The 144,179-nt window shown below is 31.9% G+C and overlaps 4 protein-coding genes, 1 long non-coding RNA gene and 1 pseudogene across 7 annotated transcripts; 1 reads left to right on the forward strand and 5 right to left on the reverse strand.

The window, feature by feature from the left end:
• Nucleotides 1–649: 649 nt before the first annotated feature.
• LOC110636278 (mitogen-activated protein kinase kinase kinase YODA-like) lies at nt 650–9,955 on the forward strand (annotated as a pseudogene).
• Nucleotides 9,956–19,502: 9,547 nt separating this feature from the next.
• Nucleotides 19,503–22,234, reverse strand: LOC110636280 (short-chain dehydrogenase TIC 32, chloroplastic-like). Of its 3 annotated transcripts, none has more exons than XM_058154182.1 (8): nt 22,129–22,234; nt 21,795–22,026; nt 21,279–21,358; nt 20,908–21,055; nt 20,670–20,748; nt 20,508–20,592; nt 19,847–19,893; nt 19,503–19,756 (listed from the first exon to the last, which is right to left on the reverse strand). In XM_058154182.1, exons 1-8 carry the CDS (start codon nt 22,232–22,234, stop codon nt 19,592–19,594), a joined length of 942 nt encoding a protein of 313 aa, XP_058010165.1. In that variant the 3' UTR covers nt 19,503–19,591. The 3 variants fall into 3 exon arrangements, with proteins under 3 accessions (XP_058010165.1, XP_058010164.1, XP_058010166.1); XM_058154181.1 differs by having other exon boundaries at nt 19,847–19,883; nt 20,492–20,592; XM_058154183.1 differs by having other exon boundaries at nt 20,908–21,023; nt 21,271–21,358.
• A 26,527-nt stretch (nt 22,235–48,761) lies between these two features.
• Nucleotides 48,762–52,108, reverse strand: LOC110651945 (aquaporin PIP1-3). Its single transcript, XM_021807425.2, has 4 exons — nt 51,636–52,108; nt 51,046–51,344; nt 49,207–49,347; nt 48,762–49,069 (listed from the first exon to the last, which is right to left on the reverse strand). Exons 1-4 carry the CDS (start codon nt 51,961–51,963, stop codon nt 48,974–48,976), a joined length of 864 nt encoding a protein of 287 aa, XP_021663117.2. The 5' UTR covers nt 51,964–52,108; the 3' UTR covers nt 48,762–48,973.
• An 18,969-nt stretch (nt 52,109–71,077) lies between these two features.
• On the reverse strand, nt 71,078–73,126 carry LOC131183406 (uncharacterized). Its single transcript, XR_009151496.1, has 2 exons — nt 72,950–73,126; nt 71,078–71,312 (listed from the first exon to the last, which is right to left on the reverse strand). It is a non-coding gene; the product is annotated as an uncharacterized LOC131183406 (long non-coding RNA).
• A 10,077-nt stretch (nt 73,127–83,203) lies between these two features.
• LOC110658453 (signal peptide peptidase-like 2) lies at nt 83,204–100,428 on the reverse strand. The gene is made up of 14 exons (XM_058153683.1): nt 100,272–100,428; nt 99,411–99,569; nt 99,184–99,295; nt 98,596–98,715; nt 98,184–98,335; nt 97,888–98,070; nt 97,620–97,654; nt 96,083–96,239; nt 95,151–95,204; nt 94,694–94,786; nt 94,433–94,575; nt 83,819–83,889; nt 83,617–83,700; nt 83,204–83,509 (listed from the first exon to the last, which is right to left on the reverse strand). Exons 1-14 carry the CDS (start codon nt 100,416–100,418, stop codon nt 83,385–83,387), a joined length of 1,635 nt encoding a protein of 544 aa, XP_058009666.1. The 5' UTR covers nt 100,419–100,428; the 3' UTR covers nt 83,204–83,384.
• A 2,906-nt stretch (nt 100,429–103,334) lies between these two features.
• Nucleotides 103,335–105,121, reverse strand: LOC110658454 (uncharacterized). The gene has a single exon (XM_021816072.2). It carries the CDS (start codon nt 105,119–105,121, stop codon nt 103,382–103,384), a length of 1,740 nt encoding a protein of 579 aa, XP_021671764.2. The 3' UTR covers nt 103,335–103,381.
• Nucleotides 105,122–144,179: the final 39,058 nt, after the last annotated feature.

Below are 144,179 nucleotides of genomic sequence, written 5' to 3' on the forward strand. Positions count from 1 at the left end.
TTAACATGCCAAAGATCATTCAAACAAAATTTGACTACTACTTGTGTGGATTTCATATGCTTAGAACAGCAATTCACCTATATGTTTATAAATAATGAAGAATTATTATTATTTTTTTATATAACAATATCTAACTAAAATGATAATTATATTATATAATTATTTTTTTATTCTATGAAAGTACAATGGTATCAAGTAATAATCAGGGAGCTACACAATGAAAGCTTATTAAAGTGAATAATTAAAAAAAAATTATTATTTAATCTCTATATTTTAATAAAAGTAATTATTTGGTCTTTATATTTTAAAAAATACACCATTTAATCCTTATATTTTCCTTCCGTTAAATTATTTAGTTTCTTTATCAAATTTTTTGTTATTCATATATTTAAATTACTATTTAGTCCCTCTATTTTAAGAAAATTAATTAGTTGATTTATATATTTTGAAAAACACTATCATTTAGTTTTTCTATTTTAGTGAAATTAATTAGTTGATTCATATATTTTTAAAAATATAGTACTTTGAAAAATAAAATATTAGACAAAATTTTTTTTTGTCTGAAATTAATGTAATGTCTATTATGTGTAAAAATACATATAATTATGATTACTTATTTTGATTTATTTTTTCATTGGAACTTGGCATAGCCACTGGATCGGTTCAAGTTGGTCTTAGTAAGAAATGGTGATTTTTATTTATTAATTCAAGGGAATCCAAATTGAACAACATGGTCCTCATAATCCATTTTAGTCCCAATTTGATTTTGGTTCGATCTAATTTAATAAGCTGCAACTTTGTTTTTTTCATTTTTTAAAAGCAAATCTAGTTTTGACTCAAAATTGAACTGTTCAATTCTGATATAATTTCAATTCGGTTTTTGCCAAGTTGATTCAAGTTGATTTTGGTTTAATTTTGATTCTAAGTTTGACTAGTCTGATTCTAACCATGCCATAGCCCCATCCATTGCCAAATTTGGTTCGATTTTCAAATCAGAACCAGTAGTTATGGTGTGTGGAACCGAATTTTCTAAACAAAATTATAAGATTTTAGTTTTAGTTTTGATTCTATTTTGATTCGATTTGATGCGAGCCGATCTAATTGTTGAAATTTTTTTTTCAAAGGCAGATTCATAGATGAGGCCCTGCTTGAGCATAAAAAAAGAAACAAAGTGATGTTGAGCCAAATAATTGAAAATAAAGGAAATATCTTGCAGCGTTTTTCTAGTTAAAGAATGAGCTGGCATGTTCCTCATCTATTGACATGAGAACAAACAAACACCAAACGCCATGTTTTGAATGTCTTGAATAATTCCAGAGATTAAGAGTGGGGGAGGAGACCCATTTTGAATTCCATTGATCACTTGCAAAGAATGACTTTCCAACGTGAAGCGATTCATGATCCCATGCTTCAAGAATCACCATAATTTTTTTGTTCTTTTACATCCGTTGACTAACGAAATTATTCCTTCTTCCTTATCAAAGTCAATACATGACATATGTCAAACGAACGGTTATGATTTCACGCAACAGATGTTATTACCGTACATCGTGCGTCTTAGGTGGGGTGTTCTCGTTTTCCAATAGTTAATATTTTATCACAATCAACGCTGAGACGACCCACTCTCTCTAGAAGAACACGGCCTCCGTCTTTATCTCTCATCAATTTTTTTTTCCTTTGCTTTTTGACTTTTGAGCTTTCTCTTCTTGTTATCTGGGAGGAAATGATGCCGCAATTTTGAGCTATACATTCACTGCAAAACTGTAAGTAATGATTTGGTTATTAGCTCTGTTGTTTTGAGCTTCTTTTTCTTCTCCCCAAATCCCCTCTTTTTGGCTATGAAATCTTCAATTTTAAGAGAATTTTGGTGTTAACAGTGTTCATATACTTGTGTGAAGTCAATTTGTAGATGGTTTTCAATTTTGAGTATGATTTTTCATTTACGCTTTTACACTGGAGCTCTTTAACTTGTTCCGACTTTTGTGTTGAAAATGGTTCAGTATGTAGATCTGTTGTTGATGTTTGATACACAATGTTTTGGTTTCTAGAGGTTGGATGTTATGCTGCATTATCCTGTAAAAGGTTATTGATGGGTTGATCTAATCCGGTAGTGGTTGTTGGGTATCAAAGGTTTCTTATGCTAGCGTAAGTAATGTTGATTGTCTCTCGCATTCTGTTTTGGGTTGCAAAAATTGACCTGGTGTAAGCAGTGTGAGCTATAGCCTATACGGGTTTGAAATCAGACCTATTGCCACTATGGATTAGACATAAGTGATGAACTGAGAGGTCAAGCTGATGCTTTCCACTTGCCCCCAAAAAAAAAAAAATAAAAAAAAATAAAAAGAAAGAGAGAGAAGAAAAGGAAAATGATAATTTTGAGTTGATGCTTGTGGGTAGCTTGGAGTATAATTCATTAACAGGTTTGGGATCAATTCATCGACAGTTGATGTCAAGGCAGATTCTACTCATAGAAATTGTAAACGTTGATGCATGAAGCTTAAAATTGCTATGCTAGCTGCAAATAGCCTGACTAGAACTTCTAATTTATTCTACTAGAAGCCTCAAGGCTTTAACTCTATGGTCAGCCAACATGGGTAGGACCAACAAATCTAGGTATGGTTATCTAATTTTCTGAACGAACCCACATGCTTCTCATAAAGTTTGATACCACAAATAACTAAATAATTCTTGTCCATGCTTTAGGTGTATACTTATGATGAGTTCCTTAGCTCTTTTAATTTCCGTCTGAATTTATGTTGTATGTTCCAGATTCCTGTGTTGATGTTCATTTATTGTGACAATCTAATCATCTGTTGAAACCTGACAATGAAACACTTGTACAAGTTCATATTGCTTATATTTCCCTTTGAGACAGCTCTTACTCAAGTTGACATTCCTAAACAGATTTATGGGCATTCATATGGGCTCTTTTTATGTAGATTTGCAGACAAAGCAGTCATAGCTTGTTTGAGTACTGCATATAGAGTACATCTAAGAGCTTCCTTATAAGTGGGGGAGTGCATTTTAAGTTAGAATTTGCAGTTGTTGTTTTTTTACATAAATATGCTTTCATGGTGGGGAAAGACTTCATCCAAAGAAGACAAGAAGAAAGCAAAGGAAAGTATCATTGATGCAATACATCAAAAATTGAAGATTTCTTCAAAGGGGAAAAGCAATAGTAGACCAGGAGGATCTCGGAGACATTGTAGTGATAATGTTTCAGAAAGGGGATCCAGATCATGAGTGCCATCAAGATCACCATCACCGTCCATGGAAGTAGCACGCTCTCAAAGTTTTGCAGAAACGCCTCATGCTCAACCACTTCCACTTCCTGGGGTGCACCATGCAGGTGTTGGGCGTAGTAGTTCTGGAATCGGTGTTTCAAGAAGACCAGGATTGGGAAGAGGCTCAGAGCCTTTGGATTTGCCCCTTCCAAGGCCCGGATGCGTCTCTAATAGATTAGACCATGCTTATATTGAAGGTGATATTGCGACTGCTTCTGTTTCTAGTGTTAGCTCCACTGATAGTGACTACCCGTCTGATTCACGTGTCCTAATGCCTCTCACATTTGACTATGAACATGGAAATAGAACTGCTACAAACAGCCCATCAAGGCGAGTTTCTGTATCTGCATTTGAAGATCAATCCCCTATTGTTATTCAAAAGAACTCCAAAGAGGTGCTGAAGCCTGCTGATTTTTCACTCAATAATCATATTCCTTCCACATCTCCAAGATGGGCTCTTTTAAGCACTCACGTACAAAATTCACAGATGCCTTATCGAGGTGCATTCTGCAGTGTTCCAGACTGCTCAAGGTCAAATCTTTCTAGAAGCCCAATTAGAACCATAGTTACCTGGAAAGCAGAAGGTTTGGACGGTAGTACAGGTATAGGTATGCAATTCTTACACTTAGCTAAATATAGGATATATAGGGCGTATACTCAATCGGTACGTTAATTCAGTACCCACTACGTGAATTATATCAATTCAATTCATAATACATAAATTACAATGAATTAGTATAATCTCTATTATAAAAATAACCAATAAAATAATTTCTTTTTTTCATAATTTTTAAATTTTGTATGATGTATATATTTTACTAGATTAATATTTGTAAAAGAAATTTTCAAAAATCTAATTTTTTTTATAATATACTATTAAATTTGTTTATCAATTATATTTTAAAAAATAATAATATTTTAAATAGAATAAACTTTTAATTAACATTTAATGAGCCTTATAATTTAGAGCGCAATGGCATGTATAACACGTTATAATTACTTAATATGCCTTATTAGACTTAATAGCATGTGAAACCAGCAACTCATATTTACTATCACTTAAGCCAACGAAGATTAAAATAGTAATACAGAGAGAGAATGAGAGATATGAGGCCTTTTTAAAAAGTTTTTCCTTCTTCATTTCTTAAGACTTTGCTGATATTGCTGCTTATTGTTTTTTATTCTTACTTCTCTCTCTTTTTTTCTTCTTTGTGCACTAACACACCAGGACCTTATTTTATTAAAAAGAAAAAGAAGAAAAAATAAGAAGAAATGAATAGAATCTTCTTCTTCATTTTGATTGTATCATTTTGATTATATTGAGCATGGTGAAATGGGATTGTTTGATTTAAAAACTCAGGATGCGTTCCCAAGCGATTTGAGACACAAATGTTGCGCAATTTGGAACGCGAGATCTGGATGGCGGAACCCAGGTGGTTAGGAGAGTCTGGTAACTATGATTAGAATATTTGGTCCTGAGCACGTTATTAGTTGTGGTTTCTGGGTAGGACTAGGATCTGGGCATTGCTCAAGTCCAGGTTCTGGTCATAATTCTGGGCATAACTCAATAGGTGGTGATATGTGAGGACAATTATTTTGGCCAAGCAGTAGATGTAGCCGTGAATGTTCTCCTGTACCTAGCCCCAGAATGACCAGTCCTCGTCCCAGCTCCAGCATACAAAGTGGTGCTGTCACCCCTCTGCATCCCTGAGCTGGAGGCACTAACACGGAGTCACCTACAAGCCAGCCTGATGATGGGAAGCAACAAAGCCACCAGTTTTCCCTGCCACCAATAACAATATCTAATACCCGTCCCTTTTCACCTGCATATTCAACTGCTACATCTCCTTCAGTGCCACGAAGTCCTAATAAGGCAGAAAATCCAGCAAGTCCTGGTTCACGCTGGAAGAAGGGCCGTCTGCCAGGAAGAGGCACATTTGGACACGTCTATCTACGGTTTAACTGGTGAGTTCCAACAGTTATATGCTAAATATTTCAATACGGTTGAGACAGAGCATAGAATTATCATAAGATATTTTTCACCTGTGATCTTATAATTTCTTGTTTTACTTTCCCATGACCTTGTATTGTTGTTGAGCAACACGTGAGACTGAAATTGCATATTCTATTTAGTAGGGAAAATAACAAGAACACTCCAGAGGTTTAGCCTAATTAACATGCAGGTTTTTTTAATTTTAAAAATGTGCAAATCCAAGAATTTGAGAGTGACTATAGCATTTTATAGTATTGCAATTCAGGTAGGGGGGGGGGGGGGGGGGTTGTGTTGGGGTTTGAGGGGAATGTGCATGAGAAATTTGTTGATAATTTTGTTGTTATTGTGTGTCCTTATTTTACATCCCATGAAAGTTAACAAATTTTTTCGTGCACAGTTTCCCCCCATTAGCGTTATACATGTCTCATCTTAATTTGTTATTTGGGCTTTAGTGAGAGTGGTGAGATGTGTGCAATGAAGGAGGTAACTCTATTTGCTGATGATCCAAAATCAAAGGAAAGTGCAAAACAGCTCGTACAAGTAAGTTTGGTTTAGTAGATACATGGGCAATTTATTGTTTAAAAGCAATGTTCTTTTGAAATATTTAGAATGTAGATTCAGAATCTCTATTTCTCTATTTTTTTGAGGAATGTTTCTTAATGATTGATAATATCTGGCAGGAAATTGCACTGCTAAGCCGCTTACGACATCCTAATATAGTACATTATTATGGATTTGAAATGGTAGGCACTTTATCAATCTCAAGGACATTACTTTTGTGTGAGGTTGATGCGGTCTGCTTTAAGATTGTTGCCTTTTGAAAATAAATAAGCAATTCCTGATTAATATATTTTATAAGTATTTCTTTTACCATAATGCATTAAAAGAATGTGAGACTGCTAAGAGGTTGCAACAATTTCAAAGTGGATCTGCTTTTGTAAAATCTATGAGATTTAGTGTTTAGTAATGTGTATGACTGCACCATGCCAATCTAGTTGATTAGCAATCAGTCATTTAGGTTTTGTTAACTCAATTTTTTATTTGATGAACAGGTGGATGATAAATTATATATATACTTGGAGTATGTTTCGAGCATAGTTATTAAAGGCTCAAGGCGCACTAAGGCGCCAAGGGGTCTTGGAGCCTAGGCACAAGGCCTAAGGTGAAGGCGTAGGCCTGAGCAAATGAGGCGCAAAAAAAAAAAAAGAATACTCAACTCAACTCAAATAAGCCTTTATCCCAAAAAAAAAAAAAGAATATTCTATCAAATTTCAAATAACATAAAACTAAAATAATAATAACAAATAAGCATTCAAGTACTAAATTATTAAAACTTTAATAGTCTTTTAATATTTTATAACTAAAGTTAAGAAATTATAAAGTAACTATATCTTCTTCATCTTTTTCTACACCTTTATCCTCTTAATATTCATCTTCAAAATCAATATTTTCATCATTTCCCTCACCTTTAAGAACAAAAGGAGTATTAACTTTTTTTTTTGAAAAATATAATGAGTGGTAGTGTTAAAAATGAAGATACGAGAGGTTTGTAATCCTGAGTATGTTAGTTTGATGAGATTTTGGTGACTAGTTATCATCAACGATACTAATTTTGAAAACTTCTAGAACAATAAATTTTGAGTTGGGTGGTAGTGATTTTTGTCAAGAAGTACTTGCTGAATGTAGAAATAAAAAAGAAACGCCTTTCTAGTCTTGCGCCTGGAACAAGGCACACGCCTAAGCGCATAAGGCGAGTGCCTGGTGAATGTTGCCCGCCTTTCTCTTGCAGAGGCGCTAAGACTGGAATCTAGTGACCCTGGAGCTGAGGCGCGCCTTTAATAACTATGGTTTCTGGTGTTTCCATCTATAAACTTCTTCAGGAGTTTGGACAGTTTGGTGAAATGGCCATTCGTAATTACACTCAACAAATCTTGTCTGGGCTTGCTTACCTGCAGGCCTAAAACACTGTCCACAGGTGAGATTTTTATAGCTATTTCATGTTGTTGGGAATATTAGAACCATAGTTTATCAAATATTGGAGCATGACCGCGCTTATGTCTAGCTTTTATCATATCCAGAGACATAAAAGGAGCTAATATACTTGTAGACCCCAGTGGCCGAGTCAAACTGGCCAATTTAGGGATGGCAAACCGTGAAAGAATACGCATCTAAAATTTTTGTAAAAATATGATATTTATGTATATGCAGTAAGGAAATGAAATGCCTGTAGATGCTAGTTGTTTAGTTTAGATAGGAAACAAGAATGAGAAGATGCTTTGGTCAAGGCTATGCGTTCTAACTTCTAACCCATTTTCGCTAAACTAATCTCAGATTACTGGGCTGTCTTGTCCACTATCATTCAAGGGAAGCCATTACTGGATGGCACCTGAGGTTGGTATTCTGTTCCTACATGCTCCAATTCCTCTTTTCTTTGTGATGATTTCACATAGTTGCTTTTCAATGCATTAATTTTTTTCAGGTGATAAGGAATTCAAATGGTTGTACTCTTGCTGTTGATAGATGAAGCCTTGGGTGTAAGGTGTTGAAGATGGCAACAACAAAACCACCATGGAGCCAGTATGAAGGGGTTAGTTAAATTTAAGTTAAAAATTCAAATAAGTTTTATCAGATAGAGAGATAGTTTACAATATGAATGGAGTTACTTATGAATGTCTCCTGGTGAAAGCATTTAAATCCTGAAATGTGGATTGTTCAACCTGTTTCTTATCCCATATTTTGCTTCATTGGCTTCTTGAAAGTTTGCTGCTATGTTTAAGATTGGAAACAGCAAGTAGCTTCCTGCAATTCCTGATCATATGTCAGATGATGGGAAGGACTTTGTGAGGCAGTGCTTGCAACGAAACTCATGACATCACCCTACAGCTGCTCAACTGTTGGAGCACCCTTTTGTGAAAAATGCTGCTCCATTGGAGAAACCAATTTTGACTGCAGAGCCCACTGAAGCAACACTTGCAGTTACGAATGCTGGAAGATTAATGGTATTAGGAATTTTCTTCCAAATGTTTATGCTGCTTTTCATGACTTTAATGTTTGTTGCTATTATCAACTTAAAATTGCATATTTACTAATCACTTTTGCTTACATTCAACGGTGAATTCTGCCCTTATGAAAATTTCTTTGCAATTTGAGAAGCATTGTATTATAATCTTTGATGACTTAGTAATCGAAATTCAGTATCACAATTTCTTATGATCTTTGCTATTTACATCATGTGATCCTGATTTACTGAAATGGACCATGTGTTGCTTGCTAATATGGTCATGGCGGTTTACGATAGTCAATTCAAACTTGTAGGCAATAGGCATTGAAATGCAACCTTGTTCCTGTGAATGTACTTTGTGGGAAGAGGTTATTTTCATCTTTGAATTCAAGTGTACAGGCACCTCGTCACCTATTTCATCTCTCCATCCCACCCAACCGATAAAAGTATTTATATATTTAACCAGCTATGCTAGTTAGAGCTCAGTGCTATACAATATCCTTTTCCTTTGAGATGCATTTGTGTGGATTTTTTAGTGATTTCTTTTTCTTTGTCTGCCTAATCTGTTTTGTCATTCATGATCTTCATTGACTTGACTGTTGATTGCAAATTTGGGTCTTCAATTAGGGCATTGCGCATGCAAGAAATGTTGCAGGCTTTGAACAAGAAGGTGTCACTATCCAAGTATCCTTCAATCTAGAGGCTCAAATACAGGTGCAGGATTGAGGTCTCTCCTCTTTCCTTTTCCCCATGTGTGTGTGTGTGTGTGTGTGTGTGTGTGTGTGTGTGTGTGTATATATATATATATATATATAAATGCAAACACTCCTATGCTCCTCTTCTCAAATATGTGTCTATTGAAGTTTGTGCAACATATTTTAGCAAATCTGCAAGTCTACTTTTAATTTATGTCAAGAATTTTAGTATAGACACTATATTTTAGCTGAAATCACAAAGTGTTTCTTGAACAGAAAAATACGTTCTGTGAGTTGTCTCTCATTTTGCATGTTGCAATGAGGACAGATTGGCATAGCCCTTGGGAGCAATCACTATAAAAGGACCCCTATTACCAATAATCTTTCATACAATTGAAATAAGCATGGTGGTATTATTATTTTGTTCAAATGCTAGCAATAAATAATTGTTTTCTCATAATGATTTTTGAGGTTTAAATTTTTCCTTCATTTTTGTTTTGTTCTTGTGACATCTATATGATTTTCGTGTCCAGCTGTAATGACTCTGGTCGACACACAAGCTCACATGAGAATGATGATTGGTTAAACAGGAGGAGATGGCAGCATTCATCATCTACTGTATTTATATCTTATTACACTTGAAACACAGGAGTTATAAGCGTTTCTGGACTTTGTTGCCTTGCCATTTCCTGTCAATATTTTTTGGAAGCATGCTTGGAGTTAAAAACATGTACAGAAAGTTGTGAACCAAGTCGGAGTCTAGATTTTGTCCAAAGATAATGTGCCTGGCTTTTTCTTTTTATTTTTTAATATCAATTTATGGCAGCTCGAAAACGAAACTATCTGTGAGCCGTCCTGCTGATATTATTGTATTTACTTCATGCCAGCATCAAATTGAAGAAATCTAATGTATTATCCTCTGTATTTATTACCAGAAGAATCCTCTGGAATATTTAGACATCCAACTCAATTCAACTCAGCTAAGCCTTTATTCAAAAAATTTAGAGTTGGCTATTTAGACATCCAACCAACAGTCCATAAAATAGCTTACCTTCTTAATTTGTGGATGCAATTTATTAAATATGTTAGTGAAAAGATATTAAAAATTAATTTAAAATTATATTTAAATTATTTTAAATTTTAAAATATTTAAATAACTTTTTAATATTTAAAATAAGATTTTTTTTTAATAACTTCTCAATTTCAATTTCAGGTGTACTAAAATTAACCATTTTGCTAAATTTGAAAATAACGGCATCAAAATGAGTGATTATTATGTAATATAAGTGTTTTATATTTAATTAAAAATTTTAATTAAAAAATGAGTGTTTAATTTGAAATTTGTGAGTGTGGCAGACACTGAATCAATTTGGATGTACTTTTAACTTTTAGAATGTTGAATGTCATTTCACCTTTAATTGTAAAGTAATTAAAAAAAAAAGAGTTTGTCTCATTAGAATTAAAATTAAAATTTAAATTATATTGCCTGATTAAAAATAAATAACAATAAAAATTAAAATAGACAAAAATTGAAAATGACTGCTGAAGGACTGGATTAACTGAACTGCTAGAGTCTTCCAATTGTTGTATCTTGATCAAGTTCATTGATTAGTTGGTTGATTGGGTGGGTTGATAGAGACTTTTCCTATAAAACAACAAATGTTATTTATAGCAGCATCTGGCTGACCTTAAAAGTATTTAAAACAATGTAACAATAACTCTCATAACTTTCCACCAACAACTAACTCTTTGTAACTTTCAATAATTAAATATCTAATAACTACCCCATAATAAACATTTATTTCAAGCTTCATAATTAAATTAATCTAATAAAATTAATTAAATTAATTTTATAAAAACTTAATTTAATTAATTAGACACCTAAAAATAATTAATAAGTTAGAATAAATTACTTTTGATGCAAACAATGAGTAACATGTATTTTTTAAATGTTATAATGATGAATGCTATTTTAATGCTAAGGTTTCATTTGTTTCAAGGAAAATATTTTTCATATTTTCTAGTATTTTGGGTACTAAAAAAACAAGTGAATAGAAAATATTTTTTTAATTAAAAAAAAATTAAGTCATTTTTTTTTTAATATCATTTTTATTAAAATGTAAAATTAATTATATATATATGACATAAATATATATATATTATTAGTTTAATATTTTAATTAAAAAATAAATAATATTTAAAAAATATATATTTTTTTTACAAAATAATTTTTATAAAAAATATTTTCTATAGAAAATTTATTTTTTATAAAATAAATGAAGCCTAAATTAAAGAATCCCCACTATTAGGCTCATATGACCTTTTCAGAGCCCTCAAAACCAAAGAAAACAAATCCAAAAAGGTAGGTCACTTGCCCTGGCTCAAGCCACAAGCTCATCTGCTAAAGACCAGTAAATCATTACAGTGGCCGGCGAAAATCAATTTATAAGCATTGTATATTATGTATTTATAAGCTAATTTAAATTTAGTATTTAAAATTTAAACAGTTATATATTTAGTTAAATTACGTATAAACGAATAATAAGTCATTAATTTATTTAATGTAAAGCAATTTATAAACACATTTATTATCAAAATGATTAAAAAAATAATAAATTATTTCTTTAAATAATAAATTATATCAGCTCAATTTTTTATTATAATACTATCAAAATATATTTCAATCATATTACAATATAATTTAATTTTAAATTAAATAAAATAAATATTTTATAAATAAATATTTTATTAAAATTAATAAAAATTAATTTTTAAATTCATTAAAAATAATGTAAATAATCTATTCAGTGAAGGCCAAACTGGTGATAGGGAATGAGTTAGTTTCGATAGAGTGATACTGTCCCAAAGTAATCACTTTAAATATCTCGACTCAGTCCTTCAAGTAGATGGGGGATGTGAGGAGGATGTTAGTCATAGGATTAAAGCCGGATTGTTGAAGTGGAGACGTGTCACGGGAGTTTTATGTGATCGCAAGATTCTCAATAAGTTGAAAGGAAAATTTTATCGTACAGCTATACGACCGGCTATGTTATATGATAGTGAGTATTGGGCACTAAAGAAATCGTATGCGTCTAAGATAAGAGTTGCGGAGATGAGAATGTTAAGGTGGATGAGTGGCCATACTAGACTAGATAAAGTTCATAATAAGAGTATTAGAGAAAAGGTAGGAGTGGTGCCAATTGAGGATAAGTTGAGAGAAGGGAGATTAAGGTGGTTTGGTCAGGTGAAGCGTAGACATACAGAGGCTCCAGTTAGACAAGTAGAGCACATTAAGTTAGAGGATAGAAAGAAAAAAAAGGGTAGATCTAAATTGACTTGGAGGAGAGTAGTACAACATGACCTAGAAGTATTACACATTTCTGAGGATTTAACCCAAAATCGTTTAGAGTGGAGAAAGTGAATCCATATAGCCGACCCCAAATTTTTGGAATAAAGACTTAGTTGAGTTGAGTTGAGTTTAATCTATTTAAATTATGAAAATAATTTAATTTTTTTTAAAGTGAATATGAATATAACTACAATGAGAATATATATATATTGTGAAATTTTAAAATTAAATAAGAATAATATAGTAAAATACTTGGTCAAATTAATTTATGAACAATGATTTATAAGTTTTAAAATGAAAAACTGTTGTCCTTTAACTTTTTTTTTTCTTATAAGCACAATTTATAAACTCTAAACTTATTTAATAAATATATAAGTTTAAAATTAGCTCTTATAATCTAATTAGTCGAACTTCCGTACTATGCACGGATAAACAAAAATTAATAAATTATTTAATAGTTATTTTGATGAGCAATTATTTTATCTTATATTTAATGAAGGTTTATATTGTTAATGTTGAATGTGAAGTAAAATTATACATATTAAGATACAGATACTTTGATTAAATAAGAAACATAGATTTTGTAAAAAACATTTTAAAAAATTATTATTTATTATTAGTTATTATTGACTTTGGAAAATATTTTTTACATAAACAAAATAGTTTTTTTTTTAATGGTATTACTCTTTATATTCTAAGAATTTTTATTTTTTATCAAAATCATTTAGTAGAATCGTTTTTATATAATATAAAATTGGATGAAACTTTAAATAATGAAATTAAAAAATTAATAAAAAAATCATATACAATGAAAATAATGAATATAATAATTAAAATAGTTAGATTTTCAATGTCATAATTAATTATATATAAATAATAATTTCAAATTTAAGAAACTTAATTAAAAATGAAGAAAAATAAAAGAAAAATAAGAGAAAAATTTTTAAAATACAATAAAATTGGATAAATTTTTAAATATTAAAAATCACAAAATGAAAAAAGTCATATACAATGAATATAATAATTAAGATAATTATATTTCCAATGTCATAATTAATTATATATAAAAATTAATTTTTGAATTTTAAAAATCTCAATTGCTTTAATCAAAATGAAGACAAATGGAAGAAAATTAAAAAAAAAATTAAAAATTTGTAAAAATAAAAAAAAATAAATGCTAAACAAAGAGTAGGTTACTTTCGCTTTAATATAGATATATAGATATAGATAGATAAATATATATAGATTGATATAGATATGACTCGCTTATAACATATGCCAAAAAATATCATATACTGCCACCTCGTTTGTTGTTTTTTAGTCTAAGCCAAATGGCAGGTCATTGGAGATAGATAGATCCATCCTTCTAACCTCTGGAAACTTGTTTTTGCTTTCATTGCCTCTACGAGTAAGTTATTCAAGAATTGCAAAAGATGTTAGGAATAAAGTGAATAGTGTGACTCAATCAACAGATTGATGCATGCATTTTCTATGATCATTTAGGTTGAATTTTATAGTTATTTTATTCGTTTGGTAGTCATTTGTAGTTAATTTTATTAGTTATTTAGTTAATTTTTTATAATTATCAATTTTTGGATTAATTTATAATTTTATTTTTGTTTTATAGATAAAATGGTGTGTTTGAGGAACTAAAAGGTAATTGTGCACGTGAGGAATGATTTCCAAATCTAAAAGTGCTAAAAATAAAGCCTAAAATTGAAGATTTTGAAGGCTACTAAAAGTTGCATAAGGAGCTTCATAGCCTATACAGCGTGTGTCCAGAAAATTAAAGAAATTCTTGAGCTGCCAAAAATTGCATAGCGTAGTGCTATGAACTATCTCATGCAAGAGACCGGAGAAATATTGTAAGTCTGCCAAAATGTGCATAGTTTCCTACATAGCCTATGCATCTTCACAGAGGATGAACTCAAACCTGCTGAAACCTACATGGCCTCATGCAAAGGTTATGCAATAGCCTATGCAGCTGATCGAAAGATCTCCCAAGCTTGCCGAAATGTGCATAGCCTATGCAATTGCTTATGTATCTTTATGGAAATTCTCTGAAGCTTACCAAAACACATGCAAACCTATTTCCTCTTATTTTCTCTAATCCTGACTCTGCATAAGACATTGTATGGGCATAGTTCCGGCCATGCATTCTCTCATTAATTGGTTGAAGAGGCAAAAATTTTGTCACACATGTATGACCTTACCACACACTATTTTTAGTCCATTTTAGGGTTTCTGTCAGAGGATATAAAAGCATTATTACCTCATTTTTTGCTAAAAGCGAGAAAGATTTGGAAGGAAGGAGAAAAAGGAGCCACCAATCTCGCAGCTTTGATTCTTCTTCATCTCTATCATTTTCTGAGCCAAATATTAAAGAAAATGAGTTTGGGGGTGGTATTTTTAAGGACAGTTAGTAAAAGAAAATACAAGATACAAATTTAAAGTATGAAAGTAATCCCTTAATTTTGTATACTTTGTAAAATATGCTAGCACTTAATTATTTTTTTTAGTATGTGTTTCTTTTTTTCCTTTTTATTATATATTTATTATCCAAAAAAAAAAAGAAGTACCTAATTTCTTCAAGGATCAAACATTTCTTATGCTTTGAATCCCATCTATCCTTTTCTTGTTAGCCTTATTTTAAACCCCATAGCACCATTATATCCCTAAAAAGACCTTTGATCTCTAAATTGTACTTGTTATATTAGTGGAGATAGGAGTAAAAAGTTTGCCTATGGGTTTGGAAACTCGTTCATATATTCCTCAAATTCCATCTCTCCATATAGTGGTAATTTGGCTATCTATAGTTTTAGAGTTCTTTTTGAGCATGACTTTCTCTTTTGGTTGATTGATTTGGGAATTTTGAATGACAATTGACTTGATGGCTAAGTGATGAAAGCTAGGGTGGACATTAAATTTTTTGCATTTTAAAGGATGGGTTATGGATTATTGGTATGACTAGAGATAAGTTAGGTTGCTCTAGTAGGTGATTTTCATAACTCTATGGACAAGGCACCCCAAAGTTGCATTATATTTTAAAGTTTACTTGAGGACAAGCAAATATTCGAGTTTGAGAGTATTTGATACATGCATTTTATATGATCATTTAGGTTGAATTTTGCAGTCATTTTATTTGTTTGGTAGTCATTTTTAATTAATTTTATTAGTTATTTAGTTAATTTTTCATAATTGTTAATTTTTAGATTAATTTATAATTTTGTTTTTGTTTTGTAAATAAATTGGTGTGTTTGAGGGACTAAAAGGTAATTGTGCACATGAGAAATGACTTCTAGATCCAAAAGTATCAAAAATGAAGCCTAAAATTAAAGATTTTAAAGGCTGTCGAAAGTTGCATAAGGAGCAGCATAGCTTATGCAGTGTGTGTCTAGAAAATAAAAGAAATTCTTAAGTTGCCAAAAAGTGCATTGAATAGTGCGTAGGCTATGCACCATCTTATACAAGAAACCAGAGAAATATTGCAAGTCTGCCAAAATATGTATAGCTTCTTGCATAGCTTATGCACCTTCACGGAGGATGAACTTAAACCTACCAAAACCTGCATGGCTTCATGCATAGGTTATATAATAGCCTATGCAGCTAACTGGAAGATCTCCTAAGCTTGCCGAAATGTGCATAACATTTTCCATAGCCTATGCATTTGCTTATGCACCTTCACAGAAATTCTCTAAAGCATACCAAAATACATAAGATGCTGCATGGGCACAGTTCCAACCATGCATTCTCTCATTAATTAGTTGAAGAGGCAAAAATTTTGTTACACATATATGACCTCGCCACACACAATTTTTAGTCCATTTTAGGGTTTATGTCAGAGGATATAAAAGCATTATTACCTCATTTCTTGCTAAAAGGGAGAAAGATTTGGAAGGAAGGAGAAAAAGGAGCCGCTAATCTCGCAACTTTGATTCTTCTTCATCTCTACCATTTCTGAGCTTCTTTCATCAGGTTTTCTTAGTTTTAGCTTTCTTTTCATCTTATACTTCTTCTTTTGCTAGAGTATTTGCATTAAACATGAGCAGTGAGTAGTTGTTTTAAGATTCTAGAGTTGGGTATGTAATATTTAAAATATTTTATTGATTTGAGCTTATTAGTTTAGATTTTATAATTATTATAAAGTTTTATCCATTTTTTGTGTGCCCAATCACATACTTAGTGTAAAATCCCATTAAGTTATATTCTAAATCCCTGGTTGAAGTACCGAAAGGAGAAAATCTTATAATAGATAATCAAAAAATTGGATATAATTAACTTAGATCTAGAAATAGAATGAGGATTAAGAGGATTAAGAGATTGATTAAAGAACCTAAAGGGTCTTTATTAATTTAAACTCCACAAAAGTAGGATTAAATTAATTAAGGCACTCTTTGTCTCACTCGAAAGGGTTTTCAAAATATATGAGAATTAATCTCATTGAAATACATGATTTTCATATGTTAGGTTAACCAATCAAAATCTCAAAATAGCTTAAATATGAACCCCGTAACTCTAGAATCACCTTTTATCATTATTGATTGTTAATTCAGTTTAATTACTAATTACTTTTATTCTTACCATACTGCATTTAGCTTAATCTATTTCATATAATTTTAATGAATTTTATTACCTTGTAAAAATTTTGAATAATTATAATAGAGTTTATATCATCTACTGTATTAAATAAAAAAATAAATTGTCTATGTATACTTGACAATTGTAAAAGTATAAAAGGGAAAAAAAATTTAAAACTTAAGAAAAAAGTTAAAATTTAAAAATTAATATGAAATTATTATTGATAGGAGTTATTATTATACAAGATATTACAATTAGCATTTTATATAAAATATAGATGAAAAATTATGATTAATATATTATAATAATACCATATCATAAAAGAAAATTAATAGAAAAATTTATATAAAAAATTAAATTACAAATAAGTATAACGAGTATAAATAATATACAACGCATATTAAAAAACACTAATAAGAATATTTAAAAGAACTATATGTAATAAAACTATAAAATAATAAATCTTAATTTAAATAAAACGTTAATAATATTAAAAAAACTTCTTATATCTTAATACGTTTTACAAAAATATATATCCTAATTATAATTTTTATTTTCTAAAAGACATATAATTATAAATTATTCAATTTTAATTAGTGAAAGAATTTTAATATTATTCTTAGCCATTATCTTAACAATCTTATTATTTATAAAACAAAAAAGTATATTGTTCCTACTTTCCCTAAAAAAATCTTTTGAAATTAAATTATTTAGAAAAAAAGTTGCTCAAAAAATTTTATTAGAACTCAAATTTCTATTTAAAAAAAAAAACTTTATCTATATTATTAAATAAAAATAATTTAATTTTTTATAACAAAACATATTATTACTATCATCTATTTTAATAATTTTTAACGTTTTATTCTTACGCATTATCTTAAAAATCCTGTTATTTGTGAAATCAAATATGAATATCTTTTCAAATTAAATTCATTTTGAAAGAAGTAGCTAAAATAATTATGCTTGAAACTCAAATTTCTATTTAAAAATAAAAAAAAAATCCTTAACTATATCATTAAATAAAATTAATTTAAATTTTTATAACAAAACTTATTATTATTATTATTATTATTATTATTATTATTATTATTATTATTATTATAATAAGTGGGAAAGTGAAAATAATGAAATAAAAAAGGTAGTTATAATAATATGAATTATTAAATTTATTTAGCTATTGAAAATAAATATATTTTAAATAAAATAAAAATATTATAAAATTAAAAGACAAAAATATATATAAAAAAAACTCTACATACAACTTGATAAAAATTAATTTCATATATTATGTTTCACACGAAAGATGATTATATAAAAAAATATTAAAAAAAAATGAATAACGTGTATTAGTAAGATATATATACAAAATAGGTGAATTTCATTTATACTTGGCATTTTAAATTTATAATAAAATAATTACATATTAAATTTAATTAATATTATAAAATGAATATAAATAAAAAAAATCCTATATCACTAGATTTCTCCCCTCTTTTCAAATCTTTCTTTTTCTATATTTCATTTTCATTATTTTTAAAATTTTTTTTATTCACCACTTGATTGTCCTTTCTCCGCATGGGCGGCAAAGTCAACACTTTGCTCATCCCTATATTTTATATTTTAGGTTTTTTACCATATAAATATTATAAAAGTTCCATGCATAATATAACAATTTTTTCATTACAATTTAATATTTGAGGCTTTCTAAAATACAATCCCCTCTCACGGTGCCATGTGGGGACTAGAGGGGCCATGGCCACCCAACCCAATGCTTCCCATGAGCATAAGGTAAAATTTTTTTTTTTCAATATTTAATAATTATAAATTAAAGTTAAATAATTTGTATTATTTTATATTAATTTAAAATTTTCTATTTTATTTACCAATCACTCAATTTAAAATAAAGAATATCTCAATTTTTTTATGTTAAGCATGCCTTACTTTTTTTTTTTAGCAAACATTAAAAAATAGACTTAATTAATATTTTAGTGATTCATCATTATTTTTAAATACAATAACTTCAATGAAATATATTTTATATTTAATTATACATGTATGTATAATTTTTTTTTTTTTACAACTAACTCTTAATACTTAGTGTTTGGTATAAATGAATTTCATAAATTTCGTGGAATTCATTTATAAATTTAAATTTTATTATTTGATTTAAATAAAAATTTATTTGAAATTCTTAATAATTAATTTCATAAAATTTATTATAACTTAATCAAATTCTATTAAAATTGGTAGAATTTATAAATAATTTTCAAATTTAAAATCATATATATTTCAAGTTATAAAATTATCATTTTATTATATATCATTTTATTTTATTTTATTTTATTTATTTCAAACACAAAATTTATTTCATTTAAAATGAATTTCATATTTAATATAAATTATATCAAATAAAGAATTTTATTTATAAATAAATTCTATTATAGAATTTATTTACAAATAAAATAAATTTTACCATAAAATTAAACCAAATAGAGTCTTAAACTCAAAAGTTTACAATTTTATAGATAACTCTAATACAATTATATTAAAATTTATTAATCATATGTAATACATTATTTTATAAATTATCTGACCCCTCAAATATTATTATCTAGCTCCGCCATTGCCCATCCCTCAATAAAACTTGATCTTTCTTTTGATATTAGCGAAGCAAAGCCTTTAACTACGTGCTTAAATTTTGGTAGTCAAGCTCAGGCTATAATCCCACAACTTTTTAGCCAATTCTGGATCTTTAGCTTGAGAAGCTAGTTTTGCGATGCCACAATCTGCAAAATACTCTCCACTCACACCCTCAACTTGTGGGTGCAACGCCAAATAACATGTGGTTGCTGCTCCCTGCAACCATCTCCAAACATATTAATATTTATATAAACAACTAAAGTTTATTTCCATGTAAATTAAAGTTTAAAAATTCAAGCCGCATACCTGCTGAACATTTTTCAGTAGAAATTTACTGGCCATCCTAAAAAGAACTGCATGCAAACAGTAGGAAACAAAATTGCTGTGAAATAGAAAATTAATTTTTCACATGCAAAATGCTTAATGCAATGCATATAATTATGAAAAATTCTTATCTAAATCTCGTTCATCTACATCATAGATCCACAATAAATATAAATTTAGGTAAAATTTTCTTTTGATAATTGCACATTTTAATATTAAATTATTAATCTAATAATAAATTATTTGTCTTATAGTATATGTTAAAAAAATGGATTGCATCTAACTCTATCCCAAATGCTATTTTAAGATAGGAGGTTTGACAAGTCTTATATTTAATATAAATTTCTTATCTCAAATTAGTGTGGGACAACACACTCTCACTCACACTCAAGAATGAACATCTGGAGTATAAAGCTTGCATATATAAACATCTACAAATGTTTCAATATTGAAGTAAAATATACTCTGATACCATGTTAAGAAAATATATTAGACTTAACGTCATTCCAAAGAGATCAAAGAGATGAGGTTTGTCTAAATCTTATATTTGGCTTAAACTAATGTAGGTCAACAATAATACAAAAGGTAAGAGTCACGTTATAAATTCTAATATTATATTAAAATGACGAAGCAAAATTTTTACCTCTAAAAAAACCGTCATTGCGGAAAATATTAGTATAAATGATTCCAGGATGGAGTGAATTAGCAGTTATGTTGACTCCTTCTTCCTGAGAAAAATTATTTCTATTAATTGCCATAGATAATTAATTAACTTTTAATTTTATAACATGAATACGTTACTCACCTTCAATCGTCTTGCGAGCTCATTGGCATGCAATACATTAGCTAGCTTGGATCGCGGATAAGCCATCAGGTTGATGTAACTGAAAATTATGATCAACTTAATAATTATATATTTACCAATAAACTTTAATTTAATTGTGTTGGGTCATCTTCGGCACTATCAGGCTTTAAATTTTTGAGTTTAAATATGAATAAATTGAAAAAGAAAAAAACAATTGCATATTTAACCAAATTTATACCTTGATGTAATATTGATTTCATCAAAACGAATAGTTTTAGGATAACGATGAGCAAGTGATGCTACGTTGATGATCCTTCCTTCTTTGTGACTTTTTCGCACTGTATTTTTCATGGTCTCCAATAGAAGATTAGTCAAAAGAAAATGACCTGCAAATTAAACAGCAACAATTATATATAAAACTTAATTTTATATTCATAGTCATTCATTCATTCATTTTAATTTGAACTTTAATTTTCATATATATAATAAATAATTACACAGTTTAACTTGTGAAAACTTGGATATATAATTTAAAAAATAATTATTTTAATTATATATAACTAATATGCAGCTATAAAAATTAATCTTGAAACGCAAAAACCAACATACCTAGATGGTTGGTTGCAAAGTGAAGTTCTATATTGTGTCTGGAAGGAATGGATGTCAATGAAAAAACTCCTGCATTATTACTAACAACAGGAAAAGAAAGAAAATTATTGTAATTTAGCAAGTAAAATTCAATTTGCTTTTAATTTACTTAGCCTTTTTCATAAAAAAAAAAAAAAAAAAAAAATCCAAGCATTTCAATTTTATCAGTTATCAAACTTTTAAATTTTAAAAAAATTTTCATAAAAATTAAAATTTAATAAAAGGGAGATAACGAGTTTCCTTGTATGAATTTTGTAAAATAAATTTTAAGTGTATTACGTATTCATAAATATAAGATTCAAGTGTGATGTTGTCAATTGATCAATTAAATTTTAATTTTAGTTAAAATTTATAAATCAAGAGTAACTTAATTCGTCTTCTTTTATCACTAAATTAAGGTATAAGGGTTCGAAAAGTTTCGAGATTGAGTACCCTTGTGTAAGATAATTTAGCTTTCCAATTAGCTTAATTACTTACATGAGAATATTCAAGGGAAGGTCCAAGGAGATGTATTCTGAAGCAAATTTCCTGACAGAGTCCATGGAGGTGAGCTCTAATTCCATAACATCAATCTTAGCTGTTGGGATATCTTTAAGTATGGCCTCTTTTACAGCCCTACCAGCATCTGTGTTCCTCACAGCCATAATCACATGGACCCTTCGCAACGCCAGAACCCGACATGTCTCTGCTCCAATGCCACTTGATGCTCCTATCATATGATAAAATCCATTTGGATATATGTGGATAATTAAAATGACTAGCAAAGTAAAAGGAAACCCAGCTCATAAACACAAATGTAAGATCGCCTGACCTGTAATAATGGCAGTGAAATCAGATCCATCAATTCCTTGCGTGACCTCTTCTGCTGCGGTCCAGCCTGAGAACCCAGAGCGACTCTTCTGCCCGAAAATTCTCATCTTTGCAAAGAAAGAAAAAGGACGAAAAGCTGTTTTCAATATTTTTCAGAACAATTCTCAAAACTTCTGCAGTATTCTACCATATATATAACATCTTACATATATACATATTTTTTTATAGATAGTACACATAAGACATAATGAATATGACTAAAAATTATATTTATTTTATATTTCAAAAGTTTTCAAATTGTGATATTTTTTAATATGTGCTAATATAATATTAAATAAATATTATATAAATCTAAACAAACTAATTTGAATAACCTTGAATGAAAAGGATATCCTGTCCAGTCAGCGCACCAAATACCTCTTTAGTCCCGTCCACGGGCCCAAACCACTTAGCCGAAAAGGATATCCTGTCCGTTAAGCTCACCAGATTCCCCCTTAACTCTCAGTCAATCAGGCCCAAGCCCACCATGACTCCACTTGCGCAGACTCTGGGTTCGCCAGGCCCACTCTTAGCGCAGAGCTGTTTTTTACGCAGGGGCGAGACTCGAACCCGAGACCCCCGGAACGTTACGAGGCTCTGATATCACTTAGCCGAAAAGGATATCCTGTCCGTTAAGCTCACCAGATTCCCCTTAACTCTCAATCAATCAGGCCCAAGCCACATTAATTAATATTCTAAATGTATGGATTGCTTTGCTTACACGTAACAAGTTTATCAATTTTCAATCATCTGTTAGTACAATTCATTTAATTTGAGTAGTTAGAAGGTTAATCGAATTGTTCATATCAGAGAGATTAAAGAACGGGTCACCACATTAATTATAATGTCCAGTTAAATCAAGTTAAAAATTGGGTCAAAACGCTTCATCGCAAGTGGACAATTTTATAAGATGACGAATGTTAAATTAAAAGGCTATATATTGTAATTATAAGATGCCATATGTCAAATTATGATTTGGTATAATAATTAATAATATATTTAATTTAAATTATTGATTTAACTTATCCAAACGACACTCGCCCAAGTGTCATTCACTTATTACCTCAATAAGTGATCCACCTATTATCAAACAACTTATATGGGCGTTCGGACATATAACCAATAAATGGGAGATCTCCCTCTTTCTTACCTGACAAGATTCTGAAATACTTGCATGATCAAATTAGAATTGTAATTCAAAAATGACTTTTACATTAACAAGAATTCTGTTAACAAATAAATCAAGATATTCAAAGATTAACCCTCATCATAACTCAAAATTCTTAGTCCTAATAAAAGTTTAACTTATATATATATATATATATAGAGAGAGAGAGAGAGAGAGAGAGATAGGCAAGTACACAAAATCTAACATTTATTCTCTTAACTCCTCATTCTCATTCTAGAGTTCCCAGCACCAATTTAGAATGTTTGTCAATATTGACTCACCAGTGTTCTCTTGTTATATATATATATATATATATATATATATATATATATTAACATTACTCCATATCTTATTTTTATGATCTATTTTATTTATATCAACATTATATTAACTAAAAATAGTATGTTTTAAATTTATAAAAAAAAAAAGACAAAAAATAATATTAAAAAATAATAGTGTAAAAATCATAAAATAATGATTAATTTTAATTTTTTTAAAAATAATTAAATAATACCACCAATGTGACTGGAGATATTTCATTAGCAGTTATGTAAAAGATAATAAATAAGTAATTATTTATTTATTTAAATAGTAATTAATTTACTATTATTTTGATAGATTAAATTTTTTTTATAACATGACATCTGACAATATTAGAAAAAAAAATTACGTGTTTCATATATATATATATATATATATATATATATATATATATATATATATAAATGAATTCTCCGTACTTTTGCTCAAGATTAATAAAATTTTAACATATAAAATATTTTCAATTTACATCTTTTTATTTTACTATATAAAAATAAAATAATGTTTTAAAATTATTACTAATTATTCAATATTTTATTTATTACTTTGTGCATACTAAACATTTTATCTCTCAAAGTTTTAATGAAGATTTCAAATTAAAATAATAAAAAATATAGAAATACTGATTAAGTATATAAAATAATTTGAGGTTAATTAAATCATATTATCATTTTTATCAATTTAAAATATCAAATTATTTTTATATTTTCTTAATATATTAAAAATATATAAAATATTTAAATATTATCTTTATTTAGTAATATTAGTAACTAATTAATAAAAATAAAGAGAATTTATTGAAATTAAATAAGTTATATATATAAACAATATAACATGATTAACTTTAACTAATTTAATAATATTAATTATATAATTGTACTATAGAAAAAAGAAACAATAAAAATTGAATATTAATATAAATTTTTTGTTTATATAATATGTAAATAATATTTTATTTTATTTTTTCATAATTCATTATATATATATAACTGAAAATAATTCTTATTAAATATAAAAAATAATATGAAATTAAATTAAATTACAATTTTTTAAATATGTAAAAAGAGATGGAAAACTTTTAAGTTTTTGATGTGACTATTTTTAATAATATAATTTTTAATTATTTTATTAATTTTAAAATATATAATTTTTAAATTTTTATAATTAAATGAAATATTAAAAATTTAAGAAACGTTAAATAAAAAATTTATAAAATTTTAACAATGAAATAAATATTAGTTAAATATATTTAATATTTTCAATTATTTGATCATAAAAATTAAGATAACAATGATAATAATAAAGATACTTAAAAAAAATAAAAATAAAATTAAATGCTTAATATAAAGGATAATATTTGCTATAACTATAAAATATGATAAACTCCATATGGCAAGTATCAGTGGCAATGCGAAAAAAAAATGTAGATAGATTAGATTGAATTTTTATTAAAGAGGGGAATAATGGAATAATTACAGAATAAAAATATTAATAATATTTAACTGGCTATAAAATAATATAAAACTTTATTATTATTATTATTATTATTATTATTAAAAAATCTTTAAAATTAAAATATTAATGCACCATTTCGGAAATCAGGAAGTGTTAAATTAAAATGTCTTAAAAATATTTTACTTAAGTAAACAATTATTTTTAAATAAATTATCATTTTATTTCTAAATTTTATTATCATCAATAATACTTTCATTTCTTTCTTTTAAAAAAATAAATTAAAATATTTCTAATATTATTAATTACAAAATGCCAAAAAAATTCTGTAATTATACACTATTACTAATTAAATCTTGTACTTTTTAACTCTTAATAATTCTACTAACAAAGGCGTTATGTCAGATGCCACATCAATCTAAATGTATAGTATAATTGATAAAAGTTAAATTGGTAATTTAATTAGTATAGGGTATAATTTAAAAAAATAAATGTATAAAATTTTTTTGACAATTTCCCTATTCCATTTTAATTTATACAAAATTTTAAATTATTTTTGTAATTGAGAGTTAATTAATAATTTGATTTGGATTAATTTGACAACACAAAAATATAATAGATTAATGGTGAAATAAATGAGAATGAAAAGGGAGAAATATAAAATGACATGAAAGAAAGTAATGTAAAAAAAATTATAATCTCTAAATATTAATATGATATTGGTTTTAAATATAATTAAATGACAAAAAATATCTATATAGCAAATTCTAACTAGTTTGAGAGACTTATTACTATTGTTGTTGTATATTTTAATTAATTATATGAAACTTTTACGGCAAATATTTAAGAAAATTTATTTTTTAGTCTTTAAATTATTATGCTACAGATAATAACGTATAAAATATTTATGAAAATTATCCAATTTGAATCCTTTTTCACTCACTTACTTTATGCTTAGTATCTAGTCAAATTAGATTCTATTAGAATAGAAAAGCTATTGATCCACTCTATGACAATTTGACAATAGTAAAAAAATCACACTGCTCCCTTATTTTAGATTAAAAAAAAACACAAAAGAAAGGAGAGGATAAAATCAAATAATTAATATTTTAAATACTCAAATCCAATCATGTCTAATTATATTACCTGAATAATATTCAAACTTATCTAAATTTATATATTTTAATTAATAATTAATAAATAGTATTGATTGTAGTGATTGATAATTGAATAGTAATGGTGACTAAATAGTGGTGGCAGTGGCAACAACTGTAGTTAAATGGTGGTTGTGGTGGCAAAGTGATGTGGTGGCCAGGTGGTGATAAAGATGACAACAACTTAGTGTTGATAACAGTAGTCAAGCGATGATAGCAATGATGGTAATGGTGGTAGTTGTGATGTTGGTGGTAGTAGTGGTAATAGAGTAATAGCAGTAGTGATAGCAATAGCATTAGTGGTCAAGTAGTAATAGTAGTAGTAGCAGTAGTGGCCAAGTAATGGTGATAGTAATAATATTGACAATAAATAAAAAAAAATTAAAATAAATAATCATGATTACATCAATTTTTCTCTATAATTACCATTACACTGTTTTAAATATAATTAATTACATTACGTAATTATCATTATATTACATCAAATTTTCTTATGTTACCAAATAACGTAATGAAATACATAATGTTATCACGATTATATTACGACTCTAATTATGTCACATGCCTTATTTCAATTTTCATGCTATTATATATATATATATATATATATATATATATATATATATATATATATATATATATATATTGTATGTAATATAATAAATAAATAAATAAAAATAAAAATAAAAATATTTATATAAAAATAATTTAAAAAATCACTTCCACCGATGTATATTAGACTTAAAAAATTAAAATTAAATTAAAAAAAATACTCCCGCTAATATATATTAGAATTAAAAATAATAATAATAACAAAAATTTAATATTAACATTGTTAGAAAACTAGAATTATGTTAAGATTATATACAATTAGAGGTAAAAAAAATACTTAATGAAATTTTTTAATAAAATTAATATGTGGTGTGTAATTGAATTTTATATTATATTGTTTATATAATTTCATATTGCATATTATTTTTAATATATATATATATATATATTATGAATGAGAGGCAAGCTTTTTATGGATACAAATACGCTCAATTTTTATATTATTTATAATTTTATAAATAATTTATTATAATTTATTTAAATTAATTTTAGAATTTATATAAATTTAAAATTTATAACTTCTACTTATTTAAGCTTTTTTTTTATTGCAGATCAAAATAAAATTTTATAAATAAGAATTCACCAACACTATAAATTCATTTTTTCATAAAAATCGTAATTTTCATATTTTAAAAAAAAATATTGCTTTTTATAAAAAAAATTAAAAATTAAATATTTATACTTTTTTAAATATAATTATAATAACAATTAAAATTATAATATAAATAAAACGCAAATAGTATTTTGAGCAAACTCAAAGTGCTTTTAATTTTACATTTTTTCCATATTCTTCTAAAGGTTATTTTTTAATTAGTTATTAAAATTTATTGTTTTATCATAATATATGAAAAATATAAATGATAAAAAGCATATCTATCTGTAATTCTATAGTTAATTAATAAGATATATAAATATACGAATGAATGAGTGAACTTTAAATGGACAAAAATACCCTTAAATTTTATATTATTTAAAATTATATTTTTTATATTAATTTTAGAGTTTATATAAATTTAAAATTTTTAATCTTACCTATAATTCTACTCAACAAAAATTTCTGTTCCAACTAAAATTAAAATCTTATAAAAATAATTAATTAATTCATTTTTTCTTAAAAAAAATCATGAATTTATGTTAAAAGAAAAAAATCAATTTCAAATTAAATGGTTTTTATTTATACTAATAATTAATACTTTAAATTCTATTTTTCTCAATTCTATTATAATTTGGAAACATGAAATTGGCTAAAATAAATACTATACTTAGTTAAAGCAAAATAAAATTCGTGAAATCATAAAAAGAGCTTTAGCAATTGAAGAAAAAAAATATTTCAAATCTTTATTAACGATATGTGTAATATGATGGCTTAAATAATTTACTAAAACATTATAGATATGTTAAAAGTTTTATATACAATTAGGAATGGGCACAGAATTAAAAAGAGGACAACAAAAATTAAATAGTGATATAATTATTATAATTAATAAAAATTTATAATTTATACATTTATCAAATAATAATAATTATTTTTTTTTATAAAACATATATTTTATTAATTTTAAATAATAAAAAATAACTTAATAAAGAAAATCCATAAATCATAATTAATATTTATTGTAATATTTTGCAGCCATCGATTAGGATATTATTTTTTAGAGAATTTAATATATGATTTGGGGGCTAAGGAGTTACAGTGCAATAGAAAAATTAAATTTGAGATTTAAGAGTTTAATGGCTTGTAGATATATTTTTAAATTTATTTTTGTTTGAAATAATAAATTATAATTATTATAATAAATAGTAATTAAAAAATTTGACTCTATGAGAATAAATAAATAGATATAAATTACAAAAATTTGATTTTTTTTCTTAATATTTAATATATTTTCATAGTTGATGGTAAAATTAATTTTAAATATTAATTAATTAGATAAAATTATTATCCCTAAATTTTGAATAAATTTTTAGAGATAAATTATAAAAATTAGTTAATAAAATTAAAATTTTAATAATTTAAATAAATATAAAATTTATAAAACCTTATATTTAATATTTTTTTTAAAAGGAAAGCAATATTTTTTTAAATGAAAATTAGTATGTGTGTCTACTGCACTGTACAATATTGATAATAAAAATATAAAATTAGGTAAATAAAAATTAATAAAGTTTAATTATTTATATATAATTAATTAATAAAAAAAATTCATGCATATATTTTTAATAATTATATATAAATTTTTACTGTAAATTTTCTTTGAAAAATTCATTTTTTACTATTCAGTACTGTGATTTATATTTTTCTCTCACTTTTATTAATATATATATATATATATATATATAACACTCTCCTGTAGACATAATTTTAAAAGTATATTATGTGATATTTAGTGTGTTATTACTAAATTGACAAAACTTTTATTTTATTAAATTAATATTTAAAAATTTTATGCCACTATATTATTCATATATTATTTAATAGAATAATAACATGACAATAGCACTAATTGAAATAAAAAAAAAAAAATTGTTATGTTAGCGTTATGTTAATTGATATAAAGATAATATGATAGTATAAAACTCTATGATATTAAGTAAATGAAAATGCAAATTTTCTCTCTTAAATAATCAAGTGATAAACCACATGGTGTATTTTTTAATTTTTTTATACATAATTTTTATTTATATAATCACATTTATATGTGGAGAGAGTTTTGTCTTATTTTATATGTTGAAATTCTTAATTATATAGAGCTTTTATAAGTACTATATTTTATTTGTTTCAAAAGAAAGTACTATATATTATTTGTGTTATTTTTTTTTTATAAATACTATATGTTTTTTTTATTGAATATGATTTATTAATATATAGTTTTTCGTATAATATTTTTCATTCTAAATCGGTTAGTAATTAATTATTTAAATTTTATTATTTTTATTATTGATATGTGCATAATTTATTAATTTTACTCCCATTACATTTAGTGTTTTTAGTGTGTTTTTATGTTTAATTCAGTTGGTTAAAATATATTTATCATCTAAGCATATTTTTAGATAGTGTTGAATAATTGTGTTAAATGGATAAATTTTCAGCATTTTACTTTTGCTGTATTTTTTAGGTATTTTTAAAGTTGTGGGTCTCCAAATTGAGTGCTATTTAATCCATTGAAAAGCTAAGATAAAGCACTTCAAATTATAAAGAAGGACCAAAGCCCAAATCAGTCCCCAAGATTGACAAAATGAGCTATTGATCTATTGCAAAAGCCCAAACTTGATGTGTCACGACCAATTTCCGTATTTATTTTGTATCTAGAGTTCCAGACATCCAAATAAAGCAAGCCTAAGCCCAATTGAACCTTGAGAGCTACCTCTACAACTTCTATGAAGGGCTGGACACGAGATGATGCCGTTTTAATTGTGAAAAACGGCAATGAAGTCGTCACTATGGGCTGGACCATCTGTCTGAATTAGTCTCGATTTTTGAGCCATAACTTGGGCTGTAGGTCTCGAATTTGGGCAAATTAGTACCCGTTGGAAAGCTAAGAAATAGGGCTACAACTTTCCTGAAGAGGGCAGAGGCAGATTCGGAAAGAAAGTCTCTGAAAATCAGCCTTGATTCCAGAAACGTAAATGCAGGCTGAAAATCTACCTTTTTGAATTTCAAAACTTTTCCTAGTTTGATTCTTATCTTTGGGGTTAGGTTTTGACTATAAATATGTCTTTGAGCAGCAGCTAAGAGCATCCTAATTCAGACCTTCGTTCTCCATTTGAAGGCTTTCATTCTCCATTCTCTTTTTAGATTTCTTCTTTATTTTTCTTTATTTTTTTGTAAGCCATGAACATGAGTGGCTAAGTTTTTAATTCAGTTCAAGGGATTCAAGTTCCTATGTGTGATTTGTGAGACCAGGTTCTTAATTTAATTTATGTATTTTTGAATATCTATTGTTTTCTTATTTAATTATTTTTGATCTGTTGAATGATTTGCTAAAAAGGCCTATTAGTTAATTGTTTGATTTGATCAATTACTAGTTCATCTTCATAATCCGTAATTGTTGTGTAAGATTGAACATGAGTAGCAATTAGGTTTTATTGATTATGATCCAAGTTTTTGATAATAACCTAAGAAAACAATAGGGTGGATTAAATGATTTATGCTTCATAAATTGTTGTTTAGCTTAGCTACTTCTTTTTCTTAAAGCAGTTATTAATTTGATGAGGATTGCTTAATACCAACTCAGTTAATAATTAGAGTCAATAAGAGTGCTAGGCTCGAATTGATGAATATAGGGAAGTCAGGAGTTTACCTCGCTGTTTGGTAAATCTATGTTAAGTATTTAATAAGATATAATTGTATTTCTTTTGTCTATGATCAAATCAATGCATTGGAATACGAATTACCTTGGACTGAAGTTTGTTTAATTGGAGAGTTTCTTATTTTTAAATATTAATTTTGAATTTTTGATTTCTTCTTTGGATTGTAAATTAACACCCCCCCAACTGTTTCTTTTTCCATTACACAAATGCACGAAATTTAACAATTCAGTCTCTAAAGTTCGACCTGAATTTACCACTTAATGCAGAAAATATTTATAATTGATGATTTCAGTTAATTTAATTTCTAGTGGATTCGACACCTATCAATTATTTTTACAATTAAATCATAAATTTGAATAAATTAAAAATAATTTTTTTAAAAACATATTAAGAAAGATCAGACGCGCATGCAATACACGAAAACTAGTATAGTTTAAAATTATATAACAATTGTTAGCAAATCAAATTTATTCATTGTGAATATGCTATTATTGAAACTTGCATAGACAATTTTGCAGAGATTTCTCATATTTCTGAAGAATTTATTTTTTGCTTTTGAATCCTTATAATGTTTACAGACAATTTGGTCTTTGGGTAGGCATCCAAAAAAAAAAAAAAAGTTTAAAGGAAGTCTTTACCAATTTATATTGGCTTTAGAAATTTTGAGAAAAGAAAAGGAGAATCAACCGACTCCTCCTATTTCTCCTCTAATGCTTCCTCTTTTTCACGCCACAATTTGTTTCTTTTACACCTAGAAGGAAAAAGTTTAAGAATTTTATAATGTTATAAGTAATTATATAAAGGTAATTAATGAGATAGAATTTCTTACAAAAAAAAAAAGAATAATGAGATAGAATTTTCATATAAGTAGTATAATTTATAATTTTAAATTTAGAATTATAATAAAATTTCATAAATAGAAGGAATTCTTTTTAGAATAGAATTTATAATAAAATTAAAAATTTTAATTTATATGATTGATATTAATTAATAATTATAGAAGTATTTTTATCCATTAAAAATTTTGTCTCTTATTCGTAATTTTATAAATATAGATAGATAAATGTGTATAATTACAAAAATTTTATAAGTACAAATTTTTTTTTGCATTTCCCCTTATTAATTTAATGAAAGTATTTTAATATTTTTATAAATATTAAAGGTTAAAGAGATCAAAACTAAATGAAATAATTAAAAAAATAAAAAAATTAATAATATTTTTATTTAAAATATTAATAATTAAAAAGTAAAAATAAATGAATCCCGTTCTGTCATATATTTTATTTTAATATTTTATTAAAATAATAATTAATTATCTTCTAATTGTCAATTTAGCTCAGTGAATTATTTAATTCTTCACCCTTTTTTATTATTATTTAAAAAATAATAAAAGCCTAAAATACATGTGAAGCTTTAAAATATCATTTTTAATACAATTTTAAAAAATTGAGAAAAAAAAAGGAAATTAATGGTAAATCGTTAGAAATTTCTTGTCTTAAATGTAATGACCAACCGCCACCTGCGCCGTCTAATGCAATTTGCAATTCAAAAAAAACAAAAAAACTGCCACCTGCAATAAACACGACAAAGCTAGTAAATGCTTTCACCCGGAATTAATATTTTTAATATTTATTATTAAAGTATTTTTTAATCAGGCTATCAATATCATATCTCTAAGACATCTTATATGTACACGTCTTCAAATTATTATGATAATTTAAAAATTTTTAAATAATTATAAAATATTCCTTAATGAAATTAAATTTTATCTACAAAAAGAAAAAGCTCTAATTCTTATTGAGAGGACATTTGTATTAATTTATATATTTATTAAATTATTTTATAAATTTTAAAAATATGTTGATTTATTTATTTATAATAATTTTTAAATTTATAAATTAAAAAAATAAGTTAGAGGACATAATTTTTTATTTTAGTGTTTATAAATCTTGTATTTATAATTTAGTTTGAATAAATATTTAATATATTATTTTTATTTAATTTTTAAATTTTATCATAAATTTCATTTAATAATTTTTTTATCATTGTAATAATAAATGTGTTTATAAATTATTTTTGTCACGACCCAACCTATGGGCCGGACCGGCACTAGGACCTGGGCCGGCTTAAAGCCCCCGAGGCCCGTAGTAAGCCTAACTGTTCATTAACCCAACTCTAAAGCCCATTTGGGCCCAATTTCAAGAAAACAAACGGACAGAGTCCGGCCATAAAATGGACTTTCCAACGGGGAGTTTTCGACTCACCCGACCTGTAAACACAATAAACAATCCATTGGGGAGCTCAGCTCCCTCATCCAATCCATCAACATGCATAACATATTTAAGTTTACAGGTCCAACATGATAAAAATATTACAGACCAAATTCAAATAAATACTGCTAACACATGCGGAAATTCTAGGAGTAAATAAAATTACACAAACATGGATAAACAACCTGCGAAGGATAAAAGCAGGTTAACCCAGAATAAAATATCCTCCTGTGGCCTGTAAAAATTTTTGAACAGGAGTGAGCGTTCGACTCAGAGAGTAAAATATCAATCTTAACTATAATCTCTATAACTATCTGAACTAATGCACCCTGTAGAGTGAAATGCAACATAAACAACATTTTCACATCATAACATCAAAAAGGTAATTTGGAGCACTCACGCACCCTGTAGCATCAATCATAATATATTGGGAGCTGATCCCCTATACAGCTCTCTTAAATCCAACCTGGTGCCAGCGAAGAACTCAAGCCGGACTTTCGCTTAATAAACCAAATCGAGGGTCCCAGCGAAGAACTCAAGCCGTGACTACCCCTCGAAGGAACGGGTCCCAGCGAAGAACTCAAGCCGTGACTATCCCGTCCTATCCATAGTCCACACCACATCACACGCACGCCAACGCACGCACACTGCTCCAAATTACCACAACAACACTCATGGCACATTAACAGTTATGAATGCAACATAAATCGTGCCTAGAGTTTAACTACATAAATATATGCATATAAGTGATGCATGGGCATGCTGAACATATAATAATATCGAAATTATAATTAAAATTAATATTTTACTCACAAACTGGACTATAAATTACTGTGGCGGCTGGGCGGAGGAAGAAGGCTGTCCCGGCTCACCTGACAATCATATTACATTTATTTAATACAATCTGACTCAATACAAACAAAGAAAAAGACCAATTACGTCCTAAGTCGTGCCGAAAATCCGGCAGAGTCTCCCCTATACCTAGGACCTACCCAACCTGCAAAAGGGCTAAAAACGCACTTCTATATTCACAATCCATATATCAACAGTTCAATCATATCACACAGCCCCTCCTGGGCCCATCAAATCAATCATTCATCACAATACGCAAAATTTCAATTTAGTCCTTATTATTGATCATTTTTGCAAAAACTGCCCAAACAAGCTCTAAAAATTATAAAACTTTGCCCCGCGGTCCTTAGCAATATTACTAAGCTATTGCAAAAAGAATCGTAATTTTCTAAGCTACCACGAATATTTTATGGATTTTTAATCCTATTTAAGCACTAGAAAATTACGTAAAACTAGGTTCGGGTTTACCTTTGCCGATTCCGACTTCGGGGACGCGCTCGGGACGTCTGATAATGGGGGGCTAGCCAAAACCTCGGCCCAATTCGGAGACTTTTCCGTGAACGGTCCATGCGGCGAAATTTGCAGACCCGGTCAACTGTCGAATTTCCGCGAATCGAGGATACCTACACGAAGCCCATAACACGGGGGTTAGTACATAAATTTTTCAGAATTTTCTAAGCTCATTTAATGCTCGAAAATACACTGCGAAGTTCCGTGGGACCCACCGAAAAACGGTGTCGGAAAAATTCGAAATTTATGTCGTTGCGAAGCTCTCGACGAATGGAGCGTGCTGGTGGCCTCGGTTTTCTCGTGGGATTCACGGTTTTCGAGAAATCTAGCCCAAAAGTCGAAATGGGCTAAAATCTTCCCGAGCAAAAATCGGACAATCCGCTCGATGGATTTCGGCGTTCTTGGTGTCTATGGAAAGCTCTCGCCGAGTAGATGATTTTGGACACAAGACCCGGTCCAATTGGTGGCCGGATCGGCCGGATTTGGCCGAGGAAGCTGAAGCGGCGCGGCGCGCGCAGGGGACTTTCGCGCGGCGTTTTCCGGCCGTTCTGGGCGGCTGCCGGCTGGCTGGGACAGCTGGGAGGCGGCGCCGGCGAGGGGAGGACGCAGGGGAGGCGGCTGGCCGGCGGCAGGGGAGGGGAGGAGAGAGAAACGAGAGAGAAAAGGGAGAGGGACGCGCGCGCGGGGAAAGAAAAAGGAAGAAGGAAAAGGGCCGGTCCGATTCGACCGGTCCGATCCGGTCCGGTTCGATTCGGCCGGTTCGATTCAGGATACAAAATTTTGAATTTTTACTCTGCCTCGGGACCGAAAACGAGGTCCAAAAATTCCGAAAAAATTCCATAAAACTCAGAAAAATACGTAGACTCCAAATATATTTTTAGTTTTGCCACGTGGTCTTTAAATTAATTTTTAAAAATCATCAAAGTTTATATTTTCGGAAAATCGAACCCGATTTTTAAAATCCGAAAAATCTCAAAAAAATTCCTAAAATTTAAATAAAATTTAAATATCAAAAATACTCATAATTAATAAAATTTTGGGGTGTTACAATTTTTAACTAAATACATCAATCGCTTATTAGTCATTTATAAATACGTTAATCAAACACATAATTACTTAAATTTTTAAATACTTATAATGTCAAATTAACTTATAGTAGTGCTTATAAACTAATTTTTATAAGTTAAATTAAACACCTTTTAATTATATTAATTTTTTTAATAAGTAAGAAAATTTTATTAATAAAGAAATTATGAGAACACTCGATACTAAAACTTGCATGTAAATGTAATTTTGAATATTTGAGAATTATGAAAAATTTTTAAATTTGATTTGGATATAAATGAAGTCGAGATTAATGCTTTTGCACTCCCAGGCTAAGATTGGGATTAAGAGATCATTTGGGGTAATGGATATAATTAAGGTTTGGATTCTGTTATAGTCCTCCCTATTGCTTGTTGTGATATGGATTTATTTGTGCACTAGTGCGAGGCATTATGTGGTGAAGCATACATGCATAAATGAGTGTGCGTGTGTTGTATGGATTACCTATAATATGCATATATGTTTCTATCAATTATTGAAGGAACTATAAAGAACTTACTAGAAAAGCAAAAGGACTCCTAGATGAAATTTCGTTGAACTCCCCTTTATAGCTAGCATTTTCCTTCTATGAAAACAAGCATAACATATCTAAATGTATATAAATGTACGAAAGGGGGAAGAAGGACATTGATTTTGCTAAAAATATTCTTCATTATCTATATTATTTATTAGATACCAATGAAAACATATTTATATTATCGCCATAATATAAATTAATAATAAAAAATTTGTTGCTAACTACCTTTAACGATAGTATATCTGTCACTAATAATTTTAGCAAATGATCATATAAATTTTAGTTTATATACGAAAGTGTTTAAATAATTAAATTAAATAAATTATAAGGAAAAATGTTTAAATAATTAAATAAATTATAAAGAAAAAATATATAAAAAATAAAAGGAAAAGTGTATTTTAGTATCATGTAGTTTCAACGTTTCGTTAAAAGGATTTTATTTTATTTTATTTTATTTTCTCTTTTTTTACTTAAGGGCCTATGATGCCATTAGCACTTAAAGGATAAATTGGTAAACAATGTCATTGACTATTGACATGTTAATATCTTCCTGTGCACTGAATCAAATGTGACAAGTGAGTCTCATATAAACATAAACTAAAAAATATAAAATAAAACATAATTTATCCAAAATTCTCAGTTTAACTTACCATCGTGATTACGCTAGGATTAATCTATCAAAATCAAAGCCTCAAAAGCTTTCAAATTCAAGTCTTCATTGATTATTTGAATCAAGGAAATGAGTACAACACAAAGGTTAATTATCCATAATTTACAGTTGAAGTGCTATAGTTTGTCACTGTTGGGTGGAGTCACTGTTAGGGGTAACCCTCTCCTATTATTCTTTACTTGCAACAAAAGGTATGTTTATGTAATATTTTTTATAATGACCCAAATATAGGACCATTACTCGTGATAGGGCACAAGTAAGTATAAAGTCACTAGAACTCGTAATTAGCCTGAAACCTTAACCTTACTTCTTTACCCTTACTTTATCTTCATAGACATACAAGTATGAGATCATACATACGTTTATATAAAGCATTGTTTCCATTGAATTCTTCCAATTTACCATCAGATTTCACTTCCCATTTTCATTATACACATTTCATAAGGTCAAGGCAATCCTTTAATCATAATCATCCATATCCTTTCATTTAAAGATGGAATATGTGCAAATGGGATCTTTCAACACTTTCATTTAAATATTTACTTGAACATATACTATTTCATAAAATAGGCATAGCCTTATTAATATTACATTAATGCAAAACTAGACAGTAACAATCATAATGCTAAAAAGTAGCTAAAATTATACATATCTTAAATAGTACAAAAGAATATGCAAAATTTATTACATCAAACCTTGGAGCTTATTTATTAACCAGCTTATAAAATAAAATAAATACATTCTTAAATAAAAGTTATTATTTAATATGATAAGCTAATTTTGTTATATAAAAAAATATAAAAGATAAAATTAGGAAATAATTTCTTATATAAAAAAATTAAATAAAGTATAGAAAGGGTAAATTTACCTATAAAAGATAAAATTAATTACTTTATAAATGAAAATTTAGTTATAACCCTTTCATCTGTATCATTTTAATTTAATGATTTTTAATTTAATAGTACTGAATTTGCCTTCAAGATCGTGAGTTATCGAGTTTTAGTTCCGGTGAAAATGATTGCAAACAAAAAGCATTGAAATTGGCGTAATCAAGAAAATCTGAGCCCATAAAGATTTACCGCCTTAAAGTCGAAGTCAAATATCGCGATGAGTGGTTGAAAATCGTTTTTAAGCTAATTATTATTTAATTATTACATATAACGACTTTCACCGATAAGTGATATAGATGGCACATTAATTTCAGGATATATACCTAAACTTTAATATGTCATACCATCCTTATCTTTAATTCAACTAATATAAAATCCACTTGCCATTTTTAATAACTAATTTTTAAGATATTTATGTTACCGTGTTATTTATCAAAGTAAAAAGGTATGTTTTATAAATTAATAATTTTAAATAAATAAGTTTTATGTTATTAAAGTATCGATTTGTTTAATTTAAATTATCATAATTGTGAGTAGATACATAACTGAATTAAATTTTTTTTATTTTAATAATTATTAAAGTTAATAGAGAAAAATATAATTTTTAATCTGATAAGTGTCACATACATAAAAATAGCCTAAAAACTAACTACTAAGTGTCCCACGAGAGTTTTATATTACTTAAATTAAGTATTAATGAGAGTTTTGTGCTATCTATAATCTATATCTATAATATATAAATATATGAAGCGAGAACATTAAAATTACCAATAATACCCTTCATAATCAAATATTATTTATAAAAATATTAATAAAAATGTGTTTATAGCTACAATTGTATATATTTGCCACTAATAACATAAATTAGTGACAAATTATTAGTGACAAAGATCTATCGTTAATTACTTTTAGCGATAATACATTCGTTGCTAATACTTTAAGCAATAAGAAACTATTCTATACAAAGTCATTGCTAATATGTTTAGTAATAAATTATTTATTGATTTTGCTATCTAAATGTATCTAAATGTACATAAATGCACGAAGGGGGAAGAAGGACATTGATTTTGCTAAAAATATTCTTCATTATTTATATTATTTATTATATCAAATGAAACCAATATCCTTACAAATTTAATAATATTTATATAAGTTAAAATTGTTACGACCCAAATTATGGGTCGGACTGGCACTAGGATTTGGGTCAGCATAAAGCCCCCGAAGCCCGTGATAAGCCCAACTAAACCCTAACCCATCAGTAAGCCCATATTGAGCATAATTTTAAAAAATCAATCGGACAGAGTTCAATCATAAAAGGAACTATCCAACGGGGAGTTATTAACTCACCTGACCTGTAATCTCAACAAAAATACATTTGAGGAGCTCAGCTCACTCATTAATCATCCATCATCCAAAATAAAATCATTGGGAGCTCAACTCCCTCATCCATCATAAGTATCCAATCACACAATTACACATACCTAAAGTTTATAGATTGTAATCCCAAATTGATAAATATTACAGTCCCAAACTAAATGATATGTTTCTACACATGCGGAGGACTAGAATTTATATTTAACAGTACAAAACATAAAATTAATAGCAAGTAGACATGCGAAGAATAAAAACAGGTTAAACTCAAGGAAAGAACTCTTCTGTAACATGGAAAAATAGTGAATAGAGTAAGCGTTCGACTAAAAGAGTAAATATTTATTTTACTTACAATTTCTATAACTATCTAATTCTAATGCATCGTTAGGAATGAAATGTCTCATCTTCATACAAGTCATATAATAAGTCATGCCACATAAAAGATAATATGGAGCACTCATGCACCCATGTCATATTCATACTCACATATACATATATGGGGAGCTGATCTCCGTATCAAGCTCTCTTAGTTTCAGCCTCTGCCAGGGAGATCAACTCAAAGCCGGACTTTCTCTTATTATCCAAATGTGGGGGCCAGCGAGATCAACTCAAAGCCGTGCCTATCTTGACTTATCTATAATAAGGATCGGGTTCCAGCGAGTCAAGTTTCAGCCGTATCTACCCATCCTACCCATATCCATACACTCCACATACACACCAACTCACACACACAGATTATCAAAACATAGCAACCGAGGAAATATCATCAAGTATAAATGCAAAACAATACATGCCTAATATTTAACTATATAAATATAAGTATAAGTGATGCATGAGCAGGTCAGAACTTTAATATTATTGAAATTATAAATAAAATAGATATTTACTCACTACACTTTAAGAGTCATTGCAGTGGCTGGGCGGATGAAGAAGATTGTCCCGGCTCATCTAAACAATATATTAAAATTTATTAATAAACAACTTAAAACAAAGCTGTAGAGAATCAAAAGACAGCTCTAAGGATTTGCTGAAAATTCGGCAGAGTTTTCCTTATACCTAGGACCTACCCATCCTGCAAAAAAGTTCAAATAACACTTTTAATTCTCAATTTCCAACAACCACAACACATCAATAACATATGGCCCCTCTTAGGCCCTCCAAATCAGTCAAAACTCATAATATAGAAAAATTATATTTTAGTCCCCGGAGCTAACTTTTTAGTAAAAACCACCTAAACGAGCTTTAAAAATTCTAAAATTATGCCCTGTGGTCCTTAGCAATATTGCTAAGCTAATACAAAATGAATTATAATTTTTTAACCTACTATGAATATTTTATGAATTTGTTAATCTAATTCAAGTACTCAATAATTGAGAAAACTTAGGTTTCGGTTTTACCTATACCAATTCCAGCACTTAGGACGAGTCTAGGGCATCTGAAAATGATGGGGTAGCCTATAATTTAAACTCGATTTTGAAGTTTTTTCGGCAGCCTATTTGTCCCGCCTGAAATTGCAGACCTGAGTAACTGTGAATTTCCACGAAACGAAGGTACCTATGCGAAGCCCACAACATTAAGAGTTAGAAAAAAAACATTTACGGAATTAATTAAGCTTGTTTAAAAGCTCGAAAAATCACAATGAAGCTCATGGGACCTACCAAAATTTTGGTGTCAAAAAATTTTGAAATTTATATCATCGCGAAGCTCTCGATGTGTAGAGCACACCGGTACTCTCGGATTTCCAGTGAGGTTTCCGGTTTGGGATAAATTTAGCCTAAAAGTCAAAATTGGCTAAAACTTTCCGAGTAAAAATTAGCCAAAATACTTAATGAAAATGGGTGATCTTGGTGCCTATGGAAAGCTCTCAACGAGTAGAAGATGTTTGGGACAAGACTCGGTCTGATTGGTAGTCGGATCGACCTGATTTTAGCCAAAAAAGAGGGAAGCACTGCGCACGAGAAAAGGGAAGAAAATGGGTTATTTTCGATGATCTGAGCGGCGATCGGCGAGGGGAAGACTTCCAGGTGGGGCACCACGCGAGCTAGGGTGGAGGGAGAGGTGGTCGGCCAGTCAAGGGAGGAGGGAGGAGACAGAAATGAATGGGAGAAGGAGGAGGAGTCCCGCGGGAGAAAGAAGAAGGAAAGAAAAAGAAGACTGGTCCGATTCGGTCCGTCCAATCTGGCCTGGTTTGATTTAGGAAACTCAAAATTAAATTTTTACTCTGCCCTGAAATAAAAAATGAGGCCTAAAAATTTCGAAAAAACTCAAAAAAATTCTGGAGGTCTAAATATATTTTTAATTTTGCTACGTGGTCTTTAAATTAATTTTTAAAAATTAACAAATTTTATTAACTTTGAAAAATTAAACCCGATTTCTAAAATTTTAAAAATTCCATATAGATTTCCAAAATTTTAATAAAATAAAATATTAATATTTACACATAAAATAAGTATTTTAAAAATTAGGGGTGTTACAAAGATAGATTAATTTTCCTATTTTTTCATATTTAATATTGATGCATCTTATAATATTTGGGATAATTAATATCATTTTTATATAAAAAATACATTTTACATATGATTGTATTATATTTTAATTTTTTTGGTCTATTTAGTTTAAATGTACATAAATTATAATTTATTAATATCCTTATGTGCATGAATATATTTATTATTTTAATTTATTAGTCAATCTTGATTAGATGTTGATTTTGACCATAAAATTATAAGAAAATTTAATTATATTTTTACGTATATTTATGTAAGCTCCTTTCAATATTAATTTTAATGTGTTATGTTTTGAATTTTTAAAATAATAAAAATAAGAGAAAGATAAAAAAAAAGGAAAAAAAAATAATTTGACTACTTGAGAGTATTAATTATATAATTAATATGAATTAGTTGAAAATGTATGATTAAATTTATATTGTAATCAATAATGTATTTATAACATATATAATCAATAATTTAAAAAAAAAAGCTAATTTAGGTTTTAAAATTATTTGCATTAAACAATATAACAATATAAAATTTCAAGATATTAATATAATGAAAATAAAAATTTAAACTACAAAATGTATTTTAAAAATGATCCCATTTCTCTAATTTGCAAAATTTATTACATCAAAATCTTAGAGCTTATTTATTAATCAGCTTATAAAATAAAATAAATACATTCTCGAATAAAAGTTATTATTTAATATGATAAGTTAATTTTGTTATATAAAAAAATATAAAAGATAAAATTAGGAAATAATTTCTTATATAAAAAAAATTAAATAAAATTTAGAAAGGGTAAATTTACCTATAAAAGATAAAATTAATTACTTTATAAATGAAAAATTAATTATAACCCTTTCATCTGTATCATTTTAATTTAATAATTTTTAATTTAATAGTACTGAATTTGCCTTCAAGATCGTGAGTTATCGAGTTTTAGTTCCGGCGAAAATGATTGCAAAAAAAAAGTATTGAAATTGGCGTAATCAAGAAAATCTGAGCCTATCAAGATTTGCCCGCTTAAAGTCGAAGTCAAATATCGCGATGAGTGGTTGAAAATCGTTTTTAAGCTAATTATTATTTAATTATTACATATAACTACTTTCACCGATAAGTAATATAGATGGCACATTAATTTCAGGATATATACCTAAACTTTAATATGTCATACCATCCTTATCTTTAATTCAACTAATATAAAATTCACTTGCGACTTTTAATAACTAATTTTTAAGATATTTATGTTACCATGTTATTTATCAAAGTAAAAAGGTATATTTTATAAATTAATAATTTTGAATAAATAAGTTTTATGTTATTAAAGTATCGATATGTTTAATTTAAATTATCATGGCTGTGAGTAGATACATAACTAAATTAAATTTTTTTTGGTATTAATAATTGTTGAAGTTAATAGAGAAAAAATATAATTTTTAATCTGATAAGTGTCACATACGTAAAAATAGCCTAAAAACTAACTACTAAGTGTCCCACGAGAGTTTTATATTATTTAAATTAAATATAAATTAAAATTATTACGACCCAAATTATGGGCCAGACTGGCACTAGGACTTGGGTCAGCATAAGGCCCCCGAAGCCTGTAATAAGCCCAACTAAACCCTAACCCATCAGTAAGCCCATATTGAGCCCAATTTTAAGAAATCAACCGGACATAGTTCAGTCATAAAAGGGACTATCCAACGAGGAGTTATTAACTCACCTGACCTGTAATCTCAATAAGAATACATTTGAGGAGCTCAGCTCACTCATTAATCATCCATCATCCAAAATAAAATCAATGGGAGCTCAACTCCCTAATCCATCATAAATAACCAACCACACAATTACACATACCTAAAGTTTATAGATTGCAATCCCAAATTGATAAATATTATAGTCCCAAACTAAATGATATGTTTCTACACATGCGGAGGACTAGAATTTATATTTAACAGTACAAAACATAAAATTAATAGCAAGTATACCTGCGAAGAATAAAAACAGGTTAAACTCAAGGAAAGAACTCTCCTATAACATGGAAAAATAGTGAATAGAGTAAGTGTTCGACTCAAAGAGTAAATATTTATTTTACTTACAATTTCTATAACCATCTTATTCTAATGTATCGTTAGGAATGAAATGTTTCATCTTCATACAAGTCATATAATAAGTCATGCCACATAAAAGATAATATGGAACACTCATGCACCCATGTCATATTCATACTCACATATACATATATGAGGAGCTGATCTCCGTATCCAGCTCTCTTAGTTTCAGCTTCTGCCAGGGAAATCAACTCAAAGCCGAACTTTCTCTTATTATCCAAATGTAGGGGCCAGCGAGATCAACTCAAAGCCGTGCCTATCTTGACTTATCTATAATAAGGATCGGATTCCAGCGAGTCAAGTTACAGCCGCATCTACCCATCCTACCCATATCCATACACTTCACATACACACCAACTCACACACACAGCTACAGACTATCAAAACATAGCAACCGAGGAAATATCATCAAGTATAAATGCAAAACAAGACATGCCTAATATTTAACTACATAAATATAAGTATAAGTAATGCATGAGCAGGTCAGAAATATAATAATATTGAAATTATAAATAAAATAGATATCTACTCACTACACTTTAAGAGTCACTGCAGTGGCTGGGCGGAAGAAGAAGATTGTCCCGGCTCACCTAAACAATATATCAAAATTTATCAGTAAACAACTTGAAACAAAGCTGTAAAGAATCAAAAGACAGCCCTAAGGATTTGCTGAAAATCCAACAGAGTTTTCCCTATACCTAGGACCTACCCATCTTGCAAAAAAGTTCAAATAACACTTTTAATTCTCAATTTCCAATAACCACAACACATCGATAACATATGGCCCCTCCTGGGCCCTCCAACTCAGTCAAAACTCATAATATGAAAAAATTATATTTTAGTCCTCGGAGCTAACTTTTTAGTAAAAACCACCTAAACGAGCTTTAAAAATTTTAAAATTATGCCCTGTGGTCCTTAGCAATATTACTAAGCTAATACAAAAGGAATTATAATTTTTTAACCTACCACGAATATTTTATGAATTTGTTAATCTAATTCAAGTACTCAATAATAGAGAAAACTTAGGTTTCGGTTTTACCTACACCAATTCCAGCACTTAGGACGCGTCCAAGGTGTCTGAAAATGGTGGGGTAGCCTATAATTTAGACTCAATTTTAAAGTTTTTCCGGCAGCCTATCTGTCCCGCCTGAAATTGCAGACCCGAGCAACTGTGAATTTCCACGGAATGAAAAGTACCTACACGAAGCTCACAACACTAAGAGTTAGAAAAAAATATTTACGGAATTAATTAAGCTTGTTTAAAAGCTCGAAAAATCACAATGAAGCTCGTGGGACCTATCAAAATTTTAGTGTCGAAAAATTTTGAAATTTATATCCTCGCGAAGCTCTCAATGTGTAGAGCACGCCGGTACTCTCGGATTTCCAGTGGAATTTCCGGTTTGGGATAAATTTAACCCAAAAGTCAAAATTAGCTAAAACTTTTCGAGTAAAAATTAGACAAAATACTCAATGAAAATTGGTGATCTTGGTGTCTATGGAAAGCTCTCAACGAGTAGAAGATGTTTAGGACAAGACTCGGTCTGATTGGTAGTCTGATCGACCTGATTTTAGCTAGAAAAGAGCGAGGTGCTGCGCCTGCAAGGGACCTGCAAGGGTTATTTTCGATGATCTGAGCGGCGACCTGCAAGGGAAAGACTTCCAGGTGGGGCACCACGCGAGCTAGGGTGGAGGGAGAGGTGGTCGGCCAGTCAAGGGAGGAGGGAGGAGAGAGAAACGAAGGGGAGAAGGAGGAGGAGTCCCGTGAGAGAAAGAAGAAGGAAAGAAAAAAAAGACTGGTCCGATTCGGTCGGTCCAATCCAGCCTGGTTTGATTTAGGAAACTCAAAATTGAATTTTTACTCTACCCTGGAACAAAAAACGAGGCCTAAAAATTTCGAAAAAAATTTTAAAAAACTCAGAAAAATTCAGGAGGTCTAAATATATTTTTAATTTTGCTACGTGGTCTTTAAATTAATTTTTAAAAATTAACAAATTTTATTAACTTTGAAAAATTAAACCCAATTTCTAAAATTTAAAAAAATCCATATAGATTTCCAAAATTTTGATAAAATAAAATATTAATATTTACACATAAAATAAGTATTTTAAAAATTAGAGGTGTTACAAAGATAGATTAATTTTCCTAATTTTCCTATTTTTTCATATTTAATTTTAATGCATCTTATAATATTTGGGATAATTAATATCATTTTTATATAAAAAAATACATTTTACATATGATTATATTATATTTTAATTTTTTTGGTCTAGTTAGTTTAAATGTACATAAATTATAATTTATTAATATCCTTATGTGCATGAACATATTTATTATTTTAATTTATTAGTCAATCTTGGTTAGATGTTGATTTTAACCATAAAATTATAAGAAAATCTAATTATATTTTTACATATATTTATGTAAGCTCCTTTCAATATTAATTTTAATGTGTTATGTTTTGAATTTTTAAAATAATAAAAATAAGAGAAAGATAAAAAAAGGAAGAAAAAAAAAACAATTTGACTACTTGAGAGTATTAATTATATAATTAATATGAATTAGTTAAAAATGTATGATTAAATTTATATTTTAATCAATAATGTATTTATAACATATACAATCTATAATTTAAAAAAAAAAAGCTTATTTAGGTTTTAAAATTATTTGCATTAAACAATATAACAATATAAAATTTCAAGATATTAATATAATGAAAATAAAAATTTAAACTACAAAATGTATTTTAAAAATGATCCCATTTCTCTAATTTTTTTCACATTAATCTAACTTATGCAATACCTCATTATGTAAATTAATATTATTTTAAAATAAAAAAATATAATATAGGCAAATCAATTTTTTTTAGTTTAAAAATTAAAATAACAAAGTTTGAATAAATTTAATTCAATGAATTAACTTGCAATTGTTTTACAAATTTATTTTAATTTTTAAATATCTTCATTCATTTATATTTTTAAAATTTATTATTATATTATTTTTTATTATATCACATTTAGGATTTGGTACGAGGTTAACAAAGAGTAATTATTACCCTTATAATTTTTAATCCTCATTAATATTATTTGGATACTTAAAAAAGAATAGATTAACTTTTCACATAATTAATATTTATACTTTATTGAAATATTAAATGTTAACTTTAGAGGCCTAAGTTAATATTTACCCTCCTCAGATATTAAAACTTATAAGGATAGTATTTAACTATTAATTTTATAACCTTCTACTAAATACACCCAATTAAATTTATAATTATGTTATTATTATACGTAACACATAACTTTCATCAAAATATGATTTAATAAAAATATAGTAATTTTAAATGAATAAATTTTTTATCTATATAATTAATTAAAATAATATTAAAATTAATATATTAAATTAAATAATTAAATATAATATTTATAATACTATAATAATATTATATTATATAAAAAAATTAACAAAAAATTATTAAAAAAAAAAATAAATCACAGTATACATAACAAGAATAACGTTTGGCGTGTATTACAGAAAAAAAATTCTAATAATTAAAATTTATTTATTATCTTTTTTATTTATTTATTTTTTGATTGGCAGATACTAGATTGATTCATTAAAAATAAAACCAGTAGGCCCAGTACAAAGAGGCCCATGGGCGAAAGATCTATGTAATACAAGAACCCAACTCAGCTAAAAGAAAGCCCAGTCCAAAGGAGACAAAACCCTAGTTAAGAGAAAGCCCATGGACCATTCATGTATTTTTTATTTTATATGTTTAAGCTTATTTCATAGTAATTTATTATCTGTGTAATAACTTCTACCTTACTTTAATCCTATTTTATTTTTTTTATTAAAAAAAAAAAATTAGAGTTATGAGAGGTATCCATTTCAGAACCAGAAAAAAAATCTACAGACTATTGCTTTGTTTGGAACCCTAGTTGGACAACTCTTCTTTGGAAGGCTCGGAGATGAGCTTGGTGGGAAGAAAGCTTATGGGATAATTCTGGTTACCGTAGAGAGCGATTAATTGATGTAGCATGTAAGCTTTATCATCTAATGAAAATAAATATCACGTAGGAAATACACTTCTCTATAAAGTTTAATTATACTTTTACATTCATTAAAAAAGTTTTATTTAATTTATTTTTAATTTTTTATTTAATTTAATTTAAAAATTTTAACGTAAACTTAATTTAACTTAAAAATAAAGAAAATTAAAAAATTAATTTTCTTTATTTTTTAGATATAAATTAAGAAGTAAAAATTTTAATTTTAAAATTAAAAAATTAAAATTTTTAATTTTAAAAAATCAAAAATTTTAATTCATAAATTTTAATTTTTGAACTAAATTAAAAATTTTAACTTAATTTAAATAAAAAATTAAAAATAAATTAAATTAAACTTTTCCATTAGTATAGAAGTTAATTTGCTAAATTTAACTTCAAAATTGAATAAAATTTTTTTAAAATTTTTTAAGTATTGATTAATTTTGTCAAAATTAAAATGATTTAAGTGGTAAAATATCCAAAAGGCTTTAATTTTTAATGTGAACATATATGTCATCCACCAAAATATAATTAACGGTGTGAAGGCGTTTAGCAATTAGGTTTAACGAAGGACGGCCACCGTCAAGTCTCAAGAGTCAAAATGGCTAATTGAAGTTGGAACAGGCGGGAAGTACCCAACAGTGGATGGGGAGTCCACTTCATCAGACCCATTATTCTCTACGCTTGGCACTTGGCAGACATTATTATATGGGACAAGATTTGCTTAGGAAAAAGCAAAGATTAAAGATAAAAGGGATTTCTGCATTCAGTGGGTGTCACAATAATACAGCAACACTAGATAATTTACACTCGTGATAACACTCCAAATACCAGATTCACATGGAGGGATAGAAACAAAAATACACAACAAAAGAAATGAAGAGGAGAACACCAAGGGAGAAGTGTTTGATAAGACTCAAAGGCGGCCTCTGATGACTAAGATGGTAAAAACATTAAGCTCTAGCCTTGAAAGGGATAGCTCTGATGACTATCTGGTGGTACACAGCAGCAAGGGCAGCTCCAATGAAGGGCCCAACCCAGAAAATCCACTGTACAACATAGGTAGAACACAAAGAATAAAAGACTGCTTATCAAGATACGAGAAATTATTATCTTTGTAGTGAAGCATCTACTACTCATTCAGTGAAAGTTGCTCTAAAATCCACCCTAGTGTCAAAATACTTACATGGTCATCCCATGCGTGGTCTTTGTTGAAGATGATAGCAGCTCCAAGGCTCCTGGCTGGGTTAATGCCAGTTCCAGTGATGGGGATGGTGGCCAAATGAACCAAGAACACAGCAAACCCAATGGGAAGAGGAGCCAAAATCTGCAAAATGATCAGAGAATTTTCTAGTGAGAGAAGTCCAATCATGGCTTCCACATTATTGCACTTGCTTCACAATTCAGATTTAAGGAACACCGGAGTTTAATCAATCAACAAAATGCCTTTTCTAGCAATGAGCAAGACCAAATTGCCAACCTAGTTCAATCATAAACCATCCCATATCAGGTGACCTCAAGATTAGTTATCACTTATATGGTCCATGACTGGACTGGACATTTGGCAAGCTATGGCATGCTCAAGGAAAGGGCATCAAATGTTCACACAACTTATGAGGGCAACATTGCATAAAGAAAAATTTTAAACATAGAAAGCTGCTCCCTCCATTTGATTTTGACCAGTTTGGCAATTGTGTATCTCTTGTTTTCAGAATCTTTAAAAACTCTATATATACTGCTTAAGTGAAAAGCAAAAGGTCAAAACTGAACCAAATTAAACTCATAACACCACACATCATCATACAAGAAACCATTGGACTGAGTTCATAACCTTTTTTCACATTGACGTTGTGTTTGAATTTTAGATGGGCTTAAGAAGAATTTGAAATTTCAATGAATACTCGCTACCTCAGTATGAGAAAGGATTTAAGCACATTGTCTCACAACTTCCATCTCATACAGTCATAATTAACCAAAAATATTAACACTCCACTCTCAGAACAAAGCAGAATATGCATTGCCCTCTAGTTTTCCAAATACAACATGTATGAAAAGTGTAAACTGATTTATACACATTTGATAATGAGAGACATGCAGCCATCAACCATTTACCATCATTATATCATCGAAAAAAATTCATTATGCGGTAGCACACAGTAAATAACATTAATTTTGTTCAAATTATAAATGGAAATTAAATAGATTGATGACTTTGTGCCATTCTTGTCTAAAAATGATGTAAGTATGCCAAAACCATCATGGGGCGAGTCCCAGTGTACAAATAGATGTCACTCCATATGAGTGTTGGTATACATACACCAAATTTGGGCAAGATATTTTCCATTAAGTCATGCACGGGAAGCTAATAGAGATAGCCAAGGTTCTGTACTGTTACTGATAGCAGAATCTTGACTATTTCTATTAGACACATGCACCTGGTCTGCTATGTTTTATGATAAACCAAAACCCACGTAAGAATTTCTAGCTGAGCACAAGGAAGAAGCAAAGGCAACACCACCTAATTAATAACGAGGCCTCACTTCCAACTCATGTAGGATATTTTCTTGTATAAAAAATTCAATATATATATATATATGCCACAGATAATGCAAACATCCTAGTATGGCAAGCATAGGTCACTACACCAAAATCACTACTCGACCATCACCAATGCAAATGCAAAATTATAAGGTTGCTGCTGAAATCATCAACTTCATGAGCAGAAAATGGCAAATTACTGGCTGTCAGCCACTTCCCATACAAAGTTTACAAGAGTTCACTAACCCATGAGTGAAAAACCAATTGTCTGAGTTTACTTCAGCAATTAAGAATCACACAAATGTTGCAGAGCCTAGAATTTGGAGAATCAAGCAATCAGATAACTAAGAATAATTTCTGCTACTAATGCATTTAACCACATAATTTATGCTAAAATTATCAGACACATATACCACAAAGAATCAAGCCGCTACAGAATATAATTATAAAAGCCAAATATAAGAGGAGAATAAAAAAGAATACATACAGGGACATGAGAATCTCTGGCGTTCCTCTTTGCATCGGTGGCGGAGAAGACAGTGTAGACAAGAACAAAGGTGCCGACAATCTCGGCACCAAGACCATCACCCTTAGTATAGCCATGAGCCACAACGTTGGCTCCACCACCCAAAGTCTCATATACACGATCTCCCTCAAAACCTTTCACCACCCCAGCGCCACAGATGGCACCAAGGCATTGCATGATGATGTAGAACAGAGCCCTTGTCAAGGAGAGCTTTCTTGCCAGAAACAGACCAAAGGTCACTGCTGGGTTGATGTGTCCACCTGTTGTTGCAGCAGACATGTAGATCTGGTTAGTAATGTTCCTGATCAGAGTGTTATTAAGCAGTGTAAACTATGATAAAAAGTAACTGGTTCGAGAAAGAAGCATAAAACTCAAACCCCCTATCCAATACATAAAAAAGAAGGCTAATTTTTTCATAAAGATGCAAATCCAAGAAATACCCACAAAAGTTATACCTCAAAACTGAGAGAGAGAGAGAGAGAGAGAGAGAGATGTGAAACGAAACAAAGCTAAACCCCAGGAAAAAAAGAATGAAGGCGGCATTTTGTTACCTGAGATACCAGCAGTGCAGTAGACAAGGGCAAAGATCATACCACCAAAGGCCCAAGCAATACCCTGGGTACCTACAGTGGCACACTTGTTGGTGGACTTAGAGAAACCCATGACAGTCAATACGGTGATGTAGAGGAACAAGAAAGTAGCGATGAACTCGGCAATCCCAGCCCTGTAGAAGGACCATGAGCATAGCTCACCTGGCTCAAACAGGGGAGCTGGTGGTGGCTCCTTGTAGTCCTTATCAGTCTGGGCTGATGTCCCTATGGGCTGCCTCTCTGTGAATTTGTTTGCTCCTAGTCTAACATCCTCTTCCTTGCCCTCCATTGCTCTATCCGTCTCTCTCTCCCAAAGAAAAAAGATGGATTCTTGACCCTCTCTAAGTAGAGTTAAAGCACACTGAAAAGGCAAGTAAAAGCTTCAGAGCCTGTAAGGCCGTAGAAGATAAGGGCATTTTATAGATAGCTAAGTGTCATTAATTGTTGAGCCTTAACCCAATAATGTTAAAGTTGGGTAAGAATTGCTGAACCTCTTGTTTATTAGTCGCATTCATTAATTATAATTTAATTTTATTAGAAAATGAGAATATTTCAATAATAATAATAATAATTTAAAATTTATTAACTTAATATAAAAAATTATACATAAAATTTTAATTGTAATGCATATAAATTCAATTGATTCTAATTATAAATAAAAACAATTGTGTGGCCTAAAGATATGAGTTTTTCATTGATAATTTCTTTATTTGTTAAATAAAGAAATTATCAATAAATATAATGTTATGAACAAATTTTATGAATAAAATATAATTGTCCAAGGAGCTAGAATTTAGAATTTTTCATAGCTTAAAATGGATTATTATTTAGTTAATGGGGATTAATATAATAGAAAAATTAATATATAAGAAGTATTGAAAAATAGTGTTTAGATATAAATTTTAATTCATAGGAAAGTGAAATTTATATATTTGTGGGAAGAAAATATTTAGTTAGTGAATATTGAATACTCTTAATATAATAATGAGCAAAAAGATAAAAATTTAACTTGATTCGGATATTATTCATTTGGTATAATCAAATTAGAATAGGGTGACAATTTTATATATGATAAGTGAATGTGACATGAACATAACATGAAAATAAAAGATTTAGATTAAGCTTATTTATGTTTGTATTAACTCGTTTATAACATACTAATAATTGTATGGTGTTACAAATTGATCCACTAATTCGATTTAATATGTTTATGATATATGTTATTATTTATATCACATGTCGATTTACGATCCACTAATTTATTTTGACCCGTTAACTTGTCGACCCATTCTAATCCATTAATTCATAAATTATATTATTAGAAAACGATAAGCTAGTAAATAAAAATTCAAGTATTTATTATATTAGAGCTTTAATATAATTAAATTTTATTTTCATGTTAAATTTTATTTAATTCATGAATTTATATAAAATTAAAAAATTATATTGGTTTAAATGTTTTTATTTTTCTTTATTTTTAAAATATTAATTAGTTAAATATTGAAATATTGCTTATTTATTGAATATTAAATTGCATATTTTTATATATTACTAAATTTATATATAATTAAATCAATGTATAATTTCACATAATATATTAATTTATAAATATTAAAAGTATTAAATTTGCCAGGATATATTAAATAAGTCGTATTAAGCTATATTAAATTTTATTAAATGGATGTATTAAGATATTTATTAAATTATATTAAATAAACTAATTTATATTAAATTATATTTTATTAAATTAATTTAATATAAAATTAATAATAATTATATCATCTCATGAGATTTATATAATAAAATATTATATTTATATTTAAATTTTTAATACAATTTATTAATTATATTATTTCGTATTCATCTTTAATCATGTTAAATAAACATGGTCACCCACTAGAATTGTGAGTTGTGACCCTTGGATTTGAGATTTGAGTTTCTCATCCCATTTGCCTACTAAGGAGAGAGAGAGAGAGAGAGAGAGAGAGAGAGATTGTTCTGGAAGAAGGAGGGAGATGTTGACAGGTTTATGGTTTGTGGTTTCTACGTTGTTCTATCCTCTCTTTTCTTTATGTTATTATTTTCTCTACAAAATTCTTTTTTTCTTTTTTTTCTTTTACGAAGTTCTGTTTTTGTTCTGATTCCTCTCAATTATTTCAACTTTGTTTAGCTAAATTTATAATAATTTATTTGTTTGCATAAATTTATAATCTCGTGAAAATGGAATTTAAAATCAGTTTCTGATGGGTAAAATAGTAATTTGAAAGGTAGCGGATTTTTCTTTGAATAGGCAAATAGTTAGTAGCCACGAGTTTAAAGTGGAACAGAAAACTGACGTCTTTATATTTTGTTTTGCTTGTACGCTATGCAAAAAATTTATTATGCATTTTATATTTTCATAATTATATTATAAAATTTTGTTAATGTTAAATATTATGATATAAATTATGGACTGAATCGACATTAAAATTTTGATCAATATAAGGCTTATAAAATTTATAGTAAATCTAATTATTCTTAGTCTAACCATAAAACCTATAACTATAGCTTAAATCTAAGAAAACAAACGAACAGATTTCAGCCACAAATTGAACTATCAAATGGAGAGTTTAGCTCACCTAACCTATAAACTCAAAAATATATTAATTTGAAAAGTTCAGCTCACCCTCACAATCTTCAAACAATTTAAATTATCAAATAAGAGTAATTTCTCATCTTATACAATTAAATATATATATATATATATATATATATATATATATATATATATATATATATATATATATCCATTTTTACAAATTCAAAGGAAACAAATTATTACAGTTTCAACAAGTTTAGAATTAATACTAGCACATGTGGAATTCTGGATTAGAAAATAAGGAAATAAAATCATAATAAAACTTCTGCTAGTTAACCTGCGAGAAAAAAATCATGTTAATTTCAAAGAGCTCTCCTATACTTCTACTAGTTAACCTGCAAGAAAAAAAAGTAAGTTAATTTCAAAGAGCCCTCCTATTACATGGAAAAAAATAGTTGAACAAGAGTGAGTATTCGACTCATAGAGTAAGATATTGATTTTAAATATAATTTCTATAATTATTTAAGTTTAGTGCATTCTTTTGTATGAAATGCAATATACACACATATTACCAAATAAGTCAAATAATATTCACACAAAAGATAATTTGAAGCACTCACACACCTGTGTGTCACATCAATCATATCATATATACATACGGGAGCTGATCTCCTATACAGCTCTCTTAATTTTAACATCTGCCTGCGAGATCAACTCAAGCTGGATTTTCTCTTGCTAATCCAAATGTAAGGGTCAGCGAGATTAACTCAAAGCCATACTCACTCCGACTTATCCACAAAAAGGATCGGTTCCTAACGAGTCAAGCTCCAACCGTTCTACCCGTCCTACCCATATCCAATATCATACCACACGCACTCCGATACATGCACACAGCTCCAAATTACCTTAAGGTGACATCCACAATAATTTCATCAAATAAAGATGCATTATAAACCGTACCTAAGATTTAGCTATATATATATATATATATATATTTATAAGTGAATGAATGGGCATGCTTTGAATATATAATAATATTGAAATTATAAATAAAATCAATATCTACTCACAGATTAATCGGAGATCACTGAAGCTGCTAGGTGGAGGAGGAGGGTTGACCCAGATCACTTAAACAATTATATCTATGAATTTGTTAATATTAAAATAAAACAAAAAAGTTAAAAAGTTAAAGATATCTTAAATTTATGTCGAAAATCCAGCAGAGTTTTTCCTGTACCTATGACTTACCCAACCTGCAAGGCAACTCAAACAACACTTCTAATCCAATGGCCTCAGCCCACATCACAACAACATCATATTGTCTCAGCTAGGCCCGCCAAACTAGTCAAAATTCATATAACTACACATAAAATAATTATTTAAAAATTCGAGGTATTACATTCTTCCTCCCTTACAAAAAATTCATCCTTGAATTTTACACAAGGTAGAATAATAACACAAAGTTACATATCAAATAAATATGGGTACTTACTGTGCATATCTCACTCTGACTCCCAGTTGCATTCTTCTACAGATTGACTTCTCCACAGGACTTTAACCATAGAGATCTATTTTGACGAAGCTGCCTCATTTGATAATCCACTATAACCACTTGTTGTTCCTTAAAAGTCAAGTTCTCATTTAACTCTATTATGTTTGGTTGCAGCACATGAAAAGGGTCAGAAACATATTTCCTAAGCATGGAAATATGGAACAGTGGGTGGATGAGAATTGTTTGGTGGCAATTTTAACCGATAAGTAATTGCTCCCACTCTATCCGTGATCTCAAAAGGTCCTATGTAACTGGGTGCCAACTTACCTTTCTTTTCAAATCTCTTAACCACTTTCATAGGAGAGACTTTTAAGATCACATAATCACCCCTTGCAAATTCTACATCTTTCATCCTTGGATCTGTATAGCTCTTCTGTCTGCTGAAAGCTATCTTTAAACGTTCCTTGATCAAATGAATCGTCTCTGAAGTATACTGCACCAGATCTAAATCATCTACTCTCGCCTCTCCAACTTCTGCCTGCCTAACACAGAAGGGACCTACACTTCTTGCCATATAATACCTCATAGAGCATCATTTCAATACTAGAATGATAGCTGTTATTATAAGCAAATTCCACTAATGGGAGCTGGTCATCCCATTGACCTCCAAAATCCATGACACACCTGTGAAGCATATCCTACAACATTTGAATTATCCTTTCAAACTATCCATTTGTCTGTGGGTGAAAAGCCATACTAAAATTCAATTGTGTGCCAACTGCCTTCTGAAGTTTCCTCTAAAACTAAGAAGTGAACTGGGGCCCTCTTTCAGATATTATAAAAGCAGAAACTCCATGCAATCTGACTATCTCCCAAATGTACACCTTTGTATACTGAGTAACAGAATAAGTAGTCCGTATAGGTAAAAAGTGAGCTGACTTAGTCAGACGATCCACAATCACCCATATAGAGTCATACTGACGTGTAGTACGAGGCAACCTAGTTATAAAATCTATGGTGATCATTTCCCACTTTCACTCTAGGATGGGAATCTCCTACAATTTTCTTGATAGCCTCCGAGCTCAAACTTTACTTTATGATAAGTTAAACACCTAGACACGAAATCTACTATGTCTCTCTTTATGCCATTCCACCAGTACCTATCTTTTACATCATGGTACATCTTTGTAGATCCTGAGTGAACACTGTAAGGCATGTAGTGTGCCTCCTGCATAATCTCATTTTTTAGGTTATCCACATCTGGCACACATGTCCTAAGGGTACCATCTCCATCAAACCTAAATTCACAATCTTCCTCTTGCTGTACTCTTTCCACAATCTGCATTAATTGTGGGTCCCTACGCTAGAAAACTCTAACTCTATCCCACAGATCTAGCCTTATTCTAAAATGTGCCAAAAGTGCACTTGCATCTATTATATCTAAGATCAGACCATAATCCATGAACTCATGTATCTCCTTAATTAATGATCTCTTTTTCGCTAATATATGTGTTAAACTGCCAGAAGATTTTCTACTTAAGGTATCTGCCACCACATTCGCCTTACCCGGGTGGTATTGGATGGTGCAATCATAATCCTTCAGAAGCTCCATCCATCTCCTCTGCCTTAATTTAAATCTCTCTGCTGGAAGATGTACTTTAATGATAGTGCCTCCAAATCTTTAATGCAATGACTATAGCCGCCATCTCTAGATCATGAATGGGGTAGTTTTGCTCGTGTTTCTTTAACTGCCTTAAAGCATAAGCCACTATCTTACTGTGCTGCATTAAAACACACCCCAACCCAACTTTGGAAGCATCATAGTACACTGCATATCCTTCTCTACTCACTGGCAATGTCAACACAGGGGCTGTAGTTAGACATTCCTTAAGCTTCTGAAAGCTTTCCTCACATTCGTCTAACCAGAAGAATGGGACATTCTTTTGAGTCAACCGTGTCAGAGGAGTTGCTATTCTGGGGAAATTCTGCATAAAATGCCTATAGTAGCCTGCTAGACCCAGAAAACTCCATACCTCAGTGACTGTAGTAGGCCTAAGCCAATCAGTTACTACTTCAATTTTCTTGTGATCCACCTGAATACCTTCATTAGATACCACATGTCCAAAGAATGAGATGCTCTCTAACCAGAACTCATATTTTGAAATTTCAACAGACAATTAATGCTCCCATAGAGTTTGCAACACCATCCTTAGGTGCCAAACATGTTCTTTCTCGGTTTGAGAATACACCAAAATATCATGTATGAACACAATAATAAAGCGATCTAAAAATGGCCTAAACACCCTGTTCATTAATTTTATAAAGGCTGCCAGTACATTAGTGAGTCTAAAAGATATCACCAAGGACTCATAATGATCATACCTTGTCCTAAATGTTGTTTTTAGTATATCCTCACTTGTGATCCTCAATTGGTGATAACCCGACCGTATGTCTATTTTTGAAAAGTATCTAGCCCCTTGCAGCTAATAAAATAGATTATCAATATGAGGAAGTGGATATTTATTCTTAACTATCACTTTATTCAACTATCTGTAATCAATACACAGCCTCAAGGATCTATCCTTCTTCCTCACAAATAGAATAGGAGCACCCCAAGGTGAAGTACTTGACTGAATGAATTCCTTATCCAGTAGCTCTTGTAGTTGATCCTTCAGTTCCTTTAGCTCTGCTGGTGCCATCCTGTAAGGTGGCATAAAAAAGGGATTTGTACCTAAAACAATATCTATGCAGAACTCTATTTCTCTATCCGACAACAATCTTGAAAGCTCCTTAGGAAACACATCTACAAATTCTCTGACAACAGATACATTTTCCACATCAGTACTTTCAACAGATGTGTTCCTCACTAGTGCCAAATACCCTTAACATCCACACCTCAACATCTTTCTGGCGCTAATGGCTGACACTAAGTTGTATGAAGCTACACTCCTGTCAGCATCAAAGCTAAACTCTTTCACTCTAGGAATGTAAAAATACACCTTTTTATTATTTCTTAATCTTAACTCTACGATTGGTTTTCACCAGCATATCCACCATATAGTATCATACTATAGTACTAACCTACTACTCATTTTATGGAACACAGGCCATTCACTATGGATGATTCTTTTTGTATCTCATTTTTAACATGACCATCAAAACATTATTATTTCCTACTATCCTTTATAGATAATTGCACTTCATAGTTAGATAGGTATCCTTGAACTTATAATTTCCACCTGAACTATCATGGTAGTGAGAAATAGGTGTTGTACCACAATCTCAGACAAGATACTTTATGCATTCGTTCTTTTTGATATAGCCACATCTATTGCCTATAGCTTTTCAGACTTCAGCCTCAAATTTACTCATATCTCTTGATCCTACTCTTTAATTTTCATAATCTTTTAGCAATTATTGTGTTCTACCTACAGGATTTCACTATAGCAACTCCTTATTGTACCACTGCTCTACCTGTCATATAATCTCATAATTTACTATATCTGTTTACACTCCATTTGTATTTCATACCTAGCATCATTATCCTATGTCCCTGTCTTCTGTGATATTCTGGAAGATACCTCTCACTATCAAATCCTTCCAGAACTATCTCTAGTCTTAAATTCATTACTTTAATCTTTGTACTTCTTAGTAACTTATGAGTAACATTTATACTTGTCTTATCCTATGCTATTGTTCTGTTACCTATTATCAAACTGTCACTCATGTTTCCTCACAAAGTTACCCAGTTAGTCACATTGAAAACATTTGCCTAACTCCCAATTACATACTCTAAGTCTCACCATTCTGAATTCTAGCATCAAATTTTGTGCCATTATCCCTCATTCTTTTCTCTCATCAAGCATAATTGAATCCATTAGGTTGAGTTTTATTTAACTTACTATCTACTGATTTCTCTTATTTGTCTGATAAGATAGTTCAAGTTACCATTGCACATCCTTTGGTTACTACCTACTTTGGTTGCCTACCTTACCCAACTTTCCTCATACTATTAACAATCGAAAGGTCCTTGTCCCATTGCCCCTTATTCTATCTTAGGGACAGAAAGCAGACAAAGTCTAATTCAGATCCTACTCCAAGTTCAGGCTCCGAACATTGCATCAATTATGACATGTTCTAAGTTTTGCACTTCGAAGTTCCATGCCTTGATAAACATTTACCTATTATCGCCCTTTTCTAAGCTCTCTATCATTACTTTTTTATTTACCTCGTTTTCCTTTCCTAGAATCGCATTTGCCTCCTCTGTATCTTAACTCTACTCTTCCTAATCTTATCCTAATTTGGGCCTTTCAATTTATTATGCAGCCAACTTACTTATCTTACCCAAAGCTAAGCTTTGACTATTTTATTCTTTAGCTCTATTCTCTTTCTTAACCTAACTATCATGTCAGAAACTTATATCCCTTCACTGTCTTTATCAAGTCATCAACACCTTGATGTTGCTTAGAATTGGTCCTCTAACCACTCTAGCCAGTACTTCTATTGGCATTCAGGTTATCTTTCCTGCTGCATTTGATCCAACTATTCTATCTCTTCCTTTGGCACTTCTTCTATATATATACATATTCTATGATTTATCTATACTAACTTCTATTCTTATCATTTCCTTTACTTAGAGTATACTCTTATATTGAGTAATAAGAGGCTACGGAGGAACTCAGGGAATAGTAGTTGATCATTCACTGTGTAATCTCTATTCCTGGCTATTAGACTACATACTACCCTCTACTACCTCGAGATAGAGATTTACAGGGATTTTATTTTCTCATTTCAACTTAAATAGCCAAACTTAAGGTACTGGGTACCCAAACCTATCATTAAATTCAAAGACGTTTTGTCTATTATGATATGATTACTTATGATTTCTATAGTGGAAGTTATACCCTCTTTAGGGTACCTGAGCCAACAACTCTCTACCACACTCCACAATCTCATTTGGGACACTACTCTGTAGATCACCATCAATAGTAGTAACCTTTTGTCTCTCCTGCAAGGATACGATCATACCCCACATCACAACTGTAGCACCCCGAATTTCTTGAGTTCTAAATAGTATTATTTTCAGTCAGTGAATAGTACTATTCAAAGCTAGTTTGAGGACTAAAAATAAGATGATAAATAATTGAAAATAAGTAGAATAAAAATCAAGTAACCATTGAGTTATGGAAAATATCGGTATTAATGAAAGAAATGGACTATATCCCGATGAAGGACATTTTGGTCAATTCACTCTTAGAGTTGATTTTTGACCAAAATGTTAATTAAATTAAGTGAAATTAATGTAATAAAATATGAAGAAATTTTGATGAAAATTTAAATAGAAATGTGTAAATAAAAGAAGAAAAAAAAATAAATAAATAAACTTAATTAAAATTATGACATAAGCATGACCAAATAAAAAATAAAATTTAAAAAGTGGATAAGTATATAAGTAAGAGACAAAACCCTAAAATAAAAAAGCTCTCTTCTTCTCTTCCTTCCTCACATGTGCCGCCCCACTCTTCCCTTTGCCTTCCTCCATTGTTGCTTTCTAAAGCTCTAATTTTTCTTGAATTCCTTCCATATTTTCCATATCCATCAACTTAAAACCTTGCTAATTGATCTTGGAGAAGTGATTTTGAAATAAAAGAAAGAAGAAATCTTGAAGATTAGAAGCTTGAAGAATCGGGCAAGTGAGGTTAGTGTTAAATCCCTTGATCTTTCTTCTTCTAGTGTTGAAACTATGATGAAATATAATGAAATTAAATGAAAAATGATGGAATTGATGGATGTTTGAATGACATGAAATTTGGCCAGCCTTGTGAAAGTGAGGATTTGATATGCTTTGATGAATTAAATCTTTGATTCTAGCTTTGGTGAAGTGAGAAATATGAAAGGCATGTTATGTTGCATGTGTTGCATGAATCATGAATTAGAAGCTAGGGTTTTGAGTAAAATTTGGGAGTTTTGTGCTGGAATGTTTAATTGATATTGTTGAGGTCAAATATTGACCATTTGATGAAAATTAAATATTTGGCCAGCCTTGTGAAAGTAAGGATTTGATATGTTTTGATGAATTAAATCTTTGATTCTAGCTTTGGTGAAGTGAGAAATATGAAAGGCATGTTATGCTGCATGTGTTGCATGAATCGTGAATTAGAAGCTAGGGTTTTGAGGGAAAATTTGGGGGTTTTGTGTTGGAATGTTTAATTGATATTGTTGAGGTCAAATATTGACCATTTGATGAAAATTGGCTGAGTTTTGAAGTTGGTTGTGGAGTTGAATTATGAAATGTGAAAATAACTTGATATAAATGGTTTAATGATCACATGATCTACATGAACATATCATTGGGATTTATGTTCCCACTATGAATAGTGTACTAATGCTATGAAACATAAATAAAACAAGTGACAAGATATTGAAATTTATGAACACATAAAGATACTAAATTTTCCCTTGTATGCCTAGACTTATTTGTATGGGTTGGATCGATTGACATGTCAATTAGGAACTACAGATACAGTACTGCCCGATGGCTTTATGCCTTATATGATTTTACTGGCTTCATGCCTGCCCGCTGGCTTTATACCCGACAGATGTATACATGATAGGCACATGGAGTGTCTAACTAGTATATTCCCGTGTATTCAGTTTAAACAGTCTGTTATAGGTTACTTGTGCAATGAAATGAATTAATTTGATTGAATATCATACAAATAAGTGGAAAAGACCAATAAATTGTAAAACACTGATAAATCATGAAATGCATTTCTATTATGGTATTATACATATGAAATATGTACTTCCATTTATTTAGTTATTTTCATTATATATTAATGCACCACTAAGTAATATGCTTAGCGCGTTGATTTGTTCATGTGTAGGTACTAGAGACGGAGCCCAATAGTGATCAGATCTGCAGCAGGAGAGTGGTCACCTTAGCTGTTCGTTTTGGTAGGGCCCATGGATATTAGATATATGTATTCATTTTGAGCTGTGACACCCCTTACCCGTGTACAGTATACCCGAGTAAGTAATGCCACCTGGTGTACCGGCACACTCTAATATTCCTCAATTAATTTAGACAATGCTTTTGCATATAATTTATGAAATACAATTTATTTAAACCATTTATCAAAAGTATCATTCATTTAAGGTTCCGAAAATTTTAAAGAAAATCCGGCGGAGTACCGGCTAAAAATGGAGAAAACCGTTCTTCGGAACCTGTTAAAAACACTTCCAATATTTTTATTTCATCATCTCAAACTCCAATATCCCAAAATCTCAACAATATTTCTCAAACATCCATTATCAACACCAAATTCAATATCATGATTTCCACATTTCAATTTCCATTTTCATTCATCATTCACATGTGATGTTCGCATGTAAATCACAAGTAAACAACTACTTTTCCATTAACAAATACAATTTTCATAATTTACATATACATCAAAATATATTACATGAGTTCAAATACTTATGAGAAATTACAAATCTGCTACAAAATATCAAAATGACAAACTGACATCTAGTGCCCTACCGATGCACTGCAGGTAGTGAGGTGACACGGACACTGAGCAGAACTGTCAGATAGACTCACCCAGTCTGTGGTCTACTGGGCTCACGATCGGGATCTCCAGTACCTACGCGTGGCAAAAGCAACGCGCTAAGCAATAATGCTTAGTGGTGCAATAATATAATAGAAGAAAATAGCAAGAAAATAAATGTGTATACAATGTGTATGCTTTCTTTGTTTGGTCTTGGTATATTTATTAAATCATTAGCTTTATTCACTTTTATTCATTTGGTTGCCCCAAGTAACCTACACTAGACGACTGGACTGGATAACGGGTAACCGCACCGGGTACCTAGTACCTCGGGCCGTCACACCATCGGTCACATATGTATCTCCTGTGCAAATGTAACGACTAACAAGTCAGAATAATATCAGGCACAAGGCCAAGTCTCAATACAAAGCCAGAATGGCTAAAAGCCATGAAATCACAGAATGGCATTTTTGCCATGTGCAGTACTGCTAACGGAACCCTATTGGCATGCCAAACTATCCAAACCAATCTTGTTAGGTATACTAGGGCATTTGAAACTTTTAAATTCTTCAATTTGTGAATTTCAACTTTTTTTGGTGTCACTATTCATCATTGGTCAACCAAAAATGTTGACTTTTAGCATAAAAATGTGTGCATCAACTTTGGCACTCCCAACATACCACATTTGGTGTTTAAAACTTGTTGGCATTAAGTGTTTTTGCAATTTCAAAGTGCAACCCACACTAGCAGAAAATTTCAGTTTTGGTGCCCTTACTTCACTGTTCCATTGGACACTGTTACTGTTGGAATTTGAAGAAATGTAAAACATGAAAGTTGTTCCTTATTTTGTCTAGTTGAATTTCCTTTTTTGAATCACTCCATTTGAAGTTTTGTAGCTCCAGATATGGCTCAAAAACCCAAGCTGTCCGGATTGCATTCTGCAGAAATTTACCATATCTACAGTGCAGGAACAGTAACTTGAGTCACTTGGTTGGTTGGGTTCTGGCCATAATTTGGGGTAAGATCCTTCATGAAAGTTGTTTGTCTATGTCTTAACTTATTGCTGTAAAAATTTCAGACCAATTGACCAAATCTACAGTGAGTTATGGCCAAATGAACAGTTACTGTTCATTTGGTCAAATTCTGCAGAATTCAGTGCAGGGAATCCGGATTGGAGCTGGGTTTTGACCCTTTGCTTTGGTCTTTTGGGCATGGTTTCTTCAGCAAAAATGTGCCATTATAAGCCTAGTTTCATGTCCAATTGGCCAAACTTCAATTGGACTACCACTGCCCAAGTTATGGCAGTGCAAAGGGACTGAAATTTCAGTCCCTATGCTGCTGTCCATAGGGCAGATTTTACTTTCACTTTGCCATTCTATTTTTAAGTTCTAATTATGGTCAACATACCTAAAATGGTCACTAATTGACCCTTATAATGTTCACTTACCACTTCATAAGCCAAAACCAAATTTCACTCTCCAAAACCCTAGCTTCACATTATGTTTCCTACATAATGCCTTAGTTAGCATACCAAATTATTATTCTTATGTTTATAAACTTTCAACATAATTCTAGTTCACTTCAAGCTTATCAAAACACTCCTTACTATTTCTCCACTAGGGCAGCCAAAATTCATGTACACACACACATGAATTTTGTTCATTTAAATGACATTTTCTTACTAAATTCAAGTGCTCATTCATGAAATTAAGGAGTTTTAGGTATATAGTGCACTAACCTTGTTGTATGCCAATCCAAGCTTGAGAAAGCTTCACTTTCTTTCTTCTTCTTGGCTGCCAAAAGCTTTAGCAAGGTGCTAGGGCAAATTTTTGTGAAGATGACTAAAGGTTTTATGGTGATTTGGTGGGTTGTCTCAAGCTTCCATTAAGCTCCCATGGAAGAATAGGGTTTTGGGAGAGAATGTAACGTTTTTGGGTGAGGAAGATGGCTGCTGAAATTTTGTTATTTTGGTCTTATTTAGTCTCTTTTATTTGTTAGTCAAAGGGTTGCTTAATTGTGATTGGTCACAATGTATAAATGACATCATCAAGATGTCATAAATAAGCTTTTCTTTGATTTTTCTTTTCCTTTCATCACTACTCAATTTCAATTTAATTTCTAGTAATATTTATTCATATTTTATGTCATATTAATTATTTACTCAACTGGACAAGTCGGCCAAAAATCACCTCTGAAGGCGAAATGACCAAAATGCCCTCCGTTTGGCTTAACGGGTCAAAATTTGCTGTACCGATTGAAAAATTTTTCTAAATATTTTCTTGGCATTCTAATGCCATAGGAACCTCAATGACCCTTCTCTGGAGTCCCAAAAATTATTTTATAATTTTTCCCCCGGGTCTAGGGCTCCTCGTTGCGAAAACCGCAACTTCCTCCTGCTACCCATCGCTTGGGCACCTGCCTGCTTTGCTTGGTTGTATTTTATTTCTAAAATTTTTACTAAATTTTTCTCATTAATATTTGAGTTAATTATGGTCCCTCACTTTGATTTGAATATTTTTCCGGACGTTCTAGCTGTCCGGACCGACACCGGTCACCGAATAAGAGAATGTACGAATGGTTAATGGAGGGTGTTACAACTATTCCCCTCTAATTTAAATTTCGTCCTCGAAATTTACCTGATGCAAACAGTTGAGGGAACTGTTGCCTCATCGTCTCTTCACTTTCCCAAGTTGCCTCTTCGGTGTTGTGGTGCCTCCAAAGCACTTTCACCAGTGGAATCTGCTTATTCCTCAACTCTTTCACTTCACGAGCCGAGATCCGTAGAGGTTCTTCTTCATATGTCAAATCCGGCTGTATTTCAATTTCTTCTCTGGAGATGACATGTGAAGGATCTGAGCGATATCTCCTGAGCATGGACACGTGAAACACATTATGGATCTTGTCTAGCTCTGGTGGTAAAGCTAGCCTATAGGCCACTGGACCCACACGTTCAATGACTTCATATGGGCCAATGAACCTAGGGCTCAACTTACCCTTCCTTCCAAACCTCAACACTTTCTTCCACGGTGACACCTTGAGGAACACTTTGTCGCCAACCACATATTCTATTTCTTTTCTCTTCAGGTCGGCATAAGATTTACATGTCTGCGAGGCAACCTTCAAGTTAGCTTTGATTATCTTTACCTTCTCTTGATGTTTCACTGTGTCCGCCCTACCATTTATCTTCACCCAATTCAGTCCAAAGACACCGAGTTCTACATTTTCTTCCATATAGTGCTTCATATGGGGCCATTTTGATGCTAGCCTTGTAGCTATTGTTGTCTGCGAATTCTGCCAGTGGGAGATATCTATCCCAACTTCCCTCAAACTCAATGACACAACTCCTCAGCATATCCTCAAGGACCTGACAAGTATTTCACGTTATTGTTATCATTTCAATTCAATATTTGTATCAATTTCATGGGTTTCAATTGTTTACCGGATTACTCTTTCGATTGCCCATCCGTCGAGGATGGAAAGTCATCTTGAAATGGAGTTGTGTACCCAAGGATTCATGCAACTTCTTCCAAAATCTCGATGTAAACCTTGGGTCTCGGTCAGATATGATGGAAAGTGGAATTCCATGCAGTCTAACTATCTCACTAATATACAATTCTGCTAACCTCTCTAGTGAGTAGTCAGTCCTAACTGGCAGAAAGTGTGCTGACTTTGTCAATCTATCCACTATTACCCATGCTGCATCATGTTTCCTCTGGGTGAGAGGCAGACCACTTACAAAATCCATGGTGACCCGATCCCACTTCCATTCAGGTATGCGTATAGTCAGAGCAAACCCGATGGAACTTGGTGTTCGCCTTGACTTGCTGACATGTCAAGCATTTAGTCACATAGTCAGCTATATCTCTCTTCATACCAGGCCACCAATACTGAAGCTTCAGGTCATGATACATCTTTGTACTTCCTGGGTGCATAGCATATACACTAGTGTGTGCCTCTTTTAGAATACTGGTCTTCAATTCCCCATCATCTGGTACACACAGTCTTCCTTTGTAATACAGACACCCATCTGCTTCCATCACATAGTCAGTTGCTTTTCCCTCTGAGACCTTGCTCATAATAGCCATTAACTTTTCATCTGCCTTTTGCCCATCTAAAATCTGCCAGAGTGAGTTTGGCCTCACTTGCAACTCGGCCAAAATAGCTCCATCTCGAACCAAGGATAGACGGCATTCAAAGATCTCAGAGTCGTCATGGATTTTTCTGCTCAAAGCATCAAGAACTACATTTGCCTTCCTGTGATGGTAGTCAATTACAGTCATAATCCTTCAGGAACTCAATCCATCGCCTCTGTCTAAGGTTGAGCTCCTTCTGGGTTGGCAAGTATTTCAGGCTTTTGTGGTCTGTGTATATGTAGCACTTTTCACCATACAAGTAATGCCTCCATATCTTCAGTGCGAAGATAATTGCTGCAAGCTCCAAATCATGGGTAGGGTAATTTTGTTCATGTGGCCTTAGCTGTCTGGAAGCATAGGCGATCACTTTCCCCTCTTGCATCAACACACATCCTAACCCATTATGAGAGGCATCACTGTAGACCACAAAGTCCTTCCCTGACACTGGCTGTGTTAACACTGGTGCCTCTGTCAACATAGCCTTCAATTTCTCAAAACTGGTCTGACACTTGTCATTCCAGTCAAATCTGACATTCTTGTGTAACAACTTGGTCATTGGAGCAGCTATTAGGGAAAATCCCTTCACAAATCTCCTGTAATACCCAGCTAACCCCAAGAAACTTCTGACCTCAGTTGTATTTCTGGGAGGCTTCCATTCCATCACTGCTTCTATTTTCTTGGGATCCACCCTAATCCCATCAGCTGACACTATGTGTCCAAGGAATGCAATCTCATCCAACCAGAAGTCACACTTGGACAACTTAGCATACAGCTTCTTTTCTTTCAGGGTTTGCAGAACAATCCTCAAATGCTCATCATGTTCTTCCCTGGTCTTGGAATACACCAAAATGTCATCAATAAAGACCACTACGAACCAATCTAAGTATGGATGAAAGATACGGTTCATAAGGTCCATGAATGCCGCTGGTGCATTTGTTAAGCCAAAGGGCATCACCAGAAACTCATAATGCCCATACCGGGTCCTGAATGCAGTTTTGGGTACATCTACATCCTTTACCCTCAGCTGATGATACCCTGATCTGAGATCAATCTTAGAAAATACTCCTGCTCCCTTCAACTGATCAAACAGATCATCAATTCTAGGCAACGGATATTTGTTCTTCACATCACTTTATTCAACCGCCAGAATCAATACAAAGCCTCAAAGTCCCATCCTTCTTTTTCACAAACAAGACCGAGCTCCCCATGGTGACACATCAGCGTATGAACCCCTTATCCAACAACTCTTGCAATTGAGTTTTCAACTCCTCAATTCCGTGGGTGCCATCCTATAAGGAGCAATGGAAATGGGTGTCAGACTTGCAGTGTCTCAATGGCAAATTCAACTTCCCTTCTCGTGGCAAACTGTAACTCTTCAGAAATACTGGGAAGTCTCTCACCGTGGGTATGTCACTCGAGTTTGGCTTAGCTCCTAGTATCCACCACATGTGCTAGGTAGGCTTCACACCTTTTCTCATCATTCTTCTTGCAATGCTGGTGAGATGACATTGACAGAAATCATCCTTTCACCCACAATCGTGATCTCATTACCCTCGTGGGTTTTCAAAGAAATTCTCTTCAATTTGCAACAACCATTGCGATGACGTGACAACCAATCCATTCCCAAAATCACGTCAAACTCGTGGAAAGGCAACTCAATCAGTCGCCAAGAATTCATACCTGAATCCTTAACGCAACCCTTGTATGCCTTGTTCACTACCACACTTGTGACCCAATGGATTAGTGACCAGAATGTCTTGGTCACTCTCCCTACCAAGATCCCCTTTCTACGGGTAGATTGATGCAGATGTATGAGTGAGTGGATCTGGATCCACCAATGCATGCACAGTGTAGTGTAGAGGAAGAACGCACTCGATGACATCCAGGGCATCTTGCTCCTCCCGAGCTCTAATAGCATAGGCTCTTGCGGGTGGTGCTGTCGGGCCTCTCTGGCTGCTCGGATCTGAGCCTCGTGATGGTCCTACCGCCTCGGACTTGCAGATTTTCTACCTCTACGTAGTGCGGGAGCAGTGCATGCCGCTTGTGTTGGAGTAGGCGTAGTAGTTCTGCGTGGGCGGTTTTCAACCGATGCTCTGTTGACCCACATCTAAAGCGAGCACCAGTCACTCTCCAACACTCCCCCTTATGCCATCTTTGACAAGCGGACATGCGAGAAGATCGGGCTGGTCCCTGAACCCCATCCACTGGAGAATCGCCCATTGATGGTGTGGGTGACCTCTCCTAGGGGTGAATCGTGGCACTGGGCCCCTGAGGCCCGACCACGACCCGTGGGTGAGTTGAACTGCGTGCGGGAGGACCCTTGAACTTCTTCCACGATGCAGAGCCGAACTCGGCCGGTCCCTCTTCTCGCCTCTCTCTTCTAGTCCACTCACTAATTCTCACTTTTTCAACCTTTATGGCAGCTTCCACTAACTTGGTAAATTCTGTGATTCCCAAGGCGTGAGCTGGATCTTGATGTTGTCATTTAGTCCCTCTTCAAATCTCTTGCATCTTTCACTTCATTTGGGACTATCTCCCTTAGTAGCGGCTTAATCGGACGAATTCTTTCTCATACTCACCATGACAATTGTCTCGCCTCGGGTTAATAAATTCTTTTCTTCTCTCTTCCGGATATACAAGACCCACATACTTCTTCTTGAACTCGAGAGAAAGAAATCCCAAGTTACTGACTTACGTGCACTTCATCGGACACCGTGTCCCACCATTCATAGGCATCATCTTGCAGAAGGAGATGGCGGCTTCGAGTTTTGCTCGAGTACGTGGAGCTGCTTTAGTACTCTGCCTGCTCAACCAATTCTGGTACCATGAGTCATCTTCTCTCTTACCATAGAAATCCACTGCCCCAAATTTTCTTAACCTTTCCAGGTGTGATTTCTGCTGTGGAGCTGGTGGTGGTGGTGGTGCTGGCATTACCCCAGCCATCTGTCTAAAGAAGTCGGCCATTTGTTGGAACATGGCCTGTGGAGGCTGAGCAGCTCGCCTGGTGGTGGAGCAGATTCTCTCATGCCCCCAGTCTCAGCTGCTGCAGGTGGAGCATGACTCTCCACTTCCTCCTCAACGGCTCTCTGTGATGAAGGATCCATATCCTATTCAAAATAAGAAAAATAAACAGATCTGCGTTAGTGTCACCTCGACTCTTACAAATGCAATGCATGGTATGGACTCAATCTAGGCCCAGAAACGCCTAAACCGTGCTCTGATACCACTAAATGTGACACCCCTTACCCGTGTACAGTATACCCGAGTAAGTAATGCCACCTGGTGTACCGGCACACTCTAATATTCCTCAATTAATTTAGACAATGCTTTTGCATATAATTTATGAAATACAATTTATTTAAACCATTTATCAAAAGTATCATTCATTTAAGGTTCCGAAAATTTTAAAGAAAATCCGGCGGAGTACCGGCTAAAAATGGAGAAAACCGTTCTTCGGAACCTGTTAAAAACACTTCCAATATTTTTATTTCATCATCTCAAACTCCAATATCCCAAAATCTCAACAATATTTCTCAAACATCCATTATCAACACCAAATTCAATATCATGATTTCCACATTTCAATTTCCATTTTCATTCATCATTCACATGTGATGTTCGCATGTAAATCACAAGTAAACAACTACTTTTCCATTAACAAATACAATTTTCATAATTTACATATACATCAAAATATATTACATGAGTTCAAATACATATGAGAAAATACAAATCTGCTACAAAATATCAAAATGACAAAATGACACCTAGTGCCCTACCGATGCACTGCAGGTAGTGAGGTGACACGGACACTGAGCAGAACTGTCAGATAGACTCACCCAGTCTGTGGTCTACTGGGCTCACGATCGGGATCTCCAGTACCTATGCGTGGCAAAAGCAACGCGCTAAGCAATAATGCTTAGTGGTGCAATAATATAATAGAAGAAAATAGCAAGAAAATAAATGTGTATACAATGTGTATGCTTTCTTTGTTTGGTCTTGGTATATTCATTAAATCATTAGCTTTATTCACTTTTATTCATTTGGTTGCCCCAAGTAACCTACACTAGACGACTGGACTGGATAACGGGTAACCGCACCGGGTACCTAGTACTCGGGCCGTCACACCATCGGTCACATATGTATCTCCGGCAGGCAACAGCTAACAAGTGTAAATAATATCGAGCACAAGGCCAAGTCTCAATACAAAGCCAGAATGGCTAAAAGCCATGAAATCACAGAATGGCATTTTTGCCATGTGCGATCGCTAACGGAACCCTATTGGCATGCCAAACTATCCAAACCAATCTTGTTAGGTATACTAGGGCATTTGAAACTTTTAAATTCTTCAATTTGTGAATTTCAACTTTTTTTGGTGTCACTATTCATCATTGGTCAACCAAAAATGTTGACTTTTAGCATAAAAATGTGTGCATCAACTTTGGCACTCCCAACATACCACATTTGGTGTTTAAAACTTGTTGGCATTAAGTGTTTTTGCAATTTCAAAGTGCAACCCACACTAGCAGAAAATTTCAGTTTTGGTGCCCTTACTTCACTGTTCCATTGGACACTGTTACTGTTGGAATTTGAAGAAATGTAAAACATGAAAGTTGTTCCTTATTTTGTCTAGTTGAATTTCCTTTTTTGAATCACTCCATTTGGAGTTTTGTAGCTCAAGATATGGCTCAAAAACCCAAGCTGTCCGGATTGCATTCTGCAGAAATTTACCATATCTACAGTGCAGGAACAGTAACTTGAGTCACTTGGTTGGTTGGGTTCTGGCCATAATTTGGGGTAGGTTCCTTCATGAAAGTTGTTTGTCTATGTCTTAACTTATTGCTGTAAAAATTTCAGACCAATTGACCAAATCTACAGTGAGTTATGGCCAAATGAACAGTTACTGTTCATTTGGTCAAATTCTGCAGAATTCAGTGCAGGGAATCCGGATTGGAGCTGGGTTTTGACCCTTTTGCTTTGGTCTTTTGGGCATGGTTTCTTCAGCAAAAATGTGCCATTATAAGCCTAGTTTCATGTCCAATTGGCCAAACTTCAATTGGACTACCACTGCCCAAGTTATGGCAGTGCAAAGGGACTGAAATTTCAGTCCCTATGCTGCTGTCCATAGGGCAGATTTTACTTTCACTTTGCCATTCTATTTTTAAGTTCTAATTATGGTCAACATACCTAAAATGGTCACTAATTGACCCTTATAATGTTCACTTACCACTTCATAAGCCAAAACCAAATTTCACTCTCCAAAACCCTAGCTTCACATTATGTTTCCTACATAATGCCTTAGTTAGCATACCAAATTATTATTCTTATGTTTATAAACTTTCAACATAATTCTAGTTCACTTCAAGCTCATCAAAAACACTCCTTACTATTTCTCCACTAGGGCAGCCAAAATTCATGTACACACACACATGAATTTTGTTCATTTAAATGACATTTTCTTACTAAATTCAAGTGCTCATTCATGAAATTAAGGAGTTTTAGGTATATAGTGCACTAACCTTGTTGTATGCCAATCCAAGCTTGAGAAAGCTTCACTTTCTTTCTTCTTCTTGGCTGCCAAAAGCTTTAGCAAGGTGCTAGGGCAAATTTTTGTGAAGATGACTAAAGGTTTTATGGTGATTTGGTGGGTTGTCTCAAGCTTCCATTAAGCTCCCATGGAAGAATAGGGTTTTGGGAGAGAATGTAACGTTTTTGGGTGAGGAAGATGGCTGCTGAAATTTTGTTATTTTGGTCTTATTTAGTCTCTTTTATTTGTTAGTCAAAGGGTTGCTTAATTGTGATTGGTCACAATGTATAAATGACATCATCAAGATGTCATAAATAAGCTTTTCTTTGATTTTTCTTTTCCTTTCATCACTACTCAATTTCAATTTAATTTCTAGTAATATTTATTCATATTTTATGTCATATTAATTATTTACTCAACTGGACAAGTCGGCCAAAAATCACCTCTGAAGGCGAAATGACCAAAATGCCCTCCGTTTGGCTTAACGGGTCAAAATTTCTTTGTCTGGATTGAAAAATTTTTCTAAATATTTTCTTGGCATTCTAATGCCATAGGAACCTCAATGACCCTTCTCTGGAGTCCCAAAAATTATTTTATAATTTTTCCCCTGTCTAGGGCTCCTCGTTATAGAACCGCAACTTCCTCCTGCTACCCATCGCTTGGGCACCTGGTTCGTTTTGCTTGGTTGTATTTTATTTCTAAAATTTTTACTAATTTTTTCTCATTAATATTTGAGATAATTATGGTCACTCACTTTGATTTGAATATTTTTCCTGACGTTCTAGTCCGATCGACCGACCGGCCACCGAGCATGAGAATGTACGGAATGGTTACCGGGAGGGTGTTACATGAGCATTGTAAATAGGACAGCTTTTACTAAATTTTGAGATTTGTATGAGTTACGCAACTCATGTACTTGAACTTTATCAATGAAATGAGATGAATTTACATGAATGATTATAAGAAATTTTATGAGTAGATGAAGACATGATGTGATATGGATATGATGAGATATGAGTTGAAATGATTGAAATTATGATGAGATTTATAAACAGGTAATTGATTAACAGGTCAAATGTTAATAAACAGGGGAAACCCTGTTAGTTTCTCCATAAAAATAAGGTGATTTAAAATATAATGACATTAAAACTAATAATGAACAAGACAAGATAAGATAAGGTGCTCCGGCATAGAATGTGACATTCCTTGCTCAACTACACTGGGGACCGGGTGAGAGGTGTTCCATTTAGTGGTATCAGAGCAGAGGTTTAGGTGTTCCTAGGCTTAGATAATTAGAAAGAGATAGTGTGCATGACATGCATGGGCCTTTAATTAGGAGTCGATGTGACACTAATGCATATATGTTTTTTCTATCTATTTTAGGTTAAGGTATGTACCCTGAATTACAGAGGGTCGTAGAGGAAGAGGTAGCAGTTTCCTCGGTTATTTATATCAGGTAAATTTCGAGGACGAAATTTTTAATTAGAGTGGAAGATTGTAATACCCCGAATTTCTTGAGCTCTGAATAGTACCATTTTCAGTCAATGAATAGTACTATTTAAAGTCAGTTTGAAAGCTAAAAATAAGATGACAAATAATTAAAAATAAGTAGAATAAAAATCAAGTAACCATTGAGTTATGGAAAATATCGGTATTAATGAAAGAAATGGACTATAACCCGATGAAGGGCATTTTGGTCAATTCATCCCTAGAGTTAATTTTTGACCAAAATATCAATTAAATTAAGTGAAATTAATGTAATAAAATATGAAGAAATTTTGATGAAAATTTAAATAGAAATGTGTAAATAAAAGAAGAAAAGAAAAGAAATAAAAAAAATTAATTAAAATTATAACATAAGAATGACCAAATAAAAAATAAAATTTAAAAAGTGGATAAGTATATAAGTAAGAGATAAAACCCTAAAATAAAAAGCTCTCTTCTTCTCTTCTTTCCTCACATGTGCCACCCTACTATTCCCTTTGCCTTCCTCCATTGTTGCTTTCTAAAGCTTCAATTTTTCTTGAATTCCTTCCATATTCTCCATATCCATCAACATAAAACCTTGCTAATTGATCTTCGAGAAGTGATTTTGAAGTAAAAGAAAGAAGAAATCTTAAAGATTAGAAGCTTGAAGAATTGGGCAAGTGAGGTTAGTCTAAATCCCTTGTTCTTTCTTCTTCTAGTGTTGAAACTATGATAAAATATAATGAAATTAAATGAAAAATGATGGAATTGATGGATGTTTGAATGACATGAAATTCAGCCAGCCTTGTGGAAGTGAGGATTTGATATGCTTTGATGAATTAAATCTTTGATTCTAGCTTTGGTGAAATGAGAAATATGAAAGGCATGTTGTGTTGCATGTGTTGCATGAATCGTGAATTGGAAGCTAGAGTTTTGAGGGGAAATTTGGGGGTTTTGTGCTGGAATGTTTAATTGATGTTGTTGAGGTCAAATATTGATCATTTGATGAAAATTGGCTGAGTTTTGAAGTTGGTTGTGGAGTTGAATTGTGAAATGTGAAAATAACTTGATATAAATGATTTAATGTTCACATGAACTATATGAACATGTCATTGGGATTTATGTTCCCATTATGAATAGTGTACTAATACTATGAAACATGAATAAAACGAGTGACAAGATATTGAAATTTATGAACACATAAAGACATTAAATTTGCCCTTGTATGCCTAGACTTATTTGTATGGGTTTGATCGATTGACATGTCAATTAGGGGCTATAGATGCAGTACTGCCCGATGGCTTTATGCCTTAAATGATTTTACTGACTTCATGCCTGACAGATGTATACATGATAGGCACATGGAGTGTCTAACTAGTATACTCTCGTATATCTAGTTTAAACAGTCTGTTATAGGTTGCTTGGGCAATGAAATGAATTAATTTGATTGAATATCATACAAATAAGTGGAAAAGACTAATAAACTGTAAAACAATAATAAATCATGAAATGCATTTCTATTGTGGTATTATACATATGAAATATGTACTTCTATTTATTTAGTTATTTTCATTATATATTAATGCACCACTAAGCAAAATGCTTAGCGCGTTGGTTTGTCCACGCATAGGTACTGGAGAAGGAGCCCAGTAGTGATCAGATCTGCAGCAGGAGAGTGGTCACCTTAGCTGTTTATTTTGGTAGGGCCCATGGATATTAGATATATGTATTCATTTTGAGCATTATAAATAGGACAGCTTGTACTAATTTTTGAGATTTGTATGAGTTACGCAACTTATTTAGTTGAACTTTATAAATGAAATGAGATGAATTTACATGAATGATTATAAGAAATTTTATGAGTAGATGAAGACATGATGTGATATGGATATGATGAGATATGAGTTGAAATGATTGAAATTATGATAAGATTTATAAATAGGTAATTGATTAACAGGTTAAATGTTAATAAAACAAGGGAAACCCTGTTAGTTTCTCCATAAAAATATGGTGATTTAAAATATAATGACATTAAAACTAATAATGAACAAGACAAGATAAGATAAGGTGCTCCGGCACAGAATGTAATATTCCTTGCTCGGCTACACTGTGGACGGGGTGAGGGGTGTTACAACAACTGACTGCAATAGAGGTACTGCATCTGCCACCTTGCCATAACCATGTCGGCTATCTGCTCTTTTATCATACTCTAAAATTCCCTAAAACATCATCTCATGGGTTATGAACATTATTCCTTGCTCCGATCTCCTTTAGGTAGCAAGGTTGTACTTTACACCTTGTTGAACACAAAAGGATATATTATTTTTACTAAACTTTAGGCAAAACATCCATCGTAATGAAAAAACTATCCAAGATCTCATACCAAAGACTAGATGGTCTCACTCTGTGAATGCTACCTTTACTTTGTGATTATACTAAAACCTTTAATCTTATGGCAACTTCTGATCTAACTCTAGCTTATGTGAGATTGACCGAGTCATAACTCTGGTTACCACCCAACTGTAATGTTTTAACCTTCTAGCTCAAGGGTTTTAAACCCCTATTTAGGAGTTCCAAACTCCTTTGCAAAATTAAAACTCTGTTCTGGCATAACTGCATCAAAACAAAGGCTGTCTATAAACACCCTTAGGAAACACATTAGGGATGCATATAGTTTTACACAATAATCCCATGTCGATACTGTAATCTGCAGCTTACAGCACAAACATTGAGAACATTACATAGTTACTACAGTATGTCCTAACAGACTAGGTCTTCCAATCTCTTATCTCTCTTAAACCCACTGATACCATAAACTTACTCTAACGGGGCTATCCATTGACGACTGCCAGTAGTGATATCCTCACCCCCATTTAAGGCAACTATACTGTCATAACTTGCCTTTATGTACTCATGCCTTACATTAGATAGGCACACCATTTAGCCCCACTATGATACAAACACAACATTTCTTGGAGTACGTATCCCTAAGGCAGACCTCAACATGTCTGCTAGCTCTAGTTCACATCACTATGTACTCTATGAAAATCGAGATACTAAACTAAAGCACTCTTACACCATCCAAGGAATAACGCATAATCTAGAAATAAGGAATTACAGAAGAAAACGAAACAGGATCCTATACTCTACATGTGACAACTCTAAGTATACATTTTTCCATGCTTCTAAAGCCTAAGCTCTGATACCAACTTTATCACGACCCAAATTATGGGTCAGACTAGCACTAGGACTTGAGTTAGCATAAGGCCACCAAAGCCCGTAATAAGCCTAACTATTCATAGCCTAACCATAAAGCCTATCACTGTAGTCCAAATCCAAAAAAAGAAATGGACAGACTTCAGCTATAACTTATACTATCCAATGGAGAATTTTAGCTCATCCGACCTGTAAACTAAAAAATATATCAATTTGGAGAACTCATCTTACCCTCACAATCCTCAAACAATTTAAATTATCAAATGGGAGCTCAGCTCCCTCATCCAAAGTAATTTCTCATCTCATATAATACAATATATATATATATATATATATCCATAAAATAGGTTTACAAATTCGAAGGAAATAAATTATTATAGTCCCAACAAGCTTAGAACCACTACTAGCACATGCGGAGTTTTAAATTAGAAAACAAGGAAATAAAATCACAATAAAACTTCTGCTGGTAGACCTACGAGAAAGAAAGCAGGTTAATCTCAAAGAGCCCTCTTGTCACCTAGGAAAAAAATAGTTGAACAGAAGCGAGCGTTTGACTCATAGAGTAAGATATTGATTTTAAATACAATTTTTATAACTATCTAAGCCTAGTGGATTCCTATGTATAAAATGCAACATACACACATATTACCAAACAAGTCAAATAATATTCACACAAAAGATAATTTAGAACACTCACACACTCATGTGTCACATCAATCATATATATATATATATATATATATATATATATATATATATATATATATATATATATATATATATATATATATATATGGGAGCTAATATATATATATGGGAGCTGATCCTCTATACAGCTCTCTTAATTCCAACATTTGCAGGTGAGATCAACTCAAGTTGGACTTTCTTTTAATAATCTAAATGCGGGGGTCAGCGAGATCAATTCAAAGCCGTACTCATCCCGACTTATCCACAAAAATGATTGGGTCTCAGCGAGTGAAGCTCTAGTTGTTCTACTCATCCTACCCATATCCAATATCACACCACACGCATGCCGAAAAACGCACATAGCTCCAAATTACCTTAAGGCAATACCCACAATAATTTCATCAAATAAAGATGCAACAAAAACTGTGCCTAAGATTTAGCTACACACACACACACACACACACACACACACACACACAGATATATATATATATATATATATATATATATATATATATATATATATATATATATATATATATATATATATATATATATATAAGTGAATGCATGGGCATGCCTTGAATATATAATAATATTGAAATTATAAATAAAATTAATATCTACTCACAGATTAACCGGAGATCACTGAGGTAGCTGGACGAAGAAGAAGGGTTGACCCGGATCACCTAAACAATTATATCTATAAATTTATTAATATTAAAATAAAATAAGAAAGGTAAACAGTAAAAAACATCCTAAATTAATGTTGGAAATCCAGCAGAGTTTTCCTTGTACCTAGGACTTACCCAACCTGCAAGGCAACTCAAACAACATTTCTAAATCAAATGGCCTCAGGCCTACATCACAACAACATCATATTGTCTCTCCTAGGCCCGTCAAACTAGTTAAAAATCATATAACTATACATAAAATAATTATTTAAAAATTAGGGGTGTTATATTAAAATTTTTTATCAATTATAATTTTATTTCAAGTGTAAATAAATAAATAAGTTGATTATTAATTTTTAATATTATTTAACATATTCTAATAAAAGGATAAACAAAATAGAGAAAAAAAGATGTGCAAGTATCGTTGTTAATATTCTTATATTTTAAATATAAAACATATTTTTAAAAAATAAATCTATAAATTTCATAAATAATGTTTTAGTGAATAATTATTTAAATATATATTAGGAAAAATTATAAAAAAGTATTATGTAGTTTCGCTTATTTTCATTTCAGGTCTGACTTTGTGATAAAGTGATACCCTGAGGTTTCGATTGCTAGTAAATGACAACTTTTCATCTTTCCTCTATTAAAAAATACTGACATGGAATAGAAAGGCATTGACATGGAAGACAAATCTGCTAACATGGAATAAAAAATATGAAAATTACAAAAAAGTACCTTTTGGTCTTGCTTATTTTCACTTCATGGCCCGTGGTTTGTTTTGTGATAAAATGATACTTTAAGATTTTGCATCATTAGCAAACTAAATGAATTATTTAACTCCTGAAAATAGCCGAAATCTAAAATCCATCACATTCGGAATACCATAGAAAAATTTATGCATGTTCTCTTTGAAAAGACTTATTTTGCCAGTTCCAGCATTTTATAATGGCCAAGCCTCTAAGCCATAAGAATTTGACATGGTGTCTAAAAATATTAGGGAATTCAGAGGACAACTTCAGCCACGAACTCCTCAAGGCAATGCAAATGAAAGCAGCGTCCAAAATGAAAAAAGGTATCGACTACCGGTTCAATCTAGCCGCACCAATGACAGAAATCTTACTCCTACTCCAATTCTTAGTAATGCTAATTCAATAACTCATTAGAAGTTTGTGCTACATCAACCATCCATAATAGTGTTTCGAAAGTGAATGTACAAACTCCAGGTTCAGAAATCTGTTAATAGTGATTTCAAAAGTCAAATTTTTTATGCAAAACTCCAAATCAACGTACCACACTTTCAAAATCACCATGCCTAAAGTGAATAAAATCTCTGAATAGTGATTCAGAAAGTGAAGGTACAAACTCCAAGTTTCGAAATCTATTGATAGCGATTTTGAAAGTCAGCGTCTTCATACAAAATTTCACATCAGTATATCTCATTTTCAAAATTACCATGCATAAAGTAAATAAAATCCCTTTTTTTCATGAAATATTTTATTGACATGTGAATTATTTATTCTTTTATTCTTTTATTATTAAAAATAATTAAAAATACTATTTTAATGACACATTAATGAAAATTGACATCATAAAAATATAATAATTATGTTATTATTATATATAACTAATAACTTTTATAAAAATATAATCTAATAAAAATATAATAATTTTACATTAGTAAATATTTTTATTTATATAATTAATTAAAATAACATTAAAATTAAATTTTGAATTAAAATAATTAAATATAATATTTATAATATTATAATAACACTATATCATATATAAAAAAAGTACATAATAAAACCAATAACACGTTGCAAAATAAATTAGTAATAAAAAAGTTTATAAAAATAATATCATAGTTATTATTAAACTAAAAGAAAATTCGAAACGTATTGAGTACACTCTTATAAAAAAAGAATAAATAATTTTAAAAAATTTGTAAAAAAATTTTAAAATAGTAAAGCAAAAATATTTTATAAATAATTAAAAAACGCTTAAAAAAAATTAGAGTCGTGAATGATGGCGTTTGTTGAACAGTGATTACAATCTTACAAAAATTTATAGAAAGAAAACCCAAAAAGGCTAAAAAAGGCCCTAGCTAGCTAGCTAGCAGTGTTGCATGGCCAAAATCAATATTAAAAATTGAAATAAAAATTTTAAAAATAAAATAATTATTTAAAAAACTAAGACTAAAATCTAATACAACTTATTTGTAATTATTATCTGGAATTCTTAGATTTAAAACATTATATAATAATTTTTAAAAATTATAATAATTTTATTAAAATATATTAATCTATATAAATTATATATACATACATATCTATTACCGATATGAAGTCTAAAGGCTCAGCAGTTCATACTCATTCGGATGCGGGATAGGGCATCACCGACTCATCACTTTTTTTTTTTTTTTTTTTAAGTAGACACATATACGTGAGGACATAAAGCTCTCTCCATCATGCTAGGCAGCTCATACTCATTCGGATGCGGGATGCCCTCCAGGCTCTGTTCACATGGCTCTTTGGTCTCCGCATTGCCACTTATTTTTGTGACCGAATCAGCAGCAACTACCCCCTAAAAAGAATACACCACAAACCCTACAACAACGAGCTTCCCTCCCCACAAACCTCACATCTAGCGGTCTAAAACTCTCTCAATGTTGCACGTGGCATAATCTGATCCTAACAGCACTGTAGATTGGCCCACCGACCCAATAAACATTGCACCAACACTGCCTCTCTCATATGCAGCCTAAAGACACGCAGCCTTTGCCCTTTAGCTTGGAATCCTTCAACTAGAATGATTGTGATCTTAGTTTTTTAATCTTATTACTTCTACTAAGTATGGAAGAAAAGAAGAAAAAAGGAATTCTCTTAAGAGGGAAAGATGGGTTTATCTTTTTGATCCAAACGAATATTTTTGCCCACAGAAACAAGAAACATATAAGATAAGAGCATCTTCATAGATAATATTATGAATTGGCTCCTTACTGCAGAAACATACAATATCATGAATTTATGATAGTCATCTGTTTTCTCCGATTCACAGAAAATATTACATAAGGACAAATTAAACCAAATTGATTTAAACTATTTTAACAGAGACAATTTCAAGCTCAACAAAAGGATCGACACCATCCGTAATTTCTGAATTAAAGAAAATTTCACATAATTGGCTAGCCAATATGCACAACAGTTGGCAAATGTAATGGCAAAGCTAACAACAATAGAGAGGGAGACTGATTCATAACCAATCAATGGCCCAATCTTGCCATTGATAGAAGATAATGGCTGTCATCAGCAACTCTTGCATTTCATCAACCACCTTGACCATGGAAGGAAGTAGATTTATTTAATTATTATTTATTTTTAAACTTGTAAGCAACATTTATTTATCTTAAAATGTAAGATTTACTGTTAAGGGTGTCTTCAATGTTTACAACAGACATTTTGTAAAACCTTGCTTCCCCCACTGTCTGTGTTTGAGATTAAAAACAAATTAGGACAAAAAAAGGGTTAATCTATCTCTGACAGAATGACAACATTCAAAAACATAAACTTTAACGAGTGTTAGATTTAGAGTTACTGTCCCTTTTAAACATTAATTTCCACCGGTAAAGTACAAGGAATTTTGTCCATCTTTCAAAAGATATAGAAGATGTTTTTTTTTAATTACTTATTTTTAATTTTTAACTTAAAATTTATTTTTTAACTCATAAATTAATTTAAAAATAAGTAATTTATTGTTTGATAAAATTACTTAAAAATAGTTTAATTTATCAAAATGACAAAAGAATATGTAATTGAATATTGTAGTTGTTAAAAAGAAAATGATATTAATATTTTTAAAAGTTATGAGGATAATATTAATCTTTTCCTCTGTCAAATAGTAATTTTAAAATAAATTGATAAGTTATAAGTAAAAGGTATCTTATTTATAACTTTTAACTTATTTTAAAGAGTTTAAATTATAACTAGACTAAATAGTAATCTACTTATGAGCTAAACCAAATACTATATATATATATATATATATGCAATTCTAATAAAAATATAAGAATAAATTAAATTTTAAAAATTTATTCAATCAATGTAAACAGGAAGCCTTGAACAGATTGAATGCGTACCTCATCTCCTGTTGGTGAACAATGTCAAAAAATTGCTATAAAAAAAATGGATAGAAGGGAATTTGTGGGAACAATATTGAGCACTATTATTAATTAATAGTTAGCCCAAATGCTAATAATCTAAAGGGCATGAAGATTTAATTTCATACAACATTTCCAGGTTATGCTAGCTTTGACAAGCTGGTTTAACCAGCTTCCCTGGAAATGATTGATACACTGCACAAATATACTTACAAGAAAACTTATTTTTCCACGTTCAGTTCATGAGAGTGTTCAAGATGGACATGGGGGCAGGGTCTTTCAGGTTCCCCTCGTGTCCATAAAACGTTGAGATCACCTCTTTTCTTTCCCAATGTCAGAAAGGTTCCTGCATCAACGTCGGAATTTTTGGTTTTATCAGCCAAATGTAAACATAAAAATCAAGTTATTTGGCGTTTCTAATTGTTTTTATTGCCTTTAAGCAAAAAGAATTACCAAGAGTGAATGGGACAATGTAGAGCAGTGCTGGTTGGCCATGCCCATCCATCAAGTTCAAGGCCACATATGTAATGAGAAGACCTGAAGTAGGTTTCAAAATTGAGAAGAGGGGAAAAAATACAGTCATCCATAATTTCATCCTTTTCACCTTTTATTTTATACGTAAAGAAATAAGAATAGTTAGTTTGAAACCCCATACCTAATCCATAAGCAATCATTGCCCACAAGAAGTATCCAGCTCGAAGACTCTTATTTGCCAACCAATCATACCTGCCAGGATGATCAATTCCATTTAGCATACAAAAGTTGCTGCTGGATGATAATTTACTGTCTGAAACAGCTTACCAGAGACAAAGGTGGAACAGTATGCCTCATTTTTTTTTCCACTTCTTAAAAATGGCAAGATCACAATTACATCTATTTTATGTGCAAAAGCACAAAAGGATTGCATATTTGAAATGTTATGATAAATTAACAACTTTGCATTTAACTGCCACTGCTAATATTCTGTCTTTCTTCTTTTCATGCATCTCATCGGCAATTGAAGCCTTTAAGACAACAATGGAACTATAAACAGATATTGTAACAACTGTAACACCACAGGCCCTATTTTAATAGTAACATTAGGGCTTATATAAACCCTTTACTTTTTCTTTAATGTGGATGTTACTGTTAGCAGTATGCCCTATAACATATCATTTAGTATGTATCTTGTACATGTTTTATTAATAAACGACATTTTCACTTTTCCGTTTACATAATATATTTATGTGTAATAGAAAAGGTCCATTGATATTTTGTTAGAAATTCTATTCTTAAGTTGTTAAGAATATATGTGACAGTATTTCTAGTACAAAGTATCATAAATTGGTTCACAATCGAGGATACTTCATACAGGACATGACTTATCCAGAAAGATTGTATTCATGTTTGTTCCCAATGTATTTATATGAGATATAAATAAGATGGAATGGTGAGTCTCATGCTATATAACAAATATGATAGACACTTTTGCATGATAAGTAGGCCGAACCAGTGATATTTATGACAAGCACATGGAGTTTACTCTTGTCAATGTATTGTCATAAATCATATTAGTGCATATAATCTTTAGACCTGAGATAGCACAGTTATCTTGTATATAGGTGATTTGAGTTTGATACTGCTTTCATACTTGTACTGTGTATGGATATATAGGCATGTGTTGGCTCCTACTAGTTATATATGGAGGTAGGTGTTGATCAAGATGGAATCTGTTACCCTAAGTAAATAGGGATAAAATCCTATGTTTATTTAATTGTTCTTGATGTTTCAGGTTCCTGGCCAGAATAGATAGATTTAATCAAAAAAAAGTTTCTGATGAGAAAATCTTTTTAATCAAGAACCGGAATTAAAAGAGAACATAATATTCATAACAAATGGGGTTTGATATAAACCATGACTCCAACTTGAATTGGGATTTTGTAGCAGAGAGATTCTAGTACATGGTAACATATGATTATAGGTTCATTTAAGGTAAACCTTATTACTAATTGGGTGGCTATGACATACTATGCTAGGTGTTAACCATAGTCTATGAGGTGCCTAAAATGATTTAGAGAAATCATTTATGGTAAGAAAGAGTTCTGATGATATTAAGAGTTGATATCATATCTCATTGCCAATTAGTGATGAGCCTAGTGTGTCACACACATACACAAGTAATCACCAAGTTAAATGTGATTTAATTAATTAGTTAAAGAGTTTAATTGATTAATTAAATAGGTTTGATTTGTAATTAGATTGCAAAGTCACTAGCATGGCTTGAAACAAAATCTAGGTTATTGGATGTATAGTATAAGTTAAATTTATATTTAAAGTGTTTAAATATGAATTTAATTATGAGAAATTAATTAATAGAGATTAGTTAATTAATTTATATTTGATATAAATTGATTAGAAGAAGAGAAATAATTATTTTGGATTGAGAACTCAAAATTAAGACAAAAGGGTAATTTGATCATTTCACAGAGTGACATGTGGCACCATGAGAGAGATGGTGACACATGACGCTACACATAAGCTTGCCATTTGTCTTTTAATCATGTAAGATGATCAAAGTCAAGATTAAATCTAAGTTTGACACTTGGTACAATGTGATTGGATCAATTAAACTAAGAGCCAATCAGAAGATGACATATGACAAGGGTTTTAAGTGGTGACCTAATTATATAATGTGAGGTTATGAAAGAAACAAATAATATTCTGATTTTTATCAAAGGTGCCGCCACCCTTGGAGACCTCTTCCTTTCTTTTTTTTCATCTCTCATCAATTCAAAGAGAATTGCCAACATTCTCTTGAATTAAAATTGCTAGAAATCATTTATAGTGTCCTATATATATCTGTAATCTCTCTAAAGGCAAAACCTGAATTTCTAATTGATTTAAAAGGCTTGAGAAGCTGTTCAAGGGCTGCCATTGGTGATCTTGGTATGGACAAGCTAGAGGGACAACATCTGATGTTCTAAATGCATCCCAAAGGTACCAAACACAACTACAGTACATAAAAAGATTAGTGCACATGTTCTTGAATTAATCTAGGGTTCTAATGAATTAATCTGTTAATTCTAAAATCTTAAATGGCAAACATAGATCCAAAAAATATTAAAAGTGTTTTAATATGCTGTTTAACATTGAAATCAATTAGGTAAATAATGAATCTTGCATGATGCATGAGACCCTAGAAGAAAATTTTTGAATTCAATGTTCTAAACTTATATTTTTCATGCTTCCGCTCCTTCAATTGGTATCAGAGCCACTATATTTGCCATTTAGATTATTGAATATATGATTTAATTGTGTGATTTGATCATGAGATGATTGATTCATTGCTTGTTGCAAAGAATAGGTGGCGGCATGAAGATGAACACCATTGGTGCGCATGGTTTGGTGCATCCAACCATGCGCATGGCTTTTGGGCTTGTTTGTGGGCTTGGTTTCAAGGCCCATATTAGGCCCATCACTAATTAAAGTGTTTAATTAGGAGTTTTAATCACACAATTAAATTTTGATTCAAATATGAATTTTTAAATTTGTTTGAATGTAATTCAAATATGAATTTTTAAATTTGTTTGAATCATATTCAAATATGAATTTTTAAGTTGAATATGAGATATTCAATTTAATTTAAGTATGTATGTTTTATTTAATTGTTAAATAGTGATATGCATGATAGATGATCATGGACAATAAAAGACCAATGTGATTTGATTTATTTCTTTTATATTTCTTTGGGTTGTAAATTAATTAATTTATTTTAATTTATTTTGGTGGCATATATTATAAAGGTTGTAATATTTTTTGGGTTGTAATTTCATTTATTTGGTTCTTGTAAATTCGCCTTAGTATGCCAATGATTACTATGTAATTGGATTGCAAGAAGATCAAGGAGGTCAAGAGAATTAGTGGGACCAGTGGGAGGAATTCAAGATTAAGTATTGATTATGTACTCCTTCATCAACACTTGTAATATGAATGAATAAAATGCACCTAGGAATGCCCTGATTCAATTCTTGGTGGCTCAGAATTGAATCCCTTAGAAAGTCTATGATCATACCATATTTATTGTTTATCCATGAATGCATGAGATGTATGGGATTGTATGCAAGTATATGATATATACATGCTAAATGGATAATGTGCAAAGTGAGACCATAATAGTAATTAGGACGACCACAAAATCTTCCAAATAAATGATTAAGTTAGAAATTGTATAATTAAAGTAATTATAACATGGGCCCTCCATTGAGGCAATTATTTTAAGAAATTTTAAATACTTGCATATGATGCAATTAATTTAAGAGATTTTCTTAAGAATAATTTAAGTATGAGATGTTGTAAATATGTAAATGGTTTGGTGCCCAATAATGGATGTGCCTGAGGACATTAAAATTATTTGCATATTTACTGGCTCAATGGGATCAACTTAACTAATGCAAGATAAGTCAATAATGGATGTGCCTGAGATTTTAAGCATTAGGGGCTAGTTAAAAGGATTGAACTTCACATGAGATGTGATGGGCAATGAGTTGCTCACTTATAGTTTATTGTAATTTCAATAATGGATGTGCCTGAGGATGATCAATAGGATTATAAGAATTCAATCACCCACTAGAAATCCATCCAACTAGGATTTCCGTTTTCTACTTTAAAAGTGTAGGATTCGCTAAGTTAGTGGGAGGACCAATTTGATTAAAAGACCATAATCATTTTGGTTAAATACATGATACATTTACTAATTAATCTGGTTATTTTCTGCAGTTAATTTTCTGATAATAATAAGCACACCACAACCACCACCATCCAATATCCTTATAAGCATACTTGATCGTAATAGGTTGACAGGACTTAATCTATCTGATTGGCTAAGAAATTTGAAACTTGTCCTGAACCTTGAACATATAGGATATGTTCTAGACTCAAATGTTCCTGATTCTTTACCTCCAGAGGCCACTCAAGAGGAACATGAAACTTTGAACAAGTGAAAAGAGCATGATATGAGAGCCAAGTGTTACATGCTTGCTTCTATAAGTAATGAGTTACAAAAGCAGCATGAGAACATGCAGAGTGCGAGTGAAATCCTTCTTCACCTACAAGAGTTGTATGGTGAGCACAGCAGGAATGCTAGATATGAGATATCTAGACAGCTATTCCGCATGAGGATGTCTGAAGGACAGAATGTTGGGGATCATGTCCATAAGATGATTCGGCTGATTGAGCAGCTGGAACATCTTGGCTTTAACATGGATTTCCAGCTGCAAACGGATTTGATCCTTCAGCCCCTTCCTGAGTCATTTGGGAATTTTGTGACAAATTTCCATATGACTAAGCAGGAATGCACCTTGGCTGGTTTACTCAACATGCTGGTTATTGCCCAAAGGAATATGCCGGGCTAAAGGAAAAGAGGTAGCTTTGATTGCATCTTCTTCTGATGGAAAGTCCAACAAGAAGAAGGGCAATAAGAAAAAGAAATCTCAAATTGCTGGTCCTTCCAAGAAAATAGCTAAATGGAAGGGGAAGACTAAAGCTGATGGAGGCAAAGGAAAGTGTTTTCACTGCCAGCAGGATGGGCACTGGAAAAGAAGCTGCCCAGAGTATCTTGCTTCTCTGAAGGACAAGAAAGATACATCTTCGGAAGGTATGTTCATATCTTGTTATTTAGATTCTGATGATACTCATAGTTCATCTACAGCTTGGGTTTTAGATACTGGTGCCAGTTCTTACATTTCTTATGATATGCAGGAACTAGCAAACAGTAGAAGCTTGCGTTCTCGATATGTTAGACTCCGAATTGGCAATGGCTCAACTGTTGAAATTTTAGTCATAGGATCTAAATCTTTTTACATGTCTCGATATGTTTTGTGTTTGAATAATATCTTATAAGTACCGGATGCTTTTAAGAACATCATTTCGATATCTAGTTTGACTAGAGATGGTTATGAATTTCAGTTCACAGACGATGTTTGCAATATTTATTTTGGAAATAAATATGTTGGCTCGGGTTATATGCATGATGGTCTTTATTATTTGCATAATATGATAAACACAAAATGAATGCAAATGATCTAAATGAATGCAATGCCATGATGAAAACCAACTCAAGTTCAAAATATATTTGGTACTTAAGATTAGGTCATGTTGCAGAAGATAGGATTGCAAAACTGAAGAAAATGGGGATTCTATCCTCATTGGGTTCTGAACCTACTCCAATTTGTGAATCCTACCTTCAAGGCAAAATGACCAGATCACCCTTTATTGGACAAGGGCTAAGAGCTGAAAATATTTTGGAACTAATACATAGTGATGTATGTGGCCCATTTAGAGAAATGGCTAGAGGCGGTTTTCATTATTTTATTATCTTTACTGATGATAAATCAAGGTTTGGGTATTTGTATTTGATGAAATACAAACATGAATCCTTTGAAAAGTTCAAAGAATTTAAATCTGAAGTAGAAAATCAAACAGGAAAAAGTATTAAAGCTCTTCGATCAGATCGTGGAGGTGAATACTTGAGTACTTAATTTAATGAATACTTGAAAGAGCATGGCATTGTTTCCCAGCTGACTCCTCCAGGAACACCACAGCTGAATGGTGTATCTGAAAGGAGAAATCGTACCTTATTGGATATGGTACGTAATATGATGAGCTATACTGATATGCCAATCTCCTTTTGGGGATTTGCATTAGAATCAGTTTTGCATGTTCTGAATAGGATTCCATAAAAATCAGTATCTTCCACACCTTATGAGATATGGCATGGAAGAAAACAAAGTCTTAAGCATGTTAAGATTTGGGGTTGTCCAGCTTATATCAAAAAGCTGAATACTGATAAATTGAAAACCAGGTCAGAAAATGGTCAATTTTCTAGATACCCAAAAGATAGTTTTGGATATTATTTTTATTTGCCTACATCACAAAAGGTTGTGGTAAGTAGAGATACCACATTTCTTGAACAACAGTTTGTTCAAAAAGAAGGCAAAGGAAGGCAAAGGAAGGCAAATAGAGTTAGAATTTGAGAATTCTGACCAACCAACAAATCAGATGGATATAGATCCATCTAGTCAACCTATACCTATTGATGAAACATCTACAGCTGTTCCTCGTAGATCAACCAGGGTATCTCACCCACCAGTGAGATATGGTTTCCTTAATGAAGAAGAACAAGAGTTGTCTACTCATGAAGAAGTAGAACATTGAGATGATCCACTTACCTATGAAGAAGCTATATCAGATATAGATTCGTCAAAATGGATTGATGCTATGAAATCCGAAATTGATTCCATGTATAAGAATCAAGTTTGGGATTTTGTTGACCCACTTGAAGGTATTGTACCTATAGGGAACAAATGGGTTTTCAAGAAGAAAATTGGTTCTGATGGAAAGGTAGAAACCTATAAAGCAAGGCTAGTAGCGAAAGGGTTTCGCCAAAGGCAAGGAATCAACAATGAGGAGACTTTCTCGCCTATTGCCATGCTTAAATCAATTAGAATTCTATTAGCAATAGTTGCATACTATGATTATGAGATTTGACAGATGGATGTCAAAACAGCTTTTCTCAATGGATACATTGAAGAAAACATTTTCATGGAACAATCTAGAGGTTTTGAATCCCAAGATGGTTCCAAGGTATGCAAGCTAAAGTGCTCCATTTATAGGTTGAAACTTCGAGGAGTTGGAACATCCGTTTTGATGAAGCCATTAAGTCATTTGGTTTTATCAAAAATGAGGATGAGCCATGTGTATATAAGAAGGTTAGTGATAGTGCTATCACTTTCCTTGTCTTATATGTGGATGATATTCTGTTGATAGGTAATGACACAGGTATGTTGACAACTGTAAAGGTATGGTTGTCAAATACATTCTCCATGAAAGACTTAGGGGAGACAACCTATATTCTTGGAATTCGCATCTATAGAGATAGAGCAAAAAGAATAATTGATTTATCCCAAAGTCTATACTTGGAAAAGGTGTTAAAGAGGTTTAACATCCTTGATTCCAAGAGAAGATTGTTACCAGTGAGACATGGTATCCACCTTTCTAAAGAGATGTCTCTAAAGACACCTGAAGAAAGAGATAAAATAGCCAGGATTCCATATGCTTCGGCTATTGGAAGTTTGATGTATGCAATGTTGTGTACTAGGCCGGATATCGCATATGCTGTTAGTTTGACTAGCATGTATCAATCCAATCCAGGTTTGGAACACTGGATAGCTGTCAAGAATATCTTTAAGTACTTGAAAAGAACTAATGATTTATTCTTGATATATGGAGGTGGTGACTTGCAATTGGATGATTATACTGATTCTGATTTCCAATTAGATATCGATGATAGAAAGTCTACCTCTGGGTATGTATTCATTTGTAATGGAGGTACAGTCAATTGGAAGAGTTCCAAACAGAGTACGACTACAGATTCCACTACCGAGGCTGAGTATATTGCTGCATCAGATACTGCAAAGGAAGCTGTTTGGATAAAGAAGTTCGTGACAGAACTTGCAGTAGTTCCTTCCATTGAGTTAGCAGTTCCACTTCACTGTGACAACAATGGAGCAGTCATACAGGCTAAGGAATCTCGGTCTCACCAGAAATCCAAACACATAGAAAGGCGCTACCATATTATCAGAGAAACAGTTGGGCGAGGCAATGTAGCCATGCAGAAAATAACATCAGCTGAAAATCCAGCTGATCCATTTACTAAGCCTATGTCACAAGTTCAGTTAGACCGACATCTTGAGAAGATGGGTCTAAGATATTGTAATGAATGGCTCTAGTGCTAGTGGGAGATTGTTAGTAGTATGTCCTAGAGCATATCATTTAGTATGTATCTTGTACATATTTTATTAATAAAAAGCACTTTCACTTTTCCATTTACATAATATATTTATGTGTAATAGAAAAGGTCCATTGATATTTTGTTAGAAATTTTATTCTTAAGTTATTAAGAATATGTGTGACAGTATTTCTAGCACAAAGTATCATAAATTGGTTCACAATCGAGGATACTTCACACAGGACATGACTTATCCAGAAAGATTGTATTCATGTTTGTTCCCAATGTATTTATATGAGATATAAATAAGAAGGAATGGTTAGTCTCATGCCATATAACAAACATGATAGGCACTTTCACATGATAAATAGGCCGAACCAGCGACATTTATGACAAGCACATGAAGTTTACACTTGTTAATGTATTGTCATAAATCATATCAGTGCATATAATCTTTAGACCTGAGATAGCACAGTTATCTTGTATATAGGTGGTTTGAGTTTGATATTGCTTTCATACTTGTACTGTGTATGGGTATATGGGCATGTGTTAGCTCCTACTAATTATATATGGAGGTAGGTGTTGATCAAGATGGAATCTGTTACCCTAAGTAAATAGGGATAAAATCCTATGTTTATTTAATTGTTCTTGATGTTTCAAGTTCCTGGCCAGGACAGATAAATTTAATCAGAAAAGAGTTTCTGATGAGAAAATCTTTTTAATCAAGAACTGGAATTAAAAGAGAACATAATATTCATAGCAAATGGGGTTTGACATAAATCATGACTCCAACTTGAATTGGGATTTTGTAACAGAGAGATTCTAGTACATGGTAACATATGATTATAGGTTCATTTAAGGTAAACCTTATTACTAATTGGGTGGCTATGGCATACTATGCTAGGTGTTAACCATAGTTTATGAGGTGCCTAAAATGATTTAGAGAAATCATTTATGGTAAGAAAGAGTTCTGATGATATTAAGAGTTGATATCATATCTCATTGCCAATTAGTAATTAGCCTAGTGAGTCACACACATACACAAGTAATCACCAAGTTAAATGTGATTTAATTAATTAGTTAAAGAGTTTAATTGATTAATTAAATAGGTTTGGTTTGCAATTAGATTGCAAAGTCCCTAGCATGGTTTGAAGCCAAATCTAGGTTATTGGATGTATAGTATAAGTTAAATTTATATTTAAAGTGTTTAAATATGAATTTAATTATAAGAAATTAATTAATAGAGATTAATTAATTAATTTATATTTGATATAAATTGATTAGAAGAAGAGAAATAATTATTTTGGGTTGAGAACTCAAAATTAAGACACAAGGGCAATTTGGTCATTTCACAGGGTGACATGTGTCACCATGACATGGCACTACATATAAGCTTGCCATTTGTCTTTTAATCATGTAAGATGATTAAAGTCAAGATTAAATCTAAGTTTGAGACTTGGTACAATGTGATTGGGTCAATTAAACTAAGAGCCAATCAGAAGATAACATGTGGCAAGGGTTTTAAGTGGTGACCTAATTATATAATGTGAGGTTATGAAAGAAACAAATAATATTCTGATTTTTATCAAAGGTGCCGCCACCCTTGGAGACCTCTTCCTCTCTTTTTCTTCATCTCTCATCAATTCAAAGAGAATTGTCAACATTCTCTTGAATTAAAATTGCTAGAAATCATTTATAGTGTCCTATATACATCTGTAATCTCTCTAAAGGCAAAACCTGAATTTCTAATTGATTGGAAAGGCTTGAGAAGCTGTTCAAGGGGCTGCCATTGGTGATCTTGGTGTGGACAAGCTAAAGAAACAACATCTGGTGTTCTAAATGCATCCCAAAGGTACCAAACACAACTACAGTGCATCAAAATGTTAGTGCACATGTTCTTAAATTAATCTAGGATTCTAATTAATTAATCTGTTAATTCTAAAATATTAAATGGCAAATGTAGATCCAAAAACATATTAAAAGTGTTTTAATATGCTGTTTAACATTGAAATCAATTAGGTAAATAATGAATCTTGCATGATGCATGAGATCCTAGAAGAAAATTGTTGAATTTCTAAACTTATAATTTTTCATGCTTCCGCTCCTTTAGTTACAACCACAGCACTATAGCATTTTCCAAAATGTACTTTATTGTAGTTTGTAGGCATATTTTACCTTCATGAATGCGAGTAAAGCCAATTAATAAACACTAAGCAAAATACCGAATGTACCGCCTACATCACTTCTAAGAAAACTGAAAAGCAGTTCTCTGGGAAAACAATTTGTTGATTACAGGAACTTAAAGTAGCTATTTTAATATATTCTGTGAGAAAGAAAAAAGAAAAACAAGGAGAAACATAAGATGCTTAGCAAAGTTCATGCTTGCAATTATAAAGCCCAGTGAGGAAAACATATCAGGACAAGGAGAAAAAAGAGAATGGAAGAACTAGCTGAGGTGAAGAAATCTTAGCACATAAAGGAAAAACATTAAGTATAAATGCTAACCTAAGTGAGAATGCTATCACCAATCCAGGTAGAAGGATGTCGCCAAATCCTATAATGCTGTAACCACCCCAGGGATCAAACATTCGTGGGATCTTTAACAGCATAGGAATACCATCCTCTCCACTTCTATCACCACGAGCCACCTATTGGAAAAAGATACAACCAATCAGAGTTGTTCTTTGGCATTTGAATGGTCCAATACTTTGAAGTCAAAACAAAAAATTACTCATGATAGATGGTAATATTAGCAGGATTACTTACCACAATCATGACACTTTCATGGAACAACTTCTTAGAAACAAACACCCAGAAGATGTCATACAAGAATGCACAACTGAGAAGAACTGTTCCCACCTGATTTAGAAATAACTCAGAATCATTAAAGAAGCTCCATTTTAACATAGATCTTCAGTTTAGAATGAAATCCATTGCATGCTAATACAGGTGCCAAAAAAAAAAAATGTTAATAGAAAAAGGGATTTATCATTTAAGTATAAATGCATTGCATGCTCAAATTGAATGCATAACATTCACAACAAACTACATGCATTGAAGTAATGCTATTATCTTTTTCTTTGTTTTCGATAACAAACAATGTCCAATTCCATAATAGCTACTGTTCATCATGAACATATTTGCTACTAGTAATTTCACCATTGAATATATATTAATTAAAGAATACGAGGAATGTGCACCCAGACAACTAGCAATATGTTACCTTGAGGTTAGGTACATGGACAATTTGCAGAACAGTGACTATCAGTGCAATTCCCTGATTGAAAAACAAATAAGAGGAAAAAAAGATTGTTACTGAATTGCTTAATATCAGTCTTACATGATCACCTATAAAAATGAAACAGAAGAAATATTGCAAAAGGCCCTATACCTCTTCATATCTATTCAAATTTGTGGCTACTAATGCAGCTTTGCAAAATATAGAAACCAAGATAACTAACACATCAAAAAGAAAGAAGGGATTCAATGTAAAAATTCTCTCATCACTAATGCCCAGTATAATTTGTGAAATCTCTAATAATCAGAGCTACAGTGGAATGAAAAAGTTTTATTTATGTCTACCATCAACAAAGATTTAAGTGAATTCATCACTCAATAAGACATTAACCTGTACATTCACTGTAACAATTTAGTTCTCAGAATTATAATTTTAAAGCAAAAGTGAGAGAGAGAAAGTATGAAGGAGGGCAATTAAAATTTCGAAAAGCAGAAAACAACCCAAATTTTCTGCTCAGGTAAAAGAAAGTGACAACATGATGATCATTTAACTGTCCGCAAAGGTCCAACCCCTTCTTCCTTTTCAATAGATTTTTCATTCAGTTAATACACACACACACACACACACACACACATATGATGTGTCGAAAGAGTTTGGTTGGTCTCCACATGAAGTCCAAAACATCAAGCTCTCATATTTATCAAGGATAATGCTGAAGTTATTAAGCAGTTCATATCACAAGCTGGCTTATCTTTAACCTTTTTGAAATGGAAAGAAATCCAACAATAATGAGAATAGAACATTTTGAGCATGCATTTATGTGCTGGAAGGGGTGGGGGGAGGACTTAAATATGATGAGTGGAATCTTAGACAAAATGTGTATAATCAGGTGGCATGATGAGGAAATATATCCTTACTAATATATCTTGGCCTATCCAGGCAAAGGAGACATTGCGATAGACGGCCCAAACAACAGCAAATGCTATGCAGAATGGTGAAACAGCCAATGTTAGGTATGAAAGAGGTCCAAAGAAGGGTATTTTAATGTATGACTGTCCTGCATGCATGAACCACCTGTGCAAATTAACACTGAAACTTTAGTTTCCAGCACCAAGAATACCAATTTCCTTGACTAAAGGCTATAGAACTGACATCCTTTATTTACGCAATCTAACAGACAAGCATAGAATGATAGAAGCATAGACATAAAAGCTAGTTTATTATTCTTCACCAATATCATATATAGATGTATTATCATCTTGCTTCAACTTTTTAAACTCTCTTAATACCAAATAAAAATTCCTTCACCACGCAATGTTTCATGGTAGATGTCCACTTTAAAGGGGTAATATATAAGATTTCACATATTTACCAAGTCATCATTTCAATAACATTGTAAATGAATAGCAGGAAAATGGCGTAGTGGAAGTCAGCTATCACATTGCCAAATCAGATGATGACCTAGGTAAGCCCAATTAACTCATTGCCTAATCATACTTTTCCTATGATCACTCACCCTGCATTGTAATAATTCTTTTCAGCACCCATATCATATTAGCATTTTTAGCAGCCATTCACACAGCAACTACCATCTTAGGGTAACTGCCATACAAAAATAAGTTATCGATGGTGATAATTACATAAAATCTCCCAAACTACACCTTCAAAAACTTCATTATTTCATATATTATCCTTTCATTGGTTTATTTAACTGCTTTATTTTACACAATATGATTTACAACTCAATCATATCAGATTCTCTTCAAAGTGAATATTTTTCTCTTTGCATATGTATGCTATGCTTTTAGACTAAATCAACTGCTGTCTGCATCACTACTACAATCTTTTTAGGGCTTATGATGGTCAATCACATGAAAAAAAAAAAAGAAAAAAAACAACTTGCAATAAGATAACCAAGGAAAGATACTGGTTCTCACTAAGCCAAGTCAAATACATCTTTATGTAACATCTATACTTCAAATTAAAAGGAAATTGGACTCAAAAATCAAAATTCACACTAAAATCTCAGAATTATCAGAGCCACATTCGGTCTCACAATAGATTACAACAAGTACCTGACATTAGGAAGATTGAAAGTATTTAAATATGTATAAAATTAGCAAAAGAATAATTTCTACATCCATAGCAAAAGCACACCATAAGCATTTTCATGAAAATAACTGCATCCATTAGAAAGCAAGTTAATGAACCTCCAACCAAGCCACCCAAGCAAAGATACAATAATAATTGCAAACAACTCACAAGCAGACCTGTGACCTCTATGGAGATTAATAATAAACCTTAACCGCTAAAACCATATCATAATGACCAATAAGCTTTAACTTAGTTGAACTAGAGCAGTCTCTAGGGCTGTAAGATCTCGAGTTCGAGTCTTAGTCGGAGACAAATGAACCCAAAAAGAGACACATCAGTATGAGAGATTGAGAATTATACCTTGATAATAAAGCAACTAGGCAGGTTTGCAAGCCCTGCAAAACCATAAAACTAGAGTAAATTAACTCTAATGAAAGAGAATAAATATAGATGGACAAATTACCAACGACCCAGTAAATTTATATGCCAAGTAATTTGATATAATTTGCATGACAATTAAAAAATATGCCTGCAATAATGACACTGAGAATACATATAAATGATTAAGTATCCATGCGTTATTCCATACATGTGGAATAATTGCAGAGTGGAAAGGAAAGACTCTTACCTCAATCCCACCAATACAGAAAAGAACCACCAAAAGCTCAACAAACCAGTATGACATAAGTTTGTAAAGCATGACCAAGAAGCATGAAGCAACAACAACAAACAGGACGGCTGATGTGGTGTTGATGTCTACAACACTACTAACACCTACAACCTTGTCATTTGGAATTTCATCTACTGCATCCTATATGAAGAAAACGGCCTTTTAATCAGCAAATATAAGTCATAAAAAGAATGCCACTACGGGAAAGAAAGTATTAAGTTGATCCTATAGTGCAAAAGTAAGCCAAAGATCACCTTCAATAGCTTGTCATGTTCAATAGCTACTTCTCTGGCACTCCATGCAGACCAGTAAGATGCACACAAGATGGTAACAACCGCCATCAGCCACAAAAATACTTCGGCTATATCAACTAGCGGCCGCTTTGGAGAGTATAGCTGCACAGACACTGGCAACAAAGAAATTTTAAGTGGATTTATGGTAAAAAGGAAGCATGGGATAAAATTATATTGGACTTAAAGAAAAATGTTACCAAATGGATAATTATGTTATAAAAATGTGTGAGCCAGAAGAGAGGCAGTGACTTAGACTGGAAGAATCTTATAAGTGGAATGAATTATTAACATCTATAGCAACTTTTGTCTTAATTTTGACTCAAAGACAATTTACATTTTCTCCTCCATTTATATGGAATGTGGAAAAGCTTACCTGATGAACTATTCAATAGCATTTTTTCCAAGCTTGCACCAGCATCTTGTGGCAGCATAACAGCAGGTATTTTTATGTCAAGATCAGTTTCATCAGGCTCACAAACCATCTTGTAAAGTTCTACATGAGAAATAGCAGGTTTCTCACAAAATGAGTCACAATGGCAAATATTGAAAGTAAAATATTTATGCTGTTATGATCATGTATTTATATATTAAAATCAAAGGTAAAGGTTAGTTCCCCATTTAAGGCCATGTTCAAACATAGGCCTTTGGAGTCACTGGTGAAGAAGAATAATTTCAAGGAGAAAAAAAGAGCCAAAGGCAGACTGAAAACAGTGCAGTTCAAAGACAAGACAAAAGGATTTGATTTCTAAACATCAGAAGAATTGGATAAAATAGAGCAAAAGTACTTATCTAGCCAATTCCAACTAGTTGAACCTTATGACTATCTCAGTTGATTGATGGGGTTAATCATTAAAAGTTCATTTTTCTACGATAGTAAAATAGAACATCATCCTTGTCTGCTGAAGTTGCCTCTACTACTTAAGCACATGCATCAACTAACAATAGTAAATATACTATTTACCTTTTTGGTTATTTATTATAAGGACAGCAGAAGCACCAGCAGCTTCTGCATTATTTGCTTTGGCTGTGAATTTGCACTTGCCTCGATCAACCATAATGATATCCCTATCAAGCTAAAACATTCAAATATACTGGCTTTAGCGAACATCTATGGCACATTCCTGAAGATAACGAACATTACAACTATTTAGAAATTAGAACATATTAATCATAAAAAAAAAAAAAAACCTTCCTCTTGGGAGGACTGCAACAATCTCGAGGATCTGAAAGAGTGAGGCGAGTTTGATTTGCATTTTTCTCCTTTGATACAATGGTGGTGCCAAATCTAGCACCCACGCCAACAAATTCAGCATCCTCTATTCCATTGACCCAAGTTTGAACTTTTACCTAACAAAGCAGCACCAAAATTAATGGGTAAATTATACCGACATAAACCGACATAAACCCACACAAAGTACAATTCCAATGCGAAATAAGTTCCACCAGAATCTAATCAATGCAACTTTCCTACAAAGTACGAAGCTTTGGCTTGGAAATGAAACATAATATAAGCATTCTATGAAGAAATACCATCAAATGCAATTCCTGATTACAGCTCATAAAGTATGCACATTTAGTAGTATAATTTGAAACCTAAAAGTGAACCAGGATGAGAGAAATGGAGCAGTTCAATTATGACCCGAAAAATAAACAATTTTATATAGTTTCTTAACTTTACTTTGGAACTTTCCAAAGCTAAGTAAAGCAAAGGAATTGATCGGTTGATAAGTTGCCGACGAATTTTTAAAAAAATTGAGAAATTCTAATCATTTGGGAAAGAAAAAGAAAAAGGAAAGAGGAAACTTAGAAACTCCACTTTTGAGAGATCACATTACTAGTTCCAAATTACACAAAAATGTTAGAAGAAGAAGAAGACAGATAATCAAGTTAAAATAGTTAACTAACACCATTTACAATTTTTGCCTGCTACTTGACCGTACAAAAATAGACAAAACCAAGATTCAACCAACCAACAGACAAATTAAGCAAGACCCAGTTGAGAAATCATAAAACCAAGAACTTGGAGAAAAAGCAGCATTCAAGCTGTACCAAGACGAAGTCATTCTCGCAACCAGGCTTTTTGGGAGCTGAATCATCGTCATGCACTATGTCCCCAGCTGTAACAGAAGACGGGTAACAGAACAACGAAATCACAGCTGAAACAGATATTACTAAGCAGAGTTTCTTCAAATCCATGGATTCCACCCTCTGTGCAAAACAGAACTTAAAGCAGAGAGAGAAAGATAGAGTCGAGAGAGGGAGAGAGGCTTCTCGTCTAGTTTTCTTTTTTCTTTTTTTTAATATAATAAATAATTTACAAAGAAAAGTAAGAAAATGAATTTTTCAACTTTTATTTAAAAACTAAAACAAGAAGAAGAAAACTAATCATCAATTCAATGGATCTGACTGTTGCTTCCGCTTCAAATGAAAAATGACACAAGTTGACAAGTGACGTCTACCAATAACAATATAGAAGACGACGACGTTTTCAATATTATTTCTATAATGATTAATCAATATTATCATTGCTTCGGCCGGCTGTTAATCTCCACTGTCCGTACGCCCCGACAGTTAAAAACCGCGGGAATCCTTGTTTTTTATTATTATTATTATTTTCGAGACGGTAAATTTTTAAATTGTAAATTAAATTAATATATATATATATATATATATACCATCATCACATCATTTATTTATTCATTTATAATAATTTTTAAATTAATGAATTAAAAAAATAAATTAAAAAAAATTAATTTTTATTTTAATATTTATAAATTAATTAGAATAAATATTTTATTATATTATTTTTATTTAATATTTATTTTAATTATTTTAATAATAAATATATTTATAAATTACTTTTTATCAAATACAACAATTATTTATTTATAAGTCTATAAACACTTTAATAAAATATATAATTAATTAAAATTTTAAATATTTATAAACTCAAATTTATAAATTAAACTCTCTATATAAGTTTGTAAATTAATTTTGACAAATAAATATGATTAAAAATGGAATATTAACTTATTCGAGAACTTTAGAAATATATATTTGTTGGATTCTCAAAAAATCATATATAATCAATATTTTCATAATTCTATGCACTAATATACTGAATATATATTTGACCTTTTATACCCATAAAGATTTTTTTTTTTGGAAAATAATCAAGTATCATTTTCCCAAAGTTTCAAATTATGGTCTATTAATATTTTAGTAAAATAATATTATAAATCAATGATTAATAAAATGATATTTCTAATTTATTTAAAGAGAGTTGATTAGCTATTAATGCAATAATAATACAATACAAGTGGGCAGAGGTGTGTTTGATGTCTGCAAATTGATTAATTTTAGCTAAAGGGGGCTGGACACGACACACCAGAGAGGGTCATCATGTTGTTTGTTGTTCTACCAAAGCATGTGGCAACGACTCTCATGCAAATTTTGGATTAAAAAATTTGATAAATCAATGTGTAAATTACAAACTTTTTATTGGGCAATATTGGAAATTAGACTAGACTAATGGGTCCACTATTTTGAATTAAAAAAAAAAAAAGATAAGTCTGTATTTTCAATTCAAAGTCAAATAAATTTAAAATTAAATTTTTAATCAAATAAGACTATATTTTTTATGTAAGACCCAATAAATTATCATTTAATAAAATATAATTTTTAATTTATTGTTTTTAATTAAAATAATTTTTTTAAAAAAATAAAAATTATTTAATATTAAAATTATTATTTTTTAATATTTTATTATTAAAAATTAAAAATAATAATATATATATATATATTTTTTACCAAAAATAGGTCTATCCACCTTAGTTAGAAAGTATAAAAACTTATTTGGCCAAAACTTAATTAAAATACAGAAACCTATTTGATCTTTTCCACTTTGGATGCATCCAATTAGACTTGTAATTTTTTTTTTTTTTTTTTTTTTTACATGGAATTGTGTTTAAAGGATGTTGTGAAGTCCTAAACACATCTCTTTTATTATAAAATTGTCTTCAATTGATACTCAAACTCGAGCTTCATATATAGTTATGGATAGGGGTGTGCAGTCTTCGGTTAAAATTGAAAAATCGAACCGAACCGATTAATTCGGTTCAATCGGTTTGGTTTTAAAATTTAATCGGTTCGGTTCGGTTCGGTTTATAATTTTGATAATTTCGGTTAATCGGTTCGGTTCGGTTATTTTCATAAAAAAATCAAAAAAACCGAACCGAACCGAAATTATTAATATATATAGGAAATCAAAAAAATCGAATCAAATTGAATCGAACCGAATCGAACCGAACCGAAATCAAAGAAAACCGAACTGAACCTTAAGATTTTTTAGTTTTGATTTCTAATTTTTTCTGTTTTTATTATTTAGATTTAATGTTAAAAAAATGAAATTTTATAAATTTCGGTTTGATCGGTTTAAAACCGAACCGAACCGATATTTATCGGTTTAATTCGGTTCGGTTTTCTCTTATCAATCGGTTCGGTTCGGTTTTAAAAATTTTTGATTTTTGGTTTTCGGTTTTATTGGTTCGGTTCGGTTCGGAACCGAACCGACCGATTGCACACCCCTAGTTATGGAGACGACTTCAGTATATCTAAGCTCATCGGTACATCTTCATATATTTTAGTGATTTCTTCATTAATAGTAGAATAAACATTTGTGAGTGGAGAGGAATAAAATAAACTGCAGATCTTCAAATTTCAAAACAACAATGGCTATGGTTCATGATTCCTTTCACATTAAGAAAGTTGTATGAGCACTGAAATTTTGTCTCTGAATGATCAAATCCAAAATAAAAAGTGAACAAAATTCCCACTAACTTGACTTCTGTAACATAGCTGAAGCATCTAAGCTGCCTTTTCTAGGGGAAATTTTCTTTTAGGAAAGAGAATTTTCTTAAGTATATTTTGAAGTATCAATTCTGTTTCTTATTTAATTTGTAGTGGACTTAACAAGGTGTTACAGAGGCCAACACGTGAAGAAGAAAAAGAAAAAGAAAAACAACAGAGGCCAACACGTGAAGAAGAAAAAGAAAAACAACAGACATTTTGAAACTTCAGATACCCTATTGTGGAAGAAAGCAACTTGCCAACTTGAATGAATTAGTCTCTTATCCATTTCTAAATGTGTACATACCTAGCTACTTTGGGAATCTACAACTGTCTTGATATGTCATTAGTCTGCCCTCAGCTCTATAATTTGGATTGCTATGGAAGTTATTGGCAATGTAAGTTTCTGGTGAAGAGTAGCCTCCCTCAGAATACCTAACAGCTCCTCCATTCATCGTCAAACCCAGTGTGTTATTGTTCTCTCTGGGTGGATTTTCCGAGTCAAATTGAGTTGGAATGCTAAAGCCACCACTTACAGCCTGCAGAGGAACCGTAAATCCACTTCCCACAATTGAACTTGTGGTATCGTTCTGGTTGAACCAACCAATATCTCTAGAACTCATTTGACCATAGTATCTACTTTCTTCTGGTTGCATGCCTTGAAAGTATCCAAGATGACTAGTTGAACTCATTATTAGATTTGATCTTTCTGAATTAATGCCTATTTGATTCTGGACAATTCTTGGTTGCATATAGCTAAATGAAGAAGTATCAGGCCTATGATTTAAAATAGGGGCCTTCGTTAGCACACTTGGTATTGTTAAGTACATTGATGAAGCTACCTGATTGAAGGAATCAGATGAAAAATTTGGCTCCACATAGAATCCTGATCTTTCTCCTTTGTCCCTCTCAGCTGAGGCAATGGATTCAATAGCTTGATTGTAATCAACTTGGTTGTTAGGTACTTGACGGTGATTATTAGAATTAGCAGCTTTTTTTCCTTTTGCATTCTTCACTGGGGATCTGCTATTGCATTTCTGTGCCCTTAAGGCCAACACAATGCTCTTCTGCTGTTGCACTTGCTCATTCTGGTCTGAGGTGCCGGACTTGGATTTGGACTTTTCAGAGAAAGCCACTCTCGCTTCTCCATTCTCGTCAGATGGTGTCGCAAGCACAATTTCTTGGCTATAGTCAACTTGATCTTCAAGTGCTGGAGTAAAATTATTAGAATCAGCTGATTTCTTCTTGTTACCAAATCTCTCAAAAGATATACCATTGGAATTTCTGGTTCCAGGACAAGATCGGGCCCTTTTTTGACGCTGCAGTTGAGCCTTTTCCTTGGAGTTCTTTTGAGACATCACTCCAGGGTTGTCCTCCAAGTTGGTCAAGTCCTGCAAGTGCGCATTTTCCTCAAACTTGCTTTGGTGATTTCCTTGGCCACACTCGTCAAAGAAGCTTGGATGTTGAACTTGGATGTCCTTCCCTAAGATGTTCTGGCACTGGACTTGTGCATTGTCCTTAAGATTGTTCTGATGCTGCAATTGGGTTTTGATTTCTTCACTTTCTGACTCAGAAGCTTTCTCCTCTGCCATTAATTTCTCCATTTCTTCCCTCATCCATGATAACAAATTCTTTCTGGTCACTTTAAGTTCTTCCAACAAAGAGTTCATGTAGTTATTGAGATCATCCAAAGCAGCACCCCCATTGGCAGTAGTTTTACTCTTCTTTTGAGGGACTTTTTTTCTACTACGAGATCCCCTTTTCTTTTCATTATCTTCATTATCCTTTTTACTTGTTCTTTCTTTCCCTTTTTCAGCTTTCCCAATTTCAAATTGACCTGAAATGCAAGGCTCATTGTTGCCCTTCTGCTGAAATCTACTAGCCTTACTAGTTTCATCTTTACCAACAGGAACCATGCAGGAGACTAGTGTGCTCTTACTGCAAGCTGGCTCACCACCTAAACTTGATTTACAATCATCTGTTGAAGAATCAAAATCACTGTTTCCCCTCCTAAACTCCCAGAGCCGCTGGAATTTCAGTTCCTCTCCCATTTTAGAGTTGGCAGACAAATACAAGAAATGACTAAATTCCCCTGGAGAATCAAAGCATAGATATTGGCCCACTTAATAGAAGGTCTGAAATATATGTTTATTCTTATTTCAGTTTTCAGAGCAAAGAATAATCAAGTACAAGGTGAAAAATTTTTTTTCCTAGACTTTTTAATTTGATTTATAATGAAATTTATCTAAAAAATATCGTCTAGTTTCTACAAGATTAAATAACTATCAAAATTTAGAATTCGCCTAGGTTAATTCAGTGATTTAAGTAGTAAAAATATCACTTACCTTATGCTTATTAAAAAAAATTATTTCAGAACCCATTTTTGTGATACAGGTCCCACGCAGTAAATAATGAATAGCCATAGTCCTGACCATTCAAAAGCTTTTTAATGAGAAAAGAAAACCAAAAAAAGGGACGCACTTTCATAACAAACCAGTTGATGCTACTTGCTCCACAAGGCTCGTTCACGCGGGTGATTTGCCCATTGCTCAAGTGCTAAATGGACGTCCGTACACCTAGATAAAGAATGGGAGATCTCCCTCTCCCTGACAAAATTCCCAGATATTCGCATGAGCAGTTAGAATCTTAGTGCAAAGAAAACTCCTAGACCAACAAGGACTCTGACAACAGATAAAGGAGATATGGAAGACCATCTTCTATCACAGCTCATACTCTTAATATTAGCGGGGACTAACTAATGCATATACATATATATATATGGAGACTATTAGATATACACAATCTAATATTATTTTCTCATTCTCTATTTTTATTCTCCAGTTCTGACATTAGAGTGATAACCCACCCCATATTTTTTATTGTTTTACGGATCATACCGTGGAGATACCTCAGGAAGTATCACTACTTTTTGATACATTATCAAACACTTTCTTTAATAAATGGCTCAAAAGAAAAGCAAAAACTTCGCACCAGAGAAATTGGAAACAGCTGCTAAGTGGCCTTAAATATCAAGCAGGGTAATCTCATAAGGCCGGAAAATATACTCATAAAAGCTCAAAAAAGGGGGCCAAAATCCTAATACGTGCTGCGCATAAATTCCATAAAAAAGAACTAGGTTCAAAGTCATCAACTTTTTTTCTTTTCTGATATTATATCAACGGCGATATCTAAGTCTTAAGCTATATATGAATCTTTTTCGCAGTTATGCTATGCTAGACGCTAGGTACACCTTAATATCCTTTTCAAATATTATATCATAAGTGAAAAAAAAAATAACCCCAGAAAAGTGATTAAAAAACATCCAATCAATTATCTCTTGGCAAATAATAATAATAATAGGTTCCAACTCACCGGGCTTCAGTAGATGAAAAAACTATGGTTCAAGTCAAGAGGCCAGAATTCTTTTTTCCCATCAAACACCAACACCCAAATGCATCTCTTCAGTGGAGCTGTTTACACTCAGTCATTTATGTCTCCGCTTTCTCTCTTTGGAAGGCAAGAAAAGATACGTTCTTGGTTGTCTATATAATGAGTCAATCTGTGCAGATAGTGTGTGTGTGTGTGTTTTGCTGTTTATGGAAATGAGTCAGTAAGTTGGCTGGACAGTGGCAGCGATTGATTGTCATTGATAAATTACAACTATAATGTTTCTGAAAAATTATTGATTGTCTATAAGTAGTCATAAGGACCAAGTTAAGAAATCTTCTTTGGATGGCAACCATGGAATATTGCTTCTGTTTTTGCTCTTGTTTTCAATTTTTACACAGAAAAGACACGTATTTTTTGGAAATAAAAAGTTTGCCAATATCCAGCTCTTGATAGAGAATCATCAATTCCATTTGCAGGAAGCAGTAACTTTACCATAATGCTGATCAGAAGCTGTGAGAAACGAAAGTATATAACTCATTCACTGCAGAATTTATGAGATTGATCTAGTAGAATTTGCTGAAAATATCCCATTTAAGAATCTGCTTAGCAGGTAAATAAAATAATTACTTATAGCAGTATAATAAAGGCTGGTAAATGATGACTAATGATATTCTTTTATTCTACCTACGTAGTAAGTGTTCAATAATCTTATTCTTGAATGCAACAATATCACTCAAGATAGTGATTGTACTAAGAAAAACACACAAGGCAATTTCTTATCTCCACCAAGTAAAGAATTGAATTAAATTCTCAAACAATCATATAATTTTTTGTTAAATTTTTATTTTTTTTAAAATAAATTCTCTGATAAATTGAAAAAAAATTTTTTTTTTTCATCTATTATATTTCTAAATATAAAAATTAATAAAAAAAAAATCAATTGGATTAAATTCTTGAAAATTTATAATTCTCAAACAGTTGGTTAAACTGATTATAAACTCAATCACAATAAAATTTGCATATACCTTAATATTTCTTTAACGGTTTTTATGTATATATAAAAGTTAATAATTACTTTATAATGTAATAATTTTAAATTGATTGGATGTATATACTGAATCAAATACAAGAATTCAAGTGAATAACTCTTAAATTATAACTCAAAAACTATTATCAGAATGATAATGTGGTAAAGCATCAACATTTTAGGCTAAATTAAGCAAATTGATTGCCACTTATACAATTAACCAAAATTGAACTTTCCATTTTATCTAATTGACCAAAATTAGACTTATAACTATTAGCATTTCCCTCTCACTATAATTTTCTTGACAAGACTTGGTTGGAATTTTCAAAATTGGAATCTTATAATTTTAATTAATTAAATCAAATTATAATAAATATCTTTTTTAATAGAGAATACACAATGCATACCTCTTGATAAAATTATGATAATTTTCTCAAAGTGCAATAAACATGTTAAATTAGTCAGGATTATTAAAATTGAAACCATTAAATTAAATTAAATTGTAAATCACCAAAAATTTTAATTTTTTTTATCATTAAGCCTTTAATTTACACGGACCAACTTTGCTTCTAAAATAATTCAGGGAAAAAAAAAAGGGAAAGTTCAATTCTTATTGAATTCTACTAAAGAAAGTAACAATAGAAAAGTTAACTATATTATATAAATGAAAAATAATTTACGTCTTAAAGGAAAAAAATTGAAGTTGATTAAATTAAAAACGAATATATTTTCTATTAAACTTTATAAAAAGACGTATTTCTGTGCGCGCATTATCCAATTTTCAATATGATTTCTATTTGGGTTGGCCAAATTTTAATAAACAGTATTTAGATATATATAATGATAAATAAGTTCAACCAATGAAATTTAACTTGTTGATATTAAACTTTTTCGAGCTGTGATATCTAAAATTTAAACTCTAATGGGAACTAATTATATCCAAAAAAATGATAAATAAGTTCAAGACTAATTAGTTAGTAGAATTGTTATTGATATTTAATTTTATTTATTAATAATTTCTTAATTGCTTATATAGGTTTCCCTTGAAATGTTTCGTACTCTATGGTTTTATAGTTATTCTAAACTTTAGATACAATCCTAATTAATAATCTTATAAAATATAGAAAAACCTACTAAAGTAATCATCCAAAATAAATTGAAAGTCTGAAAAGAAAGCTCAACCTTTTCTTTAGAAACTCTTTCCCTTTTTTTTATTTCTATTTATATTTTTTTCCTCTATTTTAGATTTTAGCTATCCTTATTTTTTTATTTTTTAATAAATTCTCATATTTATATCCATTTTGAACAAATTCGAATTTATCTCCTCATATTTATATCCGTTAAAAATGTATATAAGGTTCTCTCCTTAATATTAAGTCATGCTCTCCTATTATTAGGAGTTTGGTCTCCCCTTAGTGGATTTTATTTTATTTTTGTTTCTTACAAAATTTGATGAGTTTTTTGGTAATTCAAAATAAAATGTAGATATTTGACTCTTTTTGGTTGGAAACTTTGGATTTTCAAGGACGGATAAAAATTTTCTATTAATAGAGTCTTATAGTGCGGCTTATTCTTTTATTGAAGTTTAGTAATTTAAACTTAAATGTAGGTCACAAAAGTAACAAGTTTCTGAAATTGTAGAGTTGCAGAAAGTTTCTTTTGTCATCCAAAATTAAAAAGGACCGGTTACTACTCAGAATATTATTCTTCTCTGCTCAAATTATCTCTATATAGAAGATTCTGAATGAGTGGAAGCATGAAAAATATAACTTTAGATCATTGAATTCAAAAATTTTTCATCTAGAGTCACATGTATCATGCAAGATTCATTTTTATCTATTTGATTTCAATGATAAACAGCATATTAAAACTCTTTTAATATGTATTTGGATCTACATTTAACATTTAAGATTTTAGAATTAACAGATTAATTTATTAGAACCCTAGATTAGATCAAGAACAAGTGCACTAACATTTTTGATGCACTGCAGTGTGTTTGGCACCTTTGGGATACGCCTAGGACACTAGATATTGTCTCTATAGCTTGTCCACACCGAGATCACCAATGGCAGCGTCTTGAATAGCTTCTAAAGCTTTTTCAATCAATTAGAAAATCAGGTTTTGCCTTTTGAGAGATTAGAGATGTATACAGGATACTAGAAACGATTTCTAGTATTTTTAATTTAAGAGATTGTTGACAAATCTCTTTGAATTGATGAGAGATGAAGAAGATGAGAAGAAGAACACTCCAAGGGTGGCGGCACCAAGAGAATACAACAGCTTGTATTTTTGTTATTTCATCCTTACACTTATATAGGTAGGTCACCAGTTAAAACCCTTGCCACATGTCACCTTCTGATTGGCTTTAGGTTTAATTGACCCAATCATATTGTGCCAAGTGTCAAACCTATATTTACTATTGACTTTGATCATCTTACATGATTAAAAGACATATGACAAGCTTATGTGTAGTGCCGTGTGTCACCATCTCATGGTGCCACATGTCACCCTGTGAAATGACCAAAATACCCCTGTGTCTTAATTTTGAGTTCTCAACCCAAAATAACTATTTCTCTTCTTCTAATCAATTTATATCAAATATAAATTAATTAATTAATCTCTATTAATTAATTTCTCATTAATTAAATTCATATTTAAACACTTTAAATATAAATTTAACCTATACTATACATCCAAAAACCTAGATTTGGTTTCAAGCCATGCTAGAGACTTTGCAATCTAATTACAAACCAAACCTATTTAATTAATCAATTAAAATCTTTAATTAATTAATTAAATCATATTTAATTTGGTGATTACTTGTGTATGTGTGTGACTTACTAGGCTCATCACTAATTGGCAATGAGATATGATATCAACTCTTAATATTATCAGAACTCTTTCTTACCATAAATGATTTCTTTAAATCATTTTATGCAGCTCATATATTATGGTTAACACCTAGCATAGCATACTATAGCCACCCAATCAGTAATAAGATTTACCTTAAATGAACCTATAATCATATGTTACCATGTACTAGAATCTTTCTGTTACAAAATCCCAATTCGAGCTGGAGTCATGGTTTATGTCAAACCCCATTTGCTATGAATATTATGTTCTCTTTTAATTCCAGTTCTTGATTAAAAAGATTTTCTAATCAGAAACTCTTTTCTGAATAAATCTATCTGTTCTGGCCAAGAACTTGAAACATCAAGAGCAATTAAATAAATATAGGATTTTATCCCTATTTACTTAGGGTAACAGATTTCATCTTGATTAACACTTACCTCCATATATAACTAGTAGAAGCTAATACATGCCCATACACCCATACACAGTACAAGTATGAAAACAGTATCAAACTCAAACCATCTATATACAAGATAACTGTGCTATCTCAGGTCTAAAGATTATATACACTGATATGATTTATGACAATACATTGACAAGAGTAAACTCTATGTGCTTGTCATAAATGTCACTGATTCGACCTACTTATCATGTATAAGTGCCTATCATGTTTGTTATATGGCATGAGACTCACCATTCCATCTTATTTACATCTCATATAAATGACTTGGGAACAAACATGATTACAATCTTTCTGGATAAGTCATGTCCTTATTGTGAAGTATCCTCGATTGTGAACCTACTTATGATACTTTGTGCTAGAAATACTGTCACTCATATTTTTAACAACTTAAGAATAGAATTTCTAACAAAATATTAATGGACCTTTTCTATTACACATAAATATATTATATAAATGGAAAAGTGAAAGTGCCTTTTATTAATAAAATATGTACAAGATACATACTAAATGATATGCTCTAGGGCATACTATAATAATCTCCCACTAGCACTAGAGCCATTCATTACAATACCTTAGACCCATCTTCTCAAGATGTCGGTCTAACTGTGCTTGTGACAAAGGCTTAGTAAATGAATCAGTTGGATTTTTAGCTGATGCTTTTTTATGCATGGCTACATCGCCTTGCCCAATTATTTCTCTGATAATGTGGTAGTGCCTTTCTATGTGTTTGGATTTCTAGTGAGGCCGGGGTTTCTTATATCCAAACCGCTTCTTTTGCAACATCTGATACAGCAATATACTCGGCCTCTGTAGTGGAATCTACAGTCGTACTCTGTTTGGAACTCTTCCAACTGATTGCACCTCTATTATAAATGAACACATACCCAAAGGTAGACTTTTTATCATCGATATTTGATTGAAAATCAGAATCAATATAACCATCCAATTGCAAGTCACCAACTCCATATATCAAGAATAAATCCTTAGTTCTTCTCAAGTACTTAAGGATATTCTTGACAGCTATCCAGTGTTCTAAACCTGGATTGGATTGATACTTGCTAGTCAAACTAACAGTATATGCGATATCCGGCCTAGTACACAACATTGCATACATCAAACTTTCAATAATCGAAGCATATGGAATCCTGGCCATTTTATCTCTTTCTTCAGGTGTCTTTGGAGACATCTCTTTAGAAAGGTGGATACCATGTCTCACTGGTAACAATCCTCTCTTGAAATCAAGCATGTTAAACCTCTTTAACACCTTTTCTAAGTATAGACTTTAGGATAAACTAATTATTCTTTTTGCTCTATCTCTATAGATGCGAATCCCAAGAATATAGGTTACCTCCCCTAAGTCTTTTATGGAGAATGTATTTGACAACCATACCTTTACAGTTGTCAACATACCTGTGTCATTACCCATCAACAGAATATCATCTACATATAAGACAAGAAAAGTGATAGCACTGTCACTAACCTTCTTATATACACATGGCTCATCCTCATTTTTTATAAAACTAAATGACTTAATGGCTTCATCAAAAATGGATTTTCAGCTCCTCGAGTCTTGTTTTCACCCATAAATGGATTACTTTAGCTTGCGCACTTTGGAACCATCTTGGGATTCAAAACCCCTAGGTTATTCCATGAAAATGTTTTCTTCAATGTATCCATTGAAAAAGGATGTTTTGACATCCATCTGCCAAATCTCATAATCATAGTATGCAGCTATTGCTAATAGAATCTTAATTGATTTAAGCATGGCAACAGGTGAGAAAGTCTCCTCATAGTCGATTCCTTGCCTTTGGCGAAATCCTTTCGCTACTAGCCTTGCTTTATAGGTCTCTACCTTTCCATCAGAACCAATTTTCTTCTTAAAAATCCATTTGTTCCCTATAGGTACAATACCTTCAGGTGGGTTAACAAGATCCCAAACTTGATTCTTATACATGGAATCAATCTCGAATTTCATAGCATCAATCCATTTTGAAGGTCTATATCTGATATAGCTTCTTCATAGGTAAGTGAATCATCTCCATGATCTACTTCTTCATAAGTAGACAACTTTTGTTCTTCTTCATGAAGGAAACCATATCTCACTGGTGGGTGAGATACCATGGTTGTTCTACGAGGAATAGCTGTAGATGTTTCATCAATAGGTGTAGTTTGACTAGATAGATCTATATCCATCTGATTTGTTGGTTGGTCAGAATTCTCTAATTCTAACTCTATTTGCCTTCCTTTGCCTCATTTTTGAACAAACTGTTGTTCAAGAAATGTGGCATCTCTACTTACCACAACCTTTTGTGATGTAGGCAAATAAAAATAATATCCAAAACTATCTTTTGGATATCCAACAAATCGACCCTTTTCTGATCTTGTTTCTAATTTATAAGTGTTTAGCTTTTTGATATAAGCTGGATAACCCCAAATCTTAACATGCTTAAGACTTCGTTTTCTTCCATGCCATATCTCATAAGGTGTGGAAGATACTGATTTTGATGGAATCCTATTCAGAATATGCAAAGCTGATTCTAATGCAAATCCCCAAAAAGAAATTAGCATATCAGTATAGCTCATCATACTATGTACCATATCCAATAGGGTACGAATTCTCCTTTCAGATACACCATTCAGCTGTGGTGTTCCTGAAGGAGTCAGCTGGGAAACAATGCCATGCTCTCTCAAGTATTCATCAAATTCAGTACGCAAATATTCACCTCCACGATCTGATCGAAGAGCTTTAATACTCTTTCCTATTTGATTTTCTACTTCATATTTAAATTCTTTGAACTTTTCAGAGGATTAATGTTTGTATTTCATCAAATACAAATACCTAAACCTTGATTTATCATCAGTAAAGGTAATAAAGTAATGAAAACCACCTCTAGCCATTTCTTTAAATGGACCACATACATCACTATGTATTAGCCCCAAACTATTTTCAGCTCTTAGCCCTTGTCCTACAAAGGGTGATCTAGTCATTTTGCCTTGAAGGCAGGATTCACAGGTTGGAGTAGGTTCAGAACCCAATGAGGATAGAATCCCCATTTTCTCCAGTTTTGCAATCCTATCTTTTGCAATATGACCTGACCTTAAGTGCCAAATATATTTTGAACTTGAGTTGATTTTCACCATGGCATTGCATTCTTTTAGATTGCTATACTTTAGGCAGTTCCCTTTCAGTGCCCATCCTGCTGGCAGTGGAAACACTTTCCTTTGCCTCCATCAGCTTTAGTCTTCCCTTTCTGTTTAGCTATTTTATTGGAAGGACCAGGAATTTGAGGTTTCTTTTTCTTATTGCCCTTCTTCTTGTTGGACTTTCCAACAGAAGAAGATGCAATCAAAACTACCTCTTTTCCTTTATTACCCGACATATTCTTTTAAGCAATAACCAGCATGTTGAGTAAACTAGCCAAGGTGCATCCCTACTTAGTTATATGAAAATTTGTTACAAAATTCCCAAATGATTCAGGAAGGGACTGCAGGATCAAATCCATCTGCAGTTGCAAATCCATGTTAAAGTCAAGATGTTCTAACTGCTCAATCAGCCGAATCATCTTGTGGACATGATCCCCAACATTTTGTCCCTCAGACATCCTCATGCGGAACAACTGTCTAGATATCTCATACCTAGCATTCCCGCTGTGCTCACCGTACAACTCTTGTAGGTGAAGGAGGATCTCACTCGCACTCTGCATGTTCTCATGCTGCTTCTGTAACTCATTACTCATAGAAGCAAACATGTAACACTTGGCTCTCATATCATGCTCCTTCCACTCATCCAAAGTTTCATATTCCTCTTGTGTGGCCTCTGGAGGTAAGAGACCAGGAACCTGTGAGTCTAGAACATATCCTATATGTTCAAGGTTTAGGACAAGTTTCAAATTTCTTAGCCAATAAGATAGATTAGGTCCTGTCAACCTATTGCGATCAAGTATGCTTGCAAGGATATTGGATGGTGGTGGTTGTTCTGTGCTTATTATTATCAGAAAATTAACTACAGAAAATAACCAGATTAATTAGCAAATGTATCATGTATTTAACCAAAATGATAATGGTCTTTTAATCAAATTGGTCCTCCCACTAACTTAGCGAATCCTACACTTCCAAAGTAGAAAACGAAAATCCTAGTTAGATGGATTTCTAGTGGGTGATTGAATTCTTATAATCCTATTGATCATCCTCAGGCACATCCATTATTGGAATTACAATAAATTATAAGTGAGCAACTCTTTGCCCATCACATCTCATGTGAGGTTCAATCCTTTACCTAGCCCCTAATGCTTAAAATCTCAAGCACATCCATTATTAACTTATCTTGTATTAGTTAAGTTGATCCCATTGAGCCAGTAAACATGCAAATAATTTTAATATCCTCAGGCATATCCATTATTGGCCACCAAACCATTTACATATTTACAACATCTCATGCTTAACAATTATTCTTAAGAAAATCTCTTAAATTAATTGCATCATATGCAACTATTTAAAATTTTTTAAAATAATTGCCCTAATGGAGGGCCCATGTTATAATTACTTTAATTATACCATTTCCAACTTAATCATTTATTTGGAAGATTTTGTGATCGTCCTAATTACTATTAAGGTCTCACTTTGCACATTATCCATTTAGCATGCATATATCATATACTTGCATATATTCCCATACATCTCATGCATTCATGGATAAACAGTAAATATGGTATGATCATGGACTTTCTAAGGGATTCAATTCTGAGCCACCAAGAATTGAATCAGGGCATTCCTAGGTGCATTTCATTCATTCTTATTACAAGAGTTGTTGAAGGAGTACATAATCAACACTTGATATTGAATTCCTCCCACTGGTCCCACCAATGCTCTCGACCTTCTTGATCTTCTTACAATCCAATTACATAGTAATCCTTGGCATACCAAGGCAAATTTACAAGAACTAAATAAATAAAATTAAAACCCAAAAATATTACAACATTTATAATACATGCCCAAAATAAATTAAAATAAATTAATTAATTTACAACCCAAAGAAAAATAAAAGAAATAAATCCAATCACATTGGTCTTTTATAGTCCATGATCATCCATCATGCATATCACTATTTAACAATTAAATAAAACATACATACTTAAATTAAATTGAACATCTCATATTCAACTTAAAAATCCAGATTTGAATATGATTCAAACAAATTTAAAAATTTAGATTTGAATCTTATTCAAAACAAATTTAAAAATTTAGATTTGAATCTCATTCAACCAAATTTAAAAATTTAGATTTGAATCTCATTCAACCAAATTTAAAAATTTAGATTTGAATCTCATTCAAACAAATTTAAAAATTTCAGATTTGAATAATATTCAAACAAATTTAAAAATTCATATTTGAATCACATTTAAACAATTTTAAAAATTCAGATTTGAATCACATTCAAACAATTTTAAAAATTCAGATTTGAATCATAATTTAATTGTGTGATTATATTTCTAATTAAACAATTTAATTAGAAATAAAATGGACCTAAGATCATACAACAATTGCACATTTAAAATCCATCAAACCTTATACACCACAATGGTGCCAAAACCATGAGCACCATGGTGGAACCAAGCATGTCGCCACCTTTTCTTTTGCAACCAGCAATGAACTAATCATCTCATGATCAAATCACACAATTAAATCATATATTAAACAATCTAAATGGCAAATATATTGGCTCTGATACCAATTGAAGGAGCAGAAGCATGAAAAACATAACTTTAGATCATTGAATTCAAAAATTTTTCATCTAGAGTCACATCCATCATGCAAGATTCATTTTTATCTATTTGATTTCAATGATAAACAGTATACTAAAACTCTCTTAATATGTATTTGGATCTATATTTGCCACTTAAGATTTTAGAATTAACATATTAATTCATTAGAACCCTAGATTAGATCAAGAACAAGTGCACTAACCTTTTTGATACACTGTAGTGTGTTTGGCACCTTTGGGATGCACCTAGGACACCAGATGTTGTCCCTTTAGCTTGTCCACACCAAGATCACCAATGGCAGCCCCTTGAACAGCTTCTAAAGCTTTTCCAATCAATTAGAAAATCAGGTTTTGCCTTTTGAGAGATTAGAGATGTATACAGGAGGATACTAGAAACGATTTCTAGTATTTTTAATTCAAGAGATTATTGGCAAATCTCTTTGAATTGATGAGAGATGAAGAAGATGAGAAGAAGAACACACCAAGGGTGGCGGCACCAAGAGAATACAACAGCTTGTATTTTTGTTATTTCATCCTTACACTTATATAGGTAGGTCACCACTTAAAACCCTTGTCACATGTCATCTTTTGATTGGCTTTAGCTTTAATTGACCCAATCACATTGTGCCAAGTGTCAAACCTATATTTAATCTTGACTTTGATAATCCTACATGATTAAGAGATATATGGCAGGCTTATGTGTAGTGCCATGTGTCACCATCTCATGGTGCCACATGTCACCCTATTAAATGACCAAAATACCCCTGTGTCTTAATTTTGAGTTCTCAACCCAAAATAATTATTTCTCTTCTTCTAATCAATTTATATCAAATATAAATAAATAAATTAATCTCTATTAATTAATTTCTCATTAATTAAATTCATATTTAAACACTTTAAATATAATTTTAACTTATACTATACATCCAATAACTTAGATTTGGTTTCAAGCCATGCTAGGCACTTTACAATCTAATTGCAAACCAAACCTATTTAATTAATCAATTAAACTCTTTAATTAATTAATTAAATCATATTTAATTTTGTGATTATTTGTGTATGTGTGTGACTTACTAGGCTCATCACTAATTGGCAATGAGATATGATATCAACTCTTAATATCATCAGAACTCTTTCTTACCATAAATAATTTCTCTAAATCATTTTATGCAGCTCATAGACTATGGTTAACACCTAGCATAGCATGCCATGGCCACCCAATCAGTAATAAGGTTTACCTTAAATGAACCTATAATTATATATTACAATGCACTAGAATCTCTCTATTACAAAATCCCAATTCAAGCTGGAGTCATGGTTTATGTCAAACCCCATTTGCTATGAATATTATATTTTCTTTTAATTTCAATTCTTGATTAAAAAGATTTTCTCATTAGAAACTCTTTTCTGAATAAATCTATCTATCCTGGCTAGGAACTTGAAACATCAAGAACAATTAAATGAACATAGGAATTTATCCCTATTTACTTAGGGTAACAGATTTCATCTTGTTCAACACCTACCTCCATATATAACTAGTAGGAGCCAACACATGCCCATATACCCATACACAGTACAAGTATAAAAGCAATATCAAACTCAAACCTCCTATATACAAGATAAATGTGCTATCTCAGGTCTAAAGATTATATGCACTGATATGATTTATGACAATACATTGACAAGAGTAAACTCCATGTGCTTGTCATAAATGTCACTGGTTTGACCTACTTATCATGCATAAGTACCTATCATGTTTGTTATATGGCATGAGACTCACCATTCCATCTTAATTACATCTCATATAAATAACTTAGAAACAAACATGAGTACAATCTTTCTGGATAAGTCATGTCCTTATTGTGAAGAATCCTCGACTGTGAACCTATTTATGATACTTTGTGCTAGACATATTGTCACTCATATTCTTAACAACTTAAGAATAGAATTTCTAATAAAATATCAATGGATCTTTTCTATTACACATAAATATATTATGCAAATGGAAAAGTGAAAATGCATTTTATTAATAAAATATGTACAAGATATATACTAAATGATATGCTCTAGGGCATACTACTAACAGATTCATTTATTGATATCTATATTTATCTCTTATACGAAAATTATATTGTACTTACATTATGATATTTATGAATGACTTGCCAAATTTATTATTATTTTTTTATCTTTTTCATCTATCCATTATATTCAATATAGTAATATAATATAAATATATAAAATACTTATATGTATATTTGTAAATAAAAACATACAAAATATCATATAAATACTTATTTTATATCGTAACACCCCGAATTTTAAAATAATTATTTTATGTGTAAATTATAATATTTTATTTTATTAAATGTTATGGAAATTAAATTGAATTTTTCTTTTTTTTTTTAAAATCGGGTTTGATTTTCTTGAGACAATAAATTTTATTGATTTTTAAAAAATTAATTTAATGACCATATAGTAAATTTAAAAATATATTTGGACTCTACAAATTTGTTTGGATTGTCTATAATTTTTTCAAGAATTTTTGGGACTCCATGGTAGAATAAAAATCAAATTTCGAGTACCTTGAATCGAATCGGCCAAATTAAACAAGATCAAATCGGATCGATTGAATTGAACAAGTCCATTTCTTTTTCCTTTCTCCCTCCCCCGTTCGTCTGCCCATCTTCCTTCTCTCCAATTTTTTTCTCTCTCCCATCTACCTTTTCTCTCATTTTTTTTTCTCTCCCCTCCCCTTCCCCATGTTGGCCAGCCACTCTCCCCTACTCCCCCCATGCCGGCACCCCTCCGGGCAACTTCCTCGTCACTGGTTGCCTCCCCTAGTGGCCAAAAAAATGCACCAAAGACTCTCCATCGTGCAGTGCGCTGTTTGGATTTCCCAACCTGATTCTGGCTGATCAGGCCACCAATTTGACAGGGTCCAATCCCAAATGTATTCTACTCCTCGAGAGCTTTCCAAAGACACAAAGAATACAAATTTTCGTAGAGTGGTTTGTCCGAATCAAGCTCGAAAAGTTTGAACCCATTTTAATTTTTGGGCTAAATTTCTCTCAAACCGGGAACCCCACTGCGATTCTGAGACTACCGGCACGCTCTACTCGATGAGAGCTTCACAGTGATATAAATTTCAAATTTTTCTTGCACTGAAATTTCGATGGGTCTCATGAAATTTGCAGTGTTTTTTTAGGCATTTATTGAGTTTATTTAATTAAATAAAATTTATATTCTAACTCCTGGTATTGTGGACTTCACATAGGTACTTTCATTTTACCGAAATTCTACCGATGCTCAGATCTGCATTTTTAGGCCGGACAGATGAGCTGCCGAACTCACTTTAGAAGTGGGTCAATATTACAGTCCATTCCACCATTTTCAGACCCCTCGGACGCATTCTAAGCATCAGAATTGACGTAGGTAAACCCAAACTCTGATTTGTCTTATTTACTTAATACTAGGTCTAGAATAAAATTCATAAAATATTTGTGGATAGTTAAAAAATTATAATTCCTTTTGTAATAGTATTATAATATTGTTGTGGACTGCGGAGCATAATTTTAAAATTTTTAGAGATAGTTTGGATGATTTTTACAAAATGTTAGTTTTAATGATTATAGTTGAATTATCTAAATGCCCGAGTTTTATCTAGTTTGGCAGGCCCAGGAGAGGCCATGTGATGTTGATAATATGTGGCCTTGAGGCTTGTGGTCTTAGAAATATTGTTTGAACTACTTTGCAGGTTAAGTAGGTCCTAGGTACAGGGAAAACTCTGTCAGATTTTTGGCATAAATTAAGGTGTCTTTGACTCTATAAATTCTTGATTTGAGTTAGTACTAATAAATTCATAATATAATTGTTTAGGTGATTATGGTCAGCCATCTTCCTCCACCCAACTGCCACAGTAGTCCCTAGTTAATCTGTGAGTAGATATTAATTTTATTTACAATTTCAATATTATTATATATTCAAGGCATACTCATGCATTCACTTATAAATAAATTTATGTATTTTATTTGATGAAACTGTTGTGAATGATGCATTAAGGTAATTTGGAGCTGTGTGTGTGTGCCGGTATGCGTGTGATATGATATTGGATATGGGTAAGATGGGTAGAACGGCTAGAGCTTGACTCATTAGGACTTGATCCTTTTTGTGGATAAGCCGGGGTGAGTACGGCTTTGAGTTGATCTCGCTGACCCTTAAATTTAGACTATTAAGAGAAAATCTTGCTTGAGTTGATCTCGCTGGCAAGTATTGGATTAAGAGAGCTGTATAGGGGATCAGCTCCCATATTTATATACAGTGATGTGACACACGAGTGTGTGAGTGCTCTAAATTATTTTTTGTGTGAGTATTGTTTGAATTTAGTTGAATATGTTTGCATATGTTGCATTTCATACTTAGGGATGCATTAGCCTTAGATAGTTATAGAAATTATATTTAAAATCAATATCTTACTCAATGAGTTAAACGATCACTCATGTTCACTATATTTTTTCAGGTTACAGGAGGATCTTTTTTTGTGAATAACTGCTTTCTTTCTCGCAGGTTCACTAGCAGCTGTTTAATTATATTTTCATTTTTCTTGTTTTAATCTAGAAGCTCCGCATGTGCTACAAATGTTTTAATCTTGTTGGGACTATAATCATTTATTCCTTTGAAGTTGTGAACCTATTATATGGTTATGTTGGGATATATGTATTAAGTATACACTTTGGATGAGGGAGCTAAGCTTCCATTTGATATATATTTGTTTGAGGATTGTGAGGGTAAGCTGAGCTCCCCAAATATTGATATATTGTGATTATAGGTCGGGTGAGCTAAAAATTACCCATTGGATAGTCCAAATTACGGTCAGACTCTGTCCGGGTGTTTTTTTTTAAATTGGACTATAATAATGGGCCTTACGGTTGGGCTAGGAATAGTTAGGCTTACTACGAGCTGTGGGGGCCTTATGCTGACCCAAGTCCTAATATCGGTTCAGCCCAAAATTTGGGTTGTGACATATATATTTTAAAATCTATCTATTAAATAGCAGAAATTAAATAAATGATATCATGTTGCATTATCTCCCTCTCCTAATCTTTTGTCTCTCTGATAGATATAATGATGAGGAGACGCCATCACCGGAGCCACTTCTGTAACACCCATAAGTTCGGTAGTGCGTTCTGCTGCTCCAGTGACCAGTGTTGTCCGGACAGCTAGGATGCCTAGAACCACACTTCAATGAGAGTGAGGAGACATAAAATAATGAAATAAAAGAAAAAAAAGTACAAGAAAAACAAAGGAAAAATGATTGCAAAGAAATGTGATTAAGTTAAACGAGCCGGGAAACCTAACGATGGGTGACCGCACTGGGAAGTCACGGCGTGGACCGTTGGTATCAGGCTGCGGAGAATCCTGGAAAACATTTTTGGGACATAAATAGACCCTTGTTGAAGAATAAATATCATTAGAAATATCAAAGAAAAATTAAATAATTAGTATAAAGAAAAGTGAGAAATCGAAAAACAGACAAAACCAGTATCTGAAAAATCGTGAATGCCACCCGAGCAGGGCATTATGGTCATTTGACATCCCGAAGTGTCTTTTGACCTAAATGTCCATTAAAAATAAATAGTATTACACTTAGAAAATAAAATGAAAAATTAAATTGGTGGTACCTAAAATAAATAGTGGAAATTATGGGTTAAATGTGGAATAAATGAATAATTACTTTATTATATGATTAAGTGACTAAGTGGACCACTAAGGGGATTAATTAAATACATAGTGGGACATGTGTACACTTAAAATGCAGCTGAATAAGTCATCTTCCTCATTTGCATTCAAATTGCCGAATTGAAGAGTGAAGGAAACTCCATAGCCATTTTTCATGCAAGCTTTCTTAACTCTCCATTTTCAACTCCAACCTCTTAGTGTTCTTCATTAAACTTTGTCTACACATCACAAGGAAGATATTGATACTAATTTTGAGAAGTTTGATGAAGGTTTAGCAAGTTACAATTAAAGGTAAGTTTGCATTTTTGAGAATTTCTTTGTTAAAGTTTATGTTCATGTTATGGGTGTTAGTTTGGTGAAAGAAAATTTTGAGTTTGAAGGGTTATTGTTGTTTTCATTTTGGACAGCCATGAGTCACGTTTTAGATGAGATATTTGTGCATATAATTGATGAGAAATGGTGTTGATCATGATGAATTAGTAACCTAGTGAATTATTTCATGTTTATGTGGTGATTTATGCACTTGGATGGGAAATTGTAAAATGGACGGCACTTTGATGTTGAAGAATGGTTTGTGGCAGCTTGGGGACACTTGAGTAATGGTATATATTGAAGGAAATGTATGCAGAATATTAACCTAGAAGGATTGATGATATGTATGTAGATTGATCTTGTAAAGTGTGTGTAAAATTTGTAATGGTTAGGTGTGTTTGTAATAGTACTTAGAAATTGTAATTGTGAATGATATTGGTGTGTTGAGGCTGATTGGAATCTGGCCAAAATAATGTTAATGTAAAGTAGAAAGTGCTTTTGGTAATGTACCAAAACTGATTTGGTAGGGTATGGAAGTAAACTTTGTAAGGTAAATATGTGTTTTGAATGGGGTGTGAAAAGCATATTGAGGGCAGTACACATTTTAGCCTATAACCTTAAATGTGTAACCTCAATTGGTATGAGACCAATTTGAGGTGAAACTAGGCACAAAATGTGCCAACTTTCATTGAGAAACCATGCCAAAATTCTGCTTGCAAGGTGACCTAAAAAAATGACCAATTCGGATTAGGTGCAATTAGGACCTGAAAAATGACCAATTGGGCAGCAGTGAGTGTTTAGGCCATAACTCACTCAAACCAGGTCCAATTGACCTGAAATTTTAACCAAGAATAGTTAAGACCCATACCTACAAGTCTTATGAAGACACCAAAGCCCAGAAATGACCATAAGCAAGTCAAACAACTTGCACAAGTTCGGGTCCAAAAACTGGCCGAACCAGAATTGACCAATTTGACCTAAAATTGACCTAAAATGGTACCATTTGACCAGCAAGAGTGTAATGACCATAACTCGGTCTACTTAACTTGGATTGACCTGAAATTTCGCACCGCGGTCCATAAGACCTAAATCTACAAGTTTGTAGTTTCGACCGAGACCCGAAAACCGAGGGAACTAGATCGTCAGGTTAGGTCAAACCAGTGTCCTGGAATCCAGCAATTTGCATTAAATTGCACTAAGCAAGGAAATGACTTTGGTAAAACATACCAAACCTAAACCCGTATAAAATGTGACATTTTAACGACACTAAAACCTAATTTACCTAAGCATAGCGAGTCGGTATATTAGGTGATTAAGTGAATAATTGAGTTCGATGCATTATTTACCAAACACCATCGATAGAGCAGTTTAAATTAGTCTTGAAACACTTCAAATTGTGTTTCTCGATTTACCAAAGACTCGAGAAAAGGGAAGGAAACACTGAGTCGGATCAGAGGGGCAGTCATCGAGAGGTTTGTGCACAACAACTGTTTCTTTTGAATTATTTTCAATGGAAATAAATATTGACTATTTGCATATCATTGTTTTAAATTGTGGAAATGTGTTTGGTGGACACTTATTGATTGAAAAACATTGTGAATGGTTTGAAACTGTGAAAAATTGTTTGAATGGTATTTGATGGATACTTATTGATTGAAAAGCACTGTAAATGGTTTTTGTGGAAATTAAAGTGAATTACGAATTGTGTTGCCATTTTGTGAATGAAATTATAACTTTGGAAATTGATTGGATTCTTACGGATCATTTGAATAAAATGTTTGGAATTGTTTTGACTCACAATTGGCATGACACTGATAATATGTTCCTCCTCCATTAATGGGGTGAGTGTGATTATTCCTCCCTCTTTGACTTATTAGTCTGGGGTGAGTATGATTATGTTCCTCCCTCTTTGACTTCCCAGTCTGAGGTGAGTATGGATGAGTTCTCATTATATAGCTAGCTTCCTCCCTCATTGATTTCGATTATTGGGGTGAGCATGTCTTGTCGTGGTGTACAACACGGCATATATGGAAAAATTGTGTCATGGCCTAAATTGTATTATAGATTGGCAACTTGTATTCTTGATTATTTGATCGAATTGTGTTATTATGTATTGTGAGATTGTGAAATTGATTTAAACTCTTATTGACATATCATCTATTGAATTCAACCATGATCTGACTTATTGAAAATTATTGTGATATTAACAAATGGAGTTTAAATTCTTGTTGACATTTATTGTCTTGAATTTAACTATGGTTTTAAGTATCCACTATTGATATGATTTATGAATTGTGATTTAAAATTTGTATTTGGTTAATGTTGTGCACCCGAGACATTGTCTCAGTGATAGCTTTATTCTTTATCGCAGTAGAGAGCAGACAGAGCGAGGCTAGGTCGCTAGTATCGCCAATGAGAGATTTTGGGTATAGTGAGTATACCACATGTGGCATTTTGTCTTGTAATGTATATTCACTGTATGTATATTTTGTTCTTGGTTTTGGCGATTGTAAATTTAAGTTATGATAAAGTTGTAAAATAATTATGAGTTATTTGGCTTGTAAAAATTGTGTTTTATCTTTGTATCTTAGTCTTTGAAAATCACTGTGGATTTGACTTGAGAAATGTGTTGTGTTGATAAAAATGTTGGAGTTGAGATTTGAAAATATATTGAAGTGCTTTTCTGAGTTTTACAAGAACTGTTTTGTCCAAAATACAAATGGCACCTTGCCAAAATTTTTACAGATATTCCAAATAAATCAAATGATTTAGTTGTTTCACTTCAGTTCACCAAAGTCTTTCACACCTGTAAATAGTGCTCACCACTGTAAAAGAAGTAAGAAAAGTTTTTAAAATCCCTTGTAGTGTATTTAATGGATTATCAGTAGACGGAGTTGGTAATTTATTAGGTATACTACGGGATCATGTTATGCCTTACAGAGGGGTAGGGTGTGACAACTTCCATTGTTCAAGGGTCCAATTACAAGAGCAAGGGCAAGGAAGTTGTAAAGCTTAGTTAGTAGACTTTGGAGGCACCAAGAGGATTAGATTGGGCTTGGGCTTGGGCCTTTGGAGGACAAATAGATCAGCTTCACACAATTGGACCTTGAAGCCTAGCCTTTAGAATATTCTATTTTTGTTTCTTTATACCATGTGGCAGATTAGTTATTTGTAACTCATATAAATACTTGTCTTCTACATAAAATAGGGATAGCTAAGAACATACATTGAGAAAGTATTGATTTTCGGCCATCACCATCAATTATGAGAGCTTTATGATTTATTCCTTGTTTTTTGAATAGAACTTGGACTTAGCAAATTGACTACTTGCTTATTTTATCTTTATAATCAAGGTGATCTAGCCTAGCAACTATTGTGTCTTGATTGATTGTCAATTCTACCTTGTTTATTATTAAAAGATCTAATTCCATCTTTAGATGTTATGTCTCTAATCTAAATATTGGGGGTGTTCATCATTTGGTATCAGAGCAATTGGACATCAAACAAGGTATTTATCCTTAGATATACTCTTTAATTTTTGCCTAGAATCCTTCATTCATGTACTGTTAGTTTTTCATCACAATAATATTCGACTAAAGTGATTTTTCTAGGGTTTATTGTAGTAGCTTCAAATCTGTTCAAATTTTTCATGTGTTTGGCTGAATATTTCTTATTTCCTTAGTGATTTTTAATTTAAATATGGCATTAATACATCATAGCCGAAAACTCTACAATGGGTTTTCGATTTGATTTTTGCTTGAAATTGAGTTTTTATTGTGTCTGTCTTAGGGTTGCAATCATTCAAGCTAATCTATTTATTCTTGCTATCTTTTAACTCTTTAATTTGAATATCAAGCTTGAGAAAATTGTTGATGATGCATCTGATGATTGGGAATTGATGTTAGTTGTTGGATTGAATTAAAATCTGAGTTTGAATAAAAATAGGTACTATTTGGTTGTGTTTGGTTCGTGATTGTTGTTGTTTGGCAGGAATTGAAAAATTGTGATAAGTTGCTTGCATTGATTTCTAGGGTACACTTTGCTGTTGATCTTGAAATTTAATCTGTGATATTTTGAGGTATTTGGGACACCACATATCAATTTTAGGGGGTAGATGATGCTATCTGGCTGTTGAATCAAATTTTACTCACAAACCAGCCAATTTTTGGTTCACATAGTAAACCTATCCAGAAAAACCTGAAAATTTTCTCACTATTTAGATATAATCTCAATAACTTCTAGATAAAATTTTGGCTTGAAATTCCATCATTTGGGTTGGAAACAAAATTTTTGGCACAAACTGGTTATTTTCTGGTTTACATAGTAAACCCATCCAGAAAAATCTGAAAATTTTCTCACTATTTAGATACTATTTCACTAGCCTCCAAATAAAATTTCAGCCTAAAATTCCATCATTTGGGTTGGAAACAAAATTTTTTGTCATAAACTAGGCATTTTCTGGTTTACATAGCAAACCCATCTAGAAAATTCTGAAATTTTACTAGAAATTAGTAAACTTTGAGGTACGTTTGTCCACAAAATTTCAGGGAAAAACTCATTTATTGGACTAGTGAATTGAATTATTACATCTTGTGGTGAAATTATGCTATTGTTGGAAGTTGTGTGACTTGGTTATGATTTCTGGGATTTTGGCTTGATATTTGATCTTTAGATTGTTAGTTTTTTTCAGTCTACAAAATCTTTTCACTTATATTAATTGCTTTAATTTTGGAGTCTTCTTTTCTTTAATTCTGTGTCTCATTGTATATTTTTATTTACATCTTGTTTCATTTTGTTCTTGAATATTTTGATACAGTTTATGAGCGTTTTGTTTGTTTTGTGTTTAGAGTTCTTAAAAGAAGTGAAAGAAGGAATTTGAGTGGTAAAAGGCAAGAGTGGTGAGTGCATAAGAGGGTAAAAGCCTAATTGTGTGCTAAACACTTGAGAGGATGAGCCATTTATTTTCTAACCTTGTTTTCTTTGCAGCAAAATGGAACAAAAACACAAGTAGTAGTAGTGGAGTTGAGGGGAGGAATTTTGAAGATGAAAGGGTTTATAAGGAGGCTTTGGCACAATGATTTGAGAGACTTTCTCTCCAAACAGTCACTCATAATGAAGAATTGCAAACTATGAGAAGAGACTTGAATGAGTTGAAGGGTTTGAGAGCTGATGTGAATAGGATGATGGAATACATGATGAGTAATGAGAGGGAGAACAGAAATAGGACGGAGGAAGTAGGTGTGAATGTGGGAGATGGAGGCAGACAACTTAGATTTCATGGCTATGGTGAGAGAGAGATGCACCATGAGAGGGTTGCTGCCAATGTGGGAAGCATAAAGATGAAAATACCTCCTTTTTGTCGCAAGAAGGATGCCGAAGCCTATATTGAATGGGAGAGGCAGATTGAGATGATTTTTGAGTGCCACAATTATAGTGAGGAGAAGAAAGTTAAGTTGGCAGTAGTTGAGTTCAAGGATTATGCATTAGTTTGATGGGATCAATTACTTGCAAGGAGGAGAAGACATGGCTTGAGGGGTCTTACTACTTGGGTCGAAATGAAGGAGATCTTGAGAGAAAAGTTTGTGCTACCACACTATCGAAGAGAGGTGAAGTTGAGATTGCAGCAACTTACCCAAGGAAGTAGGAGTGTGGAGGAGTATTACAAAGCCATGCAAATTACCATGATTAGGGCTAAAGTAGCGGAGAATGAAGAGGTCGCCATGGTTCGGTTCTTGAATGGGTTGAATCCCGACATTGCTTTCATGGTTGACTTACAAAATTATAGAACAATAGAGCAAATGATGCAAGTAGCCATCAAAATAGAAAAGGAGATGAAGAGGAAGCGGGCTGCCAAAAGTAAATGGAACACTCAATCATCATACAATTTGGCTTCCAATGCACCTTGGAAACTGAATTGGAATGGAACACCTAAAGTGAAAAAAGATGTGCCAAAAGTGAAGAAGGAGGAGTGGAAAGGAAAATGGAAGATGGAAGGAAAAGTAGAAGAGAAAAATAAGAAGGTAGAAAATAGAGCAAGGGATGTGAAGTGCTTCAAGTGTTTGGGAAGGGGGCATTATTCTAATGAGTGTCCAAACAGGAGAGTGATGTTTATTAGAGAAGATAGAGAATGGGAGAGTGGTGAAGAAAAGGTCGAAGAGAAAGCTAGTGATGATAAGTATCTTGATGAGGGAGTGCAAGCTCCCATGGATGGTAATGTCCTTGTCACTATGCGCACCTTGAGTGCACAAGTCAGTTTAGGTGATGGAGATGAGGTGCAAAGGGATAATATTTTTCATACTAAATATTTGGTGAATGAGAAACTATGTAGTGTGATTGTGGATAGTGGTAGTTAATGCAATGTTGCTAGTAGCTTATTGGTTGAGAAATTGGGGTTGCCTACCACTTTGCATCCAAAGCCATATGGTCTCCAATGGCTTAATGATTGTGGGAAATTAAGAGTTATCAAATAGGTTGTAGTTCCTTTTAGCATTGGGAAGTATCATGATGAGGTAGTTTGTGATGTGGTGCCTATGGTAGCTACCCATTTGTTGTTGGGCCATCTATAGCAATTTAATAGAAGTGTGGTTCATGATGGTAAAAAGAACAAGTATACAGTTTTGAAAGATGGCCGAACCTATACCTTGCTTCCTATATCACCATCTCAAGATCATGAAGACCAAGTGAGGATCTTAAAATCAGTTGAGGAAAATAAAGATTGGAGAGAAAATTTAAGAGAGGCCGAGCTTGATGAGAGGAAAAATGAGAGGAGAGTGAAAGAAAAAGAAGAAAAAGAAAAAGAAAAGAGTGAGGCTCAGGGCAAAAGGAGAGTAGAGAGAAGAAAATGAGTTTGTATGTGAGAGGAAAAGAAGTGAGGGAATCCTTACAAGGGGGGAGACCTCTTTGTGTGCTTATGTACCGGGAGGTGAATTTATGTTTATCCGACATTGACCAAAACTTGCCTAGTGGTGCTGTTTCTTTGTTGCAGGAATTTGAGAATGTATTTCCAGATGATCTTCCTTCAGGTTTGCCACCAATTCGGGGGATAAAACACAAAATTGACCTCATTTTGGGTGCTCCAATTCCAAATAGACTAGCATATAGGAGTAATCCTGAGGAGACAAAAGAATTACAAAGGCAAGAGGAGGGACTTTTAGCAAAGGGCTATGTGCATGAAAGTATGAGTCCATGTGTGGCTCCAGTGGTCCTTGTACCAAAAAAGGATGGGACATTTAGAATGTGTGTAGATTGTCGTGCTATCAACAAAATCACTGTAAAGTATCGACATCCCATTCCTCGATTGGATGATATGCTTGATGAGTTGTTTGGTGTATGTGTGTTTATAAAGATTGACTTGAAAAGTGGTTACCATCAAATTAGAATGAAAGAGGGGGATGAATGGAAAACCGCATTCAAGACAAAATATGGGTTGTATAAGTTGATGGTTATTGCATTTGGGTTAACCAATGCACCTAGTACTTTCATAAGGTTAATGAACCGTGTGCTCAGATAATTCATTGGTAGATTTGTGGTAGTTTATTTTTATGACATCTTGATCTATAGCAAAAACATGGATGAACATTTGCATCATTTGAGATATGTGTTTGATGTATTGAGATCTGAAAAACTGTATGCTAATATGAAGAAGTGTTATTTTTGCTTAAATAGAGTTGTATTTCTTGGTTATGTTGTGAGTAGCAAAGGTGTGGAAGTAGATGAGCAAAAGGTCATAGCCATTAGGGATTGGCCAGTAGATGAGCAAAAGGTCATAGCCATTAGGGATTGGCCAACTCCTAAAAATGCATATGAGGTTAGGAGTTTTCATGGATTAGCTAGTTTCTATAGGAGATTTGTGCCTAATTTTAGTACTATTGCTGCTCTTTTGAATGAACTTGTGAAAAAAGGTGTTGTGTTTGAATGGAAAAAGAAGCATGAAAATGCATTTGCTGAATTGAAAGAAAAATTATACACTGCACCATTGTTGAACTTACCTGATTTTGATAAAATGTTTGAAATTGAATGTGATGCTAGCGGCGTAGGTATAGGTGCAGTTCTGATGCAAGAGAAGCACCTTATTGCGTATTTTAGTGAGAAATTGAATGGTGCTACCTTGAATTACTCTACTTATGACAAAGAATTGTATGCACTTGTTAGGGCCTTGGAAACTTAGCAACATTATTTATGGCCTAAAGAGTTTGTCATACATTTTGATCATGAATCATTGAAGCATCTTAAGAATCAAAATAAGTTGAGTAAAAGGCATGCTAAATGGATTGCTTTTGTTGATTCATTTCCATATGTGATTAAATATAAGTAAGGAAAGGAAAATGTTATTGCTGATACACTTTCTAGGAGGTATTCACTTTTTTCTATACTTGATGTAAAGTTTCTTGGGTTTGAATTCATGAACGATTTATATGCTAATGATGATGACTTTGTTGGTTTGTATGATACTTGTGAGAACGGTGCATTTCAAAAATATTATAGACATGATGGATACTTATTTAAAGAGACTAAACTTTGTGTGCCTAAGTGTTCTATACGGCACTTGCTTGTGTTGGAATCGCATAGTGGAGGTTTAATGGGCCATTTTGGTGTGGCAAAAACTTTGGACATCTTGCATGAACATTTCTTTTGGCTTAAAATGAGAAAAGATGTTAAAAAATTGTGTTCTAGTTGTGTGCAATGTAAAAAGGCCAAGTCTAGAGTTATGCCACATGGGTTGTATACACCATTACCTGTGCCTAAAGAACCTTGAATTGACATTTCCATGAATTTCATATTAGGGTTACCTAGGACACAAAGAAAACATGATAGCATATTTGTGGTTGTTGATAGATTTTCTAAGATGGCACATTTCATTCCATGCCATAAAACTGATGATGCCACTCATATTGCTGATTTATTCTTTCGAGAGTTTGTCAAATTGCATGGCATACCTAGAACGATAGTTAGTGATAGAGATGTCAAGTTCCTAAGTCACTTTTGAAAAGTCTTGTGGGGTAAGTTAGGCACTAAACTTCTATTTTCCACTACTTGTCGTCCACAGACTGATGGACAAACTGAGATAATGAATAGGACACTAACCACTATATTGCATGCTATGATCCAAAAGAACTTTAAATCTTGAGAAGATTGTTTGTCATTTGTTGAGTTTGCTTATAACCGTGTTGTGCATTCTTCCACAGGATTTTCACCTTTTCAGCTTGCATATGGATATAATCCACTCACACCATTAGACTTGCTACCATTGCCTATTGATTATATTGATAGTTTAGATGGTAAGAAAAAGGCTAAAATGGTTAAGAAATTACATGAGCAAGCTAGGGTACACATTGAAAAGAAAAATATACAATATGCTTCTCATGTTAACAAAGGCTGCAAGGTACTTGTTTTTTAGCCAGGTGACTTGGTGTGGGTACATTTTAGGAAGGAACGATATCCAAACCAACGGAAATCAAAACTGCATCCAAGATTTGATGGTCCATTCAAGGTGTTAGAGCGTATCAATAATAATGCCTACAAAATTGAACTGCCAAGTGAGTATAGCATTAGTGTTACATTCAATATTTCTGATCTTTCTCATTTTATTGATGCAGGGCCGAATTCGAGGACAAATTCTTTTCAAGAAGGGGGGAATGATGAGGAGACGCCACCACCGGAGCCACTTCCATTATTCAAGGGTCCAATTACAAGAGCAAGGGCAAGGGAGTTGCAAAACTTGGTTAGTAGACTTTGGAGGCGCCAAGAGGATCAGATTGGGCTTGGGCTTAGGCCTTTAGAGGACAAATGGATCAGCTTCACACAATTGGACCTTGGAACCTAGCCTCTAGAATATTCTACTTTTATTTTTTTATGCCATGTGGCAGATTAGTTATTTATAACTCATATAAATACTTGTTTTCTACATCAAATAGAGATAGCTAAGATCAAACATTGAGAGAGTATTGATTTTCGGCCATCGCAATCAATTACGAGAGCTTTATGATTTCTTCCTTGTTTCCTGAATAGAACTTGGACTTAAGCAAATTGACCACTTGCTTATTTTATCTTTATAATCAAGGTACTTTAGCCTAGCTACTATTGTGTCTTGATTGGTTATCAATTCTACCTTGTTTATTGTTAAAAGATCTAATGCCATCTTTAGATATTGTGTCTCTAATCTAAATATTGGGGGTGTTCATCATATAATTTATTGAATATAATTAAATGAATTATATATAATTTTGAGAAAAAAATAGGAAAGAGAAAGAAGAAATTTAGTGAGAGAGAAAACAATGGAGTAAAGAGAGAAAAATCATATAGAGAAGGGGATACATGGAGTGAAACAAGAAAGAGAAAGAGAGAGAGACAAAAGTGAAAGAGAGAGACATAAATGAGAGAGAGAGAGAGAGAGAGAGGGAGGGAGGGAGGAAACAAAAATGAGGGAGAGATGGGAGATCTCACGCCCAATTTTATAAGCTGGACCAGCACTAAGACTTGGATCAATATAAGGTCCTTGAAGCGCTCAAACTCAAGGCCCAAATGTAAAATAAAATTATCCTTTAATTAATTTTTTTTATTTATTTTTAAAAAATTCATGTTGTTATAGGGAATGAAAGAAACTATAAATAATTATGAAACTAAAAACATAAAATTATAAATAATAATTAAATAATAATTTATTTTAAATACTAACGACCAAAATAAACGAAAGGAACTAAATGTGCATCAATTACAAAAATTAATGGACTAAATAGTATAATTTTTCAAAATAAAAGATTGAAAGGTTAATAATTAATGATAAATATAGAACCTAAATAATAAATTACCCATTTTTTTAAGTATAAATAGAAAAAGTGGCTTTTTATTATTTGTTTCATAATATATATATACTATTTGTAGTAAAAGTATATATATACTATTTGTATTAGCTTTTAATTGTATATTATAAACTATTTCTATAGTGATCGTAATTGTCATTATTGCTGCTGCTGTTATTATTGTTATTATTATCTTTGCTTCAAATTAAAAATAAAAATATTTATAATTTTTTTATTATCACTTTCGCGGATGAATGATAGTCGAATTTAATTTTAAACATAGATTTTATATATTTATTAATTTATAGATACTATATAATTTTCTATAAAGTTATAAAAAAATTATTATTATTATTATTATTATTATTAATGTGCACCAAACATTAAAATATATTCCAGTTAATTTTTAGTGTTACAATCACATTATATAAAATAATTTTATTTTTTTAAAAAAATATTTTTTATAAATAAATAATTTTTCATAAAATAAATGGAGTTTTACTCATAATTAATTAATTATAGAGAACAGCAGCTATAAAATTATGATCACATTGAAGCTTATAGCACACACCACAAAAATGGAGCAATGAATTGATTTAAGGTCAAAATCAAATAAGCAAACTGTCTTAGGAGCATTATAACAATACATTATTGTTTGCATTTATTATGGGTATGCGAGAGACATTGATAAAGAAATTGGAGTTTTAGACTCAAATTCAGCCTCTTCTTTCCTTGTGTACATTAACTATCCAAAAAAAAAAAAAGGAAAAATATATAAAAATATTAACACTTCATTTAAAATAAATTATTTATAAAAAAAAATTTAAATGAATTTTTACACAATTATATTTATTTTTTATTTCTTTTAAAATAGAATTTTTTTTTAAATTAAAAAAAAATTAAAATTTTCCATTCCAAACAAAAAAATTAATTAAAAAATTGAATTAAATTTTTACAAAATTCTAATTTCTAAATGATCTTGCATTTATATTATTCGAAATTTGAAAAAAAATTTTATGACATTTTATTATCTCGAATTATTGCACTTTCAATATTTAAGTAATAAATTCTTTAATACATTAATTTTTATTAATGTGACTTTTTTAAAGATAAATGAAAATAAAGCCTATAAAATAAATAATGCCAAACTGTTCATATATCTATACCCATAAAAAAGCTGTAGAATTAATTTGGCTTCCTATAAAATTGAGTGAGATACACACAAACCGATCTGTCAAAAAACATATATTTTTTATATGATACATTAACAAAATTAATTATTAAGACATTTGTTATTTAACTATTAACGATGCAATAATGAAATATTAAAGAAAAAAACAATCTTACTTTCCCCAAACAAATAACACCCACCAAAAAGATTGAAGTGGAAATTTGTTAGGGCTTGTGGGGTTCCTGGCCCTGTCCAACCAAATGGTCCCAAGGCCAACTGCCTAGATGTGGACGCTCAATCCTCACCTAAGTTGTCAACAATTTGGTACGCATTCTCCAATGGGAAAGGCTTAGGTAGGATGCACGAACCAAGATTTTAGTCCTAAAACTCCCATAATTTAACACTGTTTTTCTTATGTCATTTACTATTTCGGGCCAGATTTTGCATCAAGGACAAGGAGGATAACCCATGAAGATTGAATTGACCAAAATGGGCATGGAAACCTATCGGTGCAAATACAATCTATTTGAAAGAACAAAGAAGTGCAGAAAATTTCATTGGGGTTGTGATATTTATCATTTATGGGTTCAATTTTAGGAGTAGTTATCACTAAGCGCGGTGGTTTAGTATTAGGCCTTTGATGCTAACCGTATCTAACTCCGATTTAATTTTTATATCAGTACATACAGATTAAATATTGTCTTTGACTAATATGTAGGTAGATCAATTGTATATTGTCCACTTCTTAATATTTAGAGATTTATTTTAAGTTTGATGATGGGTCTCTTTATGAAATAGGTTTAAATCGAGAATAATGAAAATCAGGTAAACACGTCATGTTAGGAGAGTTTTTTTTATTCAATTAAAAAAATTAATGTCACGACCTAACCTATGAGCCAGATCGGTACTAGGATTTGAGCCAGCCTAAAGCCCCTGAGGCCCGTAGTAAGCCTAACTTTTCCTTAACCTAATTCTAAGGCCCATTTTAAGCCCAATTTTAAGAATTCAACCAGACAGAGTCCGGCCATAATATTGACTATACAACTGGGAGTTTTTTACTAGCCCAACTTGTAAACACAATATATAATTATTTGGGAAACTCAGCTCACCCTCAACATACTCATAATATCATAAAATCTAATGGGAGCTCAGATCCCTCATCCAATCCAGTCATGCATGCATTTAATATTCTTACAAATTCAACATAATATTATATTACAGTCCCAAATTGATTAAAATACTCCTAACACCTGCAGAGTCTAAAATTTGACTAAATTGTACAAAATATATTAGATATTACTAATTGACCTGCGAAGAAGAGAAGCAGGTTAGTCACAACAAGTAATCCTTCTGTAGCCTGAAAAAATAAGATGAACATGAGTGAATGTTCTACTCAGAGAGTAAAATACTAATTTTAACTATAATTTCTATAACTATCTAGAGCTAATGCATCCTAAGGAGTGGAATACAACACCATTAAAATTTTCATACACATTATATCATAACAATAAAAAGACAATTTGGAGCACTCACACACCCAATAATGTTCAAACAGTACATATATGGGAGTTGATCCCCTATACAGCTCTCTTAATCCAACATCTGTCAGTGAGTGTCTCTCAAGCCGAACTTTCACTTGATAAACCAAATGCGAGGGCCAGCAAGATTATCTCGAGCCGTACCTACCCCGACTTATCTATAAAGGACCAGGTCCCAACAAGTGTCTCTCAAGCTGCGTCTACCGGTCCTATTCATTTCCAATGCCACACACCACACGCACACCAACCCACGCACACTGCTCCAAATTACCACAAAAAACATCCATAGTACTTCATCAATTAAGAATGCAATATAAAATGTGCCTAGTATTTAACTACATAGATACATATTTATAAGTGATGCATGAGCATGCCTGAACATATAATAATATTGAAACTATAATTAAAATTAATATTTTACTCATAGACTTAAACCGAGGTCACTGTGGTGGCTGAGCTGAGAAAGAAGGTTGTCCCTACTCACTTGACAAATTTTATTGAAATTATTTAATATATTTGACTCAATACAAGTTTAGAAAAGACCAAAGACACCCTAAGTCGTGCCGAAAATCCGGCAGAGTACCCCCTATACCTAGGACCTACTCAACCTGCAAAGGGCTCAAAATGCACTTCTATATCCACAAGTCACATATCCACAACTCAATCATATCACATGGCCCCTCCTGGGCCCATCCAAACAGTGAACAACCATAATTTAAAAAATTACAATTTAGTCCCTATAACTAACCCTTTTGCAAAAACTATCCAAATGAGCTCTAAAAATTCTAAAACTTTGCCCTGCTGTCCTTAGTAATATTATTGAGCTAATGCAAAAAGAATTATATTTTTCTAACCAACCACAAATACTTTATAGATTTTTAATCGAAATCAGGCACTAGATAATTAAGAAAAAGTAGGGTTCGGGTTTACCTATGCCAGTTCTAACCCTAGAAACGCGTCCGGGATGTCTAAAAATGGTGGGATAGCCTATACTCTCAGCCCGGTTCTGAAGCTTTTCCGGTAGTCTGCTTGTCGGGCCTGAAATTGCAAATCCAAGCAACCGTCGAATTTCCCCAAATTGAATATACCTAAGCGAAGCCCACAACAAGGGGGTTAGCATATAATTTTTACGGAATTTTCTAAACTCATTTAATGTCTACAAAAACACTGTGAAGTTTCATGGGACCCATCAGAAAATGGTGTCGGAAAAATTTAAAATTGGTATTGCCGCGAAGCTCTCATCGAGTGGAGCACTCCGGTACTCTCAGATTTTTTGTGAGGTTTATGGTTTTCGATAAATCTAGCCCAAAAATCAAAATGGACTAAAATTTTTCGAGTAAAAATTGGATAAACCGCTTGATGGATTTTGTGTTCTTGGTGTCTATAGAAAGCTCTCGAGGTGTAGATGTGTTTTGGGACAAGACCCGATCTGATTGGTGGCCGGGTTGGCCAGAATCGGCCCAAGAAGTTAAAGCGGAGCACGCACGTGGAAGAGACTTCCGTGCGATTTTTCGGTGGCCTGGAGGCCAGTCTGTTTGGGGGGGAAAAGGGGAAGGGGGGGGGGGGGGGGGGAGGCCAACGACGACGCAAGGAGGGGTGGGGGAGCAATGGTTAGCGCAGAGGGAGAGGGAGGAGAGAGAAACAGGAGAGGGAAGAGAGGCGTCAAGGAGAGAGAAGAAAGGAGAAGAAAAGGAAGAAGGGAACGGTTTGATTCAATCGGTTCAATTCGGTTTAGTTCGATTCGATCGATTTGATTCAAAATAACCAAAATTAAATTTTTACTCTGCCTTGGGATCAAAAACGAGGCCCAAAAATTCCAAAAAAATTCTAAAAAACTCTGAAAAATATATTTTTAGTTTTGCCACATGGTTTTTAAATTAATTTTTAAAAATCACCAAATTTTTACATTTTTGAAAAATCGAACCTGATTTCAAAAATTCGAAAAATTTCAAATAATTTTCCAAAATTTAAATAACATAAAATATTAATATCTACCCATAAAATAATTAATTTAAAAATTAGGGGTGTTACATTCTTCTCCCTTTACAAAAAATTCATCCTCGAATTTTTACACAAGGCAGAATAAAAGAACAGAATTACACATTGAACAAATAAAGGCACTTGCTACGCATGTCCCGCTCTAACTCTTAGGTGCATTCTTCAATTGATTGGCTCCTCCACAACACCTTAATCATAGGGATCTGTTTCGACCTTAGTTGCCTCACTTAGTAGTCCACTATGGCTACTAGCCGCTCCTTAAATGTCAAGTTTTCTTTCAACTCTTCTGTATCCGATTGTAGCACATGACTGGGATCTGGTATGTATTTCCTGAGCATGGAGATATGAAATATAGGATGGACATGAGAAAGGTTGGGTGGTAACTCTAACCGATAGGCAACTGCTCCAACTCTATCAGTAACCTCATAAGGTCCAATATACCGAGGTGCCAACTTGCCCTTCTTTCCAAATCTCATGACTCCCTTCATCGAAGAAACTTTTAGGAATACGTAATCGCCTACTACAAACTCTACATCCCTTTGTCTGGGATTTGCATAACTCTTCTGCCTACTGAAAGTTGTTTTTAATCATTTCCTGATTAAATGAACCATCTTTGAAGTGTACTGCACTAGATCTACATCATATACCTTCGCTTCTCCCAATTCCATCCAACACAAAGGAGACCTACACTTTCTACCATATAGAGCCTCATAGGGTGCCATCTCGATACTGCAATGATAACTGTTGTTGTAAGCAAACTCCACCAAGGGTAGCTGATCATCCCATTGACCTCCAAAATTCAGAACACACATACGATGTCATGCCTTACCCCTTTGTAAGGCATAACATGATCCCGTAGTATACTTAATGAATTATCAAGCTTCGCCTACCGATAACCCATTAAATATGCTACAAGGGATTTTAAAGCAATTCTATTTCCTTTTAAAGGTGGTGAGCAATTTTGATAGGTATTAAACCATATATAAAATTTTCAATCAATTTTAAAGTTTTCGCAAATTTTATAAAAATTTTGGCAGAGTACCGTCTATAATTGGAAAAAATCAGTTCTTCAAAACCTATGAAAATACTCCCAATAATTTCATATTTCAACCCCAACCACCAATATATTCTCAAATCCACATAGTTCAACCAAGTCTCAATTCAAAATACACAATTCAAACATTCTAAAAAATAGTTTAATAAATTCATCAACATTGTAATTAACTTAATTTACATAAACAAATTTCAATTTACAGAAGGATGATAAAAAACAATATTATTACAGACTTAAGTGTACAACTGCTCATTTACTACATAGATACATATGGACAATATCATATTTACATTAACTAAATTACATGGGTATAAAATAATACCCGTACAAAAACTTCAGTGGAGTCCTTGTCAACTTAGCAGCTCACTATACTGCTTTTTCCTTTCCCTTATCTGCTACAGCAAATAAAGCTATCGCTGAGTATTGTTTACTCAGTGCTGCACAATAAAAATTTAAAAATGCTGAAAATAAAATATGTTAGCAGTATGCCCTAGAACATATCATTTAGTATGCATCTTGTACATGTTTTTATTAATAAAAGGCATTTCCACTTTTCCGTTTACATAATATATTTATGTGTAATAGAAAAGGTCCATTGATATTTTGTTAGAAATTCTATTCTTAAGTTGTTAAGAATATGAGTGACAATATTTTTAGTACAAAGTATCATAAATAGGTTCACAATCGATGATACTTCATAAGAAGGACATGACTTATCCAGAAAGATTATATTCATGTTTGTTCCCAAGTTATTTATATGAGATATAAATAAGATAAAATGGTGAGTCTCATGCCATATAACAAACATGATAGGCACTTATACATGATAAGTAGGCCGAACCAGTGACACTTATGACAAGCACATGGAGTTTACTCTTGTCAATGCATTGTCATAAATCATATCAGTGCATATAATCTTTAGACCTGAGATAGCACAGTTATCTTGTATATAGGTGGTTTGAGTTTGATACTGCTTTCATACTTGTACTGTGTATGGGTATATGGGCATGTGTTGGCTCCTACTAGTTATATATGGAGATAGGTGTTGATCAAGATAGAATTTGTTCCTCTAAGTAAATAGAGATAAAATCCTATGTTTATTTAATTGTTCTTGATGTTTCAAGTTCCTGGTCAGGACAGATAGATTTATTCAGGAAAGAGAATCTGAAGAGAAAATCTTTTAATCAAGAACTGAAATTAAAAGAGAACATAATATTCATAGCAAATGGAGTTTGACATAAACCATGACTCCAGCTTGGGTTGGGATTTTGTAACAGAGAGATTCTAGTGCATGGTAACATATGATTATAGGTTCATTTAAGGTAAACCTTATTACTAATTGGGTGGCTATGGTCTTTATTATTTGGATAATAATGACAAACACAAAATGAATGCAAGTGATCTAAATAAATGCAATGCCATGGTGAAAACCAACTCTAGTTCAAAATATATTTGGCACTTAAGGTTATATCATGTTGCAGAAGATAGGATTGTAAAACTAGAGAAAATGGGAATTCTATCCTCATTGGGCTCTGAGCCTACTCTAACTTGTGAATCTTGCATTCAGGGCAAAATGACCAGATCACCCTTTGTTAGACAAGGGAAAAGGGCTAAAAATATTTTGGAGCTAATACATAGTGATGTATGTGGTCCATTTAAGGAAATGGCTAGAGGCAGCTTTCATTACTTTATTACATTTACTGATGATAAATCAAGGTTTGGGTATTTGTAGTTGATGAAATACAAACATGAATCCTTTGAAAAGTTCAAAGAATTTAAATCTGAAGTAGAAAATCAAACAGGAAATAGTATTAAAGCTCTTCGATCAGATCGTGAAGGTGAATATTTGAGTACTGAATTTGATGAATACTTGAGAGAGCACGGCATTGTTTCCCAGCTGACTCCTCCAGGAACGCCATAGCTGAATGGTGTATCTGAAAGGAGAAATCATACCCTATTAGATATGGTACGTAGTGTGATAAGCTATACTGATATGCCAATCTCTTTTTAGGGATTTGCATTAGAATCAGCTTTGTATATTCTGAATAGGATTCCATCAAAATCAGTTTCTTCCACACTTTATGAGATATGACATGGAAGAAAACCAAGTCTTAAGCATGTTAAGATTTGAGGTTGTCCAGCTTATATCAAAAAGTTGAACACTGATAAATTGGAAATCAAATCAGAAAAGGGTCGATTTGTTGGATATCCAAAAGATAGTTTTGGATATTATTTTTATTTGCCTACATCATAAAAGTTGTTGTGAGTAGAGATGCTACATTTCTTGAACAATAGTTTGTTCAAGAAGGAGGCAAAGGAAGGCAAATAGAGTTAGAATTGGAGAATTCTGACCAACCAATAGATCAAATGGATATAGATCCATCTAGTCAACCTACACCAATTGATGAAACATCTACAGCTATTCCTCGTAGAACAACCAGGGTATCTCATCCACCAGTGAGATATGGTTTCCTTCATGAAGAAGAACAAGAGTTGTCTACTCATGAAGAAGTAGATCATAGAGATAATCCACTTACCTATGAAGAAGCTATATCAGATATAGACTCTTCAAAATAGATTGATGCTATGAAATCTGAAATTGATTCCATGTATAAGAATCAAGTTTGGGATCTTGTTGACCCACCTGAAGGTATTGTACCTATAGGGAACAAATAGGTTTTCAAGAAGAAAATTGGTTCTGATGGAAAGGTAGAGACCTATAAGGCAAGGCTAGTAGCAAAAGGGTTTTGCCAAAGGTAAGGAATTGACTATGAGGAGACTTTCTGGCCTGTTGCCATGCTTAAATCAATTAGGATTCTATTAGCAATAGTTGTATACTATGATTATGAGATTTGGCAGATGGATGTCAAAACAGCTTTTCTCAATGGATACATTGAAGAAAACATTTTCATGGAACAACCTAGGGGTTTTGAATCCCAAGATGGTTCCAAGGTATGTAAGCTAAAGCGATCCATTTATGGGTTGAAGCAAGCTTCGAGGAGTTGGAACATCCATTTTGATGAAGCCATTAAATCATCTGGTTTTATCAAAAATGAGGATGAGCCATGTGTATATAAGAAGGTTAATGATAGTGCTATCACTTTCCTTGTCTTATATGTGGATGATATACTGTTGATGGGTAATGACATAGGTATGTTGACAACTGTAAAGGTATGGTTGTCAAATACATTCTCCATGAAAGACTTAGGGGAGGCAACCTATATTCTTGAGATTCGCATCTATAGAGATAGAACGAAAAGAATAATTGGTTTATCCCAAAGTCTATACTTGGAAAAGGTGTTAAAGAGGTTTAACATGCTTGATTCCAAGAGAGGATTATTACCAGTGAGACATGGTATCCTCCTTTCTAAAGAGATGTCTCCAAAGACACCTGAAAAAAGAGATAAGATGGTCAAGATTCCATATGCTTTGGCTATTGGAAGTTTAATGTATGCAATGTTATGTACTAGGCCAGATATCGCATATGCTGTTAGTTTGACTAGTAGGTATCAATCCAATCCAGGTTTGGAACACTGGATAGCTGTCAAGAATATCCTTAAGTACTTGAGAAGAACTAAGAATTTATTCTTGATCTATGGAGGTGGAGACTTGCAATTGGATGGTTATATTGATTCTGATTTCCAATCAGATATCGATGATAGAAAGTCTACCTCTGGATATGTGTTCATTTGTAATCAAGGTGCAGTCAGTTGGAAGAGTTTTAAACAGAGCACGACTGTAGATTCCACTACAGAGGCTGAGTATATTGCCGCATCAGATGCTGCAAAGGAAGCTGTTTGGATAAAAAAGTTCGTGACAGAACTTGCAGTAGTTCCTTCCATTGAGTCAGCAGTTCCACTACACTGTGACAATAATGGAGCAGTCATACAGGCTAAGGAACCAAGGTCTCACCAGAAATCCAAACACATAGAAAGGCACTACCACATTATCAGAGAAATAGTTGGACGAGGCGATGTAGCCATGCAGAAAATAGCATCAGCTGAAAATCCAGCTGATCCATTCACTAAGCCTATGTCACAGACTCAGCTAGACCGACATCTTGAGACGATGGGTCTAAGATATTGTAATGAATGGCTCTAGTGCCAGTGGGAGATTATTAGTAGTATGCCCTAGAATATATCATTTAGTATGTATCTTGTACATGTTTTTATTAATAAAAGGCATTTCCACTTTTCCGTTTACATAATATATTTATGTGTAATAAAAAAGGTCTATTGATATTTTGGTAGAAATTCTATTCTTAAGTTGTTAAGAATATAAGTGACAGTATTTCTAGTACAAAGTATCATAAATAGGTTCACAATCGAGGATACTTCATAATAAGGACATGACTTATCCAGAAAGATTGTATTCATGTTTGTTCCCAAGTTATTTATATGAGATATCAATAAGATGGAATGGTGAGTCTCATGCCATATAACAAACATGATAGGCACTTATACATGATAAGTAGGCCGAACCAGTGACACTTATGACAAGCACATGGAGTTTACTCTTGTCAATGCATTGTCATAAATCATATCAGTGCATATAATTTTTAGACCTGAGATAGCACAGTTATCTTATATATAGGTGGTTTGAGTTTGATACTGCTTTCATTCTTGTACTGTGTATGGGTATATGGGCATGTGTTGGCTCCTACTAGTTATATATGGAGATAGGTGTTGATCAAGATGGAATCTGTTCCTCTAAGTAAATAGAGATAAAATCCTATGTTTATTTAATTATTCTTGATGTTTCAAGTTCCTAGCCAGGATAGATAGATTTATTCAGGAAAGAGTTTCTGATGAGAAAACCTCTTAATCAAGAACTGAAATTAAAAGAGAACATAATATTCATAGCAAATGGATTTTGACATAAACTATGACTCCAGCTTGAGTTGGGATTTTGTAACAGAAAGATTCTAGTGCATGGTAACATATGATTATAGGTTCATTTAAGGTAAACCTTATTACTAATTGGGTAGCCATGGCATGCTATGCT

Source organism: Hevea brasiliensis, chromosome 9, assembly GCF_030052815.1.
Source record: "Hevea brasiliensis isolate MT/VB/25A 57/8 chromosome 9, ASM3005281v1, whole genome shotgun sequence".
Taxonomy (NCBI): domain Eukaryota; kingdom Viridiplantae; phylum Streptophyta; class Magnoliopsida; order Malpighiales; family Euphorbiaceae; genus Hevea; species Hevea brasiliensis.

Excerpts from the sequence above, each read along its gene's own strand:
- LOC110636280 (XM_058154181.1), bottom strand. The coding sequence starts at position 22,234 with ATGAGAATTTTCGGGCAGAAGAGTCGCTCTGGGTTCTCAGGCTGGACC. Across the intron at positions 21,056-21,278 it reads CTTTGCAACCAACCATCTAG|GTCATTTTCTTTTGACTAAT; the intron begins GTATGTTGGTTT and ends TTTAATTTGCAG. Across the intron at positions 20,749-20,907 it reads GAAATCAATATTACATCAAG|TTACATCAACCTGATGGCTT; the intron begins GTATAAATTTGG and ends CATAATTTTCAG.
- LOC110651945 (XM_021807425.2), bottom strand. The coding sequence starts at position 51,963 with ATGGAGGGCAAGGAAGAGGATGTTAGACTAGGAGCAAACAAATTCACA. Across the intron at positions 51,345-51,635 it reads CTGCACTGCTGGTATCTCAG|GTGGACACATCAACCCAGCA; the intron begins GTAACAAAATGC and ends CTGCAACAACAG. Across the intron at positions 49,070-49,206 it reads ACCACGCATGGGATGACCAT|TGGATTTTCTGGGTTGGGCC; the intron begins GTAAGTATTTTG and ends TATGTTGTACAG.
- LOC110658453 (XM_058153683.1), bottom strand. The coding sequence starts at position 100,418 with ATGGATTTGAAGAAACTCTGCTTAGTAATATCTGTTTCAGCTGTGATT. Across the intron at positions 83,890-94,432 it reads GTGATAGCATTCTCACTTAG|GTATGATTGGTTGGCAAATA; the intron begins GTTAGCATTTAT and ends TCATCCTGGCAG. Across the intron at positions 83,510-83,616 it reads CATTGTCCCATTCACTCTTG|GAACCTTTCTGACATTGGGA; the intron begins GTAATTCTTTTT and ends ACGTTGATGCAG.
- LOC110658454 (XM_021816072.2), bottom strand. The coding sequence starts at position 105,121 with ATGGGAGAGGAACTGAAATTCCAGCGGCTCTGGGAGTTTAGGAGGGGA.